The sequence below is a fragment of the Purpureocillium lilacinum genome, assembly GCF_023168085.1.
Source record: "Purpureocillium lilacinum CBS 284.36 DNA, scaffold_3, whole genome shotgun sequence".
Taxonomy (NCBI): domain Eukaryota; kingdom Fungi; phylum Ascomycota; class Sordariomycetes; order Hypocreales; family Ophiocordycipitaceae; genus Purpureocillium; species Purpureocillium lilacinum.
The window spans coordinates 3,849,073-3,957,988 of record NW_027072113.1 but is presented as its reverse complement, the minus strand read 5'-3'; the positions used below and the strand labels follow the sequence as shown (position 1 = coordinate 3,957,988).

General features: G+C 59.7%; 40 protein-coding genes across 40 annotated transcripts; 18 read left to right on the top strand and 22 right to left on the bottom strand.

The window, feature by feature from the left end:
- Positions 1-4,579: 4,579 nt before the first annotated feature.
- Positions 4,580-6,315, top strand: PLICBS_004770 (plasma membrane permease, mediates uptake of glycerophosphoinositol and glycerophosphocholine; the record flags this gene model as incomplete). The annotated part of the gene is made up of 3 exons (XM_018325853.2): positions 4,580-4,711; positions 4,771-5,095; positions 5,255-6,315. The coding sequence occupies 3 exons, from the start codon at positions 4,580-4,582 to the stop codon at positions 6,313-6,315; spliced, it is 1,518 nt and encodes a 505-aa protein (XP_018175605.1).
- Positions 6,316-8,326: 2,011 nt separating this feature from the next.
- On the top strand, positions 8,327-9,097 carry PLICBS_004769 (uncharacterized protein; the record flags this gene model as incomplete). The annotated part of the gene is made up of 1 exon (XM_018325854.2): positions 8,327-9,097. One exon carries the CDS (start codon positions 8,327-8,329, stop codon positions 9,095-9,097), a length of 771 nt encoding a protein of 256 aa, XP_018175606.2.
- A 399-nt stretch (positions 9,098-9,496) lies between these two features.
- Positions 9,497-10,248, bottom strand: PLICBS_004768 (uncharacterized protein; the record flags this gene model as incomplete). The annotated part of the gene is made up of 2 exons (XM_018325855.2): positions 9,497-9,968; positions 10,028-10,248. The coding sequence occupies 2 exons, from the start codon at positions 10,246-10,248 to the stop codon at positions 9,497-9,499; spliced, it is 693 nt and encodes a 230-aa protein (XP_018175607.2).
- A 1,815-nt stretch (positions 10,249-12,063) lies between these two features.
- PLICBS_004767 (uncharacterized protein) lies at positions 12,064-12,911 on the bottom strand (the record flags this gene model as incomplete). The annotated part of the gene is made up of 2 exons (XM_018325856.2): positions 12,064-12,155; positions 12,236-12,911. The coding sequence occupies 2 exons, from the start codon at positions 12,909-12,911 to the stop codon at positions 12,064-12,066; spliced, it is 768 nt and encodes a 255-aa protein (XP_018175608.1).
- A 935-nt stretch (positions 12,912-13,846) lies between these two features.
- Positions 13,847-14,911, bottom strand: PLICBS_004766 (uncharacterized protein; the record flags this gene model as incomplete). Its single annotated transcript, XM_018325857.1, has 1 exon — positions 13,847-14,911. The coding sequence occupies one exon, from the start codon at positions 14,909-14,911 to the stop codon at positions 13,847-13,849; it is 1,065 nt and encodes a 354-aa protein (XP_018175609.1).
- Positions 14,912-16,643: 1,732 nt separating this feature from the next.
- On the bottom strand, positions 16,644-17,861 carry PLICBS_004765 (uncharacterized protein; the record flags this gene model as incomplete). Its single annotated transcript, XM_018325858.2, has 1 exon — positions 16,644-17,861. One exon carries the CDS (start codon positions 17,859-17,861, stop codon positions 16,644-16,646), a length of 1,218 nt encoding a protein of 405 aa, XP_018175610.2.
- A 531-nt stretch (positions 17,862-18,392) lies between these two features.
- Positions 18,393-19,266, bottom strand: PLICBS_004764 (bifunctional dehydrogenase and ferrochelatase; the record flags this gene model as incomplete). The annotated part of the gene is made up of 3 exons (XM_018325859.2): positions 18,393-18,588; positions 18,635-19,116; positions 19,171-19,266. 3 exons carry the CDS (start codon positions 19,264-19,266, stop codon positions 18,393-18,395), a joined length of 774 nt encoding a protein of 257 aa, XP_018175611.1.
- A 440-nt stretch (positions 19,267-19,706) lies between these two features.
- Positions 19,707-21,810, top strand: PLICBS_004763 (carboxypeptidase Y-deficient; the record flags this gene model as incomplete). The annotated part of the gene is made up of 2 exons (XM_065600585.1): positions 19,707-19,979; positions 20,023-21,810. 2 exons carry the CDS (start codon positions 19,707-19,709, stop codon positions 21,808-21,810), a joined length of 2,061 nt encoding a protein of 686 aa, XP_065456657.1.
- Positions 21,811-22,565: 755 nt separating this feature from the next.
- PLICBS_004762 (transcriptional regulator swi6) lies at positions 22,566-25,110 on the bottom strand (the record flags this gene model as incomplete). The annotated part of the gene is made up of 3 exons (XM_018325861.2): positions 22,566-23,179; positions 23,233-24,928; positions 24,988-25,110. 3 exons carry the CDS (start codon positions 25,108-25,110, stop codon positions 22,566-22,568), a joined length of 2,433 nt encoding a protein of 810 aa, XP_018175613.1.
- Positions 25,111-26,523: 1,413 nt separating this feature from the next.
- Positions 26,524-27,642, top strand: PLICBS_004761 (uncharacterized protein; the record flags this gene model as incomplete). The annotated part of the gene is made up of 1 exon (XM_018325862.2): positions 26,524-27,642. One exon carries the CDS (start codon positions 26,524-26,526, stop codon positions 27,640-27,642), a length of 1,119 nt encoding a protein of 372 aa, XP_018175614.2.
- Positions 27,643-27,714: 72 nt separating this feature from the next.
- PLICBS_004760 (uncharacterized protein) lies at positions 27,715-28,346 on the bottom strand (the record flags this gene model as incomplete). Its single annotated transcript, XM_018325863.1, has 2 exons — positions 27,715-28,226; positions 28,307-28,346. 2 exons carry the CDS (start codon positions 28,344-28,346, stop codon positions 27,715-27,717), a joined length of 552 nt encoding a protein of 183 aa, XP_018175615.1.
- Positions 28,347-28,946: 600 nt separating this feature from the next.
- On the bottom strand, positions 28,947-30,537 carry PLICBS_004759 (uncharacterized protein; the record flags this gene model as incomplete). The annotated part of the gene is made up of 2 exons (XM_018325864.2): positions 28,947-30,247; positions 30,315-30,537. 2 exons carry the CDS (start codon positions 30,535-30,537, stop codon positions 28,947-28,949), a joined length of 1,524 nt encoding a protein of 507 aa, XP_018175616.2.
- Positions 30,538-32,718: 2,181 nt separating this feature from the next.
- On the top strand, positions 32,719-34,453 carry PLICBS_004758 (uncharacterized protein; the record flags this gene model as incomplete). Its single annotated transcript, XM_065600584.1, has 7 exons — positions 32,719-32,996; positions 33,054-33,364; positions 33,587-33,864; positions 33,915-33,961; positions 34,025-34,037; positions 34,092-34,178; positions 34,241-34,453. 7 exons carry the CDS (start codon positions 32,719-32,721, stop codon positions 34,451-34,453), a joined length of 1,227 nt encoding a protein of 408 aa, XP_065456656.1.
- Positions 34,454-37,611: 3,158 nt separating this feature from the next.
- Positions 37,612-39,427, bottom strand: PLICBS_004757 (uncharacterized protein; the record flags this gene model as incomplete). Its single annotated transcript, XM_018325867.2, has 3 exons — positions 37,612-38,062; positions 38,142-39,234; positions 39,343-39,427. The coding sequence occupies 3 exons, from the start codon at positions 39,425-39,427 to the stop codon at positions 37,612-37,614; spliced, it is 1,629 nt and encodes a 542-aa protein (XP_018175619.1).
- A 2,326-nt stretch (positions 39,428-41,753) lies between these two features.
- On the bottom strand, positions 41,754-42,302 carry PLICBS_004756 (uncharacterized protein; the record flags this gene model as incomplete). The annotated part of the gene is made up of 1 exon (XM_018325868.2): positions 41,754-42,302. The coding sequence occupies one exon, from the start codon at positions 42,300-42,302 to the stop codon at positions 41,754-41,756; it is 549 nt and encodes a 182-aa protein (XP_018175620.2).
- Positions 42,303-45,440: 3,138 nt separating this feature from the next.
- On the top strand, positions 45,441-47,659 carry PLICBS_004755 (uncharacterized protein; the record flags this gene model as incomplete). Its single annotated transcript, XM_018325870.2, has 3 exons — positions 45,441-47,014; positions 47,066-47,440; positions 47,530-47,659. The coding sequence occupies 3 exons, from the start codon at positions 45,441-45,443 to the stop codon at positions 47,657-47,659; spliced, it is 2,079 nt and encodes a 692-aa protein (XP_018175622.2).
- Positions 47,660-54,503: 6,844 nt separating this feature from the next.
- On the top strand, positions 54,504-55,838 carry PLICBS_004754 (uncharacterized protein; the record flags this gene model as incomplete). Its single annotated transcript, XM_018325872.2, has 1 exon — positions 54,504-55,838. The coding sequence occupies one exon, from the start codon at positions 54,504-54,506 to the stop codon at positions 55,836-55,838; it is 1,335 nt and encodes a 444-aa protein (XP_018175624.2).
- Positions 55,839-56,069: 231 nt separating this feature from the next.
- Positions 56,070-58,433, bottom strand: PLICBS_004753 (uncharacterized protein; the record flags this gene model as incomplete). The annotated part of the gene is made up of 2 exons (XM_065600583.1): positions 56,070-58,361; positions 58,419-58,433. 2 exons carry the CDS (start codon positions 58,431-58,433, stop codon positions 56,070-56,072), a joined length of 2,307 nt encoding a protein of 768 aa, XP_065456655.1.
- A 2,551-nt stretch (positions 58,434-60,984) lies between these two features.
- PLICBS_004752 (uncharacterized protein) lies at positions 60,985-62,013 on the top strand (the record flags this gene model as incomplete). The annotated part of the gene is made up of 1 exon (XM_018325873.2): positions 60,985-62,013. The coding sequence occupies one exon, from the start codon at positions 60,985-60,987 to the stop codon at positions 62,011-62,013; it is 1,029 nt and encodes a 342-aa protein (XP_018175625.2).
- A 485-nt stretch (positions 62,014-62,498) lies between these two features.
- PLICBS_004751 (uncharacterized protein) lies at positions 62,499-64,246 on the bottom strand (the record flags this gene model as incomplete). The annotated part of the gene is made up of 3 exons (XM_018325874.2): positions 62,499-63,218; positions 63,280-63,663; positions 63,722-64,246. 3 exons carry the CDS (start codon positions 64,244-64,246, stop codon positions 62,499-62,501), a joined length of 1,629 nt encoding a protein of 542 aa, XP_018175626.2.
- Positions 64,247-65,576: 1,330 nt separating this feature from the next.
- PLICBS_004750 (uncharacterized protein) lies at positions 65,577-66,038 on the top strand (the record flags this gene model as incomplete). Its single annotated transcript, XM_018325875.2, has 1 exon — positions 65,577-66,038. The coding sequence occupies one exon, from the start codon at positions 65,577-65,579 to the stop codon at positions 66,036-66,038; it is 462 nt and encodes a 153-aa protein (XP_018175627.1).
- Positions 66,039-66,351: 313 nt separating this feature from the next.
- Positions 66,352-67,182, top strand: PLICBS_004749 (uncharacterized protein; the record flags this gene model as incomplete). The annotated part of the gene is made up of 1 exon (XM_018325876.2): positions 66,352-67,182. One exon carries the CDS (start codon positions 66,352-66,354, stop codon positions 67,180-67,182), a length of 831 nt encoding a protein of 276 aa, XP_018175628.2.
- Positions 67,183-67,429: 247 nt separating this feature from the next.
- Positions 67,430-68,542, top strand: PLICBS_004748 (uncharacterized protein; the record flags this gene model as incomplete). Its single annotated transcript, XM_018325877.2, has 2 exons — positions 67,430-68,134; positions 68,189-68,542. The coding sequence occupies 2 exons, from the start codon at positions 67,430-67,432 to the stop codon at positions 68,540-68,542; spliced, it is 1,059 nt and encodes a 352-aa protein (XP_018175629.1).
- Positions 68,543-68,661: 119 nt separating this feature from the next.
- On the bottom strand, positions 68,662-69,111 carry PLICBS_004747 (uncharacterized protein; the record flags this gene model as incomplete). Its single annotated transcript, XM_065600582.1, has 1 exon — positions 68,662-69,111. One exon carries the CDS (start codon positions 69,109-69,111, stop codon positions 68,662-68,664), a length of 450 nt encoding a protein of 149 aa, XP_065456654.1.
- Positions 69,112-70,799: 1,688 nt separating this feature from the next.
- PLICBS_004746 (uncharacterized protein) lies at positions 70,800-71,549 on the top strand (the record flags this gene model as incomplete). The annotated part of the gene is made up of 3 exons (XM_065600581.1): positions 70,800-70,847; positions 70,913-71,263; positions 71,391-71,549. 3 exons carry the CDS (start codon positions 70,800-70,802, stop codon positions 71,547-71,549), a joined length of 558 nt encoding a protein of 185 aa, XP_065456653.1.
- A 230-nt stretch (positions 71,550-71,779) lies between these two features.
- On the bottom strand, positions 71,780-72,709 carry PLICBS_004745 (uncharacterized protein; the record flags this gene model as incomplete). Its single annotated transcript, XM_018325880.2, has 1 exon — positions 71,780-72,709. One exon carries the CDS (start codon positions 72,707-72,709, stop codon positions 71,780-71,782), a length of 930 nt encoding a protein of 309 aa, XP_018175632.2.
- A 779-nt stretch (positions 72,710-73,488) lies between these two features.
- Positions 73,489-76,068, top strand: PLICBS_004744 (ubiquitinyl hydrolase 1; the record flags this gene model as incomplete). The annotated part of the gene is made up of 3 exons (XM_065600580.1): positions 73,489-73,720; positions 73,813-74,509; positions 74,574-76,068. 3 exons carry the CDS (start codon positions 73,489-73,491, stop codon positions 76,066-76,068), a joined length of 2,424 nt encoding a protein of 807 aa, XP_065456652.1.
- A 370-nt stretch (positions 76,069-76,438) lies between these two features.
- On the top strand, positions 76,439-77,158 carry PLICBS_004743 (uncharacterized protein; the record flags this gene model as incomplete). Its single annotated transcript, XM_018325882.2, has 1 exon — positions 76,439-77,158. The coding sequence occupies one exon, from the start codon at positions 76,439-76,441 to the stop codon at positions 77,156-77,158; it is 720 nt and encodes a 239-aa protein (XP_018175634.2).
- A 120-nt stretch (positions 77,159-77,278) lies between these two features.
- PLICBS_004742 (uncharacterized protein) lies at positions 77,279-78,951 on the bottom strand (the record flags this gene model as incomplete). The annotated part of the gene is made up of 4 exons (XM_018325883.2): positions 77,279-78,237; positions 78,295-78,460; positions 78,528-78,648; positions 78,746-78,951. 4 exons carry the CDS (start codon positions 78,949-78,951, stop codon positions 77,279-77,281), a joined length of 1,452 nt encoding a protein of 483 aa, XP_018175635.2.
- A 332-nt stretch (positions 78,952-79,283) lies between these two features.
- Positions 79,284-80,273, bottom strand: PLICBS_004741 (uncharacterized protein; the record flags this gene model as incomplete). The annotated part of the gene is made up of 2 exons (XM_065600579.1): positions 79,284-79,629; positions 79,711-80,273. 2 exons carry the CDS (start codon positions 80,271-80,273, stop codon positions 79,284-79,286), a joined length of 909 nt encoding a protein of 302 aa, XP_065456651.1.
- Positions 80,274-81,461: 1,188 nt separating this feature from the next.
- Positions 81,462-84,040, top strand: PLICBS_004740 (uncharacterized protein; the record flags this gene model as incomplete). Its single annotated transcript, XM_018325885.2, has 2 exons — positions 81,462-81,575; positions 81,635-84,040. 2 exons carry the CDS (start codon positions 81,462-81,464, stop codon positions 84,038-84,040), a joined length of 2,520 nt encoding a protein of 839 aa, XP_018175637.2.
- A 214-nt stretch (positions 84,041-84,254) lies between these two features.
- PLICBS_004739 (uncharacterized protein) lies at positions 84,255-84,704 on the bottom strand (the record flags this gene model as incomplete). Its single annotated transcript, XM_065600578.1, has 1 exon — positions 84,255-84,704. One exon carries the CDS (start codon positions 84,702-84,704, stop codon positions 84,255-84,257), a length of 450 nt encoding a protein of 149 aa, XP_065456650.1.
- An 816-nt stretch (positions 84,705-85,520) lies between these two features.
- Positions 85,521-86,255, bottom strand: PLICBS_004738 (uncharacterized protein; the record flags this gene model as incomplete). Its single annotated transcript, XM_018325886.2, has 1 exon — positions 85,521-86,255. One exon carries the CDS (start codon positions 86,253-86,255, stop codon positions 85,521-85,523), a length of 735 nt encoding a protein of 244 aa, XP_018175638.2.
- A 639-nt stretch (positions 86,256-86,894) lies between these two features.
- Positions 86,895-87,704, top strand: PLICBS_004737 (uncharacterized protein; the record flags this gene model as incomplete). The annotated part of the gene is made up of 1 exon (XM_018325887.1): positions 86,895-87,704. One exon carries the CDS (start codon positions 86,895-86,897, stop codon positions 87,702-87,704), a length of 810 nt encoding a protein of 269 aa, XP_018175639.1.
- Positions 87,705-87,739: 35 nt separating this feature from the next.
- Positions 87,740-88,708, bottom strand: PLICBS_004736 (uncharacterized protein; the record flags this gene model as incomplete). The annotated part of the gene is made up of 2 exons (XM_018325888.1): positions 87,740-88,417; positions 88,481-88,708. 2 exons carry the CDS (start codon positions 88,706-88,708, stop codon positions 87,740-87,742), a joined length of 906 nt encoding a protein of 301 aa, XP_018175640.1.
- A 563-nt stretch (positions 88,709-89,271) lies between these two features.
- Positions 89,272-89,880, bottom strand: PLICBS_004735 (uncharacterized protein; the record flags this gene model as incomplete). The annotated part of the gene is made up of 1 exon (XM_018325889.1): positions 89,272-89,880. One exon carries the CDS (start codon positions 89,878-89,880, stop codon positions 89,272-89,274), a length of 609 nt encoding a protein of 202 aa, XP_018175641.1.
- A 2,601-nt stretch (positions 89,881-92,481) lies between these two features.
- On the top strand, positions 92,482-93,245 carry PLICBS_004734 (uncharacterized protein; the record flags this gene model as incomplete). Its single annotated transcript, XM_065600577.1, has 2 exons — positions 92,482-92,607; positions 92,655-93,245. 2 exons carry the CDS (start codon positions 92,482-92,484, stop codon positions 93,243-93,245), a joined length of 717 nt encoding a protein of 238 aa, XP_065456649.1.
- A 2,557-nt stretch (positions 93,246-95,802) lies between these two features.
- Positions 95,803-96,534, top strand: PLICBS_004733 (uncharacterized protein; the record flags this gene model as incomplete). Its single annotated transcript, XM_018325891.1, has 1 exon — positions 95,803-96,534. The coding sequence occupies one exon, from the start codon at positions 95,803-95,805 to the stop codon at positions 96,532-96,534; it is 732 nt and encodes a 243-aa protein (XP_018175643.1).
- An 87-nt stretch (positions 96,535-96,621) lies between these two features.
- Positions 96,622-98,751, bottom strand: PLICBS_004732 (uncharacterized protein; the record flags this gene model as incomplete). Its single annotated transcript, XM_018325892.2, has 4 exons — positions 96,622-97,620; positions 97,688-97,843; positions 98,270-98,482; positions 98,566-98,751. The coding sequence occupies 4 exons, from the start codon at positions 98,749-98,751 to the stop codon at positions 96,622-96,624; spliced, it is 1,554 nt and encodes a 517-aa protein (XP_018175644.1).
- Positions 98,752-103,415: 4,664 nt separating this feature from the next.
- PLICBS_004731 (uncharacterized protein) lies at positions 103,416-106,336 on the bottom strand (the record flags this gene model as incomplete). The annotated part of the gene is made up of 3 exons (XM_018325894.2): positions 103,416-105,051; positions 105,110-105,262; positions 106,026-106,336. 3 exons carry the CDS (start codon positions 106,334-106,336, stop codon positions 103,416-103,418), a joined length of 2,100 nt encoding a protein of 699 aa, XP_018175646.2.
- Positions 106,337-108,916: the final 2,580 nt, after the last annotated feature.

The window sequence follows — 108,916 nt, the reverse complement described above, 5'->3', positions numbered from 1 at the left end:
GGAGTTCTCTCTTTGCGCGGCAGGCTGGGGGAAGCGGCGTGCCCACTCCAACCTCCCCATCTATCCCAAGGTAAGATGCTTCCTTCGGGGTCGGAGTTGCGGGAGTGGCCTAGCCAGCCATCGCGGTTACAGGCTGATGGGTTGGGGAGAATACCCGCCGGGATAGACTCCAAGTCTGCAGCACGGCTCTGCCGTAGTTTTGTGAGATGGGGTGAAACAGTAATTGAGTTGCGTTGTGGCTTGCATCGTTACCCGTCCTTGCGTTTGGTGTTGCTGGCTCCATGTCCCTGACGCATGAGACTGCTCCAGTTCGCACCGACTAAAATCGTAAAGGGCTCATCGTCTGTACGATTTACAAGTTTACTCCATATCAAGACAAAGTCCCTTGATTCATCGAGTTTATTAACGTGAGCCCCTGCTTGTTGGCATTGTCCGGGCATTGATGAGGACGTGGAGCAACGCTGCGCTCAGCAGTCGCAGCAGCGGCCGCTTGAAGATTACCAGCGCAGAATCGATTCTCCCCAGGACCTCGTGTGTGTGCGCATCGCCCATGCGATTAACAGTTCTCTTCTTTCTCTCCCGGTAGGAGGGCTCGGGTCTGGTGCAGGGGTGGCGGGTGTTCACAAGCCACCCACCCATGCCTCCAGCTAGGACTTTTCTGAGTTTCATCCTGTGAATCATCCGCCTCGCAAGAATTACCTGCGATTCGGCATCCCTGCGGATCTCTAGGCCCTCCGCTTTCGCGTATTTCTTCTCTACACAAGCACCAGACCTAGTGTCAGAACTCGACGAATTAAAGGGTCTTATAATGCGTCTAGTCGCCGGGCCTATCCGCTCAAGCGTTTGAGCAAAGAAGACGAGCGACTCTCCAGATCCGAGATCTCTTCCTTTATTCTCTGAATCTCCATAAGAAGTCCCATTTTCCTATCCGTGAGTTCTAGCAGTAGCGTTGCCACAGCGCTCCCGTTCCATCCTGTCTCAACCGCCCCGACGCTACCTGCCCTTCTGGCCATCACGCTGGCACACAGACCTGCGAATAGAGGTATGGTCACCTTCATGTTGCGGCTTAGCCGTTTGCGTCTCTTGATCTGATCGTTGCGAAGTGTAAGCCGACAACAGCATGACCCATATATTATGCTACGAAAAGAAGACGACTGTTGCGGGGTGCAGTTGTTAAGTGTATGCGGGATCGTGCGTACGAATGTGCCTGGTATTGCTTCATTAGCCTAGTGATAGGAGTGAAGGAGCTGTTCTTTGTGAGCTGTATCAACCATACGCTGTCACTCACCAATGGTATGGTTAGTTTGTGACCACGATGCCTCCCTTGTTTATTGGGCCCATCTCTGACCACATGAAGCAGGTGCATTCCGGCTCAGGTGAAGTAATGGAAGTCCCGGGGCGTTTGTGCTGACACGGACTGCCGCACTATTTATACTTGCGACTATCCTCCAGCCGGAGCAATGAGGCCTAGCAAAATAACAGCCAAGATTGATACTGTAGCAGCAGTACAACTACATGTGTGGCTGTATAAGGCCACAAGTGTAGCACTTAGCATACATCGTACGAGAAGTTATACTTCGTTGTCCATTCGAGTCCGATGCTACCATAGCTAAGCTTCTCGTTCGTCACTCATACTCTCTAGAGGTCATAAATCGGGCCCTGTGGGCGGTGACACTGTCGCCTTAATTCCCCTGACTTATCGTTCCATATTTAGGTCTCGCATTGCAACTGTCATTGGGTTGTCTTTCAGCCTCTCGCATGTTTCGGTTCAGGAGAGTTAATAACCCCCGTGCGTGCTAACGCTGGGGGGGGGGGGGGGGGGGCTACATCCACATTGCGATGTACCGAATCACAAGCAGGATTGCCTCGGTGTCGCTTACACGTAAGATTGCCTGACATAGAGTTCAAGTCCAGGGTACACTGCATCAACTCGTCTTCCTCCCGGTTGCGGGACGGCCGTGGCAAACAAACATTGAAGCCGCCGGCTTGCTATGTGCTCGAGTGCACATCACTGACAGCAGTAGTCAAATAGAGGATAGACAGATATACGCATGCATCCAGTTGATCTGGAGTAGGCTTTGCGTTTGACTACTTCAAAGTTTGTACACTCTTGTCCAGTGTTTGAAGTCATGGTGCGACCGTAGGAAGATGAGCGATGAGCTTGACTTCAACGGCTGTGCGGACAGGAGCCGCAAAGAACCCTGGATAGGATTCCCAAGCTTCAGGCCCCGGGCTTGCGCCGAGGATACAACTGCCCAACCGTTGTCTATAAAGCGATGGGACTGCCCACAGCCGCAGGACCCCAATTGCTTCTAGTCGTCTCGTCGCTCACTATTCATGCTCAATTGCAATCGCCAAAGTCGATCCCCGTGGCCACCCGTATCTCCACGTTCATCTCAACCACGACCGCGGCACAATGAAGTATACCGTTGCACTCGCAAGCATCGCTATTATGGCCGGCGTTATACCTCAAAAGGTTTTCGGGAAACTTATCTGGACGGAACCAGGCCCACAGGCCCAGGAATGTGGGCGTTACCGTCCCGCAACAGCGCAGGATTGTGGCACGAGGGCATACTGCGCGTGTTTTGACAATCCTCCAATCTTTGGGCACGACGGGCGCTTCGGAGGGACCGAGGAATGTCTGGATGCACACGAAAAGGCACCCAAGTTGCCCTGGATAGATGGCTATAATCCAGCGAAATGCGGCACAGGCAACGCGTTCGATCTCTTTCTCTGCGGTACAAGGCGATACTGCGAGCTCGTCGATAGAGCATACAGACGGCACCATTTCGGCGTTTTTGATACTTCCCAGGAGTGTTTCGCTGCCTTCGAAACGCGGGGTTGAGACGGAGTACGGCGAACTAGTATCGACAACTCAGACCAGACCCCAGTGCCACAATGACACGCACAAGCCCTTACAACGACAGCTTTGCTCATCAGATTGCACGACGCAAAACAGGTCGCAGATAAAACAAACTCCAATAATTCTAGGAATATATCATATTGACACGGTACCGCGGACGGGAGTTGTGAATCTTCCCACATATCGCCCAACGCCCATAGAGGCAACAGAAACCAAACTGACACCGTCAAATCCTTTCATGCGCCCGCGCTGGGCCACGACTGAGTTCGCGGTGAGCTCCGTCTTTATATCACATTGGATATTGTGTGGAGGACCAGCGGTTACGGAGGCCAAGCAGGCTGCTGTCCGGCGACACGGCCCAACTTGGGAATGTGGCGACCGAACCCCGCGCGGAGGGCGGTAGGCTACCCCAGATTGCGATCCATCAACACTACGGAAGCTCAAAACCGTTGGCGGCAACGCCGTTGCAAAATCTTCGGCGGACAGACACCGAGCTGCAGGAGCACCTCGCTTGCGGCCAACCCCACACGGGATGGGCGAAAATCCACACCAGACATGGCCAATGCTTGCCATGACATGAAAAGCTTGACAAAGACACAGGAATCAGACCTGGAAAAACGTTAGTTAGACGCGGCTCACCCCACAGGAGAGTCACGCCTGCTTTGACATCGGACTTTGACGCATATGTAGGAAAAGGGGAGCCACATTGATGTGATCCGAAAAGAGTTGAGCCCGACACACGGCGTTGGCCAGTGCCCACTTTACGTCAATACTACCGACTGCATGTTATGAACTTTTGACAACAGGACCACCGTCGGCCAGGGCCAACTTCGAAGCAGCTGGTGGCTGATATCAACAGACACCGTAATGCAGGGATGGGGAAGAAAGAAAGTGGCAGGGACAATGAGGCCTGAGGCCACCTGGTCCATCATCAATGCCCAGGTATCTTGTGTTGCTGTCATTATTCCCGACGCCTTACCCGAGCCCCCTTGTCCCTTTGCCTCTGTCCTTGGAGTCTTGAACTTCTTCACAACCCACCCCACCGTCAGCCACAAACGCCAAGCGAGCTCCGGCGTGGGGAGGGGGGCGGGGCCACGGCACCAGGAGCCGTGTCCCTGCACCAGTGGGTTCCTAATCCGGAAATGCTGCACGCCTCCCGCTGGCACACGTGCCACACAGCAAGATGGGCAGAGGGGGGCAAGGGGGGTAAGCAGGCGGATACGACCGACCGAACGGGCGAGAGGCGAGCGACAGGCGAGAGACACAGCACGGGGAGAGAGACAGGCACAATTACAGATAAAACCGACGCCAGGCCGGCACGAAAGAGCCGAGCTGGACACTCGGCACTCCAGTCGCTCCACCGCCCTCAGTGTCGCGCTCGTCCAGGCTGGATTCAATCCGTCACATGGGCGACCTTACGACGCGCATTGGCTCTTTCAATCTGTCGTGAGAGAAAGAAAAAAACGCGTGGAAAGATATTCCATTGCTTTGCCGCCGCTGAGACGCCAGTTGTGGCTCTCGTCGTCCTGGTGAGAATCCACGGGCTTACACCGAGTGGGCGACGACTGGAGGAACGGGTCGCACTGAGGCCCGCGCCGCGACCGCGACTTCGTGCGACTTCAAAAACGAGGCGTGGCCATCTAGACAAGTCTCCCGACGTTGTCAATTTCCTTCAAAGCCACTTGTTGAAGCTATCGACCTGAGCCACGCTACGCCATGGATGAGAACCAGCAAGAAAAGACGGCCGCCGTCGTGCATCAACGCGGCAACGGCGATGACACCCCCGTCGCCGAGGTCGAGCCCGCGCCCGTCAGCAAGAAGCAGTCCCTCTCGGATATTTTCACCATCGTGAGTTGACTCTCTTCTAACTGTCATGACCGGTTGGTGTTGACAATGACTCCGTTCAGTTCTGCGCGGGCTTCGCCCTCATCTCGGACGGCTACCAGAACAACCTCATGACCATGACCAACGTGCTCTTCAAGAAGGCCTTCTCCGCCGAGTACACGTCCACAGTCAGCACGCGCGTGTCCAACGCTCTGCTCGTTGGCGAGATCATCGGACAGGTCGTCATCGGCCTGACGTGCGACTACATGGGCCGCAAGACGGCCATTGTGCTGACCACGCTGCTCATCGTCCTGGGCGGCATCCTGGCCACGGCCGCGCACGGCAAAACAATTGACGGCATGTTTTGGATGCTGACTGTGGCTCGCGGAATTGTCGGCTTTGGAGCTGGTGCGTTTACATCTCTCAATCTTCTTGAGTTCTTGCGATACAATCTTGCACAAACACCATCGCTCCCACACTATGCCCAGTTTCATAGACAGACACACTCAAGCGAACATTAGTGTGAGCGCAGTTGAGCCAAGGCTAACAATTGGCACATATGTACAGGCGGCGAGTATCCCGCGGCCAGCGCCTCCTCCTCCGAGGCCGCCAACGAGCACACGCCCAAGCACCGTGGCCCCGTCTTCATCCTCGTCACCAACCTGCCCCTCTCTTTCGGCGGACCCCTCGCCGTCATCGTCTTCCTCATCGTGCTGTCCGCCGCCGGCGGCGCCACGGCCAACCTGTCGACCGTCTGGCGTGTCTGCATGGGCATCGGCGTCGTCCTGCCCCTGACCGTCTTCTACTTCCGCCTGCGCATGCTCAACTCCAAGCTCTACCGCCGCGGCGCCATCAAGAAGCACGTCCCCTATAAGCTCGTGCTGCGCTACTACTGGCGCACCCTCATCGGCACCTGCGGTGCCTGGTTCCTCTACGACTTTGTCACCTTCCCCAACGGCGTCTTCTCCGGCACCATCATCTCCAGCGTTGTGCCCTCTGCGGGCGATGACGTCCTGCGTAGCACTGCCGAGTGGCAGCTGCTCCTGGGTTCCATTGCGCTGCCGGGTGTCTTTCTCGGCGCGTACCTCTGCGATCGCGTCGGTCGCAAGAACATTATGATGCTCGGCTTCTCCGGGTACCTCGTCTTCGGGCTCATCATCGGCCTCTCGTACGACCGCATCACCAAGATCATCCCCCTCTTCGTCGTCTTCTACGGCCTCATGCAGAGCAGCGGCAACTTTGGTCCCGGCGACATGCTCGGCCTCCTCTCCTCCGAGAGCTACGCGACCAGCGTGCGCGGCACCTGCTACGGCATCAGCGCCGCCATCGGCAAGACGGGCGCCGCGCTCGGCACCCAGGCCTTTAAGCCTATCCAGGACAACCTGGGCAAGCGCTGGACCTTTATCATCGCCGCCATCTGCGGCGTCGTAGGTGTACTGGTGACGTGGTTCTTTGTGCCCAACGTCACTGGCGAGGATCTGGCGATCCAGGACGAAAAGTTCCGCGTTTACCTCGTCGAAAATGGCTGGAATGGCGAGATGGGAGAGGATGACATGCAGGGCCTGGCCGAGGACGTGCAAACCGAGCAGCTGCCTGATGGAGACAAGGCCGTGAAGACTGCTGTCTGAGCCAGAAACAGGCACATTTCATGCGCTGCACGCATGCGCCAAGCGATCAGATTGGGGGTGAATGAGAAGTTGGTGGTGGTGATATTTCCAGCGCTATTTGATGCTTCGCATATGAACTGAGGCTTTGCTTCGAATATAACCCAAGCCACGCTTTTCGTGTAAGTAATCAAGCCATGTTTTCCGTCTAAACGCCCAAGCTATACCTGTCTCTCCAATGAGTGTCTTTATGTGGTGTTGTTGAAAGACTGTTCGCCAAAGGGGGGAGCACTCAACAACAGCCGATTGACCGCCAAACCGGGACGTTCAGCTTCAATGAAGTCAGCCATCAGGGTCGTTGCATCGTTCCGCATGCACCAGAGTAGCTACTACCAGCCCTCCTTTATCCGCCTCAAGACCCAACCAGCCTCACTTTCCCATCCACAAGTGGACTTCCATTGGTTCCGACACGACGATTGCGCCCAACATCAACGGCTTCGTAAACGCCCACCCCGAATCGGAGCCCCAACTTGAGCAGGATAATCTCCGTGACGTGTGGCGGCCATGTGTTGCTCGCCCCATCTCTGCGTCGATCCAGCACCGGTGGCATTGCTCCTCCTCCGCCGCGGCGTCCTTGGTGATGCGTCGCGCTCGCAGGTACTTGACCAGGTCGGATTTTGCACAAGTGAGCAGCAGGCCGAGCAAAGCTAGGATGACGAACCCAATCATGGTGAGGCCAGTCGCGTCGTCTCTAAGCAGAAACCAGGAATGGGCCGAGTCCGTTGCTGATGGCGCGGGAGACGCGGCCGCGGTCGTTGTGCTCAGGGGGGTCCTCCAGACCTGCGTTGCCGTTGCGTTGAACGCCATTGCACCGCCTGGCAAAAGCTATCCAACGGGCTTCACCTCGCAGCTTGACACGCGGTAGTCCTATGCGCGTTCAATCCCCTGTCTGATGGCACCCCCTTTTGAGCGCTTAGGTGTGTGCCTGCCCGACGGCAGCAGGCGGCCACCAAAGCACCACTGCCCCGCAGGCACGTCGTTATTTCAGATGCCTTGTTTCGATAGGTTTGTATTGTCGGGTAGCCGGTATTGTTTTCTCCAGCAGTGGGGAAGCGGAACCCAACAGCGCCGATGTAGGACTGTCGCGGAGTCTTCTCTAGACAGGTCTGTATTGACTCGGGGTTGTGGTCGACGTCTTGAGTGTTGGCGAATCAGGAGCAAACGGCGACAACGTATTACTGCTCGGCGGATATGTCGCGATCTAAGCGTCTTTGTGTCGAGAATTTTATAATTAGGGGACGTGGTAGATGTCTTGAGGGGCGGCCAAGAGAGCTCCAACACCAACGTAGTTGTGTCCGAGGGTCTTGTTGTGTCGACCTCGTGTTGTATCGGTGATGTGTTTGATGTCTCAAGGAACGGCAAAGTGGAAGCAGATAGCGCAATACTGCTGCCCGGCGGGCTCGTAGCAATAATAGGGCCTCGCTCGAGTATGACTGACAGAGGAGAGCTGACGTCTTGAGGAGCGACGAAGCGCAAAACCTCACAGGTCAACTCTCAACTGCGACGCGCGTGTAAGTTGCGTTGTTTACAGACAAGTCACGCACCTCAAGATTTTTTTTTCCTCAACCGGCGGTTTCCCAAGTAGACGCGTAGTAGAAATAACGTGACTTAATGATTGTGGTCGAGGGCATAAAGTTCAAGTAGGCGTCCTTTGGCGCGCACCAGGGGCAGCGTCACCCGAGCCGCAAACTCTCGTCGAGGGCCCTGACGCACGCCACGTGCGCTGCTCCCAGACTGATTGTGTTTCTTCCTTTTCTTGTGGCCTCGTCCGCCTGCTTTCTCACATCTGCAGCTTTTTTCCCCGTGGTGGCTCAGTCGTCTGGCTGGTGCATTCGACAACCGCCGCCGCTGCGATCCTTGCGACGTCGCGTGCGTCTTACACGATAGCATCGAAGGCAAAAGCCTACCAGCCTGGCTGACGGAAAGGTCCAACACGCCGCGTTCGGCAAGACTGGGACAAAGATACACGCGCAGAATGCCTCACTACGGGACGACGGGCACGTACCGCATCATCCAGGGCGGGCCCGTCGAGAATGCCCTCGGCCTCGCGAACCCAACGCCAAATGCGCCTCCCCCCACGCCGAGGGTCGCGACGACGAACACCAGTCCCGTCCTGGCGCCGAACTCGCCTACGCTGTGGATGCACGTCGTCTCCAGGTTCTATTCCGATCCCGCCAACGTCTACGAAAGCGCCAGTCGCCCCGTCTCGGCGAGCATGAGTCCCGCGTCTGCGTACAGCGGCTATGACGCCTCCGTCTCTGACATGACCGAGGACGGACACAACGATGACGGCTATGACGACTATGATGCGTATTACGACGACGACGAGCGCACGCTCTGCTGCGATGTCCAGGATCATGGAGACGAGTCCCCTGAGGTGGGCTGCTTGGCGTGCTTTCCATCTAGCCTCGATGGTCATCAGCCCGCCCCGGTCACGGCCGCCGCTGCCGCCGCCCAGCCTCAGCGAAGCCGCATCTGCTCCGCCCTGCTCTTCGTCACGGCCGTGCTGGGTGTCCCAGTCGATATTTTCCGCCACATAGCCTCTGGTGCCGCCGCCGGCGCTGAGGGCGACGACGACAACGATGACGACGAGCAGCCGGAGATGTCGTCTCCTCCTCCGCAGGGCGACGACCCAAGGCCACGAGTCCGTCGCAGGCCCAGCGCTCGTCGGGACAAGTTTCCCCCAGGGCCGTCGCCACTCTCTTATCATCCCCTTCTTTCCAGAACCCTGCCATCGGCAGAATAGAGCCATTCCAAGCAAGTCAATTAGATCTGGTTTACTGCAAGCGACGAAGCCCATAGACAATGCCGACGCGATGCTAGGGTGCGAACCCAGGTAGGCGAGGCGTCAGCATCAGAGAGACCAGGTTGGGGCCATATTACTTCACGATGGCAGTTTTGGCTGCGATGGCGTATCGATGCTTGAGATCTGGGCGGGCCTTTTGGGGAGACGGTGTGAGGATTGGAGGGGTGCAAACGAAGAGATTCAGGGCGACGAAAGGTTTCATACTCGATCAATACTGCCCTCGCATCCCTCCAAGCGTTATTGTATAGACGGAGTTCTGCTGTCAAAGGCTAGGAGTGTATCCGGCAGAAGGAGAATCGCCTGGAGACGCCTGACCATGCTACAATTTACTGCAATAGTTTACATCTTGACGAGAAAATCGTTTTCAACAATGCGGTCTTTCCACCCATCCAAAGCCACAGCGACCATGGCCTTGCCGACCTGGGATGTGTCAATGGTTGATGTACTGTGTCCCCCAACTAGCTTTTTGGTCGGCGTCGTGGGCTGCGACGAGGGCATGTCGGAGACGTAGAAGCTCGCAGGCCGTAGTATATAAGCTTCAAACTTGGCCTTGTTGGCGTCGGCCACTTCGCAGAGACCCTTTTCGGCATCTGTGACGTACCGGCGCGGGTCGTTGACGAATGGGAAGCTCTTTTTGGTCTTCTCGGCGTATTTCGAACTGCAAAATATGAAGCGGAACTTTGTACCGTCGGGGGTCTTCCCGGCGAGATGTTGGGAAAAGGTTCTCGATGCAGCGATTGGGAGCTCCAGTATGACCTGCCGACAGAGGTTCTTGTCGTGCTTGAGTTGGTCGACTCGGCCGCCAATGGCCCTGCGAGCGTGAGCAGAGAACGAAGCGACCGCGCAATGCGACGGGCAAGATGAACACACCATATACACGCCTGGGCTCCCTCCAGTCGTCGGAGTAAAGATTCAGGGTATGAGGAAAAGTCTTGGTGCATTACCACCTCGACCTTTGGATGGCTCTCGACATATCCAGAGACAGCCGCCCGTGTCAGGACGACGACTTTTGTAACGCGGGGGTTGTCAATGCAGTGTTGGACAGCCTGTCGGCCAGCGTTGCCGGTGGCGCCGGTGACGATTACTTTCATGAACGCACAGCCGGGAGACCACCTGGTCTGTTGGCGTCGGCCGCGGAATACAAAGATGAAAGGAACGAATTGGTCGCGGTTAGAGTGGTCGGGGGGGTTCAACCGGTTGAGCGAGCTACAAAATGGCGTGTCAGCTCATACACCGCATGGTGAAGACACGACGAGGTGCTCGAACAGGACTCGGCGCCGCGGCAGTGGCAGTGACAGCTTGGCATTGATCCGCAGCTGAAGCTGCCGGCATATGCAACTCACCTTGGTCTGCCCAGCAACAAAATACGGCACAACACACTCCTTCGACTCGCCAGACTTGGTTGATCCGTGCCACGATACGGTTCCGCGTCGAGGGCTCGGCTTGAACTGACTCGCCTTACCGAGGGGTCGGTCGCGATCGATGGTTGCGCCAAGAGATGACTGCCGGTTCGGGCGGGCTCGCTGGCTAGATATTAAATCTGAGGGCAGTTGATCCTGGTCCGCTTCGTGGAACCCTTGCATGACGGTTGGGTGTCATGAAACGAGGTTGACAGACGATGCGTGCGCGCCCGAGGTAAACAATTTTCAGACGAGTGCCTGCTCGGCTCGTGGCATCCGATCACTCGGCTGCGGCGTGCCGGGCTTTGGGGCGGAAATAACGGACCCTTCTCCGCATTGCTGCATCGTCAGAGGCGAACGAACTAGACTGTGTCAGTCCAGAGCTCAACAAGGGTTCCTGCCTGGACGCGTCCATGTGTGGTATGGCCTGGTGGCCGCCGATTGCTGGCTCTCCCGCCTGCCTCGATGTTTCCGCCAGCACCTGCTTCACAGCCAGCCACAGCCGACGCTCTGGTCCCGGGGCCAAGACGCTCTGGCGCCGTATCCGCAGATGCGGCAAAGGGTGGGGACAGCGGACCGGCATCTTCAGCTGACCCTTGCTTGCGGAGCTGCTGGTGGAGTCAACGGGGGCGATGGAGCCCGGGAGACGGGACAGCGGGATAATAGACGGCAACCCTTTCTTTCCCCTCTCGATTCCACAGCCTCGTAAAGTCGACACACACGGCCGAGGCACGGACCGTAATCATATCACCCTCGCGCTTGGCTATGGGCTACATCTGGTCAGCTCACCCAATCATTCATCCTGCGGGGTCAGGCGACAGACCACTTCCAGTATGAGCATGGCGTTGCACCGACATCCGGCGCCATTGCGTGCGCGATGAAGCAGCCCTACCGGACGATTTGAAACGTCTCGGTCTGCGACGCCCGGTTACCAGGCCCGAGTCGCCTCCGGCGTGCAACCTGGAGACGTAGCCGATCCGCCGTGCTGCCGGCCGTGGGAGGATGGTCCGATTCGGGGCTGGCGTTGGCTGTCAATCCAAGCCAAAGTGTCGTGGTGCTCGTCAGCTTTCGCCTCTCTTCCGGTGCGTGCTCGCGTGGTTGATAGTAAAGGGCCCCGGCGAGCAGGGTGATGGAAACAAGTCTCCACCGCCGGCTCCCGGGTGGGATGGCGATAGATGCCACACCCCTCTCCGATCTGTTTGGAAGCTGGGAAGGAACGGCCCAGCGACTGATATTTCCGAATTATCCGCATCACCCCCACCGACCGCTGAGTTTGTACAACATGTCTGCCGCCAGCATTCATTCGGAAGTACGACGTATCCTGGCCTTGTTTGTGACGCTTTGCATGCCTTCCCATCAAACTGACCGAATTGCGGGTGCACAATACCCCGGCGGGTCACATAGATCCTTTGTCCGCCACAACATGCGGGTAAGTAATACAGGTGCTATATTGGAATACATCATTATCATGAATGCTGTTTTTCAGCCAAGGCTCCTTTCAGATCCTCAGATCCCAGCTGTCCCCAATAGCCCCAGGGCTCCGCTGCCCAGCATGGGCGTGTTGCCGAATCTCTTCTTTTGTCCGGCGATTCTCTTGACTGCAAACGCGGGTCAGTTGGATGTCCGGCAAGCGAATTGGACGAGAAAGTCCGTCAAGCAGAATTGAGGCTGCACTCACAATCGCCCCAGGTGAGCGGCTCTCGCATTTCCTTCTCGGCTTCCTTCCACAGCCGCGCCGCCCAGCACGTCACCAGCAGGTCCAGGTCCATCTCATCGAGCGGCTCGCGGACCTCGAGGCGCGGCGGCTTCTCGACCATGCCCTCGGGTCCGCGCGTGGGCCGCGTCTCGGCGGCAACGACCCGGCCGTCCATGTTGCGCCACAGGATCTGGGCGCCCTCGCCGCGCTGCAGGCGGCCCGAGAGGCGCACCTCGGCTTTGAAGTGGTCCTCGGCGGCGCAGCCCGACCAGCCCGTCACCGAGGCCGACACCTTGACGCTCCGGTACGTGCGCTTGCGACTCGTCTTGCCCTCGACGACGACGGGCGCGCGCAGGTCCCGCAGCGAGTAAAAATACTTTGTCTGGAAGTCGTAGATGTGATTGAGGCGCGAGCGCAGGCGCGGCTCGTCGCCGTCGCCGTCGGTAACGCGGTAGCGCACCTTTTCGACGCCGTAGACCTTGGTGGTGGCTTCGCACGGCGGGTTGCTGAGGCGGTAGAGGGGCCGCGAGGGCGCGTCTATGGCGTAGACGTCGCACTTGTCGAGCACGAGCGTGGAGCTCGGCCCGCCGGGAAGCTGGCCGCTGGGCTGCTCGTCCTGGTCGTACGGCGGTGGGAGCTCGTTGGGATGCGTGGTCATTGCGTCTCGGTGGTGTGCTTCTGAAGCGCTCATGATAAACGACGTGGTGTCGAGGCTCCTTCGGACGAGACGGGCAGCTACGCCATTGATATCTATACGGGCGAAACGTCCAGCTTCCCCTCCATCTTGGCAAGGGCTTGGCGGGCGTCGTCTCGGAGCGGACTCGTCGATCAGGTGAGACGGCGATTTGTGGTTATTCGCAGCGCCCTGACGTAAGACCAGGCCAGACCCCGGTGCGCTAGCCGGTTCGCCCGACCGTCAGCCCAAGCGCGGGCGACGTACTACGGAGCCACAGCCCTGCGAGGCAGCGACGGCGGAAGATCCGTCATGCATGCGTGGAGAGGGAGGATGGTCGATGGATCGAAGCCTCCCGTCTGGTGCCTGGGTCGGGCAATCGAGTGGATGTCGGGTGTTGCCCAAAGGGGGCATTGCAGCAAGAGGGGTCGAGCTGTCAGTGGCCCCTGGCCTGAGGAAACTGGGGCCCGGGGGCGCTTAGGGGGCGATGGGGGCTTCAGGGTCGGTTCCACAGGGGCAAGGCGCCGCAGCACAGCGGACCTAGGAAGTCGCCCGGGGCTTAGAGTGGCGGAGGCACCTCATTCGGGTGCAGATCTGCTGAGCTTGCTGGAGATGGAGGCAGTGCGAGGCGCGCAAGTAACATCCAGGGATGGCCTTGCCCTCGTTCAAGCCTCCATGTGATGTCATGAGGTTTATTACCATCTGTGAATTATTGATATCAATCGCCCGGTGCCCAAAAGTGCAAGCCCGTGTTTCCCATTAATGCGGATGCTCTAATGTAATGTAGTATATGTATGTAACGTGCAAAGTCATTGTCGCCCGGGAGAACCAAACCCCGCGTCACGACCCTCTTGGAACCGTCATCAACACCACCCTTTATCATCATCATCAACATCCATCGTCACAGCCAGACCACTTCCTCACGGCGCCCAGCTCAGCACCGTCTGGTTAAACTTCTCCAGCTGTGCCGTGTCCGTCGCCCACGTCGTCAGCAGCCGCACGACGGCCCAGTCGGCGCCGCACTTTTCCCACACGTAAAACGAAAAGTCGCGCTGCAGCTCCTTGACCAGCCCGAGCGGCAGCACCGCGAACACCTGGTTCGTCTCCGTGTCGGCGCGCAGCGCGTAGCCCGCGCCCACGACGGACCGCGACAGCTTCTCGGCCGCGGCGTTGCCCCGGCGCGCCAGCTCAAAGTACAGGTCGCCGCGGAACAGCTCGGCGAACTGCACGCCCATCATGCGGCCCTTGGCCAGCAGCGAGCCGTGCTGCTTGACGTAAAACTCAAAGTCCTGCGCCAGCTGCGCGTGCTTGACGACGACGGCCTCGCCCAGCAGCGCGCCGTTCTTGGTCCCGCCGATCCAGAAGATGTCCGTCAGGTCCACGATGTCGCCCAGCGTCATGTCGTTGACCCGCGACGTCAGCGCCGCGCCGATGCGCGCCCCGTCCATGAAGAGCAGCAGCCCGCGCTCCTCGCACAGCGCCTTGATGGCCCCCAGCTCCGCCTTGGAGTACACCGTGCCCACCTCGGTCGCGTTGGAGATGTACACGAGCCGCGGCTTCGCCATGTGCGGGTAGTGCCAGTTGTCGTCAAGCGCCTTCTCGATGCTCGCTGGCGTCAGCTTGCCGTTGGTCGGCGCCACGTTGATGATCTTGTGCCCGCTCGCCTCGACCGCTCCCGTCTCGCGCGTCACGATGTGGCCCGAGCTGGCCGCGATGACGGCTTCGTGCGGTCGCAGGCACGCCGCGATCGAGATGGCGTTGGCCGACGTTCCGCTTGGCACGAAGAAGATGCCCACGTCCCCGCGCCCCAGGTGGTCACGGATGTGCTGTCGCGCCGCGCCGCTGTATCGGTCGTTGCCATATCCCGTCTCCTGCGTCGCGTTGCTCGCGATCAGTGCCTCGAGCACCTGGGGGTGCGCTCCCTCCGAGTAGTCGTCGAGGAAGCTGTACTTGTCCTTGGGCGGAAAGATGGTCGCGTCGGGCATCGTGGCGGTTGTCGTCGTGTGTCTCTCCGTAGTCGCCTTTGCGTGTGTTGCGTCGATTCCTCCGTCGTAGTCGTATTCCGTCTCGTGTATTACTGCCATTTGCTGCGATTTCCAATCTCTCTCCGGCTCAGTCTGATATAAAAGAACGACCGACAGTCGACCAGCGAGTGAAGTCGTACGAGCAAGTGCCAAAGGCAGACAATTGAGGATGACGTGACTGATAGCGATGGAGCCGGGCCGAAGAGGACAGTCGATTTGCGCGTTACTTATCTATCCTTCCCTCCCGCTTGTTGGGGGGAAAAGCAAACTCCTCCACCTCCGCCATCGCAGCAGAGTCGAGCCACGCCCGGATCGGTGGCCAGACCAAACTCTGCAGCGGGGGGTCGACGCCGCCCATCCCGGGTCCCATCTCCACCGACGCCGTGGCCCGTCGGATGCCGACACAGGCCGGCAATTAATTGATTCAGGGCCACGCGTGCCGGAGGCAGCGCAGGCCCCGGGCAAAAGTGGGTTCGTGGATGCATTCTTGCCTCTTCGGGGCGGACTTGTTAGTCAAGGAATTGCCCCCTTCAGTTGAGACGTGTGAGAGTTTAGCCCGACACATCCACCCCAACGGGCCGCAAGCGGCAGGTGACGTGCCTGGCTTGTTGCGTGCTGTCTTCGCCAAGGAGCTGGGAGACTCTCGCCGGACGTCCAACAGCTGCCAATACATGGAATAAACCCTTGAGACATGGTCTCGATGATTTCCGTTGGCCCATGTCAAGAAGCATAGCATCGTGAGAATGGCCGGGCGAGCTGCGACGGGGTCACTCAGCACGGACACCACCAACCCCCGATGTCGGTAAGATGGGGTTTCGATGTCTAATAGAAAAGCAACTTCTATTTCCAGTACGGCGCCCCGACTCTAGCTCCCACTTACACCGACACAAGCCACCGTGCGGGGTCTCCAACATGCAGGAAGCCACGCGGTCGATGGCTTTGTTGGCTGGCCGTGAATGAATGGATGCTTTCCGAGCCGTCCGTTGACAGATCTTCTATGGACCTTCCCACCACAACGTTGCAGAACAAAGCTCAGGAAGCCGTTGGGATGAAGCCCCCGGCCAACCGATCCGCACCAACCGCATTCTCGGGATCTCCCGGCTGGGCACTAGCACAGACTAGACGTGACAAACGAGGATGTCGACGATGTTGACCGCTTCACCTAGCTGCGTGTTGTTCATGTCGGGACCAACCTGACAGCAAGGTCCGCAACAGGGCCTGTTGTGTAGTTTCAAGTGAGCTCACGATCTGTTCTCCAAGACGCTGGCTGTGACACTAATGATCAGCGCATGGATCTATAATGTTGGTGGCGCACGAAGCATACCTGGGGGGGCTTGATCATGTGCCCTGATCGTGTTTGAGGTCGTGTTCGACAATTTCCCCCGCAGATGCGATTGCTCTACCCCCGCTCGTGGCGGTAGAGGCGCAGGTTGTTGGGACGCCAGAGCATGGAGTCGGCCGAGATCTGCCACTGGCTTGGCTCTGCAGAGCTAGCCATGCGCATCATGCCCTGTGCAGCATATGCCCGTGCATAGGCTGTGTGCAACCCCACAGGCACTGGAGACTGAGCAGTGTGCCAACAATCCAGCCGTTCTCGTGTCAAGCATTCAGCCACCAATATGACCATGTAGTGCCAATCAGGTTCTTTTCACCGCTTCCGTTTGCCTGTGTGTGTCGCATTGTCCCGGGCTTTTCACTTGACGGCCGCCAAGCCATCGTCTTGTAGCCTCGCGCCCAGCTGCGTCACGAACATCCAGGCGGCACTCGCCAGGTCCGCCGTCACGTCTCCAAGCTTCACAACCTTGAGCCTAGACTGCGCAAGGACAAACGCCCCGCAGGAGATTTGCACGACACGCACGCCCGGGTGGAACAGGTTCAGTGCCAGATGGTGGTCCAGGTATCGCGCGAGCGCCTCCGTGAACGGGTGGTTCGGGGGCCGGTCGAGCGAGCGCCAGGCCCATCCGTCATCGGCGTGCCTTCCCGCGAGCCTCCGACATTCGCGGGCGTCGTTGGCCCAGGTGTTGGTAGTTGAAGGTCGGTACGGTCCGTCTTCTTCTCCAGCGCGGACGAAACGTCGTAGATCCGACGGAGATATCGTAATCTCCAAAGTCCTCAAGCCAGGTTCTTCTTTTGAGTCGGCGTCGTCGTCGGAGTCCGCTATAGTATTCTGCGTGTCTGATAGGGGCGCGTTGAAGGACAGAGTCAATACAAAGTCTGGTCCCTTGTTGGGAAGGCCCCTGGCCTGGATCCAACCCTCCCAGACGTTGACGAGCGTTTTCGTTCCCAGCACCAACTTGCTCACGTGGCAGTCGAAAGCACTGGACAGCCATTCGCTGATGACGACCTTCAGCGCCTGCGGCATTCGTAGAAGAAGTAAAGGTAGTGAGACGAATTGGGATCTGTCGGACTGGCCAACAGCTTTGGCATCCGTATCGACTGCCCAAGGAAATGGCTTCGAGACTTCATGGCCTGCCGAAAACGCTGGAAGGAGTACCGCCACGTACGTAGCATTCTCGTGTCGAATTTCGACCCAAAGGCCTCGTTTTTGTTCCTCAGGTAGCCGACTCCATGACTCGTCCCGTTCCAACTCCTCAGCTGCCGCGTCACCGAGCAGCCCCTCGGCTTGGAACCATCGAATCGACACCGACCTCAGCGCACCGACCTGCCCCATAGGCGTGTCGGCCGCCTCGAGTCCAACCTGAATACCGCGCACGACATCGCCCACGAGCGTGTCGCGAAGCCGCCGGGCGAGATGCTGCAGTCGCGCGCTCGTCAACCCCTCGGCACCGACGAAGAGTGGCGAGACGCGGTGTGTTGAGAAGGTGGTGTTGAAGAAGGGTGGAGAAACATCTTCGCTGGAGCCGTCATGAGAGTTGGATGCAGCCCGTGATGCCGCCCGTCGCGGTGGCATTATTGCGGCTGGGATGCCTTGAGCTCACACGCGCTGACGCGTAGACGCGTGCCAGGCAATTGATGGGAGGTTGTATGGTGGGGTTTGATGTAAAAATTGAGAGATTCAGGCAATAAACGCGTCGCCCCGGTATTCCGGTTTGACAAAAATTGTTCCGAGTGACGATTGGGTGAAGAGACTGTTGTCGGTCAATCCTCAGGTCGTGATGTCGTTCCGGTTCGTCTCTCAGGATTCAGCACCAATCCTGATGACTAATCATTGATCGTGCGCATCAACGACCTCGGCGCATTACATTGAGGGCACGACCAGCAAGCTCGCTTGCTTGAACGGAAGTACAAGTAGACATGAATTCTCTTGTTATTAATCCAGTCTTGGGGGCATTTCCTACAAATCTGTCCATGTACTGTTCCCATACACACAAGACTCCTGCTGATGTACACAGACGAAACACACAACTCGGAAACAGACAGTCTCGAGTCAATAGTATACCAAGGATGCAAAGACATCGTCCAACGCCGCACAATGCTCCCCTCAGATCCCAATGCTAAATCCAAACGATCCGTCAAACACGTCAAGCTTCTTGACGTCGGTGCCGCCCCGCAGCGCAAACAAGACGTCGATGGCCGGCACCTTGTTGGCCGGGTAGAAGAGCAAGAGGTTTTCCATGTCTTCCTCGGTGAGATTGCACATGTCCTCCCACTTGTACGAATCGCTGACCTTGGACATCCTGCACTGTGTTAGCGGATCCTCGCAGGGCAAGCCGTGATACTGACCATCGCATCCGCTTCGGTCCGTCCTCAGGGTTCGGAGCAACCTTGCGTAGCTTCGTTCTCAGCTCGCCGATGGCCTCGATTGCGTTGCCGCAGTTCTTGGGCAGTTGCGCGGCGATGAACCGCCGGAGGGACGCCGCCAGCCGCGGCCCCTTGCCGTTCGTGCTGACCATAATCTGCAGCGGACCGTCTCGGTGTACGCTCCCAAAGTAAAAGTCGCACTCGGGCGGCACGTCGGCAATGTTCGCTGGCACCTTCTTCTCCTTGCAGAGTTTCCAGATGGTGGTCGACGCCGCCGGGTCGTCAATGGCCACCAGCACCATGTCTGCCCCATCGAGGTCTGACGGCTCAAACACTCGATCGACGTGTGTAATCTGTTTCTGCGACACTCGGAAGGCGACCTCTTCGTTCAGGCCCGACGCCGGGCAGACGACGGTGACGTTGGCATCGGCATTGAGGCAGTTGAGGATTCGTCCGGCAGCGACCTGGGCGTGTTAGTGTCCGGCGACCGTGCTGCGGCAGCCGTGGGTTTCTCGTACTTCACCTCCGCCGACCACAAGGACCTTCTTGTCCTTGACTTGCCATGCAAGGATCAAGCTGCCGCCGGGCTGCACTTCGGGGAACGTCTTTGCCATTCCTGGGCGCTGTGTGCAGGTGCAGAAACAGGATCCGATTGTCGGCAGTGGCACGAAGCTAGAGGCAGCTGGTCGGCGCTAATGAAGGAGCCTGAGGACTGTCAGGGCGATAAGATGCGATAAGGCGCTGAGGGCGGCAGCGGCAGAGCTTCACATAGCGGGGTACCCAAGTCCGCCACCGCGCTTCGCAAGGACGTGCCGTGCCTCGCTAACAATGGCGGGGAACCACGTCAGGCGGCTGACACGGTCGCTGGCACGCCCTCGCATCCAGCGTTCGTCACCTGCCAGCCAGCCGCCGTCTGTGTCTTCACAGCTTCCACATTCGTTGTCGTAGCATGCTGCACCAAGCAGTCGAGGCACGGTCCGGCAAGCCGCGGTCATCTGCTCCCTCCGAGCTGCTGTGACCCGGCCACACCTCGCTCGTCGTGTCGCCCGCCGCCATGTCTGGCCGGAAGCTGGGCGGCGGTCGCATCCTGGGCAGCGGCAAAGGGCTTGCGCCGCCGACGCCGCCGACAATTCCTCGCTCCAGCAGCCCCCTCGCCCCGTCGGAAAGCACGGTCTCTATCGGGTCGCCGTCGTTGTCGCCAGACGCCAGCGGGAGTCTCCCCGACTTTAGCCAGGACATTGGCTCAAGCATCAGCGTTGGGGCGCAGTCCAAGGGCAACGCGGCCGACGCCTCGACACTGTTTTGCCCGATATGCAACGAGGAAATGGTAGGTCTCGTATGCTCTTCCTGTATCTGCGGCGATTTAACAGGGCCAGGTGACACTGCTGCAACTGAATCGGCACATCGACGACAACCATCAAGAGCTGCCCGTGGAGGAGCAGGACGAAGTCAAGACGTGGTTCGACAAGCAAGTCCTGAAAGCGAAGCGATTCCAGCCCCTGTCCCTGATCAACCAGAAGATTCGTGGCCTCGAAGTGTTCGAATCCAACGAGTCGAACCACGTTCATGCGCCGGTCTCGGCTGGCAAGATCAACCACGATGGGCCGGTCGACCCCGACGAACTCATAACGCGAAATCACTGGCAGCGGTCAACGGCATACGATGTCTGCACGGACCCTACATGCGGCAAGGGCCTCGGGCCCATAAACGGAAGCATCAACTGCAGAAACTGCGGGCGGTTGTTTTGCGAGGAGCACACCATGTATCAGATGAAGCTGAGCAGGAGCGCAAACCACGAACCGGTCCGAGGCTTCTGGGCTAGAGTCTGCGAGACGTGCTACAAGTCGAGAGAGGGCTACAACGACCATGTCGGGGTATCCGTCGACCACATGAACACCTTTGCGGACATACGGCGGAAGAAGGTCGAGCGGCAGAATTTGGAGGTATCACGGCTGGAGAAGCGGCTGACCAAGTTGACGCGCCTCCTGGCGGATCCTCCCGAGAATATGACGGCGTCAAACGGCTCGCTCCTGGCCCCGGTATCGTCATTTATGGGTCAGAAAGATACCCGCAAGCTGCTGGAGCAGTCAGTTGTCACATGGGAGGTGGACGAGACGGTGCCCAAATGCCCATTTTGCCAGCAAGAATTTGGGTCCTGGACCTTCAGGCGGCATCACTGCCGGATATGCGGTCGCGTGGTTTGCGCTGACCCACAGACGGGTTGTTCCTTGGAAGTTGGCCTCAATGTCGCCGGATGTATGCTCCCCTATCACCACTCAGCCCTCGCGGATACTGACAACATAAAAGCGAAGAAGGCTTCGGAAGAAAAGGCACAGGCCAACGGGACAGATTTAATGCACTTGAGCATCAGGATGTGCAGAGAGTGCAACCACACCATATTCTCGAGCCGCGACTTTACTGCATCCCTTCAACATAAACCCCCAGATCAGAGGGCGTACGAGACCTTACGCCAATTTGAGCGCGGTATACGCCAACTGCTGCCGTCATTTCACCGAGTGCTCATGGCATTGCAGCCAGAGAAGCTGAGCAACGGGGAGATTGACCTGTCAAAACCGCCGCCAACGCACGCACAGATCCAGGAGGCAAGCAAAATACGAAAGCGGCTGATAGACAGTTTCGGCAAGTACGGCACGGCAGCGAAGCGGATGCGAAACTTGCCGACAGACAGCCCGACACAGAAGCGGCTGCAAGAGGCCGTATACCGATACTCCAGCAGCTTCCTGCACACCAACATGCTCCCGCTCAAGAGCTTACCCAGCCTCCTCCGCCACCGCTCCACGCCGTCCACCTCGTCGCGCTACCTCTCCACGCCGACGCAGTCCACATCCAGCCTGCGCCACACGGAGCTCGCAGACTCGGAGACGGCCTCGCAGGCCCCCAGCGAGACGAGCACCATGGTCAGCCAGCTCGAGACGGAGGAGAAGGAGCTGCGGGAGCGGCTCGCCGTGCTCGAGGAGCAAAAGTTCATGGTCGACGACATGCTCCGCCTGGCGACGCGCTCGCGCCGCTTCGAGGAAGTGAGCGCGCTGTCGAGGAACGCGGAGGAGCTCGACGGCGAGATTGGCGAGCTGAAGAAGAAGGTCGGCAGCGTGGAGGAGCGCTGGGAGGGCGTCTACCGTGACGGCACGCCGGCGTAGGCGTAGGCGTTTGTTTTTGTCCTCCTTTCTTCCATCGCGGGCACTGACGAGTTTTGCGTTCGTCCATGTGGCTACGGGAGATGACATCGTATTATATGCATTGCGCGGCGTTGGGCGGAGGGCTCCCCATCTACATCTACATCGTTGTATTACACGGGCAGGCGTGCGTCGATTCATAACGGCGATGCAGCGGTCTCTTGGTGCAAGAAGGGCTCTTTTTTAGCACCCTTAGGTATCAGACAGGGTTGTACTATACCGCCTACTCAGATTACGTACCATATAGCATCATGCAACGTTTTTTCACAAAACCATGCGCACTCTCGAGGATACAGTATCTTTTTGACATTGTTCAGCACGACTAAGGTTTCCCTTCCCCTTTGTGCGTTGTGGACGACTGCGAAATACAAGTCCGACCGAAAGCGTCCCGTGATATCTCCTCCACGGCGCCGACATGCGTGCGTGCGTTAAAACCAATGCGAGCTTTCCCCCGTTACGCCAATTCCCCCAGTCTCCCGACAGCATTTGGCGGCCGGAAAGCAGAGAAGGAAGCATGATAAGAAAAAAAAACAGAAGCCATGCAATCGAACCCAAATGGCGCAGCCCAAACAGAACACGTTATCGTACCGGGCGCTTAGCCTCTCTCCTATCCTAACACATTTTCGCCCCCAAGAAAAACACAAAACAAGGAGGTATAGACATTATGAGTACATTGGGGACGAGAGGCTCGTTCCAAGACGGCGGGTGCAGTCACACTCCTAGTGGACCACGCCCTCGACGCCGCCAAGGAACCTCCTCACACGCCCAATGTCGAGCTCTTCCCGCTCGCTCTCGACGGCCTTGAGCAGGTTGTCGACTACTGCATCCACATCGGCTTCTTGCACGCCTGTGCAGAGCGCCACGACGCGGCGGTACTTGATCTCAACGTCCCGACTGCGGAGCTTGAGAGCCTGCACCATCTTGCGTGTAAAGTCTCGCCGGCCCTCGATGGCGCGGATTCGTGCCCGAAGGACGTTCGCCGACGGTAGCATGCCCTCGACGCCTCCGCCTGCGGCAGACTCGTCTGCAGCTTCGAGCATGGCCGACAGCTCCGTCTCCCAGGATGACGAAGGGTTCGGCTGTGACGACTGAGACTGCTCGTTCATGAGCCGTATCTGCTCATCCTCGCGCGCGTGGGCGAGATTCGAAACCTTTTGGCGGGCAAGCTGTTGCTTCTTCAACGTGGCAGTCAAATGCTCGATGTTGCGTCGCGCCTCGCCTAGCTGGGTCGAGGTCGTTCGAAGGGTAGCATGCAGGGCATCTAGGGACGCTTGTTTTGACTTCATTTCTTGCTGGAAAGTGGCACCTGTCTCATTAAGCAAATGTGTGATTGCTATGCTTTGGTCAGCTTCGGTCTCGCAGGCTTGTCTGAGCGGGCTGCCTTACAGGCAATGATTTCGTCGCTGCTCTCTCGGGTCCGCTGGCTAGAGCCAGGGGCACCGTTCTTCTCAACCGCCCCCTCACCGTTTGCCTGCTCTTCCGTGTTGTCGCCGCCAATGCCAAAGTCAAGTGGCCGCAGGCCAACGCGGTTCGCAATGTTAGGGTCGGCGCCAACCTCTAGCAGTTGTGAGATGATGCTCCGGTTGCCGATCCTGGCGGCAATGTTCAGTGCCGTGTCACCCGAGCTGTCCTGCGCGTTGACGATTTCGGTCATGAAGCGCGCGATGCCCATTTTCGGCGCCGCGGACTGCGAGCTGCTCGGCAGGTTGCCGTTCGGTTGCGGGTTCTGGCTGCTAGGGACACTGCCCTGTCGGACAACCCACTCGAGAAGGCTCTCGAGGTAGTAGCGACTCGCCGCGTTTCGTCCCTTGACTGCGCTGGTAACGGCAATGTGATGGAGCACGGTTCGTCCCTTGTGGTCGCGGGCCTCGATAGTGCTGCCCAGAACTTCAAGCAAATCTGGAAACGAACCGTGGTCCATGGAGTTTGTGACGAGGCAAGCGCGCATGAGTGCTGTTTCCCCGGAAGCATTGACACGATACGGAGACGCGCCTGCGGCGATGAGCGCACGCAGAAGAGGCATGCGCGCAAGGGTTGCCGCCCAGTGGAGCGCGGTGTGGCTTTGGGGATCGATGGGCATATCGAGTTCGTGCGGCGTAAAGGTCTGCAGATTGTCATGCTTGGAGGTGTCAGACGCCGATGAGTCCATGAAGAGACCCATGAGCATGCTGCGCTTCGTCTCGATATCGGGGGACATCTCGTAGGGAAGAGGAGGGAGGGATCCGTTGCCCTCTTCGGCAGGAGTCCGGTCGTGCACGGCGCTTTGAGTGTACATGAAGGATTCGTTGGGTTCTGTGGGCGAGCCGGGAAACGTCGTGGCGTACACTTCCATGTTCTGGCCATACCCTCCCCCTCCAAACATATCGGCCGGGGTCATCGTGACTCGCTGTCGCTTCCGCGGCGGCTCGTTTTCGGGTGCTGCACTGTTATCGTTCTGCTGCTGCTGGGTCGAATAGGCCGAGTCCACCCCCTGCCCATAGTCGGAGGCGTAGCTCTGCTGGGAGTTGCCGGGGAAGTCATCCCCATTCTGCATAGAGGGTTGTCGGCTGAAGCTGGGTGCTCGGGTCGGCCCGTTGCGACTCCTGGGACCGGGCGAGTCAAATCGTGCCTTGCTGATAGCGGCGACAGCGTGGCTCGCGGTGCTGGAGATGTTCTTGAAAAAGGTGCCTGAAAGGCCATTGGGCCTGCCATCGACACTGGAGTTGTAGAGGCGCTTCCTCTGCGCGGCCATGGCCTGCTCCTTGGTGGGCGTGTTAAAGTCTCCCCTGCCAGCAACACCACCGTCTTGGCCCATGTCGTACGTCAACAGCGGCCGTAGCATCTCCTCGACGCCATATTGGCGGCAAACTTCGACACCACGCTCGAATTTGATCCAAGTGCCTTGGTACTTGCCGTAGCCGCCCTGGACCTTTTCATGCTCGCCGGTCTGAATCTCCTTTTCGAGAATCTTGGTGCGCTTGCCCTTGTCGACGCCGGCGACCTTGAGGATCTGGGTGGCGTTGAGCCAGGAATCGTGGCGTCTTCGCATGACGGCGACATTGTTGACTTCCATTTCGTAGACGTCGACGCCCGAGTACGAGGCCTGCGGAAAACAAACAGTTAGCTTGTTGTCGCCACGGTTTGTCGCTGGGGAAGGCATACAGAGTAGATTTGCGGCGCTTCCGCCGGGCCATTGTAGCCTTGGTGGAACGAGGCAGAATGCCTCGGTTGCGACTGTTGGCTCATGGTAAAAGATTGCGGTGCTGGCTGCGACGCCGAAGGCATTGTGGGTTGAGCCTGTCGTGCACGGCGGGAGGGTGATTTGGTTGAGGGTGCGTCAAGGGATGGGCGCTTGCGAATACTCGACGTTGCCGTGGGAGGACCCTGGCGGCGCGGGCCTGCAAGCGTGCACGACGCGCGATGGTCCTTGCGTGAACTGGGCAGTCAGTGCAAATGATGCCGCATGCGCGTGCTCGACGCAGCGCAAAGTTGAGCTGCGGTTGCTCGTGGCAGACGTCGTCCTGGTCGTCGCTGGCGGTGCGCTGGCGGAGTGTGGTCGAGGCTCAGCTGCAGTGCAGGCAAGCGAGGGAAGCGCGGGCGGCGGAGGTACGAAGTAGCGAGGGTGGGCTTGTAATAAGCGTGCCTCTTTTCGACAAGCGAGGGGAGGGGAGGCCAGTCAAGGACGCCTCCACTCCACGGCCGGCAGAGCGGGCGTGGGAGCACGAGCCGCGGGCTTACGCGCAATTGGCTTTTGGCTTTGGCTTTTGAGTGCGTGCAGGCGGGCCACGTCTTTTGCGGCCGTGACCAGGTGCTGGGCAATAACGGTGAAGCTGATGATGATGATGTCGTGTCGCAGCGTGTGCGAGCGTCGGCAGGATCAGTCAATGGATGGATGGGCCGGCGTGGGGCTTCGGGGCGAGCTGCAGCGCAAACACGCAAACGTATGTCATTTAACCAGACATGCACAGGCCGTGCGGGACGTTGCGGGTGTTGCGGCGGGATGCGACAGGTCCTGAAAAGCCGTGCAGCGCGTGGTGGAATGGGTGTCTGGGCGAGAAATCAATTAATCGAGACGTGTCGGTTTCGTGGTTGCCTCGTGTCAGGGCGTGTCGAGGACGCGCGACCGCGACGCTTTTGGGAATCTGGGTGGATGCGAGGGGTGGCTGGGCGCCCGTGGTTCATCAGTGGGTCGCAGGTTGCCAGCAGGCAGCCCGCCCGTGCCCAGTGGGGCTTCCGCCGGGCAGCGCTGTGTCACCACCTTGGCAATTGGCCTGATCACAGGTGAGTGAGTACGCACAGTGTCCCCCAACACCTGGGCAAGTTTGAAGTCACAGAACGAGCTGTTTGCGTCCGCAGGCCGGCGGCCATTGACACAATCGTAGCAACGTGCAATGCAGCGACTATCAGACAGCACCTATGTCAGGGCAATGCACGCAAGCCGTGGTTCCAGAACATGGTGCACATGCATAGCTTATGCCGGACCGGTCCTTTAAAGCTACCCGTGGACCCGTGCAGGGTCCGGAAACTCCGCTCTATTCTGCCGTGAGTTGGGCCCACGAAGGCTGTCGCGGGTAACACAGGAGCCACAGGTATTGTGCCTTCCGAGGTTGGACCGCCACCCGCTTCCACTCCGCGACAGACCCAAGCAGCAGCCCATTCATCATGAGCTGGCGATAGCATCGCCATCACCTCGTCACCATGCCGGCGCCTTCATATTCGATCCCCTCGTTTCTGCCGCCCCTCCATCTCTACCGCCACATCCTCCGCGAGGTCTCATACCTCCCACCAGCCTTCCGGGCCACCATATCCTCCAGCATACGAGATCGCTTCCATCGAAACCGAAGATATGACCCGCGAGCAAAGGCCCATCTCTCCAGGGCCTCGTCCGCCCTGCGGACGCTGAGAGCCGCCAACAGCGGGGACGGCACCGCAATGGCTGGCCTCATATCGAAAGGCTTCGCACGGTCCGGGCGCCGCAGACGGGAGCTCATGGCTCAGTTCGTCAAGCCTCAAGGTCCGAGCAACTCGCAGGACCTAGAAGCGCTCCTGGATCAGCCCAGCGCAAAGCAGAGCTCAACCTCTACGGGCACAGCCGACGCGCAGCGGCCCAAGAAACAGAAAAACGCCTTCTTCCAGAAATGGGACCAGAAGAAGCTGTTGCAAATCTTGCAGTCGCAAAAGCACCAGCAAAAGGAGACCAAGGGCTCGACAAGCTGGCCCGGCTCCGCCATCAAGAGCACCGATCCAAATCAGTTCGTCCCCACCACCAATATCTGGGGCAAGCCCCCGGCGGAGAGCCTCGTACGAACAAAACAAGCACACTGGTGGAGGCGAAGCGCGGAAAAGATCATGCCACCCGTTGGCAAAGGCGAGTGGGACTTGCTGGAGCGGCTGAGCAACGGAGCCCAGGACGAGGCCGAATGGGCAGTCCCTGCGAGACGGTCGACAGCGAAGCCTCTTGCCGCGCCGGAGAGCACGTCAGGGTCGTTTGACTGGAAGCCCTGGGCTACACAGCCTGCCGCTACGGTAGAGAGGCAAAACTCCATGTCGCAGAGGGTCCGGTCAGGCGGCAGTGACCCCGGCCCGTACGGCGGCAAGGAGCGCAAGCCGACCGTGTCAGCGAGGTGGTTCAGGAGAGCCTACAACAGGACCTGGCAGCTTACTCCGACCATGAGCCAAGATCCCAAGACTCTACGTTACTCTTTCAGATGGGGCTCGGTCCAGCCCAAGATTCCCAGTCCAACGGCGTCACAACTCGAGATCTTTGAGGGCGTGGACAAGCAAGGTCGCAAGGTCGGCAAGAGTTCTGCCTCATGAGGTCGTCTCTATTCTTCGAGTCTATACTGCCGTCTCCCGTCCGTCTATGCGGCTCCTCTGAGGAGTGCGGTCCTAATCCAAAAGATGCGCCAGCTTCTCCAGGTTGGGTCCGTCCACCCGCATGCCGACCCACTCGTCGAGCGCCTTGGCTCCGATGCTCTCATAGAACTTGATGCTCGGCTCGTTCCACTTGAGCACCACCCACTCCAGGCGCGCACCCTTCATGGCAACAACCTGCTTGGCCAGCTCGACCAACAACCGCTTGCCGTAGCCGCGGCCCCGCTCGGACGGCTGGACGAAGAGGTCCTCGAGGTAGATGCCCGGCCGCGACCGCCAAGTGCTGTAGTTGTAAAAGTACAGCGCCATGCCGACGGCCTTGCCCTCGGGCGAGAAGAGGAGCAGGCAGCGCGCGGGCCGTGACGGCGAGGTAGGTTCGGTGTGCGGGACGGTCGCGGTGTCGGAGCTCTCTCCCGAGGGCGCGAAGGCAATGGTCTCCTGGATGGACTCGACGGTCGCCTCGACGGCGTCGGGCTCCTTCTCGTAATCGGCCAGCGCCTGGATGAGCTCCAGGATCACAGGGGCATCTGCGCTTGGCGGTTAGCAGCGAGTCGTCCGTCAGAGGAACCTCAAGTCCGCGACTCCTCTGGCTGCGGGGCAGACATACCCTCCCGCCGGGCGTGTCGGACAGTCGCTTCGGGGGCCATTGCGTGCTAGAATCTGGGTATATGCGCGCGACGACTGTGTATAGAATCGGTACTCGAAGCAAATTGACACGATTCGGCGGGCTCAGGCTTCTTATAGTCCTCGCACGTAGTGGCAATTGGAAGGCTCGGCGAACCGCGTGGATGTGTGCCGTAAGCGTGGGGCAGCTCCAATTGGAAGGGCGCGCCGATGAGGTCTTTGGCGGGGTTGGCTTTCTTGATGTGCGTGGGGCACGGCGACCATTACGCCCCTCCAGGCCCCGACCTTCGGGGCTTATTACTGTTTACCCTGCAGCTTGCGGCCTTGGCGACTGAACCTCTTCAACGCGACTCGCTTCTGATGGCCAGAGCCAAATTACAAGATATGTAGGATTAAATCAAGTCTCTGTGTTGCCGACCTGTCGGTGTAAGGCTTCATGCCCCCGGTTTTATCTTACTACAGAGATTGAGTGAGTGCTTCGTCCCAGCGAAACTTCACGACAGGGCTGCCTCAAATTACAGGTAACGAGCATGATCAAATACATTTCATTTCGCACCCAGGCGGGTGTAAAACTATTATCCAATATGAGCAGCGCCCCAATGACATTGGTATTCGTAATGCCGTTACAGCAGATATCGGTAGTCCGGAGACATGTCACCGAGTTCCGTCTTCTGCTCCCGCGTGAGCTCCTGCTCGGCACCGATCTTCTTATTGCGATCCTTGTTGGCCTTCCAGCAGGCAAAGCCGTACACGCAACATGCCACAATCGAGAGGCAAGTGAAGCCGAGGGACACGCTCAGTCCGCGGACGAATCGGGGCCCATCCTTCTTCTGGTAAATGTACACGGCGATGATGCCACCGAGGTTTCCGAAGCCGACCTGCCACGCGCTGCCAACGGCACGTCGGTGATGTCCACCCAGGTTCATGTTGAACCAACAGACAATAATGGGCATGGCGGTGTAGGCACCCATGGCGATGAGGAAAAGTGCCGCGTATTGGAGGTCCCGGTTGTTGTCGACAGCAATCAGGATGGAAAAGCCCGTGATGGCCACGCAGGTGGCAAAGACGGCAAAGCTGAAGCGATGCTTGATCCTGTCGGAGAAGAAGGCGATGAGCATGGAGAAACCAAAAGACGCAGCCCACGGCGGCACGCTGTGAAGCTGGGTCTGAATTCTGGTGTACCCATAGCCCTGGATGATGAATGGGGAGAAGTAGGCATAGCCGTAGGCAGGGACGATCAGGCCCAGGTACATGAAGCCACCAACAATGACCTTGTAGTCCTTGAACACGTTGCCAACATCTTTGAGCGTGATCTTGCGCTCGCGGGCGGATTGACCCTGGTCGAGACGGAGGCGGGCGGCAACGAAGTCCTTCTCGTCTTTACTGAGCCACTTGACGTCCTCCGGGAAGTCCGGCAACAGGAAGAAGAAGAAGAAGCTGACAAACACGGTCAGGCCGCCCTCGATGAGGAAAATCCAGCGCCAGCCGCTGTAGCCGCGCAGTCCGCTCATCTTGCCAATGGCAGCAGCCAACAGACCACCAAAGGCACCGGCCAGGGTGGTGCTGTTGAAAAAGAACGAATACCGCTTCTGGGCCTCGTGACGGCGGTACCACATGCCAATGAGATAGAAGGCGCCGGGGAACATGCCCGTCTCAAACAGACCCAGGAAGAAGCGGGTGGCCAACAGTCCGCTGTAACTTTGAACAAGCCCCTGCATCATGGTGGTGAAGCCAAAGAGGAACATGTTGATGGAGAGCCAGACATGGGGGCGGAACTTTTTCAGGAGGATGTTGGACGGAATTTCGAAGACGCAGTACGGAACGAAAAAGATGACCAGAGCCGTGTTGAACTTGTAGCCGTCCGTGCCGAGGTTCAGGTCCTTGGAAAGGTCGAAGATGTCGGCGTTGGAGATGTTGACGCGATCTGGAGAGGCATCGTCAGCTGCTTGGTTCACGTAATACGCAACCATGTCATGTCCGCAATAACATACCGAGGAACGCGAGGAGGTACATGACACAGAGGAAGGGCATGACGTGCAAGTCGATGCGCGTGAGCAGCTTGCGCTCCGTCGTGTTGGGCGGGCACACAGGGACGGCCTCGTCGTCCAGGTACTGCTGGCCCTCGGCGGCCGCGATGTCGCGTCCATTGTCGTGGGAGCCGTTGAGCGAGGCGCTGCCCGCCTTCTCGCGAGCGACTTCTTCCGTGACGGCCATGATGCGCGCGCGACACCGTGGGCTGGCTTCCGGGGCTGGTTGATTGGTCGCGCCGGCGAGTTTGCTCTCGAGCTTGTCCGTCTCGACGCGAGTTCAACGAGGACCAGGACGTCGTGCAGCCTTGTCAGCCCGTCACGACAGGAGTGTGGGACAGAAAATTCCAAGACATGCGCATGCGCCGAGGGCGATCCATCCGAGGTCGGTGGTGGGCGGCGGCGTGCCTGCTTTATACTGCAAAGGATTGTACCCAAAGCCCGTCCGTCCGCCCGGGCAGCGCAGCGCAGCGCAGGGCTGGTTGCCCGCCGTTGGCCGTGTCCCGGGTCGCCGTCCCAGGCATTACTCACCGAGTAGCACAGAAACGGCGGCTGCGACCGTGCCATCTTTCCAAATGATGACCACCCGTCCTTCCACACTCGTTCAGGCAAGGCAGGCGCGAAGTGGACTGGACTGCCGGCGATGGAGAGGCGATTCCACCGAGGGCTCAGCCGACGCCTGGGACTGGTCAGCTTTGCCCCTGCCCCTGCCCGGGTTACAGGGCTCGCGGGAAACACCCCGCATCTCGTTTAGTGCCTTACCCACCACCTGATTGCCCCCTCGCTTCTTCGAGGGCCGGGCGCAATTCGAATCTCTCGTCAGACGAAGCGTTGTCCATCGTCCATCATCCATCTTCAGCCGGCGCCTCACCACTGCCTGCGACCTTTGTGCAACCAAAACCCAGGCCACGACATGGCGATGCGGATTGAGACAGCAAAACGAGCCCTTGAAGGGGGCACAAAGCCATCCCGCGCGCGAGTCAGCCCGCCCTCGGGTAACCCCCATCGCTAGATCCAGAGCTTAAATATGCAGTCGCCCCCGCGTGGCGTTTGTGCCAGCCGCAGAACTCGTCCACGGGCTCCGCACCTTCTCCATGGACCGGATCCGAGGTCCTTCGAGCCCCATGCACAGTCGTTTAGCGGAACCGAAGTCGGCCTTGTTTACGTATCGTCAACGGCCTCTCGTGCAACGCTCATCTGCTTCGTATCGTCAGAGATGAGCCAACTCCCGGGAAGGATTTTTTTTTTTCGACAAAGAGGCTGCACATGTCAGCATTGATCTGTCATGGGGACGGGAGTGCGTCTCGATCCAGAGGCCGGCAATCTCTGGCCAAGGCGGCATTGGCCTTGTCGGGCCGTCCTGGCGCAGCGCCTCTGCCTCCCGGGCTGGCTACGCCTCACGGCCCCTGGCCACGACTTGGCAGTGGTGGTCAGCCTTCAAGCCACCGCAGGCCCCGTCAGCCTCTTCTGCTTCGTCGAACATTCCATGCCCGCACAGGTTACCGGGGTTGAAGGTGGCAACGGACTGAGTTCCGCGCAAGCCCTGCCTAGATTCCAAACCCGCTTCTTCCTGTTCGAAACCTCGGCTCTCGTCGGAAGACTTCTTTCTACGACACCCGAGAAGCCCTCGGTTGCTGCTGATGCAATTGCAACAGGACCTTTGTATGCAACATGAGACGCATTTACAGCTATGGACCCCGCTTCGTATGGCAGCAGAGTCGGAGTGGTGCGGAGCAAGCCTTACATGGGGCAGTAGCTCGACAACCTGAAAAGACGGTGCAAGCCCGCGGGGACACAGAGTCAGACCCACGATGTCCGTTTGCATACCCGTCTTGCGACTCAGCATGTGTGCGACGGTTGCCTTATCGATTACAGTGCCGTCCTATGCAAGATGTCTTCTGGGCTCCACGGTTGTATTCGTCGGGCCACGCCAACCTCGCTGCTGAAACTGAATCGTACCAGTTACTGGAGGACTAATGGGTTCTTTATGTCGTCGACTTGGCCATGCAATCATACCATCTCTGCGACGGGTAGCTGCACCCTACCTGAGCGCTCTCGTTTCGCCAGCCCGAATAGGGACTTGTTCGCAGAATGAATGCCTGGGGCATGAACGGCTCGAGGCGACCGGGCAACCGACCTGGGTTGGCGGACTTGGCAACCAGCGAACAGCGCAGGCAGCTATGTTTGCCTACTCCCACTCTCGTATTCAAGCGAACCAGATCCTCTTCTTCACCCTCCTCCACGTGTTTGGTTTGCCCTCGTGGTGTTGCTCTCAACCGCACTCTCCCTTCAACACCGACCCTGTGAGCATCCTGCAAGACCCGATACTTTGTGACTTTCCGTGGCCTCTGTTGCATTCACTTTCGACATGGACGACCCTCGGAGCGACCAGACAAGCGACGATTATGACTTTGCGACACTTCGATACAACTCGGCTGACTGGGGCAGTTTTGGATTCGCGACCGCCTCTCATGAGGCTCTTGCGGAGCAACGAGGTCTCGATGAAGGGGAGCACGGACCTCGAGGCCTTCTGAATACCTGCATGGTGAACTACGACCTGGGGTATCTGGATCAGAGCCTGCAGTTCTCCCAGCAGCACGCGCCGGGCCCTATGCTGCCTTTCCCGCAAAGCTACGCGACCACATCGTACGTTCCCCAGTTCTCTTTGGAGATGGTTTTCTAACGATGACAAACGCATAGCAGTCAGTATCAGGCAGTGGCACCAGTGAACATACCAAAGGTCGAAAATCCGACTTTCGATGATCAGCTCAGGCTGTTTCCCCTCCTCAACGAGGCCGACCACTCGTGCTACAAGTCAACTCGCTGCACGGATGAATGCCTAGCGCGACAGCAGCATGACCCGCCTACGCCACAAACAATGAACGCGGAGGAGGAGGGCGACCTATTCGGCGGCCCAGCAGACGAAGAGCACACGCCGAAGGAACAAATTGCCATCTCCAGCCTGATGGATTTGACGGTCAAGGAGCAGCTGAAACGCTTCTGGAATCCTGAAGGTGGCCACCGGGTGTTAAAACCCCGCGTGGAGGTTGCGCCAGCAAACAAATATGAAGCAGATCTAGTCAAGTCCGGCAAACGTCGACAGACAAGACAATGGCAGGGACATTTCCAAAGCAGGTCGGAGGCAGCTACAGCCATGGAGACCCTTCAAAACTTGTACTGCAAGCCGCCCCAGGAAAGGACGAGCTGGCACGAAGACGGCACTTTTCCAACTTCAGACGACCGCTGGGTGGAAGTGGTGAAGCAGGTATTCGATGCTATAATGGACTGGAGTTATATACTGGAGTGGAAGAGCGCTCTTGATCGCGAATCCAAGGCAAAGGCTATTGAGAAGCTTTCCAAGAGCGGCGAAGAGGAGCCCTGTCCGGGCTTGGAACCTCGCCCAAGTGTCCGTGACCTCAACAAGTTACTTCCGTCAGTGCAGGCACAGCAACAGAGGATTCTTGGCCAAGTACCGAGCGACCAGACCATTGAGCTGCTCGCATGGGGAGTGGTGGTACGTGCCAGAAGCTGTCATGAACGACGAAACAGAGCTGACGATACCAGGAGGCAGCAGTGGTGTCCCAGCAAGGAGTGACGCAGCTACCGACCTGGTGCGTGGCGGACGGGGCTTAGGAGCCTTATCCTTCGTTCCAGGAACGCATAGAGGCAATCAGTTTTGTGCTCAGGGTAAGTATCCCAGGGGTGTTGCTTCGCGAACCGCGCGTGGCTGACTGAAGGCAGCACTCCAAGCAGCTCGTCAAATCCATTCTCACAGCAGGGGATGGTTGGAAGCTCAGGATCGTCAACGCTCCGAGGAAGGAGTTTCGGGTAAGCGCTCAGGCGAAGGTAAGACTCGTTGAAGGCGAAGAATACGGCTAATGAGGCACCAGGCAAAGGGAAACAACAGACGAGTTAACGCAGCCAAGGAGAAGCAGCGCCAGGGCCTGAGCCAACTTCACAACACTGAGGAAAAGTCGAGTGCCGGATCTCGGGGCAAGGGAGAGACTCAAGGCCCCGTCGCACGCGAACGGTGCTGCCACATGGGTAGCGCGGAAGAAGGAGAGGACGAGCCAACCGCAGACGAGCGCTCTCCAAGCATGTGATCAACGGAAAGCCAGTATCAGACGTGGACCGCGGATTTGGTATCAATATTGAGCACGCCTGGCCTTCAGTGCCACGTGTCACGTGGATTAGACAAACCTAACCATATCCTGATATCCCGAACACCGTGCGCCGAGAACACCGTCTTGCCTCGAGCCCATCAGCAGACAAACCCATCAAGTCATTTTTCAGTGAAACATCATCTTGAGTCGGCAGGCCGCATCGTTCTTGACTGTTCTGTGCGTCTACTTCGAGTTCGGCTGTCTGCATCGCGAGGAGAGTCGCCTGTGGCATGAGTTAACAATGTGTGTACAAGGATGTCGTGAGCTGCAGCATACATGTCTGTATCTGCCTCATGCTGGTGTCGAAGACCATGAAGCCGTCACCCGGGGCATCGACACCGGTGCCTTTAGAGCAAAGTCAGCAATCATAACCCAGGTCAATCGGACGACTACTGACCTATGAGCGCGTTGCCCTGCGCCAGGAGCAGTACCGAGTCGTCTTCGTCTTCGGCCGCATCCTCGACGCACACGGCCATCTCCCGCACCGCAGCGCTGGCATCGCATTCCGTGCACGACGATGCGCCGCAACAGCTCGTGACGGCGGAGTCGACCGACTCTCTCCTGCTGTCGCCGTCGCCGCTCATGGTGCTCCCGCGCCGACAGCTACTGACCCCACCGCTGCCGGTGCTGCTGGTACTACTGCTGCTAGTAGTGCTTCCAGAGCTGTCCTGGCGCCGTTGTTGATGGACGCCGCTTCTGAGGAGGGCCATCTGGCGCCTTGAGGGGGTGGGGTGTGTCGTGGTGTTGTCGGAGCCGAAGAGCGTGGGGAGGTCGCCGACGACGGGGCAGACGGTGAGGAGGCTCGTCGCGAGTGCCGAGGCGGCCATGGCTATCGCTGGGAGGCGGGCTGATACCGATGCATATGGGAGTGCCAGCACAGACGGGGAGAGAAGGTCAGATAAGAAGAAAGCGGTCGGGACGAGGACGGACGAGCAGGCCCTATATGTATTGGGGGTTCGTTGGTCTGGTCTGGTCTGACTTGCTCCTCTGCCCTCCACCCCTGGCGGTTACGTCAAAGCAGCCATGTGCAAGCCGAGCAGCCACGATGATGAGAGAAGAGGCGGGAAGCATATTCGGGTGTGCGTCAAATCCTGGTCCATGTGCACTTTAGGACTCTGCGCAAACGCTCGGAATGGCCCCACGCGATCCGGACTCCGGGGTATGGTCCTTAATTAGGTGCAACTTTGGCTTGTCCACTCCTCTCACAGGCAGGGGCTAGGACGAGGGGGGGCGTCTCTGCGAAGGACGCGGGAGTGTGTGTCTCTCGGCGGTATACGCTTCGAGTTTACGGTCGATGCAGGATGGTCCCCCTGCAGGCCATTCCTGGAGCGCAGATTGACAGAGTTGGCCGACACACACATGGCTCGCTCGCTTGGCGCTGGTGCGGTACGGTGCGTTAAGCGGCGTCTATTCGAGCTTGGGGGGGTCTCTTGTTTCTGCCGGGCTCGGCCCGACCGACCTGTCGGAGCGTACGTTGTAGATACTAACTAGATAGATACATGGACAATGAAGTCGAATGGTGATGACCCCGGCTCTTGTAGCTGGTGGTGATCGAGAAGGCGATACAGCACCCGTCTCGCCCCTACACTTGCCGCACTTTCTCGGAGAACGTAATGAGTCTGGATAAAATACCCGAGCGGAGCAGAGAAGAGCAGAAGAGGAACAAGCTCACAGCGAGTCAACGACCTTGCGGACAGTGGATAATCGCGCGTGGAGCTGGCAAGCACCATCAAAACGTCAATCGATCCCTTGGCGCAACCCCCGTCCCGCGGCGTCTGTTTGGCCTGTCGTCGTCGCCCAGGCCAGGTCGCCGGCTAGGGGGTGTGCCGCCAGTGCGGTAGGGTAGGCCCCGTCGTCATGCGCGCCGTCAGCAACCAAGTCGCGCCACAGTCGTTGCGGCTGCAAGAGTCGCGCGGGTCAGTGAAGCGGGCGGAGAGCGATCGGCAAGATGACTTGCCCGAATTGGTTTCTATACGAGTATAGCGACCAAGCGCGGGAATATGGGGGGCCACTGCCAGAGAGAAGCAAGCAAGCAAGCGCGGGATGAGTTGGGATGATGGGTGATGATGCACATGTGCTGATTGCTGAAGCGTGATGAACTGGTGTTTTTTTTGGTCATCGCAGGGGTTGAACTTCTTGGCTCTCACCGCATTCCCGCACGTTGCATGGTGAAAAGATGGGCATGTCGTCTAGCAATCTTACACACCACCATTCATCCTCATACGGGCGGCCATGGGCATTGCAACATGGGCTATACGCGTGTGTGATCGCGATGCGGTAGCAATCGTCGGCCGAAACGGCGGCTGACATACGAACGAACGAACAGCCAGCCAGGCAGGCCCGCGTGTCCGAATCGGGCTTTTACGTGCTGACTGCACCGCCATGCGCCAGCCCGCCCAGCCGCACCCGCCTTTTGGGCGATCTCATCTGCAAGCGTCGTGATGGGGGAATGAGCCTGAATGAACGACGGGCCAATGTGAGGCTGCCCAAAGGTTCGCTTTGGCCGTGGCCAAGAGCGCGCGAGCGAGCAGAGGATCACCGGTATGTGCGTCTGCGCAGATGCAAATGGCTCTCACGCTTCCCCTTGCAGTTTCGCGGTGCGTGCAGAGGTGTGCGACGTTGGCCGCGAGATCATTCGCCGGTTCCATACCATGAGGCTGACGATGATGTCTGAGGGCTGGGTTGTGATGACGGGGAGAACAGTCTACAGCGGCGCCGCACGTGTATGCTTTAAGCAACGCAACGGAACGCCTTTGTCGGGAGGACTGCTTTGGCCCGTTGACGAACGTGGCCCTCAGGAGCAGCTCGCGCTTGCAATCGGGACATGGCAAGCGGAGGCGCTGATAAGTGGAATAGCTGGGGCATCGCATCGCGCGACTTCTTGCCCTTGTCCCAACACGACTAAAACTACTAGCTCACGGGTGCGTCGCTGCTCTTGGGTTCCGGGTTCACACGGAGACGTGAAATGCAGGTGAACATGTAAGTGTCCCGAAGGCAGAGTCGCCCGCCATGCCTGACAGGATTCATTATGTATTTCATTAGATATGCTTCGCTTGTTTGTTGAAAACGAAAAATTAGACTCGCTACGCCATGGTGCGTCAGTCTCTCCTATCCCCCCCATCATTCGCCGTCCCGTAGTCTACGGGAGGCGCGTCGTCCTGCACGCGCTTGCCCAGCGGCCGGGTGTAAAACTGCGTCCTCTCCCACCCGTCAATGTCGTCGACGACGGTTTCGCGGACGAGCTCGTAGCGGCCGATCCACGGCAGCAGCTTAGCCCAGATGACCCAGTAGACGCCACCCGCAAAGATGATGCCGAAGCCGACGACGCAGTGGATGTAGTAGGGCAGGGAGTCGTAGACGCTCTGGCCCTCCTCGGGCGGGATGAAGGGGGCGACGACGAGGTAGATGTTGCTGAGAAGGAAGAAGACGGCGACGGGGAAGGACGCCTTGAGCGGGGGGTTCCAGTTCCACGCGGCGCGGTGGCGGTAGAGGTGGATGAGGGCGCCGGCGACGAAGACGTTGATGATGGCGAGCGGGTACGAGATGAGGCTGGTGGTAGCACGTTAGCAAACCATGTCCGGTAGAGCAGTCCCAAGCTGTGTGGGAGAACCCAGGCGGAGGCACTTACTTGAGGACAAAGTTGTAGGCGTCGCCGGCCGGCGGCGCGACAATGGTGATGACGGTGACAATGTAGTGCTCCGTGAGGCCGGCAAGCGGGGCGTTGAAGGGCCGGTTGCTGGCCCAGAAGCGGGAAAAGGGCAAGATACCCTCGCGACCGAGCTCCTGAACGAGACGGCCCTGCGAGAAGATGACGCTGAGGACGTTGCCAAAAGCGGAGAGGGCGACAAAGACGCTCATGGCGCGCTCGGCCGACTCGCCAAACATGTTGCGGAAGAGCGAGGCGGCGACGAGGCGCTTGGCCTCGAGGATCTCCTCCTTGGAGACGCCGGCAAAGTAGGAGATGTTGGCGAGCATGTAGAGGACGGAGATGCCGCCGAGGGCGAGGGGCGCGGCGAACTTGAGGGTGCGGGTCGGGTTCTTGGTCTCGGAGAGGGCGTAGTTTGCGTTGCTGTAGCCGACGAAGCTCCAGATGACGTTGTAGAGGGCCATGACGACGCCGTAGCCGCTGCCCGTGGTGCCCTCGAAGGCGTCGTGGAAGTTGTTGACCTCGCGCACCTTGGGCAGGTTGACGAGCGGCGCGATGATGATGACGACGATGACGAGGATCTTGAGCACGCCGAGCACGTTTTGCAGGCGGATCCCCCACTTGAGCGCCGTGCCGTGGATGAGGAACGCGGCCGTCAGGCACCCCAGCGCAATGCCGCGCTTATTCCAGTCCGTGACCTCGACGCGCGCCGCATGCAGGATGTACTCGCCAAACATGACGGAGTTGCCGGCCGCCCAGCCCAGCAGCAGGACGTAGCCCGTGTACAGGCTGGTGGTGAGGAACTTGGGGCTGCGGTAGACGTATTCGAGGTAGTTCTTCTCGCCGCCGTTGCGCGGCAGGCCGGTGCCGAGCTCCATGTAGACGGCGGTTCCCGCCGCGGCGATGCAGATGCCCGCGACCCACATGAAGAGCGAGAGGCCGACGCTGCCGCACAGCGCGAGGATGGTGCCGGGCGTGGCGAAGATGCCCGTGCCGATGATGCGGTTGAGGATGAGGAGCGCCGCCGAGGGGATGCCGATCTGGCGCTTGTTTTCGCGGGCGATCTCGAGGCGGCCTGCGCGGTCCAAGGCGGACGTGTGTCAGTTGGGGAGAACGGCATTATGAAGCGATGAAGGAGGGGAGGGAGGGAGGTTGTTTCTTGAGGGCCCATGTGAATACATACCAACTTCGGTGTCGTTGGTGGCCGAGGCAGAGTCGCTGCCGGCGGCCACCTTGACGGTGTCGTTGTCCTTGCCGATGATGCCCATCTTTGCGAGAAGTCGAGGACTCGTTTCGTTTCGTCGAGGGACCGGTAGCACGCGCAGACGACGACGACGACGACGACGCTGTCTCGATCAAAGTCGAGAGCGAGAGACGAAGCGAGCGAGTCTCACAGACCGACTGCCATCCAAGGCTTCGACGTGATCCAAAAACTCCACGTTGAAAGCCAAGGCACACAATACAACACACCAAGCATCAAATCATCCGGGGAAGAGGGGGGAGAGGGGGAAGAAAAAGCTACCATCCCGCACACCGGCGTTATATATCATTTTACTCTAAATCCAGCTTCCCCAGCAGCAGCAGCAGCAAAAAGCTGGTTACCCTCGGTGGGCCCGCCGCCCGCCATCAATCCCTCGGGTGGTGGTGCTGGTGCTCGACGTCGTGTCGTGTGTCCCACGCCACCCACGCCCACGACGAAGCTTGAACTGCAACGACGGGGCGGTCGAGTCGTCGACGGAGGGTCCGTTGCGGGTCGCGCGCGATGGTGCCATCGCCCCCCTCGGGTCACGACTTTTGCGCGTTATGCTAATGGAAACCTGAAAGCGGTTATGCCGTCCGTTGCGGCTGTCATTGCTGCGGCGCCATCTGTGTCGTTGTTGTCATGGGCTGTTTGGCCCATTCGTGCATTACATGGCTATACCTTTGAAAACGAGGTGACGTTGGCGCCGTGTCTCATCATGAAGATTTCTCGGTGAAGAAAAATTAAACATAGGTGGCCCTGTCGGGGCCCTGAGCCACTCTGCATGGCGCAAGCCACCCCCGATGGAAGCGTTGGAAAAACTTCCATTCCCTGTCAGGCTGCTCGTCTGCCGCGCCGCCGCCGGCACGTGGATCAGGCTCAGACAACCTTAGCTTTTAGCGCACATCCTCCATCCGCCCCTGCGTCCCCCTGTGGCCCTGTGTGCCGGGCAGGGTTTGAGGCTGCTGGCCCAGCGCCAGGGCATCTCCTCTAGGTGGCGCTTGGCCCGATGACGCGATCGGAGGCTCCCCGGTCAGCGGCCAATCAGCGCGCCGCACGCTGCAAAATTTCACCACTTCCGGGGTGGGGGGGCAGGACAGCGCCGAGGAGGGCCTGTGGCTCCACCGAGTCACTGATGAGTGACTGCCCTGACCGCCGATGTGCAGGCATGGCCTCGGGACGGGCGCTGGGAATGCTGCAAAGTGGCTGCAGCCGCGCACGCATGGAACGTTTGGTGGAAGCCCGCTGCGGACGTATCATCCTTCTTTCTACACTGCAAAGCCGAAGTGGCTGCTTACACGGGCCGTTGGGCCCCGTTTTCTTCGGCCATCGCGTGCTCTCTCGATCCCTCCGCGCGCCCGCCCCGTTGCAACTTGCAGCAGCGACCCGCGATGGAGGCGCGGGAGATCACCTCATCTCTAAATTTCACTCTTAAAATCCCTCTAGCGCCGTTCTGGAACGGCAATGGGCTTGCCTTCTGGAAGCGGGCTGATCCCTGGAGCGAGCGATCGCGTGCCGGATGCGCGGGGTCAGCTTGACAGCTGGAAGTACTGGAGATCTAGTGATTGTCCTGGCCAGCCGTGGCTCAGACAAAAGAACAGGAGCTTCGGATCGGGTTCGAGGCCGTGCATGACCTTTTGGCTCGGTTGGGCTCAAGTGGGTTCGGCCCAGGTCCACGCGTCCGCGTCCGCGCCGCCCGTTGCCTCGTCCGATCCGAGCCGATTCTCGGTGCAGCTCCCGCGGGCGTCGCCTGATGCTGCCGATGACGTGCTCGCGTTGCCAATACCAGGCTGGCCTGCTGCCTTTCCGGCATGAGCTGCACTCGGGAGACGTATCTGATGTCAGCTTTCGGTACTGACCGTACTGCCCTGCAGCTTACGACATGTGCGGAACGACAGTCCTACGCTGAACGCGCCACATGGGGTTGACTCGTATGTAAGCGGCACTTCTATGTGAGCCGTATGGGTCTCCCGTCATTCACCAACACGAACGGCATCTGCACAGTGACCCAACGGTGGCTGCCAAGAGCAGAGGTCGCGATTCTGTGGGGCAAATAGATGTTCAAGTTCCGGTTTCATTAATAGTAGTAGTAGTGGCGTTCTGCCGCCTGTCTATGGGTTTTTGGTCCCTCCGGGGTATAAGTCATGGTCATAAGGAGCGTCATTGAATCCGTCGCGTGGTCCGTCCATCCAGCCAAAAAGAAGCATCCCAAAAAAATCACTGGTGGATTGCCCTCCGTCTTGTTAAAACGCCTTCTGTTTCCCTTTCGCACTGCCGCACCTGACTGTTGGGCATTGCGTATAGTGTCGATCGCGAGAACTTCAAGACTCGGTCGTACTTTCGCGGCGCGCCGCCTAGGCAACGCCGCTCATCTCCTTGACGGGCACCTTGACAGTAATCTTCTTGCAGTCGACGTTGCGCGTCGAGTAAATGTTTCCCGGCGTCCAGTTGGGGTTCTGCCAAAAGGTCGTGGTGCACGTCAGGTTGAGGTTGGCGCCGCCGCGGGCGTCGAAGCGGCTGCCCTCGCCGGGGCAGTTCCACGTCTGGTTGAGCTTGAGCTCGTTGGTGGGGCGCGCAAACGTGAAGGAGGCCTTGTCGCCGTCGACGGGCACGTTGCAGTTGTAGACAAAGTTGCCGTAGAAGAAGTCGCTCAGCTGGTTGGAGCTGGCGGAGCAGACGGGGCGGTAGCTGACGACGGGGTTGGACAGGGTGAAGTTGACGTAGCCCCACGAGTTCTGGTGCGCGGGCGTGGTGAAGACCTCGGACGAGTGGAAGTCGAAGTCGTGGACCGTCCACTCCTTGACCTTGGTGGACCTGGACGTGCACTTGATGGTGTTTGCGTTGGCCGTCGGCGCGGCGAGGGCCGAGCCGGCGAGGAGGAGGGTCGTGAGCAGGGACAGCATGGTGGAGGGAGTTTTTTTCTGGTCGTGACGAGTAGAGTGCTGCGGAGAGTTGTCCTGTTGAACGTGATAAGGGGGAATCGTCGAGCGTGCGACTCGAAGAGTATGAGTGAGAGAGAGAGAGAGGAAAGTGAACGAGCTGAGGATGTCGCAAGAGGAGAGTGACCAAGTCAGAGCCTCCTGGGACCCGTGCTCTTATAGACGGCCAGCGAGCCGCGGGCGGAGATTCACAACCATGTGCTACCTGGACTTCAACGTGCTGCAGCCGTGACGAGCCGTTGCCCGACCGCCCGTGCGAGGAGGCGCAAAAAGTCCGTGATGCGCAGGACGGAGGGAGCGGGCCAAGAATTCATGACGTAGCAGCGGGCTCGTATCGGTGATGCGGGCCGGGCGACGTGGGTTTAGGCGTGGTGGTGGTCTAGTGGTGGTGGTCTAGTGGTGGTAGTGGTGGAGGTGGAGGTGCCCTGGGCTGGCTCAGGTGGGGTTCCCGCCCTGGACCCTGACTTGCCTCACAGGCTACAGTAGCCAGCAGCTGCACCGGCAGCGGCTGACTTGGCGTGCGCCAGCGCCCTTCTCTGCCGTTTTGTTTGCCCCGCGGGCGGGCAGACCTAGCCGTGATTGTCGGCTTTCCGCTCCCGCTCCCGGTCTGGATCTGGACACCGACTCTGGCCCGCATTGTGCAGCAATAGTCCATATTCTTCGGCTCGCGATCCATCCCAGATTCCAGACATGCAGCCGGGCGACTCTGCTGCAGGCGAACAAAGGGCATTCGCTCTCATTTCAGTACGTACACTCCAAGACAGAGAACCTACTTCGCAGGTGCATATTAATAGCCCTCCCCCCCGGCGGCGCCGTTAGGGTGGGTTTGGTGTGTCCTGTGATCGGCACTTGGGTCCTCGTATTCCCCCCCTCAGCCGCCGGCACGCGCATCGCGAAGAGCCGCGGCCGCATTGACCGCCTCCAACCCCCCCTTCGAACCACATAGAAGGCTGCGGGACGGGTGCCTCGCTTGCTTGCTTCCATGAACAAGCTGCCCGTCGATGCGTGACCCCGTATAAGCTGCTGGCACGTGCGGTTGTGGCGGCAGTCTATTCATGCAGTTAACCATGGACGACGGCATGTACTTCTCCGTCTGGGTGGCTGGAGGTCCCGTCTCTGCGCTGGCATACAGAGAGCCGTAGCTTGCAAAACGTCCAGGCCCGTCTATAATTACGGCGTGCAATTTATGGCGGTGATCATGCGCCCATATCGGCCGGGGCCAGATGCTGTCCTGCATGCACGTCAACTCACTTACATGGGCGCCTGCCGAGGGGCACAGACCCGACGCCGGCATGGGGCACGTTGCACCGCCCGACAGGCCGCATGAATATTGACGAGCTGCGCGTGAATCTGCGCAGATTCTCAAGGTCGGCATCGGAAGTCGAGGTCCATCCATGGTACGACCAAGACGTCGAGCGTCTACAGGACATGAGTCATGTTCTTACATACAGCCGCCCAGCGGCATGGCTACTCTACGTATCGTTCAGGTAATGCCAACTCTCGGTCCGTTCATGGTGATGGTGGCTGTGACGGAACAGACTCCAGAGGCACAGACTGGGCCGGCCGAAACCAGCGTCCGCCCCGATGCCATGGATAGACGTAGCCCAGCCCTGCAGTCATACCTACCTAGGATGCACATACATACCGTCTTCTTCACAGCTGCAACAGGCCGCCCACTCCGCCGGGCCACATACTGCCCTGCCCGGTCACAGGGTGCTACTGCGCCCCCGGGTGGCTGGGTGTCAAAAACGACTCAAACCCAACGTCGTGTCAGCCCAGCACGGGCTCTCTCCCTCAGGAACCCCCCCGCCCTGCAACGGCCTGGTCACCAGCCGCGCTGAAGGGTTCGGTCCAGAACACTCGTATTCGTGCGCGCTTAAGCATTCTCGCTTTCGCCCCAGCAGCACTTTGATCGATCCAACGTCACGATGCCCAGATGGGCCACCGGCAGATCGGGCGAACCGGACCCGTCCCGGATCCCGACTCCCGACTGTCCGGGGGCGGTCCCTGTTTCCCCTTCTTGGCGGCGGGGCGCCGTTGAGCAGGCGAGGTTTGCCAAGGTTTGCCAGAAGCGTTTGCGCTCTCTGTGCTGTCAGATTGCCGCTTCGTAGGATCAAATGTCGCCGCTATCGGAGGCAATGTCGGCAAAAATGGTCAATTCTCACCTCCCTCAAAAAAGTGTTGCGGGCGTCTTGTTTCGTTTTGTTTTTGTGCGACTTTGATACTGGGAGTGTCGCGGCTGGAACGTGAGACTGGGCGGGCGCTGTGCGACTGCGAGTCTGACATGCAGCCGACAAACCCCTCCCGCGGGCGCGCGGACATGCAATGTTTCGTTTGGTTTGATCCGAGCTGCCCACCGCGACTCCGGCCGGCGGCCTGATGTTACCGGAGCACTGCAGCCGAGAGCAATCGACGGAACGGTAACGGAGAAGAACGGTTTGCGTGACTTCGTATGTATTCCGGGGTAATTGCGTTTGCCCACGGCTTGTTGCGCGACATAGAGAGAATGCTCACCACCATGGATCGATGATCATGATCAATTCAAGGGAAGATTGGACGTCAAGGAGTTTTCTATCGACTGCTCTGCATATGAGTTGGCCTTCTTAGGCGCACCAGTGACAGAGCCGGTCGATTCGCAAGCTCCTTTGCCCAGCCATCCAGTTTCCAGCATCCTGATGCGAACCCCCAGCTTTATCTTCACCCCGCAATGGTGGAAGCGGTGGGGCAGTCGACCGTCGAGACGTTTCGCAGCACGGTGATCAACACCACATGCCACGCTGATTGGCACTTCAGGATAAAGTGTATCCAGGTACACGTCAACTCGGCTCCACGGCCACGACGAGAAGGGGAAAAGAACACATCAGCACGTTGCTGTGCGTTATTTAGCCGTAGACAACATTAACCTGATTCCATCGTCAAATCCCCCGAGTTTACTCACTCATTTCACGAGATAAATAAGCGCCCGCAAACTGTTGGCTCCTTTCCGTTGTTTGACCTGCCTCACCTACGTGTAATTACCCCGCGACGAGCGAGGAAGCGCAAGACCTCCACTCCAACCTCATCCCACCGCCGCCCCGTCTCGTCGCATTGCGACACATCACCATGCAGACAAGCGCACCATTGTATCCCCGTCCCGACTTTGAGCGCACGCGGCTAAAGTGGCAATCGCTCAACGGTCAATGGGACTTTCTGTTTGACGACGACGATGTCGGCCTCACCTGCCGCTGGGCCCAGACCGGCGTTCCGGATGAGGTGACGCTGGAGTCTCAGTCATCCGCGCAACAGACGGGAGCCACGTCCGACAGTGACTCCATCGTGCAACGGATCGCGTCCGGCACGCAGGAACTCTTCCAGGGCAACGTGCTTGCCCGCAGCGCCGCCGCCGCACACCGCAAACTGGCCATCACTGTGCCGTTTGTGTTCCAGTGCCCCGCCTCGGGTATCAACGACCGCGGCGTCCACGAGGTGCTCTGGTACGAGCGACAGATCAGTGACCTGCGCAGTTCAGACGAGAAGAGCCAAGGGCAGCGACTGCTGCTGCGATTTGGGGCGGTCGATTATGAGGCCACGGTCTGGGTCGATGGCCGCCTCGTCGGGTCCCATCGTGGAGGGCATGTCCCTTTCGAGATTGACATTACCGACGCGGTCGATGCGATAGAAGCGGTGGATTCATCGCATCGGCTGACCGTGAGGGTGTATGATTCCGCGTATGACCTCACTCAGCCCCGCGGTAAACAATACTGGGGCGCGAAGCCGGAGAGCATCTTCTATACGCCCTCGGGTGGCATATGGCAGTCGGTCTGGCTCGAGGTCGTCCCTCCTGCACGTCTGGCAGATAGCATTCACGGAACTGTCATCAAGTCTAATGACATTGAGTCGGGCACTCTGGGCTGCCATATTGCTGTCCAGGGGCGACGTGCGGGGCAGGCCTGTCAGGTCGAGATTGAAGCGGCTTTTGCGGGCGTGGCAGTGGCCAGGTCTGAACGCAGGAGTTTGCCCAAGGAGAAGAGTTACGTTGACCTGGTTCTTGGAATGCGATTGGGCCAGGATCAGCTCGCCAAGGTACCTCAGACTGTTCTTGACGAGGCACCCCTGAGCTCCGACCAATGCTGGCGTGACGGCCTCGCTCTGTGGTCTCCAGAGCACCCACTCCTGTATGATTTGACAATTCGTCTTCTCGACGTCTCCAATAATACGCTGGACGAGGTCAAAACCTCAACGGGCATGCGATCGATCGACTGGACTCGCGGCGACGGCTTCTGGAGGCTCAACGGCAAACCATACTTTCAAGCTCTAAATCTAGATCAGGGCTATTGGAGGGAGACATTCATGACTCCGCCCATGGACGACAGCACCCGCATCGATATCGAATTAGCCAAGCGAATGGGCTTCAACGGTTGCCGCAAGCACCAAAAGGTGGAGGACCCAACGTTTTACTACTGGGCGGACCGCCTCGGATACCTCGTATGGGCGGAAATGGCCAACTCGTACGAATTCGACCCCGAGTATGTCGGCCGCTTCAACCAGGAATGGACCGAGTCAGTCAGGCTGGCCATAAACCACCCCTCGGTGGTAACGTGGACACCGGTGAATGAGAGCTGGGGATACACCTCGCTGAGTGCCAAGGAGAGCACCGAGCAGCGAGATCACATCCGCGCGATATACCACCTGACCAAGTAAGACCATGTTGCGGATTGTCATGCTGGTCACGACCACTAACGAAGTAGGACCCTCGACCCTACCAGGAGCATCAACGACAACTGCGGCTGGGAGCACGTACTGACAGATCTTACGACGTTTCATGACTACGCCGATGGGCCAGAGCTAGAGAAAACATGTGCCAGTCGCGACCTCATTCTCGGACCCAAAGCCGGCCGTGACATGTTCGTTGGTGGTGCGCAACATAAAGAAGGGGCGCCCATCATGTGCACCGAGTTCGGCGGTGTGAACATTGCGCCCACCGCGGCAACCCAAGGCGATGGTGATCGCGACTGGGGATACACGACGGCGAGCAATGCTGAAGATTTGCTGCGGAGATTCGAGAGACTTGTCAAGGCCGTGACCAGCGGCGGCATTTGCTGCGCATTTGTATACACGCAACTGTAAGTTGGCACTTGGCCCGCGTCGTGCTTGGTTTCGTGACGCGAGGCCTCGGATGAGAATGGATGAGAAGTACTGACCACTTCACCAGGACGGACATTGAACAAGAAGCAAACGGCTTGTATACGTTTGACCGGAAAGAGAAACTGGAGGCCGAAAAGGTCAAGAAGGTCATGGACGAGGCTGTGCAACTGTTTTATGACAAGGTAGTGAATCTGTGATCTTACTTGCAATGGGAACTAGACATAGATGCAACCCTCGGACCGCTAACCACATGTACCTTACGTGATTTGTGGCGATAATCTTGTGTTGTTGATGGTGGGCAACTGCGGTGAAGCCTTTCAATGTTGCTACTTCGCAACATGCACCGACGCGTCGAGTCCAATCATTATGCGAACAACATCAAGTGAACCAAAGCAGACATCGTTTCACGAACTGAGAAAGCATTTGCGCAAGTCTATATACCGCCATATAAAAAGCGGCCGCGAGATTCACAGAAACGAGGAGCTTCCCCTCGCAAACCTGAACACAGCCATCTTACCATTGAACACTCTCCCATCAATCGCAACGCACCAGAGCGCAGCAACATTGGAAGATCTTCAAGGCGAAGTTGAGTTTTATCTGTAGCAGTAATGACTCCCAAGCCCGTACGCAGGCAACTCGTGCTGGGCACGCCGTCTACTGAAGGCGTCGAACTGCCCAGTCCAACGATATCCACAGGGCCTGGGTCATGCTCGGAGGGAATCATCACACACTCCAACCCCGTGTGCAAGTGCACGACTTGTGTCTGCAAGCGCCTCGTGCGGCGGCGGGATACTAATTTGTGTGATTACTGCTACGAGAGTGCGCACTCGTGGACTGGCTCCTAGCTGACTAGTCTCGTGGTTGGGTAAACATAAAGCTCTGAGCCTGCATCCCCCCGCGTCTGGGTCGCAAGGTCTGAGTGACACGCTGCTGCATGCTGCTGTGGCTCGAGGGACGGGCTTGCGAAAGAAACTACACAGCACTGAATACAAGGCTTCGTACATACTTATGCGTTCCTATGGTCTTGACATGAACCCAACTGCCAGTGATGTTTCTGCCGCTGACCTTCACGAGTATGATTTGGTGTATAACAAGGCGTTTCCCGATATGGAGGTTTCCAGTCGACTTGGTCATGTAGTGAAACGCATCAACCTACAATGCGACGGTGATTGTATCCGTATCGTAATTGGAAGCACTAGACATGGACGCACTTGGTTGAGTCTTTTGTCTGATCATTGATCTTGTGAAACATGAGATGCTGTTGTGGGATTGCCGGAGGGAATTCCATCCAAGCATGTCGGCTACTTCGCGACATCCAAGGACAATTTGACCCCGATCGCTGTCCAGAATAACCTGAGCCAACGTACGTTTTCGCTTCACGTTCAGGCGAGGGCACTTGCGTAAGTCTGCAGAATAGCATGGATATAAAAATGACCTCTAATGTCTCCTTGAGAAGAAGCTTTTCCCTCTGCAAGCTCCAACCCGGCAATCTCACCTAAAACAACTCACCTCTAGCACTGCCAGCATCCTGACGTTTCTAAAAGTGAGATCGGCTGTGTCCGTAGCTATCATGACACCCAAACCCGTACGCATCCCCGCCGCGTCGGGCAGTGCATCTGCGCGTCAACATACCGAAGACGTCGAGCTGCCCAGCCCGTTCACCGCATGCGCCGCTGGACCGAGCTCATGCTCCGGGGGAATCATCACGCACTCCAACCCCCCGTGCAAGTGCATTACCTGTGACTGCAAGCGTTCTGTGCGCCGGCGGGACACGAATTTGTGCGATTACTGCTACTCGAACGGGCACTTCTCGCCGACTGGCTCTTAAGGTGATGTGGATAGTCTCGCGGCTGGGTGGACATCACGGACATGTTGCAGCATGGCGCTGTATCTCAAGAGGGCCATGCGATTGTAACTAACACTGAATACGAGACTTCTTACATACTTGTGCGTTCCAATAGTCTTGACGTGGACTCTGCCCCCATACATGTCGTTGCCGGTGAGCGTCACGAGTAAGACGTACCCCAGATCCCTTCCGGACAGCTAGGCCTACGCCTTGGTGACATCAGCACTCTCACCATGCCACTTTGATCATGGCCAGTTGGAACAGTCAACTCAACTGTGTGCCATGACTCACAATGCCACGGTGATTGTGTCCATGTCACAATTGAAACAAGGCTTGGCTCTCTGTATACTCTTCGTCTTCTCGCAGCCCTTGCTTGTCTTTTTGTGCGCCCTGTCGACAGAACTTGACCATGTGCTTATTAGAGACGTGAACATCGTCAATCGAGATTGCCGAGCGCTCACGCTTTACAGTTGCACGCGGCCTTGCAGGCGGCGGCGACTTCCGCCGTCACTGCTCCGTCGTCGGTGTTTATGCGATACGCCACCTGAATGCAGAATCCGCTTGCCAAGCAGCTTGGATTCGGCGGCCCCTCTGGGCAGTGTATCCCGTACTTTAGGTCCTCTTTTCCAATAGCTCTCGCATGATGTACTGTGCGGTCCGTGTCGTGATGAGTGGCTGCTGCAAAAGACCCTAAAAGGCTCACGAGGAAAATTATTTGCAGAGAAGTGGCATGCATGCTGCCGTTGACTTGGACCTCCGCGGATGAGCTGTGAGCTCATGAGGACTTGGAATCCACTTGAGAGCAGTCGCAGAGGGGCCAGGCAGGCACATGTTATATGCTGGACCTGTATATCGCCTGGACGCACATGAGTAAAAGGTTTCGAAGGGTAGTACATCAGGTGACAACAACGTGACGTGCAGGACGTTGGACTCGATTAATGCTACGACGTGCTTTAAATAATGACGCAATTGTCATAGCAATGCCTTAGAATTGATACGTTGTGCCATCGGCTGTCGGGTTTAACAGCAGATCGTGAGTTGATGTCCGAATGCCAATGGTGTAGATACCACGAATCCCTGTGAGCAAATCTGCCATTGGTGCGGCGAAAACAAATCATGTTAGCTAACGTCTCGGGCCTTTCAAGTCTGGGAAATGGAACGGAGATATTATGGGAACTTCGTGGGGCTCACCGTGCTCAATGCTCACCGTTTGCGACAGTCGTTGGTTCAATGCGATGCACCGATCGCCCGGCCCCAGGTCCTCGCCCTGCCAAGGCGCGTTGATGGAGAGCAACGAGCATGAAGTGTTTCCCGTTTCGATTCTTGATTCAAATGCACCTCTGACTGTTATGGAGCCCCACCGGCTTTCGGGTACTTTCAACACCAACACAAACCACCCGTATTATGAGGAAAGCGGTGAGTCTGTTGGTTCATGTTGCCGAGAGATATCCGACGTAAGTCTCATTTAGCAGCAAGCCTTGCCTTTACAGCTTTTCATTTGATGCCGGCAATATGCCTTGAAAATAATCCCAACTTGTATGCTTACCTGTGTTAACTTGTGCTTATGACTCCCATTGCAGAGCCATGCGTGGAGTTGCGTTGTATATGTGTAATTTTGCATTATACCTCACCGGATGTATATAAAGCACGTTGCTCTTCACGCAGACAGCATTGCAAACTGCCGCAAGCTGAATAAAGCATCATTATCTCGACAGCTCTCAGATCCGAAATCATGAAGTTTACCGAGCTAGCAGCAATTCTTGTCATCGCTGGTGGCGTTGCTGCTTGGCCCGTGGAAGAAACGATGGGGCGCAAAGTTGCTGAGCGCGGAGAAGGCAATTTGATGGGTGGAGTGAGCAAGCCTTCTCGTATTCTTGGTACCGTGACGTTGAACAGGGTTAGGTCTGCAGAGATGGCAGCTGCTTCTTCGAAAACGCAATCATGTATGTTGAGCTTCAGTCACTGGACGTTGTCCTATTTCTGTCATCAAGTATACTGACAGGAACAACTCAGGGGCTGCGATGTTGGCCGGGTATGACAGGGAACTGTGTGTTATGACGAGAAAAGGGGTACTAACCCGGCGACTAGTGCCCTGACAAGAGCATCCCCGGTGATGTCAACACATGCTATACCCTTCACAACGAAGTTGTCTGCCCTCGTAAGTAGACGGAGCAGCTTTCTACCCATGTATATGTGTCTACCGTCTTCATTCCATATATTGACGATGCAGACAGCAATTCGTAGCTGACATTCGGTCAACGATCGTCAGATGCTCAGTAGAGGGGCACTGCGGGTACGCTGAAAATGACGGCCGAGAGTTCTAGGTAGTGAGCAATTGGGGAAGGTTAGCCTACATGTGGCATGAATTCAACATCCGTCATCAGGCAGTTTCGATGTCGCTTGCCTCCGCGACCCTATGACTGTAGAGCCGATAGGTTGCTGTGCTCAGGCAGTCATCTTGAATACTTGAAACAAAAACATGGGCTATAACCCGAGGATCTTGTAATTGTAATCTTGTAAGATAAGCGCCATTCCATTCTGCGTTCAATCACTCTGCTACTCTTGAGCGGCGTAGAAGCCCTCCAGGCGATTGAATACCTCGATCCGACGCGGCTTCACAAAAAGGGTCTCTATGAAAGCGAAGTACTCCTTGAACTCATCCCTACCAGATCTTGCCTGTTAACGCAATATTAGCCGCGCCATGACACAAGGTCTCGCCGAAGGGCGGAAGTACCTGCAGAAAGTCTACTGAAGCATCCCTACTGAAGCATTAGCTCACAAATTTTCGACGCAGCTGTAGCAGAGCTTGATACGTGCCAATTCTCGACGAGACGAATGTGCCCCGGGTCATCGCTTGCTTGGTATGCCTCAATGAAGAGACACTCGGGCTCAGCCACTGTTTTCTCAAAGACTGGCTTGAACGCCTCGAAGAATTTCGGCACGTTCTCTGGCGCGATGAAAAGAGATATGTGGACGCTGAGTCCGCGCTTGTTCGTCAAGGCCATTCTTCTTGCCGTGCAGATGCGGTCGTGCAGTGGAGGAACTTGTTTGCGAGTCGGTGGCCGAGGGAGAGCGTTACTGTTTTAATGGGCCTGGAGGGCGTGCTTGGCAGGACGAATGCTCCGTTGTCGCCGCTTCGCTGACTATCGTTGCCGAGCGAGTCCAGACTCCTGCCCCCGCATTGGCTCAACTCGCGTTCGCTCGTACATGTAGGCGTGATGGGGTCGCAATTTAGCTTAAGGTCGCAGCGTCATTCCGGTGTCATGGTACTGGTGCGACCGACCGACCATAATCAAGTGTAGACTAGGGACCAGTTTGGTGTCCACACTTACAGAACGGCCTGTCATTGTTGGCGGCATCTTCGCCTCAATTGCCACTCGTGCTAATAGTGAAGACAATACATTTCATCAACGCAGCGCACCCAAGGGAAGTAGGCAAGATCAGTGCAATTAGAGCACATGGGAATCGGAGCTAAATCCGCTGTGCCAAGCTCCGCCATTCCCTGCATGTGGCCTGGATGGCGTGGGGTATGGTCACCACGCTTCGGAAGCCACAGCCCGGTATGAACTGTGGTGAGTGCAGCTATTGTCTAGACGGAGTTGCAACCAGACAGATGCCACACCCCGTAGCAACAACGAATGGACGTAGGGCTGGTTGCAGGTGATGACCGAGACAGACACCCCAGTCCTCTGAGCTCCAGAACCATAGCATCGCGCGTCTAGAGCGCAACTTTCTCGCTCCGAATCGTAGGTGCGACGTGATAAGTGCCTGGAATCACTGCCTGCTCCGTCAAGAAGACGGTTATTCATTTCGTCGCAACATTGCTTGGCAACTGACCGCTCTTTCAGTAGGACGAGAACTTACAGACAGGGACATATCATGTCCAAAGGCCTTGCTCGTAACAGCTTGTTTCAGTAGGCTCTCAGTGCTAACAGCAGCGATATGCGACGAGGTCGAATTTGAGAACTCGCATGTCACGGCTCTTATCAGCGACGGAGACGGGCACAAACACTGGTTCACAGACTTCAGGCCTCAGTCTACTGGCAGTAAATATAAATATTGGGAAGACCTTTGAAGCAAGCGCCAGTTCTCGATTCCTCCCCACTAGCTCACACGTCAACGTAGTCCAACTGCACATTCTCGATACGCCTAACTCGAAAGAACAACGGTTTTGACCTCGGCAAGACACAAACTCGTTTGTAAAGACGCTCAAATGTCTCCCAACATGCGATCCGCGGACCCCTGCTCTGGGTCCTCCCAGCGTGGTGCTACACATCAACCCAGCTCTCCCGCTCTGCGAGGCCCTAAGGTCTCTGTGGATGTAGCGCCTAGCTCCCAGGGCTGGGACGGACAGCCCATTACCTGCGCTGACAAGCCCTGCAGGTGCTTCTGTGGGTGCAGGAAGGCTGTTCGGCGCCGCGATTGCATTCTGTGCGACCGATGCATCGAAACCTGCCTCGAGAGCTGAGCCTTTGACTGACAGTTGACGGCGTAGCCTCCAGTCACAGCAGAGGACTGTGTGTTGAGAGGACTTGGCCGCAACGGAATGTGCATGAAGTGTGTGTTACGTCGTCAGCGATGAGGTCAATGTTCGTCACCTTCACGAAGCTTCAAAGTTACAAAGGGCGTTGGCGTGTATGTTCTCGACGGCTCAGGCTATGGGTGTAGGGTGATTAGGGTCCGTGTCGCTCCGCCTGAGGGAACTTTTGGCCCATGCAATTAATTTATGACTTAATGTATTTTTGATCTTGGAGAAACGTCATGGCATTTTCGGTGCTGTCTGGTGGTTGATTGATCCTTCAAGTTGCAGTAAGTCACATTTGGCACGGTTTGGATCAACAACATTGAATGCAACTGAATCTGTCGAAGCACACTTTGAGCCAACCCTCCGGTGGGCCCGCGGAATCCGGGTCCGGGCAGTACACTGAGACTTGGGGCGGACCTGCAGCGGACCTGAGGCGGGCCCGGAGCGGACCCCGGAGCGGCTCGGGACTGATGCTGGGCTACCGGATCCGGGGCGGATTGAGGAGTGCGCCACGAATTGTGCTTATAATCCCTCCGTCGCCGCTTCCGTATGGTATTTCCCGGCACGCCGCACGAACGGCCAAGCTTCACATCAATCCATCATCATCGCACCTTCATCATCGTCGCCATTGCCCATCGCATCATTCAGTCGTAAGCTCTTAAATCAGACCATGGCTCAGGACAACGACGACCATGCACAGGTGATTGTGATTGGCGCTGGATTGTCGGGCCTCACAGCCGCCTCCGAGCTACAGCGCCAGGGCATCGACGTCATCGTGCTCGAGGCATGCCCAACCATCGGCGGCCGCTCCAAATCAACCACCACCAAGCTCGGGTCGCACATTGACCTCGGAGGCCAATGGATTGGACACGGCCATGACCGCTTCACTGCCCTGGTTGAGAAGGCCGGCGGCACCATTTACAAGACCTTCACGCGCGGCTTGCCGCTGATTGTACGCGACCGTCGCACCGTGTCCATCTTTTCGCCGTCGGCACTTCTGTCGCTTTTCTATCTTGCCATCTTCGAAGTCATGAGCAAGGTCTACGTTCCGCAAAGCTGGGTCTCGCTCACCGTGGACAAGGCCATTGAAACCATGGCCCCAACGCAACTCGCACGCCAACTCCTCCGCCTCCTGGTCGCTGTCACGTCCACCGCCGATCTGGCCAACTTCTCTATGTACAGCTACGCCAAAAGTATTCCCCTATGCGGCGGGCTGATAGACATGATGGGCACCGCGGGCGGAGCGCAAGACAGCCTGATTGTGGAATCCACGGGCATCGCTACGTCTATGCTGGCCGGGGAGCTCTCCCGCAAGGTGATAACGAACACGCCCGTGACGAGTGTGTCACGGGTTGGAAGCAAGGGAGTCAAGGTAGGAACAGCGTCAGGGAGGCAGTTCCACGCCAGCAAGGTCATCGTCACAGTCCCGCCACCCATGTGGAAGAGCATCACCTTCGAGCCTGCATTGCCCGCTGAACGTCTGGCGGTCCAACGAAACACCCGCATGGGCATCGTCTACAAAGCCTTTGCTATTTATGAGGAGCCTTTCTGGCGCGAGGGATTAGGCGGCGAAATCCTGATGCTCGATGACCCGGCTTTCGGTGTTTTTGACTCTACCTCACCTGGAGGGCCGGGCCATCTGTGCATCTTGGTGCCCGGTTCCCCTGCGCACCAACTCGACAACCTGAGCGCTGATGAGCGACGGGAATTTCTCCTGTCTCGGCTTGTGCCACATCTGGGCCGCCGCGTGCTACAGCCCTTGGATTGGCACGACAAGTCCTGGCATTTGGACGAGCACTGTGGCGGCGGCTACATGGCATTCCCGGTCGCTGGCACTACAGAGGGTATTTTGCCCATGCCTCATGAGCCGATTGGCAATTTACACTGGGCAGGGACAGAGACGTCGCCGGACCACCCTGGATATTTCGAAGGTGCCATACAGTCGGGCGAGCGTGTGGCCCAGGAAATTGTTCGCGTTCTTCGCGAAGTCAAGAGTGGGAAATGAGCATGGGATGAGACGTGTCGCTAGACCAGGGGGCCTACCTGATGCGCGCCATGTCCCCGAGTCCGAGCCCTATTTTCTTCTTTGCGGCCTGGGTATGGTACGGAAAAGGAGAGGCGCCAGAGTGTGTTATAAATGTATAGTGCTCGACTCGGGTGCTCGTGGAGATGAAAGATCGAGGGGGAGCTGCAAGGTGCATGTGTCCAGCCCGCCAACATGTATTGGAGTATATGTCTACGTAGTTCCTTCAGATTGATAGTTGGCCCAGAAGTCTTCCTCCACACTGACAACATTATGCTCATAGAAGATGGAAAACGTAGTTGAATGGACGGTGTCCCAGTGGGATGAGTTCGAAGCGTCGCCCATAACTGATAACGCTTGGGCGACGATCTTGTATGTGCCCGGCTGTGCATACTGGCCGGAGGCCAGCAGTCCACTCCATTCGACCTTCAAGGAGCCTCGCTGCACCAAGTACTTTGGGTAACCGGGGAGCCGGTCGATGATCGCGCTGCCCTGAATGTGGGGCTTCACCGCGACGTCTCCATCTGCGCGAGTTGTATTTGTCTCTCCAGGTTTGTCTGTGGCCACGAGGACGAGGAGAAGCTCAGTCGTGTCCAGAGCAAGGTCAAAACGTATCCAGATGCTTGGTAGATGCCGCATGCCCCAGTCCTCCTTGGTGCGTGACTTACCAGGGAGGTTTGCCGTTGGTGGGTCTGGGAATACAAGTTGCTTGAAGTCAGCAAGGGTAGAGTGTGAAGACTCCTCATAGCTTATACGCATAGGCTTTTGGCTGATCATGGAAGCGGAGCGAAGAGACCCAGCGAGGCCAAGGTATGGGACCGTGAGGTTCTTGCCATCAGAACCACTGATGGCTATCCAGCCAGACCAAAGAGGTAAACGCGCCAGATCTAACCCTTGCGGATCAACCGCTGACACTTCGACGGAAGCGGCCTGGCCAGGCTGTAGTGTGAGAGAGTCTCTGTTCAATCGTATTTCGGCCACAGCTTGGGCAACCTTGACGTCGAACTCCGCTAGCTTCAGGTCTTCGGTCAGGGTGTAGAGCGTGGTGGCTGCCATGTTGGACAGTCGATAAGACACCACAGACCTTCCCGAATTGGTAATCTCGAGACTAATTGATTGGACCCGGTGGTCGGTGTCGTTAAAGGCCAGTCCAGCAGGGCTAATTAGAGTCGTGGCATGAGCTGCGTCCCATGCCCGTAGCAAACCGCCGCCCTGCTGGGCAACGGAGAGGAAGCCGTGGCTGTCGGCCTGCGGTGTGGCGGTAGTTATCAGAAGGCTTTCTATAAGCGACGGATCAAAGGAACCTCGAGCTTCGCCGATGAGAGCGACCACTCCGGCCACGAGGGGCGCGGCAAATGAGGTGCCACTGCCCAAGGCGTAGCCCCCGTCCTCTGTCAGCACATAAATCCTCTCTCCTGGAGCGCCAATGCTGGGCTTTATATCGAGGCTCCAGGTTGGGCCGAAGGCCGAGAGTCTTCCAATATCGCCACCTTCGATGTGCGCGTAGCTGGTTCTCCTCATCGTCACCTGTTTGCCGGCGGCAAGGGCCTGGGCCATTTGTTTGCCCACAGCTGAGGTGGTGATGCCAACTGTGTCGGTGGCTCCAACGGTCTTTGCGTCACGAGCGTTCAGTAACAGCCGCGGGTCATCTCCCTCTTCCCAGGCAAGGATGTGCTTCGCACCGCGCGCCACAGCATTGCGGACTCGATCCACGAAACCGCATTTGTTGGTCCCGGGTGTGTGTCGGATCAACGCGACGCGTCCAATCAGGTCTTGGGACTGACTATCGTTGCCCGGACTCGGACGACACGGATTTCCTGGATCATACGGCTTGGCTGTTGCTGTCACATGGTCGCCAGTATCGTCAGGCTTGTCGCCAAAGTCCGCGTCAACATCGTGGACAGTCCGCTCCGCGGTGTCCCAGCCCAAACTTGCGCCTTCTTTCAGCCCAAAGGCAAACTCTGTAGTATGGTTGCCATTTCCAGTCGAATAGGTCCCTCGTTGGTCAAAGTTTGTGGTCCGGCGTCCAAAAGAGTTGACAGAAATGACGCCGAGTCCTGTGGATGGATTAGTGGCGTGGAATAGCCCTTTCCATCGTTCGTTGCCGAGGCCGACAATGCAAGGCACTCCTTTGGAAGCGATACGGGAGGCAACCAGTGCAAGGGGACGATCTACCCAATTCTGCGTCTGCAAGCCAGCGGATGACGTGATGATCTGTGCTCCGTCCTCGTAGGCCTTCAGCCACCCGGCAAGCATGTCGTCTTCCTCACCCAAGCTGTCGCATCCTACCACGCGGTATGCCCCGAGCGTCGCGTTAGGGGCTACACCAACGAAGCCGCCTTCCTTGTGATAACCGCCGAGGATGCCTCCAACGGTGGTACCGTGCCGCTCTGGGGTGCAGTCTTTGGGGTCGCCACTTTCTCCGTCATCGAGTAGGTTAAGTCCAAATGCAACATGACAGCCTTCACCAAAACAGCCGCCTAGTGCTGGATGCCTGTAGTCTACCTGACAGAGTCATCTTAGTCACAACACCAAATTGCCAAGTCCGGGGCAGTGGCTTACCCCCGTGTCGATCATCGCAATCGTGATGTCGCTTCCTCGAAGGCCCTCAGCTCGAAGTTTGTCAATTTGTGTTTGAACATGGCTCCATTGGGGTGAAATGTCAAGTATGTGGGCGCTGAGATTGAGGCCCGGGGACTGCATGTCGTCGGACTCGGCCGTCTCCGTTCGCACCTTGGGAATACCAGTCCTCAACTGCCTCTTACTCCTGGCTTTGGTGTCACGCTGATTTGACTCCAGCATCCACATCCCGATAACTCCGTCCGTGTGCCTCAGAATTGACCTCTGTTCCTTTTTGTTTACAGTGTGAGGGAGCTGTGCCGAGAGCCCCGTAAAAATGGGGGAGTCAAAGTTGCGGCGCACCGTACCACCAGCGGCTTGGACTCGATCGCCGACGATTTTAGTACATGGCTTATTGGAACATTCGATAATGAAGGCATCATTGGAAAGTTGTTTGTTTGTCGCTGCGGTCGCCTCTGTGGCGTCAGTTGCTGCGTGGGCAGACCAAGTGACTGTGGGGGCGACATGAAGCCACCACAGAAGAAAGACAGGATAGAGCATGTTGTGCTGCGAACAGAGACTCGGTAATCTTGTGACGCCCTATCTCGGGAGCCTTTGAAAACAGCAGACAATATGTAGAGGACCGGGGCACATGCAGCCGGAGGGCTTTTTGTCTTGTGTCGACAGCTTCCATTAAATTCCCGCGACGGTCTGGAGTCTCACCATATATCTTTTTGCCGTTGCTGGAAGAGTTATCGGAAGGCCTTGAAAACTCGGAAGTTTCTTGCTCCACCCGATACGAGGTAAGTTAAAGTGATCCAGGATATGTCTAACAACGTGAAGCATCCATCTCACAGTCTCCAGCCAACACCGACACGCATCTGATTTGACTGTTGTGAGGGACTAGGGACCCGGTCCCCGTCCTCCGAAATCATGCTGCAATCACGGCATGGTCGCGAGTGCATTGACAAATTCTGGGCTTTCATGAAACCGCTTCTGTTGATGTGACGCTAAGTTCTTTCAAGGCATCGCATGATGACTCTTCCACCTGTACAGAGTCATATCTCGACGGGAGTAGCATGTGCCATTGACTGACAACACGTCTATGCGACAAGACGTATCCAGGCCCTGCATTTCCGAGTGACATGGAATGGGCATGCACAGAGCAGCGATTCATGCTAATTAGCGTGTCCAACTTTTCATTGCACTAGGCAGTAGTCTCTGGAAGCGGGGACCTCAATGGCGAGAGAGTTGTCTTTTTTCTCGACAAAGCGGTCGGAGCTATCCACGACATGCTGTGAAAGGACAGAGTCCCTTCAATCCATCACGACATGACATGTTATGCAAATTGATCAAAGAACGTATGATGTAGCATTAGCTTTGACTACAAGGGACGATAATCGTCGTCATCTGCGGAAATCAATTTTGACAAGAACAAGGACAAGGGCATGCGAAAAAAAAAGATCGGCATGCAAGTGAGGCGAGTCATCGTTGCTGCCTGTGCTCAACTGCCTACGTATAAATGCGTGCGCCTTGGCAACGCTAACAAATGAATGCATTTTCACTTTCCGCCCCTTCACTTCACTTTTGCTACACGTAACGCAGTGAGCAGGGCTCTGCGTTGAGGTTCTGTTCTTCCATTTGATGGGCGACAGACACAAGAAGTGGAACAAGGGTTGTCCTTGCAGCTCCTCTTGCGACGCATTGACATAACAATACTCATTGGAGCCTGTAAATCTCACAGCAAATGGTCCCGTCCCTGCGGACCTTGTGTCAACTTATGATTCTGGAGTTCGTCTGGACCACTCTGTATAAAGGAGTCTTGAACCCGTCTTGAGCTCATGCATGTGTCCGGCCGCCTAGCGATGTAGCAGTTTATTTGAACGAATCCTACGATCTTTCACTGTATTTCCCATGTGAGATGCCTCCTAGAAATCAATCTTTACTGGTATCCGTGCATCGAGTCATTGAATTCATGCATGCTTGGAACCCCTCACCATAAATCCTTGTTCGCAAGACACAACAATCTCCGCGGCCGATGGCGATATATCAAAGATGTGTACAAATTCGCCGTCGGCGACACAGCCCGCCCACCTTGCCATCTCCGAGCCCACGTCAGTCTCAGCTTCAATGCCGTGCGGCTCTCTTGTGCCGACATTTGTCCCAGCCCACAGGAGCTGCGCAAGCATTCGACACTCACGTTCAGAACTTCAGACTAGTGCGGTGCTGTGACCTGTCATCAGATCCAGGTGGGGCGAATCCGAGCTTCAATGTCACCCCTCGGCCTCTCGCGCTCGATGCCCCAACGCTAGGGCTTACACCACGCGGCCAAGAAATGCAACGGCCAGCCAGCCAGACGCCGACCAGGGCCTCAGGGGTCCTCTCAGCCCGAGTCCTACGCTGTTTTGGGCAATGCCCGCCGCGCGGAGCGACGCAGGTGTCCGAGCCCGACTAGTTAGGACACTGGAACAAAACCGCCATCATCTGCAGGTTCCCCCATCATGGACTTGTCATCAACAATTTCGCGCGCCGTGGACGCCCAAACCCTGGCGCTTGATTCGAGGCCACCATGGGGGTTCTCTTCTCCCGGCCCGGCCGTGACGACAATGCCCGTCCCGCGGGCGCGTTTCCTGCTGGCAACCTCTCCTCGCTAGACAGCCCGTCCATCGCGCCGTACCTGGGCATCAACACGGGCCTTTACGGCGGCATCCCAACTTCTGACCTCCCGCCGATTCCGTTCGAGTGGATAGTATCGCCTCAAAACATCACGGACACCACCTGTCCGAATGGCTCACAGATACTCACCTGGTTCGGCGTGACAGAGGCCGTCGTCACGCTCCTCACGCCGCTGGTAGCGTACCGACCCTTCGTCCATTACATTTCCCGCGGGTTCCTCGGCCGTCGAGCCAAAAACTCCGTCTGGCTGGCCTGGACCGTCACCGTCGCATGCCAGCTCCTCGCCAACGCCGTGGGCGCGGGCCTCATCGGCAACACGCCCGGGTACGGACACCTCAACATGCTGCACATCTTCACCGTGCTCATGACGCGCCCGCGGTTCCACTTCATCGTGCTCGCCCTGCTGCGCACCGTCGTGCGCGTGCGCCGGCCGCGCGACTGGGACGGCACGACCATCATCCAGCGCAAGCTCGACGAGCGCGTCGAGTTCCCCTACGCGGACGCCTGGATCGCCACGTCCCTGTCCGAAATGCTCCTGCTCATCATATCGGCCATCTTCACGGGCGTGACGTGGCACCGCCTGCCGGGGGCAAGCAAGCCGCGCGAGTTCATCTCCGACCACGTCAGCTTCGTGGCCAGCGCGCCGGGGCTGCTGCTGCTGTGCATGATCGCCCTGATACCCTTCCACAAGCGCTACGGGGAGGCGTTTCCGGCCGAGGGGAGGAGATACGAGACAGGAAGGCATTGGGGCGTGAGTGTGCGTCGCGATGGGACGGCAAGGGTTGGCGTCAAGCACAGGAAGAGACAGACGGTGCTGAAGCGCTGGGCGAGCGCCATTGTCGGCGGCATCGTGCTGGGGTATGTGACTCTGGTGCAGTTTGCGTACTGGACGAGATTTCTCGAGATGAGCGGTGTTCTGTAAGTCATGGCCCGATATGCTGTGCGAAGCAGGCTGACTTACACGCAAAGGTTTTGTCCGCCGAAGCTCATGAGCACCGGTGTCGTCTGGGCGGTTTTTTCTTTGACGGGTACGTCTAAACTCGGAGTTCGCTGGCACAGGGTGAAGCTGATCATACCTCATTAGGTCTCTTGGCCGGCGCTGCTTCCTGAAGACAATGGAATATGTCAGGCGGACTCGGACGACCGAGAGCTCACAGGAACAGTCAATGGGCCATCTCCTTGTCGAGAGTGAACAGTGCCGAGTGGCGAGCAATTTGTCGAATCTCTCAGTCATCTGTCTGGGCTTCGATTGCTCCTCGAGCCTAATCTTACAATCATGTGAACAGTTCGCATCTACGACTCAGCTCTGTACTCTACGTTTGACCGTTCATCCTCGCGTCTCCATCTAGGGCCAAGGCAACAAGACCATCTCCGTCCACGAGCCTCCGTACCGAATTTCAGTCCCGCTCAACTCGCCATCACGCTGCGGCCTCCATCCTGAGTGATGCGCTTGCGAACGCGGATCTTCATGAAGCCATGCTCGAGTCGCAACAGCTCGGTGACAGTCTTCGAAACGCCCTCCTCGGGTTCGACGGCTGTCTCGTGCGAGTCCTCGCTCTTCTGTTCGTTCGATCCAGTGTCGGTGGTGGAGGATTCAATGGTGTACTTGCAGACACCAACGACAGCGCTGGGCGCGAAGAGAAGCGCTTCGCCGGTGCGCAGAGATACGATCTGCGAAAACAACTGCATCTCGGCGCCCGCGTGCGCTGGGGAATCATCGAGAAGATTCGTTTCGTAAGCCTTGACGCCGCTACGGCCTTTGTTCAGCGCCGTTGCGCCAGCCAAGTGTCCCTTCAGCGCGCGAAGCCAGTCCGGAGACGTGAATCGGTGCACTATCGTCACCGAGCACAGGTCTAGGAGTTTTGGGGAGATTGTGGGCTCCTGGGTCGAGATGATGACTCGGGCCGCTTGATGGCGCTGAAGACGGATCGTCGTAAGCAGCGCCTGCGTGAGCGTCTCGCACTCTGCCGAGTCCGTCATGTATTTGTGCGCCTCGTCGAGCGCGACGACACGACCAATGGTCGATGCTTGCTCCAGGAAAAGGCTGAGGCAGATGTTGAATAAGGCACAAGCTGCTTCCGCCGTGACGCATGGGCATGATAAGTCGACGATTGTCAGCTGTCCGGCCTGTGTGGACAGATTTGTTAGGAAAATCCAGATCTCGCTTTAGAATTGTATGAGGACGCACCCTTGGAGTCCAGTCAGTGCCTCGCCGAACCGAGACCACTGCCTTCTTCTTCTTTCCTCCGCCAGGACCGCCAGACACCTGCTCGCTCGCCATGAAGCTTTCGAGAGTGTCCAGTCGCTGCTGCAAAGGACACCACTGGCCTGGCGTCAAGTCCTCGGCTTCGAGAAAATGCTTGAAGGCGCCGTAGTTAAATGTCGAGTTGGCATTCTGTTGGGCGATCCGAAGTTGACGCAGTATACGTGTGACCACATGGAGGTACAGCGGCATGCCACCGCCGTGGATAGAGCTCACGGCCATCAAGTCGAGCATTCGCTTCGTGTTGAGGTCAGCTTCATCGAAGCGCAGTCCTTCAACCTTGACGTTGGGGATTTTGCTGTAGATTCTCTGGGACAATGTCAGATTGGTTTCGACAACAATCGGCGGAGACGGAGAAGGGACTCACTCGGATCTGGACAATGTTTGTCGGTGGGCACAGCACGCGCACCTTGACCGCTGGATGCGATGACAGGTACGCCGCTTCGCACGGCGAGCCGCCCGCATCCGACGTGAAATAGTCGTAATGAAAGACGATACCTGTGAGAGGCCGAGGAAGACTGTTTGCCGCGGATGGAAGCAGGCAGTTCTCGAGCATGCAGCTCAGCGTGTGGCTTTTTCCGGAGCCCTGACTGCCACAGATGAAGACGCTTGAAGGCGCGGTGATGTTTTGGTAAATTCTCGGGTCATGCTCCGCAGACACGAGACTGTTGGTGTACATGAGGCTGGACATTTTGGTCGCGTCGCCGCCGAGGAGCCCGTACTGGGTGAACGGGTTGGACGGCAGATCTGCTGCATGGCCACGAACCACTTCGGTGAAGATGGGGGCGCTCTTCACCTCGTTTGGATCCTTCGTGGGATCGTCGCCCTCGAGGAGCTCCAGGTGCGACAGGAGCTTGGTCATGTCCACCTTGGGCTCGAGGTCAAACGTCATACTGAGCCAAGTTGTCGCCGGTGGGCGCTAACCTTGAAGTTGTGCGTGAATGAGGGATACCTCAACGCAGACAAAGGCTTTGCCAGACCGCAATGACCCGGCACCGCGTGCGTGTTGTGCGCCTGAGCGAGTGGTGTTGTGGTGAAGGAGAGTGAGTGTAGCGAGGGTGTTGAAGGAAAGAACGAGCCTGAGGCCACGCGTGCAGGCCAGATTGATGGAGGTGTGACTCGCCTGGTGAACAAGCCGCAGAAGCAACGTTTTGGCCCGGCGACACCTGGCCGGGGCCGCCGCCAGCAGACAGGGTGCGAGACAGCAGTGACCCGTGAATCGGCCTCCGAACCTTCTGGAGTGACTGGCAGAGGTAGCAAACGCCGCCCCCCGACTGGCGGGCGGCGTGTGTTCGCGCACCGGCTCCCGTGGCAACTGAACGTTGCAGCAGGGCCAAGCACAGGCGGGCAGGAAAAACTGAACAAGTCCTCTGCAGGTGCAGCACATGTGTAAGATCGGGGCATTGTAGCCCTACGAGGCTGGTGTGTTCGACGGAGGGCACTGGCAGTAGCTCTGTCGAGTTGACGGCCCCGTGTTTGCAACAAACCCGCTTGGCCGGCCGTTGAACCCCCTCAAGAGACTCTCAGACGGAAATCCGTCTTTGAGAGCCACTACTGCGACGATGCATCGGTACGACGAGCCAGAAATGGGAGAGTTCCCGTCTCTTGTGGTGCCAGACAACCGGACATTTAAGCACAGTGGCCCTCAACCTGAATCAAACTAGCTGCATAGCAAATACGTCCCCTTAGTTCCAGAAACATCGCAGGCGTATGCTACTTGAATCGGCGACGGGCCTGCTGCTAATTGGCTGCGGCATGCCGCAACGGGCGTATCTTAATGGTCTTCCGGATGCAGGGAACCAGAACAGATGGACAAAGCCACCGTGAACCACACGCTGATACATTCGCAACCAGACGCTTGTCTGCACCTTTCTTTCCGCTTGTCAACCAATTGCGTCAAGCTGACCTGGCATGCTCGAAGGGCTGTCGTCCTGTCGCGACAGACATGTGACTTGACGGAGAGCCAAACGCCACCGTCGGCTGTCGCTCTGCTCGTCGGAGGAAGCTGAACCCCAAGCTCGTCCAATACTGGCCTAGACGATTCGAGGCTGAAGCTGTCTTCCTGGTGTCTCGGGAGAGCTTGAGCTCAGGTAGGGCTGAAGTGCCGAAGCATCGTGGCTCGGCAGCGCATGTAAATAGTCGGCAGTCGCCACAAATGGTCCGGGCAACTGTCACCCTGTAGCAATCGCATCCATTTTCTCATCGCAAAAGCTGACTTCGCCATGTCTCATCTGAGAGACTCAATCCCGCGCAGCCTCATGGCCGCCAACAACCTGCTCTTCTCGGGCCTCGTCTTCGTCAAGAGCTGGAACGAGACACACGTGTTCAACCCGCGCTGGCCGGCGCACGCGCGCTTCCACAACGGACAGTCGCTGTCGTTCGGAGCCATGGCGTCGCTCACTGCGACGTGGCTCTTGCACCGTCGCACGCCCACTGCCGACGCGGCGCAGGACTCGCTCCTCCTAGCCGCCATCGTGGGCTCCATGACGGCGGCCTCTGGAATCACCGCGGTCTTCTATCCCGGTTCATGGTGGGCGGAACCCGAATGGGACAACGGCAAGATGATGGGCCCGCAGGGGTGGGTTTTCGTCGGGCAGCTGGTGCTCAACTGGGCGCTGTTCGCGCTGGAGAAGTTGCGTCTCCAGGCCGAGGCGGAGAAGGCCGAAAAGGCCAAGAAGAACTGAACTTGGCTGTTGTTCACGAGGTCGCAGACTTCTTGGTGGGGGTCGCTCGCGTTCCGGGATCAGATGGCTGAATTGCGTCAAACAGTCGATGTTTGTTTGTATTTATTGGCAAAATGAGTTGCAAGTCGATGTCAACAGTTGAATGAAGCGGCTTCGGAGTCCGGCGAGGGGCTCGACTTACAAATCGACTGGTGCGCGATGCAGCCATCACGTCATGCGTCCCCAACCGGTCCCCGTTGTTGGCGTCTGCGCTCAACCCAGGTCTCCATTTCCATCCTCATTATTGCCTTGAAAACTCCCACGACATCTCAAAATGCCCAACGTCGACACGTCCCTTCCGCCTGAGACAACTGGGGCGGCGGCGGAACTGGCCGCACGCCACGCCGCCAACCACCCGCTCAAACTGTACGGCGGTTGGTTTTGCCCGTTCGTGCAGCGCTCCTGGATCGTTCTGGTGGAGAAGCGCATCCCGCACCAGTATGTCGAGATCAATCCGTACAACAAGGAGGCCAGCTTTCTTGCCATGAACCCGCGCGGCCTGGTCCCCACGCTGGCGGTGCCCGTCGATGCAAGTGGCCAGAAGCAGAAGCCGCTGTTCGAGAGCAGCATCATCTCCGAGTATCTCGACGAGGCTTATGCGGATGAGGGGAAGCATGGGCCCTCTTTGCTTCCCAAGGAGCCGTACGAGAAGGCACGGGCGCGACTGTGGATCGACCACATCAGCACGCGCATCATCCCGGCGTTCTACAAGCTTCTGCAGCACACGCCCGAGAAGCCGTATAGCATTGAGCAGGCTCGCGATGAGCTGCATGGCCATATCCGGGCCTTCACCGAGCAGATGGACCCGACCGGGCCATGGTTCCTGGGCGACCAAATTAGTCTCGTGGACATAAGCCTCGCGCCATGGGCGAAGCGCCTGTGGCTCATCGACCATTACAAACCCGGAGGATTGGGCATCCCGAAGGACGGAGATAACGTCTGGGGCCGCTGGAAGACGTGGATGGATGCCGTCGAGAATCGTGAGAGCGTCAAGGCGACCTGGAGTGCCGACGAGCGTTATCTTGCCGCGTACAAGAGGTATGCCGATGACACCACGAACTCGCTTGTCGGACAGGCCACGCGGCAGGGCAACCGACTTCCATAGAAAGCTCGATAATGACTCCAATCTTATTCTGCGTTGCTGCTGACGATCAGATCATACGGTGTAATCGAGGTGACATTGTGGAGGTTGGAGGAGGCACTGTGTTGACCGGGTTGGGCGGCGTAAGTTCCCACAGTGCGAAGTGGTCTGCTACTGTTCGACCTGCCCGCCACTCGAGTCAAAGCTCTGCGCCTGTCTGACCATTGACCAACATCGACCCGTCACCATCAACACCACAGCTGCCGCCGCCATGTCCGACAACGCCGGCTCGCGGTTCGCGCCGCAGAACAAGTCCACCCACGAGCGGCTCTCGACGAACACGGTCGGACTCGTCGCCCTGTCCGACTTCCGCAAGCGACGCGCCGAGGTCCTCGAGCAACAAGAGCGCGAGGCGCGAGAGGCTGCCTACTCTGGCACCTCGACTCCCGATCGCTCGCACACGGCGACCCCCGACAACGCAGGCAGCGACTCGGCAAGCGGCTCTGGCGTGGCCCCTGTCAAGAAGAAGAAGAAGAAGCTGCCGGGGAAGAAGCTACTGTCCTTTGACGACGAAGAGGGCGACGACGAGGACAGCTCCGCGGCCGAGAAGAATGGCAGTGTCAAGTCCAAGTTCAAGGCCAACGCGTCCGTAGGCATCGTCCCGAAAGCTACGACAAAGTCCGCGCTACGAAGAGAAGCTGCCGAGCGAGAAACACTGCGCCGCGAGTTTGTGCAGGTGCAAGAGGCTGTCAAGGCAACCGAGATTGCCATCCCGTTCGTCTTCTACGACGGCGCCAATACGCCAGGCGGCATGGTGCGCATGAAGAAGGGCGACTTTGTTTGGGTATTTCTCGACAAGAGCCGCAAGGTCGGCGCTGAGCTTGGTGTTGGCGACCAGAGCACGTCGCGCAAATCATGGGCACGAGTTGGCGTGGATGACCTGATGCTCGTGCGCGACACGGTCATTATTCCTCATGTAAGTCAATTCCGCTATGCTCGCTATTTGCAGTCGCTAACCAAACAATCCCAGCATTATGACTTTTATTTTTTCGTCATGAACAAGAGCATCGGCCCGGGCGGCCATCGTCTCTTCGACTACCGCAACGAGGCGCCCCCACGCCCTGAAACTCCCAACGCCAGAACCGACAGCGCGGATGCGGATCGGCTGTTGACCAAGGCATCCAAGGCGCCGCTGCCCGATATCAATACGCTCGAGGGCGCAACGGACGACCCGACGGTGACCAAGGTTGTAGACCGGAGGTGGTACGAGAAGAACAAGCACATATACCCGGCCAGCACGTGGCAGGAGTTCGACCCGGAGAAGGACTACACCAATGAGGTCCGCAAGGACACGGGCGGCAACACCTTCTTCTATGCGAAGTGATGGCGGCTTCTCTGAGAGGTTGCGCAGCCTGCCCGTATCGAGACATAGAGTTGATTGCTGCTCAGGTGGGGTGTTCGCTTCGAATCGGTTGTTGTTGATCTCTCAGCGTCGTCGATGCGTCAACCCCAGAAACGATAGAGCCCCCAGATGGCTGCCGCGAGGATGAGCCATCCGGGCCAAAAGAGCAAGAGGATCAGGGCGTTTCCGCCGCCGAGGATGAAGACGGCAAACTCGTAGAAGAGCTTTTGTCGGACCTGTCGCACCGGCTGGGACTCCCAGGCGTCGGCGACGGCTTTGCTGGACATATGGAGAACGTGAAAGGCGCCAGTCTTTGCGGCGCCGACGGCCCAAGCGACGAGGAAACGGCTGGCGTACGAGGCATGCGGCAGGGCGACGCTGGCGACAAGATAGGCGCGAAGGCACACGACGTAGGAAAGTGTCGCGAGAACGCGCTGGCAATGCGAGGCGAGGATCAAGCTCGGGCTCAGCCGACGAACAACGGTCGAGTGGGGACTTATGGATACGGCCGGTTCCACTTTGGAAACCGTGAGAAGGGAGATTCGTTCCATGGCGATCGCCGATGAGCAAGCAGCAAACTTGCCTGAAAGGCTTCCATGGACGACGTTGCGATCCATGCAACGACGAAGCGCTCACTCGTTTATAACATTGCCGAGCGGCTCCCCCGCGTTGTCGACCCTCACATACACGCAGCTGCACTTACACGGGCCCCTCTTTTCCAACGGCCCAACCACAGGCGCGCGACAGGGCAGATGCAGAAACGGAAAGTTTAGGGGCTCGGCCATTGGGTTGGGCTGTGGCCCTCACGGACGCCGGGTGCGGCAGAGGTGTGGCGGCCGGCGCGACACGGGCATCGACACGGTGCCGGTTCGCGGCAGCGGAGTGGGAGGAGGGCAGAGCGTCTCGCCGGCACGAGCCCCGCGCGGGGCGAACCAGGGATCCGTCACTTGCACGTGGGGCGCTGATTCGCCGCTCCCTCCGGACGCCATCGCGACATTCTGCCGGGCCCGAGTCAGATCTCAAGTGCCGCCGTCTTTTGGCAGCGGAGGCCCGAGTCGCCGCGACCTGGCCATGTTCGTGTACTGCATGGGCTTTTCGGATCGCTTGAGGGGATTTCGAACGGTCAGGTGCCGCCCCGTGCTGCTCGCTGATCGGAGATGCTTGCTGGCTCTGTGGTTGCATGCATGGCGACGGGGACTTCTCGGAACGGCCTGCCCTCTTTGTCGTCTAGTCGATCCGGTCTCGCAGCAAGCGTCAAGCCGTCCTTTGTCTCGAGAGCACTGGCCCAAGTCGAATGAAGCAATCAGAATAACAAACCCGTCTTGTCTTTGTTCGTGACGTTGCCAGTCAAAAAGAGTCTTGTCGACAAAGCGCGGATAAAATCCTCACACAGACCAACTTACACGCCGTCCAAGCCGCACGTGCCTCGCCACCCGGCCGCCGTTCGTGCGAGCACCGACCGGCAGCCGCTTGACCCCGCGCCGGCGCCGGATCGGATAGCTGGCCTGTGCCGCGAGGGGCAGGGAAGCGTGCAGGGGCTGCATCGGGTGGGCTCAACTGCGTGCGGGTGAGACGTGGCGTGCATGGCACTGCAAAGCAAACACCTGCCCTACGCGGAGGGAAACTTCTTACTAGGGATGGAATCCAAACACGAGTCACGCGACTGCGTTCAATCATGCTCGTATAGTACTGTATGCTATAGCGGCAAGCCATTGTCATGGCCCTTATGAGAAATGCCGCGCAACGGCTTCGGGAGAAGTGCGTCCTGTGAGGCTGCATAACTCAGACGACGTATGCCAGAGACATGGCATTATCAAGCGCGCCTCGTCTCCCCCTGCAGCCAGGCACCGGCCTCCATGCTCGGATCTCGCTTAGGACGATACCGTCCTTTGGTCCCAGCTCACGGCTGAAACTCCGGATGGCTGCCATCACGGACGCAAAGGCAGGCCCATATGCCACTCACCACCTGTGAAAGTCCTCGCGAACGGATTCGGATGAGAGCCGACATGGCATCACGGGCTCGAAGTAGGCTCAAGCGACAGCCGCGAAACCGAGGAAGTTCGGACCAGAGAGCGCGCCCTCGCTTGCGATGCGATTCTCCCTGCTGTGCTCAGGACTTTAAATAGCAAGAGTCCCCCCCCCTCGGGGCATTCAAAGCTCATGCTGCCTTGACCTGTGGTTGATCTCTACGCCAGTTCTCAAGTTTCAGTCAACATCACAAGCAAAGAACACAGCCACAATGCAGTTCTTCACCAAGATCCTTGCGCTCTGCCTCCTCGTCGTTGGCGTACGTTGGACCCCCCATCATTGTGACACTCTTTGAGCTTTGTCTAACGAGAGCGTCAACTTCAGGTCCTCGCCTCGGCCGTCGCTCACGCGGACGAAGTCCCCATCGCCTGGGAGGTTGAAGTCCGCCGTGGCGAGAAGGCCACGCTTTACGGTACCGTGCAGGAGGTCCACGCGCAGCTGCTCGAGCGCAACCCCAACTGGGACACGGAGGTCGCGCCGGCCCTGCAGGCGCGCGATGCGGCCACGACGTCCCGAGTGGATCGCCGCAACCGAGACGATGGCTTCAGCTCGCGGTCTCTCATCGTGTGCGGCAAGGACCCTTGGTCCAACCTGGCTGCCTGGCTCGACAACCACATCTACTACCTGAGTCACATCAACGGCAAGCCGTCCAACAGAGCCGGTGGCTGCGGCAGGGTCAGCTGCCAGCACAGCTGCGCAGTGTGGTGGTGCAACGACGTAAGCATTCATCTCTCTCTATACCATGTGAAAAAGATGCACGGCGCACGCAGTGAACGATGGGCTAACGCTTCTGTGTCGATAGAACACCGAGGAGCTGACTCTTGGCTCGTGGAGCTGGCTCAGCAACGGCCTGTCGCTGCTCAAGGACTCGCCCATTTGCATGCGCGAGGGCTCGGCCATGGTCTACAGCGAGCTCGGCTACCGCGTCAGGATTGGAGGCGCGGACTGCGGCAAGAAGTGATGGCGGGCATCGGGCGAGTCTGGCGAGACACGCGTCTAACTTTCTACAAGTATATATAATCAAACAATGAACATTGGCACCAGCGAGGCTACTGCAACCGAGTACGTGATTCGTCAGCTGCAAGGGCAAGCGTAGATGCATTCCGGGAAGCTGCTGTTCTTATTGCCGTCCTCGCCGGTGGGAGCACATGCTGCCGGATCTCTTTGGAGCACGTTCGTCTAAATGGACGTTCAGAAGACGACGCCGCCGCCGTCAACGATAATGTCGGCGCCATTAAGATACGAGCCCGCCCTGCTCAGCAGCATGACGATAACACCAGCGACCTCATCAGGAGCGCCCATGCGGCCCGAGGGATTGCGAGCGCACCAGCTCGCACGCGCCTCGGCGAGCCCATCGCCAGCGTTGAGCACCGTGTCCATGTACCCCGGGCTGACGCTGTTGACAAGAATACCATGCTGCGCCCACTCGGCAGCCAGGCAGCTCTTGAGCGCCACGACGGCGGCCTTGCTGGCGTTGTAGGCGGCCTGCGGCTGCGGGTAGTTGACGCGATGCGCCGAGATGGACGCCGTGAGCACGATGCGCCCGCCGCGACGACTGCGGTGCGCTGCGTCGTCGTCTTCGTTCTGCTTGACCATCTGGCGCGCGACGGCCTGCGCGCAGACAAACGCACCCGTGGCGTTGACGTCCATGATGCGCCGCCACTGCGTGACGGGCATATCCAGTGCGTGTGCGCAGCCGACAATGCCAGCGAGACAGACGAGCGCGTCGACGGAGCCAAACGCAGTAACCGTGTCGGCCACAGCGGCAGCGACGTCGGCCTCGTCAGTGACGTCCGTAGCGCGGGCGCGTATACTCGCGTGCGGGAAGTCGGCTTGCAGGGCGTCGATGCCAGCGCGGGCCTCATCCGAGTCGACGGCGAGGTCGAGCAGCATGAGGGAGGAGAGGCCGTGCTGGAGTAGCGCGCGGGAGACGGCGGCGGCGATGGCGCCCGTGCCGCCGGTGAGGATGGCGACGCCCGAGACGGCGAAGCGGGAGGCGGCGTCCGGGGCCGGGGGCGGGGCCGGGGTGGTAGTGGTGGCCGTGGCGAGGGTCATGGAGGGGATGGCGCGCTGGGTGAGGGCGCTGCGCTCGGCGGCGTGGGCGGCGGCGAAGGAGGACATGGCGGCGGGTGCGGCAGGACGTGAGTATGAGAGGTGAAGTGGGTGAGATGACTGATCGTGGAGTGAGGAGGAGGGGAGGTCGACAGGAGTGTGGGGAAAGCTCTGGTGTAAGTCGAGGAGGGGTTGGGAGTGACGATATGAGGAGAGGTCGGCGGGAGACACCTGATACTAAACACCAGTGACCAGGAGGGTTCGATGTCGATTCGGCCGAGGAAGTCGTCACTGCATTTACTACATCCATAGCATTGAATGCATGCCGCGCGGTTCTGTGTCTGGCAGGAAGCCCGCGAGTACCACAACAAATCTACTTCAGCGAACAACTCCCGCCGACTCTGTCCGCTGTACGCATGTGAGCCGTGATTCGGCGTGAGCTGCTATTTTGCTCATTTTTGAGTCGACACCATGAGTGCCATGCCGAACCCGCGCCTTAGAGGCAGCAGTCCAAAGTCATGAGCTGAGGCCAGGTATCTCCAAAACTTGACGCAGGCAGCAATTTTGACCCCGGGTGTCGGCAATTCGATGAGGCTGAAAGACCGGGGTTGTTCACCAACGTACACTTCAATGTTGACAGCTTTGACAGTTTGAACCTCGACCAGGCAGCATCGTTCCCAGAGGCCACGTCGCGATGTATCTTTTCCTTGCCGATCAGCATCCGCGTCGCGACGCAGGCTGCAAAGCACATAAATGAGCATCCATCGTGTTGTCAATTTATTGTCTTGAGTTTGCGCTGTGTGCTTGTGTGAATCAAAGCCGCACCATTGCCTGCGACGTTCACCATCATGAGCGGGATTCTCGCCCGCAGCAAGGCCCTCAGAAAATGGTTCCTCCCCAATTACTGCCACGGGCCAGAGCGGCGCGGCCTGCTGGTTGGCATCGACGCCGCTGGCAAGACGACGTTACTGTACCGCTGGAAGCTGGGCGAGGTCATAACGACAATTTCCACCATGGGCTTCAACGTCGAGACCATCCCCCGCAATAATGGATCGGATCTTGTTCTGTGGGACGTCGGAGGTACGCGCTTTCTTTTCATTCGACTTCAGCCGGCTCACGGGCAGAGTTGTGACGATTGCGTAGCGTGTGGCTGACCCGACAGCGCTGTGCAGGGTCTGAGAAGCTTCGACCCCTTCTGCGGCACTATCTCCCTTCGACAGAGTACATTCTCTTCATCCACAACTGTGCGGATAAAGAGCGGTTCGACGAGCAGATCGATGAATTTCACCGCGTGGCCAAAGGTCTGGCCGAGGGGGGCGGGCGTTACATATTCGTCATCCTCAACAAGCAGGACCTCTTGCCTCCAGCCCAAAGGCGCCACCACGTCGCCGACATAATGAGGCGCTACGAGCAAGAATCGACGAAACACGCCGACAAACTCACAATAGACGTGCTAGACCTGCCGTACCTGAGCGCCACAAAGAGCTCCGACGCGGAATTGCACGTCATCCTCGACCACGTGCAAGAATGCCTCCGGCGCGGGCCGAAGCCGCGAGCAGCCATTCCGACGTGGAATGAATCGCGGCCCGCAGCGAAGCGACCCCGGGCGGACTTGGATGATCTGAAGCGCCAGGCACGGCAGATGATTGACGCAGATGGTGCGTCCGCGGACGAGTTTTGGCAGTCGTTGGAGCGAGGTGACGTGCAGGAGTGGAATCACTACAGCCACCTACGGGCTGGATTCTTTGCCCTGGTCGAGGGTGCCACGTCCTCTATGACGCTGCTCGACTGCGCAGACGTGCTCATCAGCAAGGTTAAATACCTGGAAACCTTGAAGCCAGATCACAGTTTTCACGACGCAACACACCGGTAGGTTTCCTCTAGGGCAACCCCTCGTCAAGTTTGTTTTGATCCTTTATCTAACACCGTCCAGCACCAAGACCATCTTCTGGCTTCTCCAACTTCACCTCTCGGCGAACAAGTACGTTCAAGAAGTCCAACTCGGCAGGGACTTGACACGCGACGACTTTACCAACGTCCTTTTGCATAACCCCGAGCTGTCCGACTCGGGCCTGTGGAGGGACTACTTTTCCAAGCGCAGAATCTCTTCTCCCGACGCCAGCGAGCGTTGGCTCTTTCCAGACTTTTGGCCCCTGCCATCCGTCTACACGATGCCTTTCGCAACAGAACCCCCCGCGGTCGTCGACGAGGCCTTCCTGGAGAGCTACAGGCTCATGAGCCTCGGCCTCGCCGTGGCGCGAGAGATGCACGTATCGGCCGCGGGCTTGAACCTCGGCCCGGACGTGGTCCAGCAGCACGCGCTCAACGGGATCGAAACCGTCATAATGCGCCGACGGGCCACGGACCCCAATATCCCACCGTTCACGCCCACCAAGGCGTGGTTCTGGCTGCAGTACGTCCGCGGGTGCCTCACCGGCGCCATCATGAAGACGGGCATCCGCGCTGTTAAGGCTGTGGCCATGTGGCACGGCCTGCACACGGAAATGACGCCCGAGGAGTTTGTGGACATTTTTGGTTTCAGGGGCGACGAGTGGCAGGAGTACTACTCGCGCTTCGTGTGGGAGAGCATGCATGCGCGCGTTGGGGTTGTGATCCCGGACTTGAAGCCGCTGCCGGAGGTGCTTGCGGCGACGCTTGGGGTCCACATTGTGCTTGCGCCGAAGCCTGCTTGCGATGGAAGTGCCCAGCAGCCCAAGGCCGATGGAAGCGCGCAAAAGGCTGCGCTCAAAAGACCTACCCAGAAGCCTCTGGTCAGTGGAGCCACACAGAAGCCTGTCATGGTTCGTCGTGCGCAGAAGCCCACGGTCAAAGGAAGTGCGCAGAAGCCAGCAACGTTCAATGGGACTGCGCAGAAGCCTACAGTCACCACGATCGCCAAGAACCAGCCCTCATCCCACGCCGACGACTCTTTCGAAGACTTCATCACGGTAGACATCCACGGCGACGCGGTCGAAACGCCATCTGAAGACGACCTCGCCCTCGCCGCCGCCGTCATCATCGACGAGGCCGAGATCATCGCACTGGAAGACACCGAGGGCTCTTTCGTCAAGGGAAACAGCCACGCGCGGATGCTCCTGCGCCTCCACCGCATCCTCGCCGAAGCAGACGACCAGGCGAGGGGCTGGCCGGCGCAAGCCATCGCCGACGCGCTCGAGGTCCCCTGCGCGGGTGCCGTCGATGGCCGCACGCAGAGGACGTTTTGGGCGCGGCAGGTGCTCGGCGCGAGGATGAACCACGGGCGCAGGTCCGAGAGCTTTGAGGGGTTCGTGCTGGCGAACAAGGAGCTGGCGAACGAGGAGCTGTGGCGGGCGTATTACTCGCGGGCTGTGTGGGAGGGCGAGCAGGGCAAGAGGATGTTTGTCGAGCCTGATTGCAGGACGGGGGCGGATCAAACCCCCTGGACTTGATAGAAACAGTGCAGAGACGAGAAGAGCCCTTGGCCACGCGGGAACACGTCCCCCAGTGAATGCGTACGTTGCCCTCACAATCTGTCGCATCCGTCTCACCTCGGCGCGTGTCCCGGGCGACCAGTTGTCATTGAGGGGATTTTGCCTTTGTTCATTGTTCCTGTGTCTGTGTGTAAGCGCGTGTAAGTCGGGCTTCGGGTTATCCGTCCGCGAGAGCTGCTGGCCAGTCCACTCCACTTTGCCATCCATCACCACAAGGAAGCCAGCCACTCTCACTCATCTCACAACTTCACAACCACATCTCACTCTCCGTCATCACCCAGGTCCGCCACCTCCCCCCCCTCCCATCCAACCAGTCTGCGTCAACGTAATGGGCTCCTCCTCCACCTCCGAAGAGACGCAGCAGCAGCAGCAGCAGCAACAAGTCGCGCGCGACGCCGAGCTCATCTTCCACTACCACCAGCTGCACCACACCCCGCAGCCCTCCTCCGTCATCTTCTGCCTCTGCAGCCTCGACCTGCGCGTCGCCCAGCGCGCCGCCCAGCTGTGGCTCGACGGGCTCGCGCCCACGCTCGTCTTCTCCGGCGCCTCGGGCAAGCTCACGCGCGGGCTCTTCGGCGGGCTGCCCGAGGCGGAAGCCTTTGCCGCCGTGGCGCGCCGCATGGGCGTGCCCGAGCAAAACATCGTCGTGGAGCCGCGCGCGACAAACACGGGCGAGAACGTGCGCTTCACGCACGCGCTGCTCAAGGAGCGCGGTGTGCCCGCTGATTCGTTCATCTTGGTGCAGAAGCCGTACATGGAGAGGAGGACGTGGGCTACGTTTCGGAAGCAGTGGCCCGGCGCGGAGGGCGTGCGCATGAGTGTCACGTCGCCGCGCTTCGCTGCGTTTGAGGATTACCCGGATGAGGAGAACCCGCGCGACTTGGTCATTAATGTCATGGTTGGGGATCTCGTCCGCATACGCGACTACCCGGCGCGCGGTTTCCAGGTCGAGCAGGAGATCCCGCCCGAGGTGTGGGCGGCCATGGGACGGCTGGTGGCGGCTGGATATAACGACCACCTGCCGGACGGATTCACGTTGGACAATTAGACGGATGCAAGTCAGCAGGTTGAGGTACAGATAGATGGCGCCCCTGCCGGTGTCGGGTTGGCCGCAGCAAGCAACTTAGAGACGAGGGCATAGCGTGGCGGACATGGCACGGTTTGAATTTCACTTGGACTTTTTTGCCTTTGCAGTTGCCGCCTCTGCCGTCGTCTTGAGAAACCCCTGAAAGCTCTCAAACGCGACGGCGTCAAAGCCCTCCATCCAGCGACACTGCACATCAATATGGTCGAGGGCCACCCGCACCCGGACCCGGAACCCAAACACGCAGACCGGATCAACCATGTCATCGCCCTGCTCCTCCAGCCCCTTTTCCTTGGCCTCTGCCGCGCGCTTCTTCTTGCGCCGCCACGCCCGCGCCCACACACGATCCGCAGCCCGTCCAGTCCCCTCCATGGCCTCGCCATCCCACTCCCAAGACATGAGTTCCAGAGCGGCCACGGTGTCCCGCAAATGCTGCACAAACACGCCAATGTCATCAGGAAGCGGCGACACGCGCAAGTCGTATTCTGTCTGCGGCGGCAAGATGCTAGCGCCGCCGCCCAGCTTCACAGACGCAGCTTTAGTGCCGCGCGCGACGTCCTGCGCCGGCCGCATGGGCGCGAAGCTCCAGGCCACGGCCCACCGGCGCGTCTTGTTCCCCTGGACGAACTCGGTGACGGCAAAGTTGTGGACGCCCGCGCCGCGCAGCCGGGCGACCGTGTCAGCGACACTCGACAGGAAGCCCAGCATGGCCGTGTACCAGCGCACGCGGGTCCTCAGCGTCAGCGACTCGTCGACCAGGCGGCCCACGAAGCCGACCTCGCCGCCGGGCGTGACCATCTCGGCAGGGGAGCCGGTGCAGGCGGTGCGCGGGGGGCGGGCCTTGAGCGCCGCGCTGGCGAGCATGTCGGCCTCGGAGGCGTAGAAGGGCGGGTTGGTCATGCAGAAGTCGAGCGAGGCGAGGCCGAGGTCGTCGAGGGGGAGGACGGGCGAGGACGGGTCTCGGTGTGAGACGGTGATGCGGGCGGCGAGGTCGTTGATCTCGACGTTTTTCCTGGCCCAGGATATGCTCTCGGCGTCGGTGTCTGCCATTTCAGTCAGTCATGGGAAAGTCGAGCAGCAAGGTCCTGCGGTGAGCGTACCTGTCGCGATAAAGGACCAGGGTCGCTCTGTGCAACCGAGGAGGGGGTATATGCAGCTCGCCCCGGTGCCAATGTCGAGGCCGACGAGCTTTTGCCCGGGCGGGCTGTAAGATGATGTGTCAAGCAGGCCCTTGAGCCAGAGGATGTAATTATGCCGATTCGGAACCTTTGTTTCTTGACGTCAGCCACGCCGACTGAGCTTCCAATCCTCGGCCATGCGCATTCACACATACCGGTGGACACAGCCTATCATCCGGCAGCTCCAGTTTGAGTCCAAAGTCGAGCTTGAGCAGCGTCTTTGTGAGCTGCATGACCGCCTTGGGGTCGTTGAAGTCGAGCTCGCGGCCCTTGGTTCTGCCCCAGGTGCGGCGTCAGCGTCAACGCAATATGTAACCTCCTCACATCTTCTCAAGGGGAATGAAGAGATAGGCGATGGCAAAGCGCAGCTCACACGGCGGCAAAGTCGGGATCGCGGCGCGCCAGGTCTGCAAAGTCCGGCGCGCGGGCGTAGAGCTCGCGGAAGCGACGGTCCGTCGCGGCCTGCTGGGCGCTCGCATCGCGTGGCGGCGCGGCGTCGCGGTCCATGTGCGTGAATGGGAGCTTGTCGACGGGAGCGGGCGGGTCTGAGCCCACGGATGCTTTTCGCTTTGTCCCCATGATGGGCGGCCTGTTATGGTGAAGATGCCGGATGGCGAGGATTGACGTTTGTGAGGTCAAGTTGAGATGGCATGTCAAGCTGGGAAAGTGAGTTTTGGTGGGGCAACCAGCACCTCTCTCAGACGTGGAGGGCAGACCTGAGTGAGAGCTGATTGTGTGTACGGTCACACCAAAACTCACCTTCACCCGCGGACAACGAAACACCGTGTAAGATTGAATATGTAAACGTGTCAGGTGTACCATGTCGTGTAGCCTGTTCTCAAGGACAGGCATTCTCATCATTGCCTCATAACACATCACGATGCATCAACGCCCAAGCTCACCATCACCGCTCACCACAGCAGCACCCGCCAGCGCCACCCCTCGAGCATCCTCACGTCCTTTTCATCCACATCCTCGTCCCCCCTCTCGACCCTCTCCATCAGGCGCCTCACGCGCTTCTGCACCGTCCTGGCCACACGCAGCGACACCTCGTTCTGGAACACGTACAGCACGGCAAAGACGAAGAAGGCCACCTTGGCGAAGCTACCCGAGCCCAGGACGCCGTCCTTGATGCGCGCCATGAGGCCCTTGGACCGGCGGAAGGCGTACTCGGTGTCGTTGGATGAGAGCCGCGAGTCGTCGTCGGAGCGCGAGTCGCGGCGGAAGATGCGCCGCACGGCGGGGATGAAGGTCGCTCTGGGTAGTAGCTGCTGGTGAGCGGAATAAAACGACTTCAGGGCCGAAGGCCACTGACGTGGACAGGGGATGGAATCTCACATTATACCGCCAAAGATCCAGCGCCGCCATCGGTGGTCCTCGGCCGCCTTGACGAGCCCGCGGACCTCCTCCTGCAGCGCGCGCAGGTCGCCCAGCACGAAGCCGGCCTGGGCGCGGATGCGCGACTCGAGGCCCGCTGCGCCGCCCGACTCGCGCTGCTGTTTCTGCATGCCCGAGAGTTCCCGCAGCCCAAGCTGGCAGCTGGCCTTGATGTCGCGGACGTCCAGGTCCTGGGCGGCGACAGCCTGAGCAGCGGCAGCAGCGGCTGGCGGCGGTGGAGGAGGCGCATAGGCCTGTGGTAGCGGCTCAGGCTGCACCTGCGGCACGCCGACCATGCTGCCCGGGTGGTCGGGGATCTGGGACTCGGGGCCGAGCTGCAGCGCGATGCCGGCGCCGGGAGGAGGGCCGGGAAGGGGACCCGACACGGGGAGCGGCGCGCCGTCATATGTGCCGGGCGGCAGCGGCGGCGGCGGGAATTCCCATGGTATGCCGGTGACGACGTTGGAGGGCGAGGACTCGGGCCGGGGCTCGACGGCGGCGAGGGGCGGGCCGGACGAGCTCATGGCGATGTGTGGATGGATGGATGGGCAGATGGATGGATGTTTGCGTGGATCAGGGGGATTGAGTCAGGGACGACATGACGGCTTTGCCGGGGTGGACGATGTTGTTGTGATAATATTCGGGGGCTGGTAATGAGGTACACATGGATCATCCTGTCGAGTGTCGGTCGACTGCCACGAAGCCGGCTAGATGGATGGATGCATGGCTGGACAAGACGGATGGAACCCTTGGCCGCGCTGCGGGGCTGCCTGATGCTTTCTCTGCCTGAGATCCAATGCCAAGGTCCTGCTTGCTGGTGCGCCCACGGCTCATGCCGGGAGCTTGCATGTGGCCTGCCCACGGCCCTGTCAACTTTTGGTGAGCCTGTCTCGTCAATGTGGCTGTTGTTGAGTTGACTGGCTGCCCTGAAGACGCACGCTGCACGGAGTCATCGTCACCCACGGCAGGCCGTAGTATGTAGACATCCACGGCAAGCTGCCGACACTAACACGGGACACCGCTTCGCAAACAATCCTGTTCCAGACGGCATTCGCGTCAGAGCTCATCCACGGCTGTAGACCCAGCCCATTGCCGAGTTATACCTTTGTACAATCAAAGGAACGCACCCATTCAGCCGCACCGCTCATGATGGTCACCGCCAGGGGCAGCAAACCGGGCGCGGTCCAGCAAACGCCTCCAAAGCGCCAGGGCCCATCAGCCACGGAGGCAGCCCAAGCCCCGAGGCAGGCAAACACCTGCGTCTGTCAATTCCCCCGCAATCATCAGGGTCCCACCGACTTACACCAGCTCGACACCCTGGCAGCCTCCATCGTCTCTCCAGCCCGGTCTCGCAGCAGAGAACAGAAAAATCAACGTTGGGGAGTGCAAGAATTGCGACAATGCACCCGCGCTGGAGTTGCCAAACGCCAAACCTAACCGACTCTCTCCCACAGCAGCCACCAGAAACACTGGCAACAGAAGCTTGCGTGGCTCCGGCGCCAAGGAGTCACTGCTCGCAAGGCACCAGCCGGCCTCCACCAACGCCGTGGTGTGCCTGGCCATGGCTGCCGGTACAGCCTCAATTCGTGGCGCTTCAGCTGTGCGCCCAGGCACACACGCCAACAACTATATAAGCAAAGAGCCTCTGCCGTCCTCGTCGTTCAAGCTCCCTCGGTAGACAAACGAAAATGAATCCCTCACACACACCCAACATGGACGCGGTCAACAAGCTCGAGTTCCACGTCCGCAAGCTCCCCACACGCTCCGTCACACTCTTCCCCACCAGAGCCCAGGTCAGCAGGGAACTGGCAAGCGTCCAGCTCAAGGTGAGTCGCCGTCCAATCTACCACTCTTCATCCGTCAACCTCGACTGACCCCCTCTCAGCCCGGCACCAACGAAATCACCGTCCTCGGCCTCACCCCCACCGCCGACCGCGACTCGGTCCGCGTCGAGACGGCCAGCAGCGTCGCCATCAGCGACGTCCTCGTCGAGTCGCTCCCCAACCGCGACATATGGCAAGACATCTACCCTAGCGACTCGGAGTCGGAGTCAGACGACCACGATGACGACTGGGAGGCGCCCTTCCGCTGGGACGAGGGCGCGGAGCTCCAGGCCGGCCGTCGCCGCCTCGAGCACCTCCGCGACGCCCTCGACCTCGCCAACGAGAAGATTGCCAACGCCGAGGCCCGCCTCAAGTACCTCGACGCCTACGGCAAGACCCTAGAGCGCAAGCGCAGCGTGCCCGTCGCCGACGGGCTCGATGCGTACAAGCAGGAGCGCGCCAAGCTGCACGACGACATCATGGAAGGTCGCCGCGAGAGACGCGACGCCGACCGCGCCGTCACCGAGCACGCGAGGGACCTGGACTCCCTGGTGTGCAAAGACGGTGTCGCGGAGAGGAAGGCGCGCAAGGCGTGGGAGCGCGATCGCAAGCCCAAGACGCAGGCCAAGGAGAAGCGCGCCCGGCAGCGCATGGAGCGGGCCAAGGAGCGGGCGCGCATCCGCCGCGAGCGCGAGGACTTTTGGCCCAAGTTCTGCTACGCCGTGCGCATCACCATCGAGGCCGGCGCGCCCTTTACCCCGGGGTCCTCGCGCCGCGCCTCCGTGGCGACGACTGACGTGGACGTGACCAAGCTGGACGGCACAGAGGCCGGCGACGTCTCCTCGCCGCTCAGCTGCGACCTGGTCCTGTCCTACGTGACGTCGTCGGCGTACTGGACGCCCTCGTACGACCTCAAGCTGTCGACGACCAACAACACGGGCGCGCTCAGCTTCGAGGCGGAGCTGCACAACGCCACCTCCGAGACGTGGTCCAACTGCCGCGTCTCCCTGTCCACCTCGCAGGCCACCTTTTCCGGGCTCGACGACGCCGTGCCGGAGCTCACGCCATGGCGCCTCGGCCTCATGAGCCAGAACCCGCACTTTGGACGCACCGACATTGCGCAGCAGATCCTGCGCAGCAACAAGGAGCTCGAGAGCACCGCCCAGTGGAAGGAGCAGCGCCAGCGCCAGACGGACGCGCAGCGGCCCCGCGTAGAGTTGTTTGGCAGGGAACAGGACCGGTTCAGCGCGCGGCAGGAGGCGTACGCCGCGGCTCGTCTGCAGCTGCAGGAAGAACAAGACGGCGACGACGGCAATCCGTTTCAGCAGAGAAGCTCCGTCAAGCAAATGTTCAAGAAGAAGGCCTGGGCGCCGCCGCCGCCGCCACCCATGCCCGCAGCGGCACCAGCACGGGCGCTCCCCGCCGCAAAGTCGAGGGCAGCGCCTGGCGCGAGCCTGGACAGCATGGCGATGCAGTCGGGCGCGCTGCAGCGGAACATCAGCCAGGTCCTCGAGCGCGGAGAGAAGATGGATAGCCTCGGTGGCGGCGGTGGTCCCCGGGGGGGCTTATTCGGAAGCGGCGACGGCGGCGGCGACGAGTCCGACGACGACGATGACGACGAGTCCAACGAGTCCAGCCACACTGGCAGCGTCGTCGAAGAAACGGGCATGACCACGACGTTCGACCTCCCCGGGCTCAAGACGCTCGCGCCCAAGCACACGTCGACCAAGTCGCCCGTCGCGCGCACCACCTTCACGGGCGTGGCCTACAGCCACACCGTCGTGGCCAAGTACAAGCCCGTGGCGTTCCTGCAGGCGCGGCTGCGCAACACGTCGCGCATGACGCTCTTCCGCGGGCGCGCCGGCCTGACGCTCGACGGCAGCTTCCTCGGCAAGGCGACGCTGCCGCGCTGCAGCCCCGGCGCCGACATGACGCTCAGCCTGGGCGTCGACCCGGCCGTCAAGGTCGCGTACCCGAAGCCCGGGGTGCGCCGCGGCACGGCGGGCCTGTTTAGCAAGGAGAATACGTGGGTGTATACGCGCAGCGTCCTGCTGCACAACACGCGCGGCGCCGCGGCCGCCCCCAGTGCCGCCGCCGCTGGCGGACACTCGCACTCGTCGGCGTCACCACCGTCGTCGTCGTCGTCATCGGCAGTCTCCATCACGGTGCGCGATCAGGTGCCCGTCTCGCAGGACGACAAGCTGCGCGTCGAGGTGCTCACGCCGCAGGGCCTGTCGCTGGGCGGCGGCGTCGTGGCGGCGGGCTCGGCGGGGCTCGAGGCCCGGGACGGCCCCGGGTCCGGCGCCGGCGGCCGGGACTGGGGCCGCGCCGCGGCGAGCCTCAAGCGCGACGGCGAGGTCAAGTGGGAGGTAAGCCTCAAGCCCGGCCGGGCGGTGCGCCTGGCCCTCGAGTTTGCCGTCGCGTTTCCGACGGGCACGTACCCGTTCAACGACGACCGGGAGCAGTGAGTGCGGAAGGGACGCGGCGGGGGATTTTGGATGGCTGGAGGTAAGTGAGCAAGAGAATCGTGTAGATTGCACGCTGTGCTGTAACTTATAGCGCCAGAAACAGTCATTTTGAATTCATCATATCTAGATAGCGGCACCCTCGTCCCGCCCCTCGTCCCCTCGTGATCCCTTGCCCTCCCCTTAAATCCCTTCCATCGTGAACAAGCCCGCCCCCTCAGCGACTACTCCATCGCCAAAACGCCCACCCCAAGAACCCCAACCCCGGCAACCAATGCCCCCACGCCTTGCCCTGCAACTCCCTCCCGCCATGCGCCCATATAACAAACCCGTCGCCAATGGCCGCAAACGAGAGCACGCCCACGAGCGTCGTCACGGCGGGCTCGTTGCCCTGGTACTGCAGCGCCAGCAGCGCGGCCCCGTACGTCAGCTCCCGGATGCCCTTGAGGTACATGAGCGGCGAGGCGAAGCTCCCGTCGCCGCCGCCGACGCCACCGCCGCCGCCGCTGGGCCCGGACAGCTTGACGCTCACGGGGGCGATGGTCTCGAGCGGCAGGCCGAAGCGGGCGTACTCGCGGCGCGGGGCGAGGAGGGCGCTGAGGCTGAGGCCGAGAAAGGCGGTGCCGAAGAGGTAGGACGGTATGGGCGAGAATGATGATGTCGCCATTTCTTTTCTTTCTTCTTGCGTTGCTCTGCTTTGCTTTTGCTCTGCTGTGGCAGCCGGTACGCCCGGTGTGATGGTGATGTGGGCGCGATGCTATTCGGAGGGGGTTTTTGGTGAGACGACGGTGAGCAATATGATGGGCGCGCTCAATGGGACGGCATGGGCGACGCGAAAGTAGGGACTTATATGACAGAACCAGCGGGCGCCGGCCGCCCGGCCTGGCACCAATGTTGGAAATGGCCGGGTTGGTCGCTACCGACGGCGACGGCGAATGCCCAGCTGGGCGTGGACCCAACGTGCATATGCAGCATAAGCTCAACGCCGGCCGGGCCTCATTGTGGTGTTGGCACTGTTCTGGACATGATTTTTTACCACGTACATACGCAGGCGCAATTCCACATACTACGTGTGGGGTACATAATGCGGCAGTTGACGGTGGACACAGCACACCTTGGACACCGTGCGTTCAAGTCCGCGGACCGAGCCGTAATATGGAGTCTGGAGTCTGGGGTTTCCCTCACATGCACGGATATGTCTGCGTCTTCTCTTAGGATGCTGGGACAAGGGCTGTTGCAGAAGTATTAATTGCCTGGTCCTTATGACGCAGCCCGCTTCTGCATTGTCTGCGCTCTGCAGGAACTTTCGTGCTCACGATAGCCTCGACTTTGTACTGTAGTCATATACGACGAACTCTCGAGTCTCAGCCGCCGGAGCTTGGACCCAGACCGCTAGGGTGACTTATTCTCAACCAACACCACGACAGACAAGGATATAACAACTCGTGCCACTCAAATACACATCCGCCCGTCAATCCGCTCGTCAACCACCTCCCCCTCCACCGCCTCCCCCTCCGCCCGCCGCCGCGCGGTGCCGCCGCCTCCTCGCCTTCTCGTACAGCGCCACGCACGTCGTCACCACCATGACATCAAAGTCGCGGCCCAGCTGCGCGTTGATCTGCAGCACGCCACACGACGAGAAGCCGCGCTCGCTCGTGAACACGGCCAGCACCTTGCCTTCGTCCTCCTCTGCTCCTCTTCCGCCGCCGTGACCCACCTCAACCAGCTTCAGGTTGCGGCCGCTCAACGACGACACGCTCGCCCCGTCGGCGCCCACCTTGCGGGTGCGCTTCCACGCAAACTCGCGCCGCGTCTGCCCACGCCTGCCGCCGCCGTCGTCGTTCCCTGCACCCAGCGTCATCGCCCACCGGTGCTCCGAGTGCCGCAGGTTCTCCTTGGTCATGTCCTCCCAGCGCGTCGCCGCCAACCCGCCTGCCCCTCCGCCTGCACCTCCGCCGTCCGCAGCTCGCCCCGACGGGTCGCCGAGTCCAATCTTGAAGTCCCCGGAAAACTTGGGCATGTGCGCGACGGCCACGACGTTGCCGCCCGACGTCTTGCCTTCGTGCACCGTCAGGTCTGGCTTGCTCGGCGTAAACGACGAGATGTCGATGTAGAAGGCCTGCTGTCCGTCGGTGGAAGAGACGTCGTAGTGGCGCGTGAAGGAGGTGCGGTTGACTTGAAACTGCCGCGGGGGTGCGGCGACCTGTTGTTGTGCCATGGTTGAGCCCTCTTTAATTATGTCGAGAGCCCCGTGCTTGTTACACGGCAGGTAGGAATATCATTGATGAATGGTGGCGCGATCAGGTTGCCTGACGTTGACCTGGACAAGGCAGGACGACCGGCTTTATAGCGTACGTGAGACTGCTCCTCGTTTGCCCTTTTTAGACAACAGAAGCTCACTACCAAGTCTGACATGAGCTAGTGGCTAGCTTTCGATCAGCGGCTTCATCAAGTCTCACCAATGCAACCCAAGATGGGTGGGATGTCCACGTCTCCAATGTCAAGATACGAATCACGGCGTGACGTCAAGGGTAGGACGGTCTGGCCTTCAACGAGCTGGTGCCGTGGCTTGGCGGGGCGGCGGGCGGAGCAAACCAGCCTTACAGGGGATCGACTGCCGCGTTCCGGCTGTCGTGCCCTGGGGCGTCGGCACCTAGCGCCCGTTGTGGAAGCATGGAATGCGCGCCTCCGGGGCTGTGTCACCCACCAGCACGGCTGCGTTACGGCAGCGGGCAGCCACAGCCCCAGCTTCCAGGTTCTCAACCGCCCCTCATCATCCGTCGCTCACTCGTGGAGGAGTTATTTCCGCATCTCTCGTCCCCGTCCTCAGTGAGACGTAGAGGAATATCACATCACCATGGCCCGCTTCCGCCTCACCGAGGCCCTCATCGCCTCCGACCCAGACGGCTTCCAGCGCGCCACCCAGTCCCCCTTCCTCCGCAACGCCGCCCGCGGCGCCGTCCCCAAGGACGTGCTCGGCCGCTGGCTCGCCAACGACCGCCTGTACATCCACGGCTACATCCGGGGCATCGGCCGTCTGCTGAGCTTCCTCGCCCTGCCGCAGACGGTGCCAGAGCGATCCGCGGCCAGCGGCGCCGAGGACGACGACGAGGATCGCGAGACGCCCGCCACGCGCCTGCTGGCCTGGATGATCGACGCGCTCGTCAACATCCGCCGCGAGGAGCGCTTCTTCGTCGACACGGCGCACGACTTTGGCATCGTCGTCAACCTCCCCGCTTCGGCGGAGGGACGCGTCCCCGACGAGGCAAAGATTGAGGGCCTGCGCCGCTTCGAGGCACTTTTCGCGGGTCTGGGGCCCGGGCGGGGAGATGTCCTGCCCTGGCTGGAGTGTGCCGTCGTGTTTTATGGCACGGAAAAGTGCTATCTTGATGCATGGTCGTATGCCAAGAGTCTGCTCCAGGAGGGCGCTGACCCGGCCGCAGACGCCGATGGGGGCGCGCTGCGAAAGGAGTTTATCCCGAACTGGACGTCTGAGGAGTTTATCGAGTTTGTGGACGAGCTAGGGGACCTCATTAACGAGGCTGTTGAAATTGAGATACGCCAACGCGGCGAAGGCGCCAAGCAGGAGATACTCGAGCGGTCACTAGCAAAATGGCGAGAACTATTGGCCGCGGAGCAGGCGTTTTGGCCAGCCATGCAAGGATAACTGTAATGGGTTCATCAATTCATGGTATCATGCAGCTATCTCCCGCCACCGCCAGACAGCCAGGTGGTCAGGTTCTGTATCGACTTTACTCTAAGAACGCCATGTTCTTTGAAAAGATCATCAAGAGTCTGCCCGCGGTGGTCTTCTACGCTTGCAGTTCCTGCAGAGTGGTTCTCGGGATCCAGAAGGACAGGGCTCCAGCCCGCATTCCTGGCGCCGACCACGTCCTTGGCGTGCTCGTCGCCGACGTACACCTTCCGCCACGTCTTGCTGACCTCAGCTTCGATCTCGTCCTCGGACTTGCCCTCCCGCGAAGCTAAGATGCGAACGAGCAGCCCGCTCGCAGCGTCAAAGATGCGCCGGTCCGGCTTCTCGACGCCCACATCGTACGACATGCAGTGGAAGTCGACGTCGTAGTCGCGCTGTGCGAGCGCACTGGGGTCCACGTCGGTGCCGTATCTCAGTGGGCTGACGTGGAGGTCAAATGACGCTAGGATGTCCGGAACGCGGTCGTCCGAGTTCGTAATGACGCCGATAACGATCCTGTCGAAATGCCTCGTGTGATCCGGCCGCTTGAGGGCTCTGAGGATGGATGCGAGATTCGGCTCTGCGTCGTATCCTTCCTTGGACGCGAAGCGATGCAGCAGCTTGGGGGCGAGATCCTTTGGGAGTGAGTGGTTGTTGGTCAACGGTGTAAAGGTCTTGTGAATGATCTATGCGGCGCTGTCAGCTCTAAATCCCATGCACCTAACGGATGAAAGCTGGCTCGAACGGACGTTTGTCCACCACTTCGTTGCACCAAGACCCGTCGCCCGGCCGTAGTTGGGGTTCCGCTTGGCCTCATCCTTGAACGCCGACTTGAGAGACGCCTCGAGCTCGCTGTCGCTGAAGCCCGTGACGCCGCATTGCCGCGCGACCTCGGCGTACTGCTGTGCGACGGAGCGCTTGGGCCGGAACAGGGTGCCGAAGGCGTCGAAGCAGAGCAGGAGATGCGGCCTCGCCATGGCAATGTCGGCGTCGTCCGAGTGGCGTACAATGGAGCGAGTTCATTACATGGGGTTCCTTGACTGAGACGATGGCGCTAGAAATTGTCGCCGAAATGGATGAGTCAGCCAGACAGGCGCTAAATCGATTCGCGTCTTCGCAGCGACAGCCTGGAGACACCAACCGCCAATCCGTTCTTTTCAGTGCCCTTTCCTCTTATACGAACTGCGCCGGGCCACATGTGAGACGTCGATTTGTTCATAGAACAACGAAATGCGCTTCTACGCTGTGCCAAGGCTCTCACCCCAGATACATGGAAATTTCTGCGTGCTCGAGATCAGTACTGTGTTCCACTTGCCGATTCCATCATTCCATCCACGCTGTCAGGGAGTCGAGTTAGATGCGACGTCCTGACTGAGCAAGCTATCCGCCCCGGACTTTCTGCTCAATGCCATTTCCAATTCCGACTCCTGCCCTGGCCTAATCCTCCAAAGATCTTTCTTGTCGATTTTGGGACCTTGTACCTCCGAATCCGTCGGCCCAGATCTGAGGCCGAGGGTGAGGTGACACATGTCGCGTACGATTAGCCCTCGTTAGGGTCAAAGGAACTGCACGTCTCCCAACCTGCTTCCTCCTCGGAGCCATCCTCCTCATCTTCTTCATCCTCGGATTTGCCCTCTTCCTCTTCTTCTTCGGACTCATCCTCTTCGGACTCATCCTCTTCTTCCCCTTCAACGTCGTTCTTTCCTTCCTTCTGCGCAGCCCGCACAGAATATTGCTCCAGTAGCAGCCGATGAATTTCTCCGACGGCCTTGTCACCGTGAAATGTCGCAATAGGAACGACTTCCCAGCCGCGTGTGCTCGCAAGTTGTACCAATTGGCGTGCCTCTTTACTGACCGCAATCCCGATGTCTTTAACGGATGGCCACACTCGTGGTTTCGAGAAGCAGCGCACTGTCATTTCACCGTCGTCTTCGAAGTAGAGTTCCTGGACACACGCTTTGGTCGCAAACCATTCCCAATTGAAGGAAGTCGTTATTCTCGTGAATCGGTCCGACATGTTTTGGTAGTAGATGACCCTCTTTAAGTTCTTGAACCGTGCCAGAAACAAGATGGCCCGACAATCCGCGGTTATATCGTTGATGGTCACAATTGTCACGCTCTCGACAAAACTGCGGTGCAACCCATACATCCTGGGATCTGGAAGGCCGTTGTAGTCATGGATGAAATGAACGGCATCTCTTTCTTTCCTGAATCGCACCATGCCCTTGATATTTGCTCTACAGGCTTGTTGCTCGAGCGGTACGTGTAAGCCGATTCGTTCTCGGAATCGAGCCAAACGTTTCATGTTCACGTCCGTCCGTGCTCCAAAGATTAGGACATCGGGCAATGCGCGTGAGACGAGCCGCCGGGTTTCTCGGTGCAGGGCCAGAAGGGTTCTTGTTGTCTCCGTTGTCTCTCGAAGTAACCTCGTTTTCTGGACCGAGATCTTGGCACCTGGGACGAACAGACCGACCACGAAGTAAAGTATAACCCGACCATCGTCAGTGATGGGCGGACAAAAGATTCGCCAGATTTCGAGCCGCAGTGCCTTGGGCAAGTCCATGAACCGAAATGGTTCCTGTGGGCTGGACGGGGCGGAGCGTCGTTGGTCGGCCATGGTGGGTTTAGCGTTGTGGCGCGACCGCCAGCTGTACGTGAAGGTGTGTTTCGGGCTTGTCAAACCGTTTGAAGTGCTCCGGCAGTTCGGCGGGCATTCGCGAGGCCTCGTACGCCAGACTCCAATGCCTGAACAAGAACACGCCGTAACGCGAGCCAGGAATGGCGAGCACGAACACTCATCGTCTAAAATGCATATTGGTAGGAACAACATGGACGTTACACCAATACAATCACGTGGAACGCAGGGCATTAACGGGGTTGTGCCCTATGGGCCTCATGCCCTTACTGGGGAGCATTGCTGGAGCATGGGTTATCCAACAACTTGCAGTGGCTTGCATCCTCCCCGTGTCGCCATGGCAGCTCATTGCCTTCATGAGATACTCGAACAACCTTCAATGGCAGGCCGAGCCCAACAAAGTCCACAAGAATGAGATGTGAACACATGACGCCTTGAAAGCAACTGGCCGTCTGGGACAAGAGGGCGGCGAGTGCGGCAGTGCTGTGGCTGCCTGTCACAGCTTGGGCGCTGGGTGTGGCGGTGGAGGTGGCAACCTGGAAGCTGCCTGTGGTGGCCCGCGAGCTCCCTCCCAAAGCGGGAATCGCCTCCCAAGTTCCCAACAAGTCAACGAGGTCGTTCCTGGTGCCTCCGCAGTCCGCAGCAGCAGCACACCTCGACGCACACAACCTTAACCGGCTATTTTTAACCTTAGCTGCGCAAGCTACACTGCCATCCCGTGGAGGCCCTGGAAATGCCGTCGAAGCATCGCAGTCGCGGCTCCGCCCGCTCGCGTGACGACCCGGTTACGTGGACCCTTCGGAGCCTCACCAACGTCCCCGAACCTCAGGAACGATGCGGACAAGGAGACACAGCTCTGTCCCAGCCGCGGTCGGCACGTTGTGCAATGACGACGCCGAGTGGCTGGCAGCAGTGGCCCAGCTGACAGCCCCCATGCCACCCACGGCCCCAGATGCAGGCCCTCGCGGCGTCAGGCGCTTCGCTCACAGGAGGATTCAGAGTGCCTCCCACGGCTGCTCTCGTTTTACCCTTTTCGGCATACGATTCGCAGCCCGTCCGTCAGACGGCGCATCCGAGCCGCGATCACACAGGGGGGCGACGGGCGAGGCGCGCCAAAACACCCGACTGGGCGCCAGGCAGGCGGACAGCCAGGCACCCCGCCGATGCGCAAGGGCGGGGGGCAAGGAAACGAACCGGACATTGTGGCCACGGATGTCACGGGAGGTTCGCATCGTCATTTTCATCAACAAAGCCGACATTGAAGGCAAGTCCCTGCAGCAAGCAGACCCGACGCACGCAAGCCAAGGCCGCCAGCGGTGGGGGGAGGGGCAAAGGGGCACGCACACAATGGAGCCCTGGAGACCCCGAAGCGCCTCGCCAGGTGCCTCGCTGCCAGACCGGGGGTTGCCGCCCATCCTCACTGGCTGGCTCGCTGCGCCGAGCCCCTCGGCTGCCCTTTGCTGCGCCACGATTTGGGACGCCCCTGCCCTGGGGAGCGGACCACCCCAGCATTCCAGGTTCTAGCGGGCATGCAAGCCCGGCGAGCACTGAACCTGGCGGCGCCCCAGCAGTGGAAACGCTCCACCCGCATTGGACAGCGCTGCATGGAAACGCACGTCAGTCGCCCACCCCGCCGCCGCCGAACAGCGCAGCGTCCATCCATCCGTCCATCCATCCATCCCACCACCACCACGCCCGTCGTCATCATGGGGTTCGCGGTGGCACCGAGCCCGGCGCCTGATGTGAGCGTGGCTTTCAGGTGCCACACGCTAGGTTGGCGATTGGCAGGCACCTTATTCAGGTCGAAGAGGGGAAGCTGTCCTCGGCATTGCAGGGGGACCGTTGGCTGCCTCCTCTCCGTTTCACTTATTAACTAGCAGCTTCCGGCCTCGTCGGCCTTTTCGTCTTCCTGGCTTGCCATCACCTCGACGCCAAACGCTACGGTAGCAACTGCTAGTGTCAGCAGCTCGACGCCCGTACATAAATACCGCTCGGCCAGCCCATCGCCCGTTCGGAGTGCCAGTCCGTCCCCGTGCGCCGTCCTTTGTCGTCAGCGCCCCTTCACCACGCGCGACCGCATCTTCCTCGAGCAAACCCCTCGATCACATACATCAAATGTCCGCCAACGACTACTACGGAGGCGGCGGCCCGCCGCAGCAGCCCAGCTACGGCGGCCAGCAAGGCTACGGTCAACAGCAGCAGTACGGCCAGCAGCAGCACGGCGGCGGCTACCCCCAACAGGTGAGCGACATGATTCTCCCCTGATTCCCCCTCACCTTTGCTGACAGCGCCACGTCCAGCAACAATACTCGCAGCAGTCCCACTCGCCCTACCCCCAGCAAAACGCCCCCTACGGCCAGCCGCCACACCAGCAGGGCGGTGGCTACCAGCAGCAGCCCACGTACGCCCAGCAGCAGGGCGGCTACGACAACCGCGGACACTCCCCGCAACCCTCGTATCACCAGCAGCAGCCGCAGTACGGCGGCCAACAGCAACAGCATGGCGGCTACGGTGGCCAGCCTCAGTACGGCGGCGGCGCGGCTGCCTCGTACGGCGGCGGCCCTCCCGGCCAGCAGCAATATCCCGGTGGCCCCGGCGGCCCCGGTGGCCCCGGCGGCCCCGGTGGCCCCGGCGGGCCTGAGGGCGAGCGCGGCCTCGGCGCCACGCTGGTAGGCGGCGGCGCGGCCGGCTGGGCGGCGCACAAGGCCGGCGGTGGCATGCTTGGCACCATCGCGGCTGTGGGCGCCGGTGCCGTGGGTGCCAACGTCCTGGAGCACGCCTTCAAGAAGAAGCACAAGAAGCACAAGATGAAGAAGCACGGCCACGGCAGCCGCGGCATGGGCGGGAGCAGCAGCAGCAGCAGCAGCGACTCGGACTGAGCGATAACGTACGCGCCGTGTTGTTGATGCTGTCGGTCTTTGCAGGGGGCGGGGATTGATTGCCACGAAGCCTACGCTCCTGGGCGATGATGCCCTCGGGGTGGGCAGTTGGCATTTGAGCGGTTTCATGGTTGACATGTATAAGATTCACGGCCGCAACGGATTTGCAGATTGATGTTTTTGCCTGATTAGCCCACCCCCGATGCGAGGCATCCAAGTTACATACCACTGCGCATGTCGCATATAAATGACAGTCACGAGCGTTCGAGCTCGTGAATTCAGCCAGCCAGAGGAACGTCAGTCGGCGTCGCAACTGCAGGTGATTGTTCACGTTTCCAGCCGAGGTAGACTCGCGGGTTCCTTTTCCCTCTGTCTTGCATTAACCGTGGTTCCCTGCTCGTCGTGAGCCACTCCAGATAGAACATGTATCACCATCCCCCCCGGTCGCACAACTCGTGGATTGCCCATCCCGACGAAATACTGTTCCGTAGCAACGTAAGGAAAGGTTACATTCTTACGTGCCGGCAGCTTGCGGGACATACGCGAGCCGGCATTGCAATCCATGACGGGCCGCGAGACAACTTTGGGAACAGAGTCTAGAGATGCCTTGGCCGATCTCAACTCAGGTCCCCACGTTTTCACGCATCAGCAAGGAGCGACCTGCACTGGGCGTCCTTCAGTGTAGTGTCAAGTCGCGCTAGGCTTTCCCACTCATGCCGAATAGGGCATGTAGTATCTGTAGCAACATCTGGGGAGCATGCGTCGACTCCCTTTTTGGGGCTCGCGCGTGTAAGAACAGACCGTAAGGTGGAACGTGGAACTCGTCGGGAACTGCCGCGCAACCCACGAGATACGCGAGCTGCGTGGCGTCGGCACCGTATTATTAGTAGCATCTCCATGACCCCAAGCGCGCCTATAAAAGATGGGCCTCACATCATGAGGTGTCGGTGACGGATAGGCGACAGGGGGCGAGCCAGGGCGCCTTCCCTAACGGCCTCTGGTTCATCGGCACCAGATGTGCGATGACCGTTGTACAAGACGCGACATGAATGACTCGCTTGCTCGCGGTGGCTGCATACTCAGCTGGCAATATCCGATAAGCTGCATCTATGAGCGCATTTACTTGAAAGCCGTGTCCGTTCTCATGAGGTGCTACGTTGCTGTCGGGTTTGTGTGTGCGCATCACGGTCCCTTGATTCGCACCAGACATCAGACGCGACGCAAAGTCGTGGAATGTCACTGACGACTCGTCGGCCGCACCTTTTTTGCTTCTCCTCACCATGTGGAATCCCCGAGCATGATTCAGAGGGGGGGCATGCAGAGTGGCGAACGCAGTGCTACCACCCTTGGACGGGAGATCTCCGTCGGGATACTTCCATGTAGGCAGTCCAATCCCGACGGGACACACCCACGTGTCGCGCAGCCCCTTCAGATGAACCGTCCGCTTCCCCCCTACGGATACGTACGAGTACGCACTTCCATATGCGTAGCTCGAGAATCTGCCGTTTGGGCTTGATTAAGTCCCGGCGACGGCGCGTCGTCCGAACCATGGCACCAGCCGGGCTTGAAACGACGCCGGCGTCTGGTCCGGCCCACCCGTCCGTCCGAGATTGAAGGCCCCCAAGAACGCCTCTCTTTCTCTCCCTCTCTCTTCTTCTCTGCGACGCGTGCTAGGCTCATTGCTTGTCCCTTCCACTTTCGAACGCCTAGCCCTCAGTCAGTCAGTGCCGGATGGACAATGGGGACTTGGCGCGAACATGGGTTGTCAGTTCGGTTCCAAAGCACTCTAGCTAGCTAGGCCCGTCGGGGCAAGACGTTGGTGTTCCCCCGCAATGGTGATCGTCGCCCGTGCAGCCACATGCCCGATCTGCGCCTTGCGGCAGGTAGGGCAAGGCAGGATAGCATGGTAGGCAAGGTAGGGTGCTACTAACTTGCGAAGAACGACGGACAATGGGAATGGGAACCGGGGAACGGGCGAGCGTTCGGCCCGCCCGTCTCTCGTTCACTCACTCACTCACTCACTCCCTCCCTCCCTCCCTCCTTGGCCACTTTGCTTGTACGTATCCCGGCGCGAGTTCTCCAGCCCCCCCCCTCCCCCCCCCCCCCCATCCCTCATCCTTGTTAACTTGGTCGGTAGTCCTACTCCGCTGCATCCCCCCTTATTTCTGGGACCGAGTCTTGAATACCAACGGAGACAATGAGGCTAGTAGCACCGCATGGAGACATGAGTAAGGGCCTGCGGGCTTATGTTCACGACCGCCCATATGTGTAACGTTTCACGTTATTTATTGCATCGACTAGTGAGTTGACGTGTTGAATCTAGTCATGCCGCACGGCTACCGGTGTGGAATGTGCTCTGCGCCGGATGGGATGAGCCTGTGGACTCGATATATAAATGCTCGCTGGACTTCCTTCGCATCCCCTCATGCTGCCCCAGCTCACCCACACCTCATACTCGCCTCTCTGAATCAAAGTCTCACCCGAGGCCCCTCTGCTTGAAACCCAAAAGTCTGCTCGACATCCCTTTACAGCGTCAGCCCGACGACACGCCTTCAAAATGAAGTCCCTCCCCAGCATCCTCGCCCTCTCCACGGCCCTCGCCCCCTCCACCGTCCTCGCCCTCATCGGCAACTCGTGGGAATTCGCCTCCGCCCCCTCCACCGGCCTCAAGGACGTCACCTTCCCCTTCAACATCGCCCACGCCCCCCACGAGAGCGGCTACTACTTCGCCCAGCAGTTCAACTTCCTCGGCGTCCCCGACGTCGGCTACACGGGGCTCCAGCCCCGCCCCGACTCCAACGGCAAGAGCATCGTGCACGCGGCGTTTTCTTCGTTCCAAGAGGGCACCACGACGGGACATCCCAACTGCCATGATGGCGCGGACGGTGGCTCGGGCGTGAGCTGCGCGGTGGACATTGAGGGCGATTATAGCCACACGTACAACTTGGTAGTGGAGACCTCGGGAGCTAGGACGTGGAAGGGGACGCTGGTGGACACCGTCACGGGGTCGGCCACTGTTGTCGGGGAGTGGACGTTGCCATCTGGGGCCGGGAATATCAAGAACGGGCAGCTTGGCTTTGTCGAGTACTATCCCTGGAACGGCCAGCCTTCGCACACGTGCGACTCGCTGCCCAAGACGGAGGCCACCTTCTTCTACCCGACGTCCAAGACAAGCGGTGCCAGCGGCGGTAGCATCCCCAAGCCCTACGAATACGGCGACTGCATTGGAAAGGCGGGCTACTCTGCGACGCAGGTGTCTTCGGGCTGGGACATCAAGGTCGGGTTTTAGGAGTCGCGCGGATGTCAGACGGTAACATAACCACAACTGATCATTCATTCTTTGTTGCGACTACAAGTAATCATGCGCCATTCCGGCCTAAACGTGCGTCGACCCGCGCTTCTCCTCGTCCTGCTCAATCTCGCGTGCCTTTTCGTTGTGGTCGTCGTCGTGGTCGGCGCGCACGCCTGTTGTGTTCTCGACGGCGTCCGCGCCAACGGCAGCCTTGGTGTCGAGGTCGTGCGCGACGTCGAACTTGCGGTTGAGGTGCTCCGGGCCGACAAGAGTCAGGATGATGACGTAGACGTAGACGCAGGCCATGAAGATGCAGATGACCTTGCCATACTCGTAGCGCTTGACGCCCTCCTCGGTGGGCGGCAGTGGGAACTGCTCGCCGATGCGGGCCTCGATGGTCGACGACGCCGACGACACGAGGTTACCTAGCTGGTAGGCCGTGCCGACGACGAATGTGCGGAACGCGCCGGGGGACAGCTCCATGAGGTGAATGGGAATGACACCCCAAGCGCCCTGCACGCAAAACTGCTGGAAGAAAGCGGGCGCCATGATGGCGGGCGTCTTGACGAAGCTGTAGGGATAGAGCAGCGCGCCGCCGACGATACAGCACACAATGATACTGAAGCGCCGGCCGACAGACTGGCTGGAGAAGCCGACAATGGTGCCGCCAGTCATGGCGCCGAGGTTTGCGACGACCTGCGTCACGGTGACCTGAGTGGAGCTGAAGCCGAGCTGGTTCTCGAGCATCGTCGGGTACAAGTCCTGGCTGCCGTGACTCATAAAGTTGAACCCCGCCATGAGGAGGACCAGGTAGGTGAGGAGCAGCCAGTGGCGCACGAGCGCGACTTTGCCCTCGCTGAGGAAGACGGAGCTGGCAGACTTTGTGCCGGCCGCGCCGACGCCGGCCTGGGCGCGGAGACGCTGGCGCTCTTGGTAGTTGTTTGTCTCGGGGAGGAAAAGACGCCAGATGATGAAGATGACGGGCGGGCAGGCGCCGAACCAGTACAGGGGCCGCCACTCGTGGGACGTGGTGTTGACGAGGCCGCGGGCAAAGGCGGCGCAAAGGAGGTAGCCAAAGGCGTACTGCGGCGTGCATGTCAGCTTATCACCCCTACCCGTCGCCGCTTGCGCAGTGTTCAGGTCGACTTACACCTTGCTGCAACATGCCGCTCATGAGACCGCGCGCCTCCTCGGGCAGGTCTTCGAGGGCTGTGGCGGCGGCATTGCCGTATAGGCCGCCCATGGCGACACCAAAGAGGGCGCGGCAGGCGAGAAATTGCGAGTACGTCTGGCAGAAGCCGGTGCCCTATTGAGCGAGTCTCTGGTCAGCATCGTGCAAGCCATGCAATCGCGTCACTGCCAAGGCCCCAGTGCAGCCGCATCCGCACCCCTGCTTTGGCCAAGCCGGGTGGCACCGCCAAGCGTAGATCGTCGCCAAGCCATCGACAGTCGGCCTCGGAGCGCGTCCCCTCACGTGTCGCCGTTGCAATTGTCTCGCATCTTTTGTGGGCGCGCCCAACGGCGGACTGATGCAGCGCAAGCGCGACGGGACGGACCCAAAGTCTCGCTGTCTGTCCGGGCGGCGTTTCGTCATGTCCGACGAGGAGGCTTGACGCCGCACCAGGTCGATCGGGGGTGGCGTCCCCCCCACGCGAAAACAGGATCCGGCCGAAAAGGCAATTGGGCGAATTTCTGGCGACTCAAACGGGATCAGGTGGCGGGAAAGACTCACCAGCTCGAGCGCGACAAAGAGCGCATTGTTGACGATAAAGGGCCATTTGCGGCCATAGCGATCGGCGGCAATACCAAAGAGGATGGAGCCGACAGAGCGGAACATGAGAACGAGGGTGATGCCCCAGGTGATGTCCGTCTTGGACTTGTCAAAGGTCTTGGCCAGGCCGCTCACGGTGAGGGAGACGGTGAAGAAGTCAAAGGCGTCCCAGGTCTGTGGCAGTGGAGATCAGCGCTGGAACGGCAGTTGTCGTCCCAGGTCTGGACGAAACGAAGGCGGATGGAGGCAAGACTCACCCAGGCCCAGAAAGCGAGGAAGAAAAAAGCCCACTGCTGGCGGTTGAGCATGCGAACCAGCTTCCACGGGTTGGGCACGGGTAGCATGGGCGGCTTCAGCGTCGAGATGCGCGTTGCTGCGTAGCGGCTCGCCGACATGCCCTCATGGGGCGCGGCGCCGCGCTCCAGCGTGCCGGGGTAGCCCATTGTGAGGTTGTCGCGCGGGCGGCGCGGGTCTTGGTAATGGATAAGGGACGATTCGCGGTGAGAGATGTCGAGGTGGGAGAAGCGACACTTCAGGTAGAGGAGCGTAAGATCTGGTGTGCTGGTGTGGCCCGCCGGGAGTCACGAGGGAAGGAGCGTCCGAGCGAGGGAAAGGCGAGCTCTTGGGTAGGCTGGGTTGGAGGGGCAGGCGCAACTTGATATACCTTCAGAACCCTGGGCCCGGCGTCATCACAAATGCGTTACCTCAGGTCGCTGTCCATGGCTGGCACCTTGATTTGTTTCTCGTCCCCGCCGCATCGGGAGCTTCCTGCCGGCGCTGGGGTGCCAAGGGTGGCCGTGTGTTGCTCGTACCACAGGCATGCGTGCACATGGGCAGCAGCCCAGTCCATGGAGCATCCATCCTTCTTCCATCCCTCCATCCACTCGGGGCCCCACGTCAACCCGGCGAGCTGCTCCTCCTGTTCCTCCTCATTCTCGCGGTCCATTAATCCAGCCAATACTCGTACACCCATCCACCTCACTTCATCCAGCCGGACTAAGTTACTGGAGCTAGCCCCGTCGCGGGTGTAAATCAGGCGCCGGCACGGCAGGCAACCCGACTCCTCCTCCCGCCCTCCCTCCCTCACCTGGAGCCGTCGCTGCCCTCGTACTCTGTCGCACGCTACCTACCTATCTTTGGCACTCATCGGCGACGCCGCCGCCCGTTCATCCTGGCTGTCAATCTTGCACGACGCATCATCCGCGCGTGACTAGCAGCAGCCACGCAGCAACGCAGAAGAGACAGCAACGCAGAAGAGACAACAGCTGCTCGCCGCCGTTTGCGCAGGGATGATCCCTCCCATCGTCACGAGTTGGTCGTTCCCACCCCAAGATCCACGGATGGCCGCCCCGCAACATCTTCTTCCCCAAGCCACCGAGCCCCCTCCCTCCCCCGGCCGTCCCCCCAGGCTCTGCCCCAGGTCCCGGGGGTTATTTCCGCCAGTCGCAGATCGCACATGGAAAGCCTATCGCCAAGCGAGCCTCCTCTGACGCAAGGCGACGGCGCCGCACACGACGATCGCGAGTCAAGCGGTGGCAGACGCGGCCGGCAGCGACGAGAACAAACCGCTGCGATCCCACCAGCACCTCGCGCGTACAATTGAGGATTTTGATTACAAGGAGGTATTATTGCCTTGTCCGCGGCACTTAAGCCATCGTGGCTTACTGACGAATCTGGCCCGGCACCGACGGTGGGCCGGTGGGACTCGGGGGCCACCTTGGCTGCAACGCACATCATACCCACCCGGTCATGCTTGGTGCACAAACGGGGCCCAACACCATGGGAGGATGCATGTAAGACGCAGTCGTGTTGGGTCGGGCTGGATGCGCCCGGCACGACTGCACCTGCTCGGGGCTACCTGGCGCGCCGAACCGGTGAATGACGGCCAGGAACCAGGCGCTACGGAACCGCCGCTGGATGCCTGCAGCACCTTTCCATGCCCAAGAACCTTAACGTTGAAGCGGCTGCCTGCGCTAACAGCGGGCCAATCTCACGCGGATCGTCGCCCATGACATGTATGAGTTTGTCAAATAGATGGCGACGGTGTCCATGTCGCTCGAGGAAGAACGAGGCTGGCGGGCGTCAAATCTGGGGCCCGGCCAGCGAAGCCACCTCCGGGCGGCGGAGACAAACACACCGCACACCGGGCTTCGACCCTCCGCCAGCTCAGCGAGGGGAGGCGTGCCTGCCGCATTCCTGACACGCAAATGCGACGATCTTCTGCTGTTTCCTGGCTGGACCAAGGGCTGGCGACAAGCTAGGTCCAGTGCCTTGCACGCAGTGACATCACGCCCTTTGACAACTCACGCCAAACAAGCAGCGCGAGAGCCCGCGACGCTATGCATCCGTTCGCCGAGCGCGACAGGATCATGCGGGAGGATAATTGCCCTTTGTGGCTCTGTTGCTCTACAGACACAGAATTTCGCGCACCTTTGCAGCGTTCAACTGCCGGGAGCGTTGGCTCAGACGGGGCGATCCTTGCCTCGCCGTCTGCTGCATCACGAAGACGATCCGGAAGAGGCGTTGGAGGCGGCATTTCGTTGAACGGTGCTGTACGGCTACTACGACCAAGACAGCAATGTGCGAGACAGCAACAATTCGCCATGGTTAGGTTCAGTACGAGACGGCCGCGACGATAAGCCTACACACAAGCTTGTCCGCCCGGCTCCCCCACGTCGTCGCGAAGCCTCGCCCATCCTGGCCCCCGAAGCTATGCCCGTCCGGGCAGGCAATGACATGGCGCCCGGCAGAAGATTGCCGAGGGCTGCCCACCTTCTTGGCGCTCCCCCGGGCGCCACAGTTCTGATTCTCGGTGAGCCGCCCTGCTATTTGCTTGGGTGGCGCCTTGGCGACCGGGCTTCCATGCGCCCATTCTGTTTCAACCTGGTCCAGGGAGCTGGAGGCTCTCCACGGGCGTCCGGCAGAATACAGCTGTTGTTGTCTCCATCGCAAGCTGCTGCTACCCCGGACGCAGCTGCGGCTCGGGATAATATGAAGCCTCTTCTACGCCAGTTACGAAAAGTCTTCGGAACACACAAGCCATCTCCCATGGACAATGTCGACCCCCAGCGCCGCCCGGACATCCTGCCGCCGTGGTCGGAGGCGCCTGCTCACGCCGGGGTAACCGCTAAAAATGGAGCCCCGGCGCGGCATCTTCACCGCGCGCCGACAAACCGGGGGTCCTGTTGTGCATGAGCAACGCCGCCGGCAATCAATCATTTCATCGATGTTGTTCTTTGCTCAAGTGTCTTGCAGGTATAGGCCCGCCAAAAGACCTTACATCTATTTTTCGACCCTGCGACTGTCGTTTCAGACAGCGTCGCATCGGCCAAGACGTTGCAGTCGTTTTCTCGCAAGCTGCCGAAACGAACGAGAGAGCCAAAGCGAACGGCGCCGCCCGTCTGCGACGTACCGAAGACAGCAGAAATAAATATGCTTCGATGCCACCGTGCCATTCATGACAATTTTGCAGAATACCATGCGCGCTCGCCCGCGTTCTAGAAGCACCCACTGCGGTACCAATACGTACCAGTGCCCCCGTGCCCCAGTGCCCACGCATGGGCGGCCACTTACACCCGATAGCCCCAGCCCCAGCGCGCCGACCCAACCCACAAAACCCCCGGATGGACAGGAGCACAAACTTCCGAGGAAGAAGGCTTCCAAGCTAACGAATGGAGAGACATCCCCATTTTTTGTTGCAAGGTCCCCAAGACCCCGTCGACCCGTGCCTGATCGTCCTGTTCCTTGTCCACGTTGTTCAGCTGCCGGTCCCAGTGCTCTGCGGGATGCCGGCCAGTGGGGACAGGAACGGCGGGCGTCGTCCCTCGACGCGCACGCCATGATGGGCTTGCAAAACGCCTCCCGTTTACCAGTATGATGCTCGATATAGCCGCGTGCCCTGCCTTGTTCCCTCCGGTTCATTCTCGTCGGCGGAGTGCTCCCCCACAACCCCAACCTTTCGCCCACGGTTCCTTCTTTCCCCAGACGGCCCGATGGGCGTCCACCCGTCGTCGTCCCCCTTACCCAGACCGGACCAGACGGGCATCTCCCGGCCACGAAAGGGAGAGTCGCGAACAGGGCATGGGGTGATGAGGAGGACGAGTCGTGATTTGAGCTAGGGAAGTAAAACGGGTTAAATGCCGCGTTGAATGGAACCTCAGCTCGTGGCAGGGCCCGGTTCCTAAATACCCCGATCTGCGGACTGTATGTTCTTCGAGATGGTGTCTGACTGAGGGCATGGGGCGTCACAAGCTGTGCGCTCGCTCTCTCTAACTCTCTCTCTGTCTCTCCCTCTCTCTCATGGAACACTCGGTCCGTCTCAACTTGCCTCTTGAGTATCACTTCCCTCGCGTCTCGTCGTAGCACGTTGATTGGCGTCTCCGCCGCTGAGCTAGAGTAAGACCCGTCGCAGCAAGTCTTCTAGTGTAGAACATGATCTGAACGCCCAATTACGGCCCCTACCATGCGGCTCCGGTCTCTTGGTCGTTCGAGACCCTGGCTCGATCCCGCACTGCAACCCGAGCCAAGTCTTTGGCCAAGCAAACACCACGGCACAGACTTGCGCTGCCCAATTCAAGGACCCCCGTCTCACCGCTGGGACAAACACTGCAAACTACATAAACCTTGACGTGGGAGAACCCCCACGAGCTGGCCACACACATGCACGACTTGCAGGACGCACGGCGAGAGACACTTTGGTACTGATACATTGATGCATGCATAGCGCATGACGAAGCAGCTAGGACGACGAGCGTCCGTGCCAACCTCGCAGCAGCAAAAAAGAGACAAACTAGAGGAGCCGTTTCCCCCTCGTTCCCTTGTCGTCGTGCCACGTGACATCTCAAGCAGATAGCAAACGGGGCTTTGGCGCCTTTCTCTTGGGCCACCCTGAATTGGCAATACCACCAACGCCTTCCGCCTTTGTTCCACCATATCGGGTATCCCGCTGAGCTCCGTAAATCCTACATGTTCCTGCTGACCGCTTTTTCCATCGATCCATAAACGTTCCGCTTCCAAAGAGAAACCAGTCGCCAGAGCGCCCGGTTCGTGAAAACGGGCAAAGTCGTCCTGATGACCCCAGACGCCCGCCGGTCTACGGCTTAAGCATCTAGACACCGCCACCCATGAACGCAGCCAGGTCGTCGAGATCAAGGAGCTGGCGCTCAAAGGCCTGGCACAGCTCCGGCGCGGTCATATCCTGACTGGTGCTGGGGCCTTCGGGCGCAGCCACAACGCCGTTGGAACCCAGCTCGGGGCTCTGCTGCTTCGGCTCCTGAGCATGCATGGGAGCCGTGGGAGCGGCGCCGGGCGGGGGCGAGGTGCCGGTCGTGGCCGGCGTGGAAACACCGCCCGAGCCGCCATTGATAGTGGTGACACCGGGTCGGCGGGGAATCGCCACGGGGGGCTCGCTGTCGTCCCGGACCGACTCCGAGACCGAACGCGGAGGCGCGCCACCTTGGCCTGCGGCGCCGCCGGAACCAGTCTGCTGGTCATAGTCCATAGCGTCGGGGTTGGTGTCGGCATTGGACGAGAGCTCGTCCTTGATGCCACCGTGCGAGTGAGAGCCGTGGCGAGATCCTCCGTGGCCACCCGAAATGCCCGTGCCAGTGGCGGCGTCGTTGTTGAGGACTCGCTGCATGACGGTCAGGTGGCGCAGCCAGCTCGTCATAAGAGGCCAATTTTCAGTGCCATCGTGCATGAAGCGCAGGCCATCCTTGACAATATGCGCTGCGGTCTCGGCGGCGTTGGGCGGCGTGAGGCCCTTCAGAGACAGGTAGGCAACCGTGGCGCTGGCCGTGAAGGACGAGAAGAGCATGAAGATGGGGAAGCACGTAGCATGATCCTTCTCGGCGCCTGCTTCAACGGCGTTGAGCAGGGAAATGGTGCCGTGGCAAGAGGTGAAGAGACGGTCGACAATGTCGTGGCACCGCGGGCTCGCCCGGAATGACTCGAGGCTAAAGTTGGGCGCCGTAACTTCCTGGAGCAGCCGGCGACGATGCACGAAAACGGTGGCACAGTGGAGCAGGCAGTGCAGCATGGCGTAGGTGTATCCCGAACCCATTGTCATGTGCAGGTTAATCTGGCCAGGCTTGTCGATGAACTGCATCGGCAGCGAAGACCGGAGACCCTCAATCTTGGCAATGAGGCTGCTGCAGTCCTCCTCGCGGAAGTTGGCGAGGGAAGTGACGGTGAGCATGGCCACAACGTCGCGCCAGATCGTGGCGGCAAGGACAATCTGGCCAAACTCGCCCACCTCGCCAGGGACAGCGTGGCCGGGGGAGATGGCGTGGTGGCCGAGCTGCTGGCCGAGCGTCTTGACGTAGACGGCATTGCCAAAGGCAAAGTTGATGTCGGAGCAGGGCAGGGACACGTCAGCCGTGTCCTGGACCGACAGGGCCGGAAAGCGACCGGGAGTGCTCGTCAAGAGGGAGTCGAGGATGTAGATCAGCCACAGGGTGCGACGGAAGGACTCGTCGCGGAGGAACTGGTCGGCAGAGTCCGAGGTGTGGTGGCTGTTGAGGATCCGGTACATCTGCAACATGCGAGCGGCCTGGCCAAGATAGATGTAGGCGCGGACGGCGTTGCGGGTACCCCATTCGTGGATGATGAGGAGACACAGAGACTGGATGTCTGCCAGATTAGGGTGATCCATGTTCTGGTTGATGAGGGCGATGGCCTTGGCGGCAAAGGTCTCAGCCGCCTGGGTGGGAGAGCCATAGCGGCGGATGAGACTAGGCGAGCTCCTATGCAGACATCAGTGTCACGTCAAAGGTCAATTGAGCGGAGGCATCAATCACTTACCGGCCGGCACAGGTCAAGAGGCCGTAGACGAGCGCAGGCTCAAGAGACGCATTCTTCAGCTGCTGGAGGAACGAGGGCTTGTGGAAAGCCACGCAAGCCGGGAAGGTCTTGGAGACGACGCGTTCACACTCGGCAATGAGCTCTGGAGTCAACCTAAGGACGGTCGGTCAGCACCATGAAGAAGAAGGCGGTGAGATGCAGCGTCATGAGAGTCGCGTCGCAGCACTCGAACGATGTGAGGCCCATCCGGGAGTGGACGGGAGGCACCTCCGGACCCCATCGACACGGAGCCAAGAGCCCAACCGGCGACGTCACGCCGCGACAAGACGCTTGGAAGCCGGGCTCTGGAGGGCCGGATCGAGAAAGGTGCAGGCGGGGAAGGGCAGGACGGGGAGCCGAAGGATGCATGCAATTCGGTGCCATGTGAGTGAGACTGGGGGGAAGGCGGGCGACGACGGCGTCCAGACGCGCGCACGCGGCCGGGCGCTCGGAGGAGGGAGGGGAAGGGAGCAGCGAGGAGGGCGGGGGACAAGTGGGGGGCGAGGCGGCGACGGGACGCAGAGGACGAGGAGGGACGAGACGGGGGCGGTGGTGCCTCGGTGGTGGTGCGGTGCGGTGCGGTGCGGTGCGAGGCGTTGCGTTGGTGCGCATGGTGCGAGCCAACCCTGCGACGGGGCCGCCAGCGCAGGTGCCGGAGAGGGGGGCGGCCACAGAAGGGAAAACTGGAGAGGCCACGGAACGGGCGAAGGGGGCAGCGCCCGCCGTCGTCGGCCGCGACGGGGGGAGGCGCGAAGACGGGCCACCCGCCTCCCACGGCGACCCGACCAGCGAGCGCCCGCAAATGCGCGCAGAAAAATCCAAAGACGGAGGAGCGTGCAGGGCAGCGACGCGCAAGGAAAAGGATTTCAATACTCACTTTTCGGAGACGGCCTGGACGTGACGCGCCGAGCCCGCGCCCACCACGGCCTGCCTGGAGTCAGAGGACCCGGCGCCGGCGGCCGGCAGAGAGTCGCGCGCTGGGCGGTGCGCGCTCGCGTGACGGGCTGGGCTCTGGCCGTGATGATGGGCCATGCTCTCCGAGGGGAGATAGCACTCGTGCATTCCCTTGGCGCAGTTCTTGCACGGCGCGCGCCCGTTCTCGTAGACGCACTTGGTCTTGCCCTTGCGGCAGCGCACACAGGCGCCGCCGGCCCTGAGGGCGGTAGAGCGCACCACGCCGGAGGACATGGCAGGATGCGCAGCAGGGGGTTTCGAGGGTTCAAGAGATCAAGAGAAAGGGGAATAAAGAAAGACAGTCGATGCCGGCGATGACGCGCGCGTCCAAAAGACGTCGCAGGGCGATGCGGCGATGCGTGGTGATGCTGGAGTTGCGCGGGCGAGGCGGGTTGGGGAGGAGGAGGTGGCAGAGGCTCCGGAGGTCGCGACACGCCCCGTCCTCGGTCGGGCCCGGGGCGAGAAAAATGGACGGGCGGGCTGGCCTGGCTGAAAATGACGCGACAGGCGCAAGCTGACTGCGCGGCGACACGCCCTAGAGCAGCAGAAAAAAATGAAGATGAAGTGCTCGGCGAGCAGACGCGACACGGACGCAGAGGCAACGACACGGTTTCCGGCTTCGCAAGAGACGGGCAAGGAGGGCGAGCGGCGTGGTGGTTGTCGGAAGGAGGAGACGGGGGAGGAGAGGAAGAGCGAGAGGGAAGGCAGAGGCGATGAGACTGGGCTGGGCTGGGCTGGGCTGGGGGTGACGGACGGGGCGGGCGGGCGGCGGCGGCGCTGCTGGACATGAGGTGGACGGGCGGTGGGGGGAAGGCAGACGGGCATGGAGGCAGGCGGGCGGGCGGCCTGGCTGATGGGAGCCCGCGCCTGTCGTCGACTCGTCCCCCCCCGGGCAGGGCTGTCGCAGGACTGGAAGAGGCGGCTCTCCTCAGCAGCACAGCACAGCACCACCAGAAGCAGCACCCGCAGGGCCAGGCCAGGCAGCCCGCCCGCCCGCACCACCCTTGGCACGGGCGGATCGGCCTGAGGTGCCGGGCCTGTGCTCCACCCCAGGTACCCGACCTGTCCTGCTCCCGTACCGCACCGCGAGAGCTGCTAAGGTACCCCAGACACACTGTGCCGCGTCGGGGAGGTACCTGCCCTGTCTGGCTGCCGTCGCGCGGCGGTCGGTCCCTCGCGGCGCCAGGCGAGAGGCCCGCATGTACCTGAGGCACCCGACCACGCCCTGGGGTCGTCAGCAACAGCACCGGGCGCCGGCAGTCTTTTCGTTGCTGTCGTCGTCGGCGGCGTCATCGGCAGCGGCGCTCTGCACGTCGTCGGCAAGACCGTAACTCCCATCGCAGCTCTACGACCTAGGTATGTACAGGTGCCGGCCATGGTCGCGAACGGGACGAGGCGCCCCTCACCGGCTCCCCCTCTCCCTCTGTCTCCCCCGGGCGGCAGACGCGCGCGCGTCGAGGCAGCAGACGACGCAGCCGTCCCGGTCTCCTCTTATTGTCACACACATTGTCGGGGGTGCGGGCTGCCAGCGCGCGAACGGGAGCCACGGCGCCCCGAGGTGCCCGCGTCGAATCAGGGCCACCCACTGTTTTTTCGGGGAGGGGCCCAGCCCGCCCCCGTCCGGCGCCCACCTCTCGTCGCCCAGATGGACGGGCTGCTGCGACCTCCACTGTGCCTACCTACCGCGCCCGCGCGACCCTGCGCTCCCCAACCCCAAGGTACCCGTCGCAGCCGCTGCCTCCCTGTCCGCCTGCGCACCGTGAGCCGGCCGAGCGTCGCGTTGCCTCGAGGCAGACGGCGGGAGTGCCCCAAGGCGCGCCATGGCCTGCTGCCTCGTCCGGAGCGCGAGGCGGTGCCCCCAGCTCTGCCGGGAGACGTGGCGAAAACACGGGGGGTACAGCAGCGTCACCGCCGGGGGGGGGGCCAGGAGGCGCGGCGCGCGTTTGGATTTTTTGCCCCCCTCCCTCCCCCGGATGCACCGCCGGCCACACTCCCAGCCCAGCGGACGGCACGGAGGCGTAAGCAAGATTGCGTCAAAGCCGGCCAACTGCTCTGCTCGGTCATAAGGGAGTTATAATTAGCAGAGATATGTGATGTATGTACAGACGCACAAAGTACGAAGTACTGCGCGTACACATAATACGTAGGAACATCCCACCAAGCGCTCGACTGCGCCAGGGAGTGAGCAGCACCCCCCGGCCGCCGATGGATCGATTCTCTGCCCGTTGCATCGCGCCTGGGCAGCCACGGTACGCGCCGGCGGCAGGCGGCCAGGCCAAACAGCCCAGGAGGCAGAATCCCGTGCCAGCCAGAGAGCAGACACACACAAACACGCACACACACTTCCCCGGGGCTGTGACATCAGATCATCAGGCCAGGCAAGGTCAGTCGGCGGCCACCCCCTGCCCCAGGTGGCCTTGTCCGCCGTACGGAGCATCCGTACCAGTCATGCCGGCGGGCACAGTCAGTGCCTGAGGTATTCGTACAGTACAATACAGTACGGTGTCAACACTGGCAGGCGCTTCTTGCGGTTTAGTCTGGCCGCCCGGTGCCCGAGCCGAAAAGGCCCGGCGCCCGTGATGAGGGTAATTTGGGGCCTTGGGGGCCGCAGACGAGCCGTCCACTTCGTCCATTTCGTTTCGCGCAGGCCCGGGCTGGCTGATGCCCGCAGATGCCCTGCCCTCCATGCGCCACCGTCGCCGCGCGAAAGTGGAAGGGCGGGTGGGGCCGAGGAGCTGCCCTCCGCCCATGCCCCCGTTGTCCTCGGGGGCAAGACGGCCAGGTCGGAGGGCGCTGGGCGGCAGCGCTGAGCAC